At 37.6% G+C, this 121,896-nt stretch overlaps 2 protein-coding genes and 1 long non-coding RNA gene across 4 annotated transcripts; 1 reads left to right on the plus strand and 2 right to left on the minus strand.

The window, feature by feature from the left end:
- Positions 1-3,291: 3,291 nt before the first annotated feature.
- On the minus strand, positions 3,292-4,977 carry LOC128546739 (jerky protein homolog-like). Its single transcript, XM_053518021.1, has one exon. The coding sequence runs from the start codon at positions 4,975-4,977 to the stop codon at positions 3,292-3,294; it is 1,686 nt and encodes a 561-aa protein (XP_053373996.1).
- A 12,402-nt stretch (positions 4,978-17,379) lies between these two features.
- Positions 17,380-21,364, minus strand: LOC123560483 (uncharacterized). Its single transcript, XM_045352676.2, has 6 exons — positions 21,109-21,364; positions 19,661-19,891; positions 19,148-19,439; positions 18,691-18,926; positions 18,381-18,508; positions 17,380-18,171 (listed from the first exon to the last, which is right to left on the minus strand). Exons 2-6 carry the CDS (start codon positions 19,831-19,833, stop codon positions 17,732-17,734), a joined length of 1,269 nt encoding a protein of 422 aa, XP_045208611.2. The 5' UTR covers positions 19,834-19,891; positions 21,109-21,364; the 3' UTR covers positions 17,380-17,731.
- A 50,155-nt stretch (positions 21,365-71,519) lies between these two features.
- On the plus strand, positions 71,520-120,906 carry LOC128546505 (uncharacterized). 2 transcript variants are annotated; one of them, XR_008365988.1, is made up of 5 exons: positions 71,520-71,549; positions 79,480-79,588; positions 95,176-95,902; positions 119,207-119,373; positions 119,681-120,906. It is a non-coding gene; the product is annotated as an uncharacterized LOC128546505 (long non-coding RNA). The 2 variants fall into 2 exon arrangements; XR_008365989.1 differs by having other exon boundaries at positions 95,176-95,898.
- The last annotated feature ends 990 nt before the right edge of the window (positions 120,907-121,896 follow it).

Consider the following 121,896-nt stretch of genomic DNA (forward strand, 5'->3'; position numbering starts at 1 on the left):
CCCTTTATGAATGAGTGTTATGGACCGGACAGGAAATTGCGGATAGACAGATGACGTACGGAAAGACAGAATGACGGAAAAGCGCATTCCTATAGTTCCTGAAACTGGTTTTCAACCAGTAAGGGACTAATAATGATACTGTCTATTTCTAGATTATGCAGAGTACTGTTCAAGATCAAAGAAGAAAACTACAGAACATATGTTGAAAATGTTGAAAATAAAAAGAACAGTGGGAAAGAAGAGGCAGCAGCAGAAAGCACAGGTATTAATATCTTAAACTCTGTACAGATTATTAATCATCCACAAAGTTTGGGTATAGTAAACATTTTGGAAGGTCCGGCAAACTTGCAGACAGCTTGGTCTGTTGATCTGGTTGAATTAAAATTAACGTTAATAACTGATTTCTGTTTATCATTTAGGGTGTGGACAGGTAGGAACTTGGCCAAAGTACATCAGTTATGAAATCATATCCCGATTACTTCATTGCTTCAAAATGGACGGAAATGATAAATTGCAATCCACATTCCACTTTCACCTTTAAACTTACACTCTCCATAGGTTCCTTGGCATAGTTTAGATTTGCTCAACTTGTAAGAACTGAGAAACAATAACCATTTTTTTAGCTCACCTGAGCCAAAGGCTCATGGTGAGCTTTTGTGACTGCTCAATGTCCGTCCGTAGTCTGTCGTGTGTCGTGTGTCCGTCAACATTTTCTAAAAAAATCTTCTTGAAAACCACTCGGCAGAATTACACCAAACATCACCGGAATTAATTAAATTCCATGCAGAACTCTGGTTGCTATGGCAACCAAAAGGAAAAACTTTAAAAATCTTCTTGTCCAAAACCGCAAGGCGTAGAGCTTTGATATTTGGCATGTGACATTATCTAATGGTCCTCTATGAAGATTGTTTAAATTGTGCCCCTGGGGTGAAAAGAGGCCCTGTCCCGGGGGGTCCCAAGTTTACATAGACTTGTATAGGAAAAAACTTTGAAAATCTTCTTGTCTGAAACTGCAAGACCTTGGGCTTTGATATTTGGTATGAAGCATTGCCTTGTGGTCCTCTACCAAGATTGTTCAAATTATGCCCCTGGGGTGAATAGAGGCCCTGCCTCGGGGGGTCTTAAGTTTTATATAGACTTGTATAGGAAATTTTTTTAAAAATCTTCTTGCCTGAAACTGCAAGGCCTAGGCTTTTGATATTTAGTATGTTTCAATGCCTTGTGGTCCTGTACCAAAATTGTTCAAATTATGCTCCTGGGGTGAAGAGGCCCTGCCCTGGGGGTCCCAAATTTAACATAGACTTACATAGGGAAAACAATAAAATCTTCTTTTATGAAAGTTTAAGGCCTATGCCTTTATTTAGTATGTAGCTTTGCCAGGTGGATCTCTAACAAGATTGTTCAAATTATGCCCCTGGGGTGACCATCATGACCCCAGTCTGTAAAAAGTAGGAGGCAACTCTATCAAGCATTTTGACTGAATTCTGGCCCCTTTTCGACTTAGAATAAATGTTAAAGTTTGCGTACCACCCCAAATATTTTCAAAGTCCATTGAGATATTGCTTTCATATTTTGCATACTTTTTTACCATCATGACCCCAGTCTGTAAAAAGGAGGAGGCAACTCTATCAAGCATTTTGACTGAATTATGGCCCCTTTTCGACTTAGAATAAATGTTAAAAGTTTGTGTACCACCCCAAATATTTTCAAAGTCCATTGAGATATATGTACTCGAAAGTTCGCCGGTCTCGAAAATAAGCCACCGCATCCTTACAAAAAATTTTAATAAGCCCAGCTTATTTTCCGGATTTCAGGGTATTGCTTTCATATTTTGCATACTTGTTTACCATCATGACCCCAGTCTGTAAAATGGAGGAGGCAACTCTATCAAGCATTTTGACTGAATTATGGCCCCTTTTCGACTTAGAATATGCTGATTGTAATGTTAAAGTTTTACTCATTGCTTATATTATACTATCAAGCACTGAGAACAGTCGAGCACGCTGTCTGCTGACAGCTCTTGTTATCAAACTTGGGTCAATGATCATCTCATCAAGGCGATCTGCAGAACTCATGATTCAACCATGTTTGCTCAAGGTCAAGGTCACAACACATGGACACACGTTTGAGCCTTCCATTTTGTGTCCGCTCTGTATCTCCTAATCCCTTGGATGATTCATATGAAACCTTGGTCAAATGATCACCTATCCAAGACGATGTGCAGAACTCTTGAGTCAGCCATGCCGGCTCAAAGTCAAGGTCACAACTCAAGGTAAAAAATTTGAGCCTTCCATTTCGTGTCCACTCTATATCTCCTAAACCCCTTGCAGGATTTTCATGAAACTTTGGTCAAATGATCACCTCATCAAGACGATATGCAGAATTCATGACTTGGCCATGTCAGTTCAATGTCAAGGTCACAGTTCAAGGTCAAAAGTTTACCCTTTCACTATTCAAAACAATGATAACTTATATGTTTTTATAGTATATATATAGTACAATATTATTTAAATATCAATGACAGATATCAGTTCATTATGTTATACAGGAGTAGAGAAAGGTGCATTCCAGTAGGGGACTTTGTATTGCATGGCAATACTTCATTCACTTGTTATTTCATGTTTTAACTAAGTTTACCCATTTTATTGTTTCTTAGAAACATTACCAGAGAAAAATTTACTTGATATTTCTTTGAATATACCAGATATATCTTTTTCACTGTTAAAATACCAGATGCATATTTTTCACTCTGAAAATACCAGATACATATTTTTCACTGTGAAAATACCAGATATATTTCACTCAAATACACTGGGAACCCGTTATAACGCTGTCGTCGGGGTCCAAGGTCCGAGACCCGCGGATCTAGCGGGGTTAAATTTATAACGCGGGTTGGTCATATATACGGTATATGCAATACCCCACCCACCGGTAATGTATTAGACGCATTTTGAACGCTGTTTTATGTTACATAAGAAATTAAGAATGTATAAACGGGGCATTTATTTACCTTAAATGGTACTAAAAAATACATTAAAAGAATTATAACGCTGTGTCAGCTTCTCATTTCGTCGTGATTCTAAAAGAAAGTTGGAATTCTGTAACCCGGAAGTAAACATATAACGCTGTGTGAGGAGTGCCCGTTCGTGAAAATTACATATGCAATGCAGTTGCAATGGGGTTTTATATAACTAAAACAGGCGGACAGACTTTAAAAATTTAATTGTGAAAAAATAAACAAAATCGATTAATAAGATAGAAAATTGTTAATTCACCGTCGTTTGCAGCAGTCTAGTCGTCATTCCTGTGGTCTCTGGTGAAGAAATCTGTCAGTCTTCGCTGCACCGCCTTCTCTCTTGCATCGGCTCTGGCATCGTGCATGAGATTTCTGACTTGCATGACTTTGGATACTGTGCCACGCTCTGATGTTTCAATCCAGCGCATCACAGTATCCAAGGACCGCAACACTTCAGAAATCGCTGGAGGGGGTTCATACACGATGGACTCGTCCTCCTCATCTTCTTCCTCGGTGATGGCTGGTTCGTTCCTCGCACTCTCAATGATCTCCTCATCTGTCAGTCGCTGATACGTTGGTCCATCGTCGTCCACTGAGATCCAATTCTGCAAGGTTTCGTCGTCGAGGTCCTGTCCAAAAACCTGCCTGGCACTCTGCAGATCCTCCTCGCAAAACATAGCGTTGTCCATGGCCCTGCGCTCCGAAATCCTTAAATCCTCCTCACTGAACCCGTCGAAATCCTCGCTGTCCGAGCTGTCCTCTCCATCCTTCTCAAATGCTGGACCTAATCCCTTCCTCCAACACCCCATGATCGTCTTTTTAGTGACATCACTCCAGGATGTTCCCAAGAGATGAATTGCCTCCTTCAAATTCAACTGACGCAGGTAATCAGACACAGACATTTTGCTGTTAACCATAATGCCTGATAGATTACGCCGGTAGTTGCGCTTAAGGGTGGCAATTATCCCCTGGTCTAGAGGCTGTAGCTTGGATGTTGTATTCTTTGGTAAGAATACAGCCTTGATCTTCTTGTCCAGAGAAGTCAATGACTCGACTCCTGGGTGGGCAGGACAGTGGTCCATAAGAAGAATGGCCTTCGCTTCCTTTTTATTAAGGCGCAGGTGTTTCCTGACCGAAGGCACAAACTCCTCATGAAACCAGTCCTCGAAAATCACAGAAGTCATCCATGCATTTTTTGAGTGCGTGTATAGCGCAGGAAGACTTTTCATATTGACATGATGAAAGCATCTCGGCTTCCCAAACTTGCCAATAACTAGGGGAGCAAGTTTATGCGTCCCTGCCATGTTACAGCATAACAAGACAGTGATGCGATCTTTCACTTGCTTAAACCCTAAAGTCTTCTGCTGGTCTGACTTACAAGCCAGAGTTTTGTCAGGGAGCATCTTGAAATACAGAGCTGTCTCATCACAGTTGTATATCTGCTCCGCACTCAAATCATGCTCCTGGACTATCTTCCGTAATTCCGCCGGATACGCTCCTGCTGCAGCTTCGTCCGCTGAACGTTGTTCCCCTCTGATGGTGACCTGTGAGATAGCGTGACGGTTTTTAAACCGTGACAACCATCCGTTTGAGGCCTCAAAATCAACCTCGGAGCCACGCAGTTCCTGATGGATTTTTTTAGCCTGTGCCTGGATAACAGGACCAGAGATAGGCATACCCTCAGATCGAGCTTGATTAAACCATGTAAACATGGCGCTCTCAAGCTGCTGATCTTGAGCAGTCCTAGCTCTTTTCCTGACCTGACCGCTATCCTCCAAAGAGCTGCTGGCACCACGAAGTTTGGCCTCATCCTTGAGCCACCCCCGTATCGTCGAGTCCGACACTCCAATTTCCCTGCTTACTTTTGCCTGTGTTTCGCCGTTCCTGATCCTATCCACTACGTGTAGCTTCTCCGAAATTGTGTAAGCCTTCCTCTTCTTTGACGCAACGGGTGAAGCCATGGTGCACTTAGTACAAACGTATAAAAACTACGTAAAAATGATAATGTAAAAAAAAGAGTGAAAAAAAAAGCGATAAATAAAATGAATAAATGAGATAGAAAATGTTATATAACGCTGATACAATAAAGATAACACAAATGAGATGATAAAATAATCTAGATCTACGATAATATACGATATGAAAAATGTGAGAACAATCTCAATATGGCTTTCAGTGCGTCGAATCTTCGTTAGTTCCGATGAACTGAATGTGATCATTACCAAAAACGGCTGCATTTTATTACAAATCTGGGCCTGTTGTTTGATTTTTTATTCACTCAAATGTTCATGTCATCCGCTTAATTGGTGCAAACTTAAACAGTTTGATAGTTGACTGACCGATGTTACACGCTTGTTAATGCAAACAATTTAATTTTGACACGGTACTGATTGCCTAATTGTCACAGGTCTACATGTATTGAAACTTTAACAAAGGCGATACGCAAACAAGTAAGCTAGCAGACGATTATTGATTTTTGTGACAGTTGTCATGGAAAGGTGTTAAAGTACACAGGTACTTGTAGTTTTAACGCTGGTTATGATCAAATTAAGTAACATCCGCGGATTTTTTTTTTTTTTTTTTTTTTTTTTTTTTAACCCCCTAAAATTTGGGAGCCAAGGCCATACAGCGTTATACCGAGGACCGCGGTATATCGAGTAGCGTTATAACGGGTTTCGAGTGTATTTAGATAATTCACTGACAAATGTGTAACAAGCTGTTATTTTGGTTTGGAGTTTTAAGACTAAAAACTTCTGCATCTGACATGTTGTTTTATTGCACAGTTCGAAATTGACCAGTAGCAAGGTTCCATTCACAAAATTGTAATAACAGTATTACTTTACTGCTCAGTTTAACATCTGCAGACAGTGGGGAAGTCCAGACCAGACCAGACCAGAATGGACAGGGTCAACAACAAGTGATAAAGAAGATGATGATATAGAAATAGACGATTTGTCTGGTGATACTGATACAATCAAAGGAGCTGACAGAGAAGGTATACATCTTATCCACATCATTCCCAGATATTCACCTGACAGTGAGGGGTCTCTGTGACCAGGTGCTTTTAGTTACAGACTTCAGATGACCTCTCATTGCTGTAGGTCTCTGTGACCAGGTGCTTTTAGTTACAGACTTCAGATGACCTCTCATTGCTGTAGGTCTGAAACCTTGCTTAGGGTTTAGAATTCTTACATGTGAGGATGCTAACCAGCTAGCTTATGGAAGGTCAGTGGTTCTACCCATTGTCTGGTATCATCCAACATCAAAAGGTGGACAGTCACTTTATGACCAATAATTGTGTCACTGTGGTGATAAACCCAACAAAAAACAAGCAAAACAAATCATGTTACAATACAGCCACTTTGTTAGGAAATTCACAGGGGGTTATAGGAATGGCGTCTTTCCATCTGTAACATTTTGTGTCTGCTCTGTTTCTCCTAAACCCCTTGAAGGATTTTCTTGAAACTTGGGTCAAATGATTGCCTCCTCAAGACAATGTGTAGAAACAATGAGTCAGCAATGTTGGCTCAAGGCCAAAGTCACAATTCAAAATCATAGGTTTGGGCCTTCATTTCAGGTCTGCGGTATATCTCCTAAACCCATTTAAGGATAATCAAGAAACTTGGGTCAAATAATCAACTCATCAAGACAATGTGCAGAAATGAGTCAGCCATGCCGCCTCAAGGTCAAGGTCACAACTCTTGGTCAAATGTTTGAGCCTTCAATTTTGTTTTTGCTCTACATCTCCTTAACCCCTTGAAGGATTTTCATGAAACTTAGGTCAAATGATTACCTCATCAAGACAATGTGCAGAACTAGAGTCAGCCATGTTGGCTTAAGGCCAAGGCACAAGTCCAGGTCAAAGGTTTTAGCTTTTTATTTTGTGTCTGCTTTGTATCTCCTAAACCCCTTGAAGGATATTAATATGACTTGACTGTAATATTCCCATTATCAAGAGAATATACAGAATTCAAAATTCACCCCTACCAGCTTAAGGTCAAGGTCACAACGCGAATGTTTAATAGTTCCACCCAATGCCATCAACTATCCATAACAGTGGTAGGGGATAGCTGTACTTGCCCACAAGTTAACTTTAGTTCCTAAACATTTCTCTTATTTGATGGGTAGTAATTTTATCAGTGTGCTCTTCATTTAAAATATAAACCTCCTATTTTTCGTCTGGCTCCATCCTCTATTTTAAAACTTAGAGCCAAAAATGCACATTTTCACCTTGTGATGTGCATAGCTCAAAAATTGCTGAAACCTTGCAAGAATCTTTGTCATGATATAAACATGCACACCTCTTATCTTTCATCTGCCTCTGCCCCATATTTCCAAAGTAATGGCCTTTGAAAGTCAAAAATGCATATTTTCACCTAATGACTTGCCTAGCTCAAAAAGTATATGATGTAAATTCACGAAACCTTGCACGAGTCTTTATCATGATGTGAACATGCACATGACATTTTTCTTGAGATTTTAGCGCTAATTATGGGGTTATGGCCCTTGAAACAGCAAATATAGTGGATTTTTTGTTTGTGATGCTCAAAGCTCAAAAGGAATATGACCTAGAAAAATGAATCCTTTATATAACATGTTTGTTGAGGCTATACCCCCTTAACACTGCAAACATTTGAATTGTTGCCCCTTATTATTGACATATGTACCAGTGGGGGCACACCCTGTGTCCTACAGACACATTCTAGTTTAAGTATGTTTAATATGACTGGTGCCACAGGCATGTGAGTAAGAATTTTGATAACTTCTTTAAAGATCAGCTTGTTTTGCTAGGTATGTTGCCAAGGCAATGGGTATACAATCCAGGGCTGAATGTTTCATCACCAGATTGAAAATAAAGTTATGACAGTTTGGCAAAACATAGTATATCCAGGAACAAGTTTTACATGTGTTGCCACTGACATTTTTATGACCTTTTGAGATTAAACTTCTTTGCTCGAGAAGATAAAATCTAATTATGTTAGAAAAAGTTGCAAATATTATGGTTGGCATGGTGATGACCATTGATTTTGAAGATGCAACATTTTTTATCCATACATGTGTAATAGAGTAGATAGAACATTTCTACTTGAAGGATGGATCACTTATACACATAATGATTATATGACAGGTGATGTTCACCCTTGTGCCATTTGCAAGACATGGATAGAGTCATCGCTTGACCAGAATGGACTGAGTTGTACAGCATCATAAAGTCAAACTTGACAGCAGAAATGATGGAGTGCAGTAACTGTTAGCATACATCTGTATGGAGGAGATATACACAGTGAGTACGGTAAGCTGTTGTTTTATTTTAGTGACATGTTTTAGCTAGTTCAGGATGAGCTATAAGTATAGTTGGGTGGTCCATGGTCCCTTATCCATTGTCCATACTCCTCAGTTTACATAACAGTCTTTATCTCTGAAACTATTGGTTAGAATTACACCAAATTTTGTCTGTAGCATTCTGAGAACTGTTTTTCTCAACTTTTTTCAAATGGTTCAGTTTTACTGCTTTTAGAGGCTGCCAGAGCTAAAAACAGAAACTTTTTTCAACATCTCATGTACTGCTTGATGAATCTTTACCCAACTTGGTCTATAGCATCCTTATTTGGACATCTCTTAATTTTGTTGAAATGGTTCCACTTGGCTCCTTTAAGGGACCACTATAGCTAAAAATAGAAAAAAAACACTTTTAAACAACATTCTGATGGAGCTCTTTTATAGTCATGAAACAACCACCATCCGTGAAAACACCAAAAATGTGTAGTTTTTGGCAAGCCCTCTTGCGGAAGCGAGGACATAGTTGTCCAAATGGCTCTACGGTGAATGTGCATCCGTGCATGATGCATGTGTCCATCCGGATTTACTTGTCCGGATCATAACTTTTACATGCATGGAGCAATATTGTTTATATATGGCATGAATGTTAACCTCAATGAGACCGAGTGGCATGCGCAAACCCCAGGTTTCTATCAAAGGTCAAGGTCATAGTTGGAGGTCAAAGATCATGTCAGATCTTGTCCAGCCCGTAACTTTTACATGCATTGAGGAATCTTGTTTATATTTTGCATGACTGTTTAACTCAATGAGAAGGACTCTATATCAGTGGTCAAGGTCACAGTTAAGTTTCAAAGGGGGGGCTCAACATGTTGCCTGTGGGCATCTTGTCATTGGTAGTCATCTGCAAAGCTTTTTCCTGAAATATGCACATTTGTTTGGTTTTTGTGGAGCCCACTTGCGGAAGCGAAGACACATGTCCAAATAGCTGTTCGGTGTATGTGTGTGCGTGTGTCCGTCCGGATTTGTTTGTCCGGACCATAACTTTGACATGCATAGAGCAGTCTCGTTTATATTTGGCATGAATGTTAACCTCAGTGAGAAGGAGTGTCATGGGCAAATCGCAGGTTCCTATCTCAAAGGTCAAGGTTGCACTTGGAGGTCAAAGGTTAAATTCAGTAATGACTTTGTCCGGAGCATTTCTTCTTCATGCATGGAGGGGTTTCGATGTAACTTGTAGTGTATACAAAACGTGAATTCCGTGCGATTGGAAAAAAGATTAATGGCGACATATACAAGACTGTAAGAAATTGTCTGAAGGTCACAAAAAGACATGTCGCCAGTCCGAGTTCCGCGAATGGACCGATCTTTCACGTCATCAAAATGGCGGCCTAATTGGAAAATATAACTTTGCTTATATTAAAATTTACTTAAGTTACACAGCAAAATTTCATATTATTTTCTTTAATATTTTCTATCCTGGAATATATATTGTCAATATAATAACAGTATTGAAGTATATAAACAATTAGATGATGTGATATAATCAAAATATATCGTACCCCACCCACTTTATTTCAACAGATTAGTTTCTAGTTGAATATATTTGTTTCGTGTAGGTTTTACCATTAACATATATGGATATCATCATATTCTAACAGTGGTGACGTTTCTATATATACTTTAAATTACCTAAAAGTGATGTATACATGTCAATTTCGATATCTATGAAGTCTGTAATTGAACAAAGCTCTGCTACACATAAACATTATTCTGTACCAATTTGTCGGTTCAGCATTCGTATCGCGTTGAACTGTGCAATGATTTAAACATCCGCATTTAATTTAATGTAATGATTAGCATTCATGCAAATAAACCCCAACCTTTCTTATAATGTTTCGTTCCCAGTAGATATGTTTAATATTGATAGAAGCCTTTCAAATGTTAGATTGGTAGTTTCCTTAGGATCTCAAAACTTTATTTAACAATAATGGAGTCTTTGAACAATAGACTTTTCTTAGTCCACAGTTTCCATTGTTAATCATTATAGAATATTTTGGCCATTTTAGCACAGTCTGTGGCATGCAATTTGCGAGAAGGAAACTTTTCATGATGGGTATCACGACTGGGTGATAAAACATTTGCCATTGTCTTGCATTCTGATTTAACTCTAGAAAGTTCTAAGATAATTTTATCAATGGTCAAGGGCTTGCAAACAATATACTATAACATTTTTGGAGAATTTTCATAATAGTTCTAAGACATCACTCATGCTAGCACAAATGTCTTCTTAAAATCTTTTTTTTCAACGGCTAAGATTGTATGGCAACCATTTACAAAGATTTAAAAAAATATATTCACTGTAAGTAGAGAACGATTACTATATGTTATTATTGGCTGGTCATTATTTGATTTAGATGGGTTTTAAGTAGTCTTTTAGTTCAGTACTTCTTAATTTTGAAGCATAATACACCAACTGAAAATTGTAAATATTATTAGCTTTGACCACGAACAGCTGCAGGTTTGTTGATGCTTGCGTACATGTAAGGGTTGAGCACGTAAGATTCTGTGACGACCTGAGAACGCGACTGTCTACGACGTGTTCAAATTGTCACTTTTGCCCCAGAATCACCCAACGTGGAAAACGTGTAATAAAATAAGTATGGACTTTCAAAGAAGATCTTGATTATCAGCAGTAACTATAATGATGCTGAAAATATCAGGACTGAGTATCATTTTCCTCTAAATTATATAGCTGTAGAGGAAAGCTCATGTACAATACTTTTTCCGTCCAGTTGCAGTATATTTGTTTCATCAACAATAACTCTATTTCTGAAGTTTGTATGATTATTTTGTATTTGTCAAGTTATGTAGTTAGTAACAAGTTTTCCCCAATCGTTTTTACAATATTGATATTATTGACATCAGCATATTTTGTGATTATTGCCGAATTTAGACATGCTTTGATGTGTTAAGATTTCAGAAGTATTTTTTACCCACAAACATTGGTCTCTTTAAACAACTAATATTTGCAATTGCCTTTCCTGACAGAAAACAAACAGGATGATTCCCTGAAAAGATCAACATAACTTCTAGTTAGTACAAGTGGAATTTGTTTAATTTAAAACACATTTGACTTTACCGCTTTTGCAGTACCTGATTTTAGCACGATCAATTGTGTCCTTACTTGCCGCGCCTCTGTCACAATCTCTTTACCAAGATGCAAAGATCATCATATTAAATGTATTCTCGAATAGCACAAAAGACTGTTGTATAAGCACTAGCACACATTTTATCACCGTACGTTTAACATATGAAACATACTTTCCATATCCTGCAAAGATGTGCTCCTGGAGCTTAGTGTCGGTTTGATCAGACATTTTGATACATCTTTTTCAGGTACAAAACAATATAAGCTAAAAAGATATTTACAACAGAAGTTAAATTATTTTCAATGAAATGTTAAAATATGTTGTGTTTTTTTTTTCAGAGATTAGGACATTTCTGAAACGGTTGTAAATGCCCCATAGACATCATGTCTGTTTTCACTGGATGCTATTTCTATTTCACGAAACAGGATATTTCATGGTTTAAGGGTTTCATGACACATCGATTTAAATGGGTAAATAGCGCTGATATATGAATGTCACAATAACAGCAACGGAGATAGAAAGTATTACTAAATGTAAAAGTGAAATTAAATATAGTTATACTTACTATTCTGTTTTATTCTATAATAATGTACATTTGAATTAAGTAGGAAAACAAGAGTTCACTCGAAAGAAAAGATTTCACTCACAAAGAACAATTCGTGAAATATCCACATGTAGAACAGTACTGTACTATAACTTATATTAAAGGGAATTCCTATAGTTTTTATGCGCATCTTTATGCGCAGCCGATACTTTCTATGGAAAACTGAATTGAAGTCAACATTTGTTGAAACATGTGACAGACAATCTTAAATATGAGGAATCTTGAATGAAATAACATTTTTGTTAAGTTTTATCAGTAATCAAATGTTGATACTGGTTTATGTTGTATTGACAAGTATCATGCCTGACAGGTATCTTGCCATTTTTATGCCCCCAAACACAGTACCTGACAGTACTTATTGAGTATATCACCCCTACTGACTTTGGGGTCACCAGGTCAAAGGTCAAGGCCACAGGGGCCAACGTTAACTTTTTGCATGAAGGTCTTTTACTTATGAACCACTGCACCCAGGACCTTCAAACTTCACATGCTGATAGTACTTATTGAGTACACCACCACTACTGACTTTGGGGTCACCAGGTCAAAGGTCAAGGTCACAGAGGCCAACGTTAACTTTTTGCATGAAGGCACTTTACTCGCGAACCACTGCACCCAGGACCTTCAAATTTCACATGCTTATAGTACCTATTGAGTACACCACCCCTACTGACTTTGGGGTTACCAGGTCAAAGATCAAAGTCACAAGGGCCAACGTTAACTTTTTGCCTGAAGGCACTTTACTCGCAAACCACTGCACCCAGGACCTTCAAACTTCACAGGCTGATAGTGCTTATTGAGTACACCACCCCTACTGACTTTGGGGTCACCAGGTCAAAGGTCAAGGTCACAGGGGCCAACGTTAACTTTTTGCATGAAGGCACTTTACTCGCGAACCACTTCACCCAGGACCTTCAAACTTTACTTGCTGATAGTACTTTATGAGTACACCACCCCTACTGACTTTGGGGTCACCAGGTCAAAGGTCAAGGTCACAGGGGCTGACGTTAACTTTTTGCATGAAGGCACTTTACATGCGAACCTCTTCACCCAGGACCTTCAAACTTCACATGCTGATAGTACTTATTGAATACACCACCCCTACTGACTTTGGGGTCACCAGGTCAAAGGTCAAGGTGCTGCGGGGGCATTTGTCACCATTAGTGACAGCTCTTGTTGTGGTTGTGTTTCCACGTCGCATTTTAGTACAAAGACAGTGTTGTTCATATAATGTAAGACAATTGACTTATTACTGATAAGACAATATCACCTTTCCGCATGTTTTGGATGTCTTGCTTCAAGGTCAATGTCACACTTAGGAGTCAAAGGTCATATCAGTTTGTTTCGTGTCCTCTCTGTAACTTGAACCCCTTGAAGGATTTCAAAAAAACTTGACACAAATGTTCACCACACCAAGACAACTTGCAGAGCGCATTTTCCGGACGACTCGCTTCAAGGTCAATATCACACTTAGGGTCAAAAGTCATATCAGTTTGTTTGTGTCCGCTCTGTAACTCTTGAACTGCTTGAAGGATTTCAAAGAAACTTGGCAGAAATGTTCACCACACTGAGACGATGTGCAGAGCGCATGTTCCGGATGACTTGCTTCAAGGTCAAGGTCACACTTAAGGGTCAAAGGTCATATATGACTTTGCTTTGTGTATATTGCTCTGCATTGCAGTTCTCTTGTTTTTATTTGGCAGATCTCTTTTTTGTTCACTCACAATAATTTTTTTTGAATTACTTCCCATTTATGTTACTATAAATAGCTTATTTTGAAACTTTTTTATTATTGGCCGGAGGGAAAAACTGAGACAACTTTCCTGTGGTACAGTATGGATGGTACCTCTAATATTTAGGTGTATTTTTACATACCTGTACCTGATAAGGATTTTTTTGTGGACTTTGATTTGTTTTTTGAAGTTTTCCTTTTGTTGTTCAACTCCTTTTGGGCTACAACAGTCAAGTCCTTTAAAATTTGCTCCCATCCTATGATGTAATCCTTCGGGCATATATTGCCCCACTTGGCGGAGCTCTTGTTATAATATACATTTCTGTTGTGTATTTCTGACTGCAGTAACATATTAATGTGCGAAAACTAGGTCTCCTATGATGTCAGCTTTGTTTACAGCACAGACTGATCCTTAAGATGTTGTTTACAGGTAGCCTAAAAGAGTTGTAAATCTTTTTTGTAGCGATTTTGATGGTAACATCGATAAGATTTTATTTTTTAAACTGAAAAAAACCCCAAACAGTTTGAGATAGCAAGGGAAACAGATGTAGTTCGATTAGTCTTAAAAAAGTTACCTCCCTTTGTTTTATTTACGTCCTTTGCATGTCGGCAACACCACATTTTTTTTTGAGGAACAAAAAGAGGTTAATATCTCATTCCAACTATTCAGATCATCATGAAGTTTGGGGGGGTATATAGGAGTGAGCTTGGTCGGCCGGTCCATTGGTTTTGCATGGTTTCCGGATGATAACTCATGAAAGGCTTGACCAATTTAAATAATTTTTGGTACACAGTTGTAACATCAGAAAATACAGGTCAAGTTTGAATTTGGGGTCAGTGGGTCAAAGGTCAAGGTCACAGTGACCCTGAACAGTTAAACGGTTTCCAGATGATAACTCGAGAACGCTTGGGCCTAGGATCATAAATTTTGGTACACAGGTGTAACATCATGAAATGCAGGTCAGGTTCAACTTTGAGCTCTGTAGGTCAAAGGTCAAGGTCACAGGGACTCGGAACAGTTAAATGGTTTCCGGATGATAACTTGAGAACGCTTGGGCCTAGGATCATAAATTTTGGTACACAGGTGTAACATCATGAAATACATTGGTCAGGTTCTACATTGAGGTCAGTAGATCAAAGGTCAAGGTCACAGTGACTTGGAACAGTTAAACGGTTTCCGGATGATAACTTGAGAATGCTTGGGCCTAGGATTATGAAAATTGAAAGGGAGGTTGGTTATGACTAGCAGATAACCCCCTAATGATTTTGAGGTCAGTAAGTCACAGGTCAAGGTCACAGTGACCCGGAACATTTAAACAGTTTTCGGACAATAACTTGAGAATGCTTGGGACTAGGAAACTTAATCTGGAGGTTGGTCATGTCAAATAGATGACCCATATTGATTTTGAGTTACAAAGGTCAAAGGTCATTTAAACCTTTTACGGACAATAACTTGAGAACGCTTGGGCGGAGGATCATGAAACTTCATAGGGAGGTTGATCATGACTAGCAGATGACCTCTATTGGTTTTGTGGTCAGTAGGTCAAAGGTCAAGCAAGTTAGACTTTGGCATTGGCTTAGTTCTGTGACAAGGCCATATTGTGGGGGTATAATTCGCCACTCCTGTGACAACTCTAGTTTATTAATGAAAGTATAAATTTATCTATTTATGCAGGATGAAGGTGTAATTTCGCCCCAGTCAGTTCGTCCTCAGTTTTAATGGAATTGGTAAGAGATCTGTTACTGAATATACAATAAGTAACATGTACGTATAATGTACTGAATAGCAAGTGTATAAAGTAATTGCTGGTAAAAGTTGATTAGTTGTTATCACAATTTTTGTAAATGTTATATTTATTATGCCCCCGGCACCTACTGATGCGGGAGGCATATAGTGATCATCCTGTCCGTCCGTGCATCCGTCCGTTCGTCCATCCGTACAAGGTTAACCAAATGGGACCATTTCGTCTAGCATCAATACCCCTTACTAGAATGACTTGATACTAATACAGATGTATACTGTGACCATTCCTCATCTTCAGACATCACCTGACCTCAGTTTGACCTTGACCATGACCTCATTTCGGACTTAGGTTGCTTTATATGGGCCATCTCTTGGTTAACCAATTGCAACCACCACTTATCCACACCAGCCTGCGAATCTGCCCAGTCTGGTCAGGATTCATGCTGGTCGGAAAGCCACTGTGTTTGTTTTCTCATGGCGCGGCTGTCTTTATGAATAAACTTACTGATACCTGTTATTTACTAAAGATAGTGATACTTATGTGCAAACAAAATTTTGATTTGAAACAAGATTTTAGAAAAGCATTGGATCCAGTAAACATTAAGTGAACATGTGTAAATTCCAGATTAAGCAAAAATATAAAAGAAACAATTAGCTTCTGAACAACAAATGATTTTTTGTTGAGCTTGCTTGCGGTGAGCTAAACTAGCTGGACTTAGTCTTCATTTTGGCGAGTAGGTGTTTGTGTGTGCATCTGTCAGTCTGTGCATCCACCCGATTTTCTCCGGACCAGGAAGTGCCCGCTTGTGATGAAATAATGCACGGAGGGGCACCTGGGGTCTTCCTCCACCATTAAAGCTGGAAAGTCACTATAGGACCTAAAATTGTGTCAGTGCGACGTTAAACCCAACAAAATAAATAAATAAATTACATGCACGGACCAGTCTTGTTTATATTTAGCATGAATGTTTACCTAAGTGAGAAGATGTGACATGCGTTAACCCCATGTTCCTATCTCAAAGGTTAAGGTCACAGTTTTGGGTCAAATTTCAGATTGAAGTTCTTCTGCATGCATGGTTGGATTTTGATGTAACTTGGCATGAATGTTCACCTTTAAATTTGCAGGTGGCACTGCAGTTAAGTGCTTTTGCTTTCTGTTCCTGATTGCCAAAAACAGACAAAATGTCCAATTTGTATGTTCTTACAACAGTGGGTTTTTTTTACCAGTGTGACTGAAGTATTTCTAGTTTGACAAGAGAACTAAAGGTTTAGAAAATGCTGCACAACAGACTAAACAGTATTTATGAAGAAATGATATTCTCATCCTATTTCAAAATAATTACGTAGGTAATTTCTTAAACTTGCATTTGGTTGAAGAATTTAATTTTTGGATTAATTTCATGAGTCTCAGTTTCTTGAAATAAAATAGATGGAGGAAAATACATGTAGGCATAACCATACATTTTCACTTTGTCATTATAATGTGTATACATTTGTTTTGAATTCTTCTGATATTGTATTTTCAAGTTTTACAACATTTTGCTAAATCCTCTCCATATTTCAGTGTAAGAATGTTTCTTACACCATGTAGGAAAATTATAGTGTAACCCCCACCCCCAGTATATGAAAGTCAAAAGCTATGCATAGCTTTAATATGTTTGTATCGTTATATTCAACACTAATTTTGTTTACAGACAATAAATAACAGACATCCCAACTTTTCCTGAGTGCCAAGTGGGAGATTTTGCTTTCCAAAATGGGAGATTGGGGTGTTCAAGTGGGAGATTTTATTACGCGGTATTTACGTTAATGGAAGGGAAGCATTTAATAAATATATAAGTACTAAAAACACATATAAACTGTTAAACCTATCTTTATTTACTAGTCAACTTATAAAAACTTCATAAATTGCAAACAATGCTTCAATCAATGGTAGTATAAAGTTATTTTCACAAATAATCACTCTGGCTTTTCTCTTTGTCAGCACTCTTCAACTGTTCATTTCACCATTTAATAAATATATAAGTTCTAAAAACACATATCTTTATTTACTAGTACAACCAATAAAACTAATCAAAACTTCATAAATTGCAAACAAAGTATCAAGTTTTTTTTCACAAATAATCACTCTGAATTTTCACTTTAACAGTCAACACTCTTCATTTCACCTTAAATATATTTCAACTTTCAAGTCCTGAAATGTTATCAACTAAACACCACATTTCTTTTCTTCATTGTAAGAAACACAAGCCTTCTTAGCCATGGTTAACAGTTTTTCACTAGGTCTTACATTGAAACATTCTACTCTTGTATTCAATTTAATGCTTAATAATGCATTGACACTATTGTTGCTCAAGTTTCCCCTACTATCAGTTTGTATTTTCCTACAAGTGGAAAAACAACGTTCAGTCTCTGCATTACTATGCGGTAATGTTAAAACAACAAATGCAAGTTCTGGAAGAAGTTTAAATCTCCTACTGCCTGTTGGAAGTTTGTATTCTGCTAGACTGAACCAGAAATCTTCTAATGCTGTCTCGCCATATTTGAATGTGGGTAATTCTGTGGAAGGGGACAGCTGGTAATCCATGTATTCGTCCTGCAGGACATCTATTGACTGGTCTGTACAAAACAGGGTGGACAGCTGGACAACTGTAAAAGCAAAAAAATGTTGAAATGTTGAATTTCATACTTAGTTCTCCTTTACAACATAAATGAAATAATTGATGCACACTTAAGTTTTCCTTTTTAGTACAAAATAGGAAACACAACTCCCAATGACTTTTCAGATCAGATTTAAGCCTTGTCTCAGTTTCTATTAATTCAAAATAAGTCAAGTGTATTTACTGTAAAAAACTTACCAGATTCAGATTCAACCTTGTCTCGGAGGTCTGGATTCACAAAGCCAATTGCTTTCAGGGTTTTGTCTGTGAAGGGGAATTTCTTGATCATTTTCTCAGTTACTTCTATGTAGAACTCTCTGACTGTTCTGCAAACATAATAAAATATTTTTTCTACATTGTACAAATCAGTCACAACAATGTACATCCCAGTCCCAACAATGAAGTGTGCATTTTCAATGAAGCTAAAATGTTGATTTTAATAGGGCATTACAACATGTACATCTGATATTATTGGTCTGATATTTTAACAATAACATGTGTGGCTTACCTGAAGAACCCATTAACAGTCTCCTGTGGAAGATCTGGATTGTCATTCAGGAAACGTCTGGCATTCATACCAATGGCTAGATTGTCATCAGGATGCTGGATGTTAGGATTCTTGAAGTCTACCATGGTGATCTGGCTGGATGAATTGATGGCTGAAGTAGTTACAAATTTCCCAAGAAATTTTCGGAGAAGTCTGCTCATCTCTTGGTGAAGGTATCCAATCATAACAGCATCAGCCTGTAAATAATCATTATTTTGAAATATTTCATCATGTACAATGTATCAATCATAAAATTTTATTTCCATTTTCACGCAAACCCTTTGCAGATATTTGTTTTGTTATCAATTTTGCAAGCAAACCAATACTAACAATACTTCTCATTAAATAGAATGGAAAAGAAACATTTCATTTAAAGCAGGTAGAAAAGTAGGTATATTTATCAGTAAAAGTTCTGTACCTGAAAGGTTGTGTTGAACTCTAGCAGTGGAGCAAGAATGTACTCCAGACAGTGGAAGACCAGTAGAAGTTGTTCATTGTTGAGGTTGTTGGCACATCTGTAGACACATGATCCACACTTCTCAGCTTCTTCATGACTGTTGAAGTATGAATGTAGAGCAGGCCACTGCTGTAGGGTTCTTCTCACACATCGGTCAAGAGACAACCATCTTGTTGGACAGTGTTTCAGGATCTTAGCTGCATCAGTGACGGTGAACTGTTGAAATTCTTTGTATTCTTCTTTTCTCTTGGAACTGTGAATACATACATTTAGCTACATTTTAAAAAAAAGTATTGGATAATAATTGATAAATTTTACATTTAAGTTTCATCCTTCTTTACATTCACTTCTTTATAAATAATAAGAAATATTAGTTATATGGCTTATCAGACAGATAAATTACTATGCTACTGGCTATGATTATTTAAAATATTATTTCTGAAAATCCATGCAATATCTTAATATAACACAAACCTGTGTAAAAAATGATAGTACACATCTATCAACAACTCTTCTACTGCTGATGGAAGCTGTTTCAACCCATAGGAGAGACAGGTGTTGGCTACATGACACAAACAACCCAAATCGTATACTCCTGGCTGTTTTTCTCTTATTCTGGAGAGGACGGAATTATGTTTTCCAACCATAACACTTGCATTGTCACTGGCATAGCCAATTAGATTTTCCCATGGTAAATCTCGGTCTCTGTAAAAAAAAAAAAATTATTTATATTAAAGATATATAACTTCATATACATATCAATTAGTGACTTTAATTATTTCACATGACTTGATTGCAGTTCAGACAGCAGAATAAGCTTCTAAGATATTCAAACAAAAATAACCTTAGTTAATCAAATCTGAAAATGTGACGGTAGAAATTAAGAAACATCAAATGCTTGAACTTACATGAACACTTTCTCCATGCAACTGAACAGATTTGAAGCATTGCCAATATTGCATACTGGCATAGACAGGAAGCCTGGTACAATCTTCTTCAATTTACGGTCTAGCACTCTTATCAAAATTGCTACATATTTATCACTAGCCCTATCATTTGACTCGTCCATCATGATACTAAATTTTTCTCGTTTACACATTTCAGTAATTTCATCATCACAACAAGGAGCCAATGCTTTCGATACCAAATTTGCAGTTTTCTGGCTTTTACACTTGAACTTTTTAGCAATCTGAGAGTCCGGAAACATAACAGGTACAAGATCTGAGAAATGATCAGCAGTACTGAATGACAAATTGTGCTCGGCAATAAATCCAGCAAAAAGAATTTCAGCCTGTGACACTTAAACGGATCTTCCTTCACTGAAAACATTTGCCCAAGTTTGGGCATTGCAGACATGCTTTTAACGTTAGTGGTATGAGCTTGTGTTTTACAATGTCTTTCTACATCATTTCTACCTGCATTATACACTCCAAAATTCTAATTACATGCTACACAATATGCATAAGATTCTCCTTTAGCACTTTTAACAATATGATCAAATTCAGAACTCCACTGAGAATGAAACTTGCACTCATATTTCTTTTTCTTTTGTGGGGAAAAAGAATCCCCAGGTGATGGTTTACGTTTTGGCATGACAGACAATGTAACGTTTAGAACAGTCAAAATAAAAAGTACAGAGTTCAAAAAATTCTAAGTTTATATTCATTTTGTCAATACAAAATCACCAGTTTGTGAATTAAAACTGAGAACAATAGACAAACAAAAATAATCATCAAGCATTACCGACATCCATTAAATCCAATCAGCAGGTCCATTAATTTATGATTAAAGAACATCAGATAAATAATTTTCAAGTATCCGATAGATCACTTACACCCGACAAGACTTTGATAATAATCGCTTTAATGATGCATAATTAAATCATTAACATAATTATGATAAACAAACTGCTATCCACTTACCAGTCTTTGTCCCCAAACACATAATCAACACCTGAATTTGTTATGTCATGCGTAATAAACAACAATCAACAGAGATAGACACGTGTGAAAATATCCGAAAACTGTTGTGTAAACAGACTCTCGCTTAATCTCGTTATAAACGATATCGGGTAATGTAAACTGAGTGGATAGATTCTTCGTACTTTTTAACATTTTTTTTTCTTTTTTTTTTCTAAAACGGGAGATTTGAACTTTGGATCGGGGTGATCGGGTTTTACATTCAGAATCGGGAGAAACCCGATGGGATCGGGAGAGTTGGGATGTCTGAAATAAATATTGAATTTGATTTCACAAAAAGTTAAAATTACCTGTTGTGCAAGCTTTGAATTTTCAGTTCAGTTTTGCTAAAATCTACTTACTGGTTACCATTCAAAATGTTCCCCTGATATCTACACATAATGTGTACAGTCTGTGTTGTTCAGAGACAATTGATCCTCCAGTACTTTCAGTGCTTTGATAAAATACTTCTGTACTATACTAAAATGTGTATTTTCATGATAGAATTTCTAGGGTCATGAGTTATGTATGTAGTAATGTTGCAAATCATTTAGCAGGTATATCTCTTGACTGCCAGTGAAGAGAATGCAAGGAGGGAATGTTCCCCGAAGTATTACATAGAATTCATTGAAATATTTTTGACTCCACCTCTTATTCATGTTTGGAAGTTGTCTGTGACTCTCAGATGCTCAATGAATGCAGAACACTTGGCAGGTTATCTGACATAACTGAATAACTCTTGGGTCCATATTGATCAAAATTAGAATTAAAGATTAAAATGCTAAATTTCCATTTTGCTCTTGCATCGTCAAATACTCATAAATTGCAATGAAACTTTGCAGGAATGTGCAACTAATGATCGCCCATAAAATATGCTGTAGACATTGCATTGGCAAATGATATATTTGCCATTCTTATAATATAAAGTTTCAGACTTTAAACATTGATGGATATGGATGCTGAAGTATGGTGTTACACACATACCAAGCAACAAACATAAAGATATCAACCAGTACCATAAGTTTTTAGGTCTTACTACTTATTAGTCCCCTACTGGTTGAAAACTAGTTTCGGGGACTATAGGAATGCGCTTTTCCATCCGTCTGTCCGTCGGTCTGTCCGCAATTTCGTGTCCAGTCCATAACTCTGTCATCCATGAAGGGATTTTAATATTACTTGACACAAATGTTCCCCATAATGGGACGACATGTCATGCACAAAACTCGGACCCCTAGCTTAAAGGTCAAGGTCATAGTTGGAGGTCAAAGGTCAACAGGGCTTTTTCCCTCTCTGGTTCATAACTATGCCATCTATGAAGGGATTTTAATATTACTTGGCACAAATGTACCTTATAATAAGACGATATGTCATGCACAACTTTCAGACCCCTAGCTTAAAGGTCAAGGTCACACTTGGCAGTCAAATGTTTACATAGCATGAACAGGGTCTGTTTTGTGTCTGGTCCATAACTCTGCCATTCATTAAGGGATTTTAATATCACTTGGCACAAATGTTTCCCATGATGAGATGACATGTCATGCGCAAATCCCGGACCCCTGGCTCAAAGGTCAAGGTCACAATTGGAGGTCAAAGGACAAAAGGGCTTTTTTCCTGTCCGGTCCATAACTATGCCATCCGTGAAGGGATTTTAATATTACTTGGCATAAATGTTCCCCATGATGAGACAAAGTGTAATGTGCAAAATCTGGACCCCTAGCTCAAAGGTCAAGGTCACAATTGGAGATCAAAGGTTAATAGGGGTTTTTTCCTGTCTGGTCCAGAACTCTGCCATCCATGAAGGGATTTTAATATTACTTGGCATAAATGTTCCCCATGATGAGACGACATGTCATGTGCAACACCCAGAACCCTAGCTTAAAGAACAAGGTCTTTGAGATCAAAGGTCAGTGGGACTTTTTCCTGTCTGGTCTATAACTTTGTCATGCAAAACAGGATTTAAATATCAGTTTGCACAATTATTCCCCTGGATGAGACAATGTGTTGTGTGCAACACTCGAGTTCTTAGCTGCAAGGTCAAGGTCACACTTGGAAGTCAAAGGCCAAAATCTCAACAATCCTTTAAGGGATTTTAATATTACTTGGCACAAATGTTCATCACCTTAAGACGGAGTGTCATGCGCAAGAACCTGGTCCCTAGGTCTAAGATCAAGGTAACACATAGAGGCCAAAGGTCAAATACAAGAATGACTTTGTTTGGAGCATTTCTTCGTCATGCATGGAGGGATTTTGATGTAACTTGCCACAAATGTTCACCACCGTGAGGCACCCTTGTTTCTAGAATAACGTCCCTTTGTTTTACTATAAATAGATTATATTGTAACTTATTTATTACTGTTTGTATGAAAAATTGTTTTCTGTGGTATAACATGCATGTTATATCCATTTTTTAGGAGCATTTTGACCTATTTTTACCTGGTAAAGAGTTTCTTGTGGACTTATATTTTTTATGCCCCCAGCATCTACTGATGCGGGAGGCATATAGTGATTGTCCTGTCCGTTCGTCCGTTCGTCCGTACGAGGTTAACCAAATGGGACCGTTTCGTCTAGTGTCAATACCCCTTACTAGAATGACTTGATACTAGTGCAGATGTAACCTGTGAACATTCCTCATCTTCAGACATCACCTGACCTCAGTTTGACCTTGACCTCATTTTGGACTTGGGTTGCTTTATATAAGCCATCTCTTGGTTAACCAAATGGGACCGTTTCGTCTAGCCTCAATACTGCTTACAAGAATGAATTGATACTAATACAGATGTAACCTGTGACCATTCCTCATCTTCAAACATAACCTGACCTCAGTTTGACCTTGACCTTGACCTCGTTTTGGACTTAGGTTGCTTTATATGGGCCATCTCTTGGTTAACTAAATGGGACCATTTCAGCTAGCATTAATACCGCTTACAAGAATGAATTGATACTAATACAGCTGTAACCTGTGACCATTCCTCATCTTCAAACATCACCTGACCTCAGTTTGACCTTGACCTCGTTGCTTTGGACAAGGATGCCACCAGGGGCATCAAGCGTTTATTGAACGCAGCTCCTTGTTTTTCTTCCCTTTGTTGTTACTATAAATAACTTTTGACACCTTTTATGATAATCGGCCACAAAATTGCCATAATTCTGAAAACAACTGTAGATTTTTATATATATAAATTTTAATCCAAGTGTTTTGTTATAACATATTGTATATATAGTACAATATTTGGTTATACATCATTGACAGATATCAGTTCATTATGTTATACTGCAGTAGAGAAAATTAGGTGCCTTCCAGTAGGGGACTTTGTATTGCATGGCAATACTTCATTCACTTGTTTTTTTTGTGCCCCCCCATGAGTGGTGGGGGCATATAGATTTGGTCTTGTCCGTCCATCCGAAGTTCGTGACGCGCCTAGCTCGAAAAGTATTTGATACAAACTGATGAAACCTTGCATGAGTGTTTATCATGATATGAACTTGCGCACCTCCTATTTTTCGTCTGGCTCCGCCCCTTTTTTCAGAGTTATGGCCCCTGAAATGGTCAAAAATGCACATTTTCACCTTGTGACACGCCTAGCTCAAAAAGTATTTGATATAAATTGATGAAACCTTGCATGAGTCTTAATCATGATATGAACTTGCGCACCTCCTATTTTTCATCTGGCTCCGCCCCCTATTTTTAGCTCACCTGTCACATACTGACAAGGTGAGCTTTTGTGATCACCCTTCGTCCGTCGTGTGTCCGTCAGTGCGTCCGTGCGTCCGTCAACAATTTCTTGTCTGCACGATAGTGGTTTCATTTATGATTTTATTTTAACCAAACTTGCACACAACTTGTATCACCATAAGATCACGGTTCCTTTCTTGAACTGGCCAGATCCCATTATGGGTTCCAGAGTTATGGCCCCTGAAAGGGCCAAAATTAGCTATTTTGACCTTGTCTGCACAATAGCAGCTTTATTTATGATTTGATTTTTACCAAACTGGCACACAACTTGTATCACCATAAGATCTTGGTTCCTTTCTTGAACTGGCCAGATTCCATTATGGGTTCCAGAGTTATGGCCCCTGAAAGGGCCAAAATTAGCTATTTTGACCTTGTCTGCACAATAGCAGCTTCATTTATGATTTTATTTTAACCAAACCTGCACACAACTTGTATCACCATAAGATCTCGGTTCCTTTCTTGAACTGGCGAGATTCCATTATGGGTTCCAGAGTGATGGCCCCTGAAAGGGCCAGAATTAGCTATTTTGACCTTGTCTGCACAATAGCAGCTTCATTTATGATTTGATTTTAACCAAACTTGCACACAACTTGTATCACCACAAGATCTTGCTTCCTTTCTTCAACTGGCCAGATTCCATCATGGGTTCCAGAGTTATGGCCCCTTGAAGGTCCAAAATTGGCTATTTTGGCTTTTGCAGCCATATAGAGACTTCATTTATGGTTTTATTTGTTACAAACTTCCAAAATACCTTCAACAACAAGAATCTTGGATTCCATGACAAATCAGATCCAATCATAGGTTCCAGAGTTATTTTATATCTGATTACCTCCCTGATTGTAATCAAAATGGATTTATATCAGTAAGTACTTACAGGACTTATTTGAAATTTCATTATTGTTATTAGTTGGACTGAGACAATCAGGGTAGATAACTATGGACTGATTTTATGTCAGATTACCTCCCTTTATTTCAAATTAAAATTGTTATATCTCCATAACTAATGAAGATACTGATCTGAAATTTCATTTATGTCAACAGATTTATTTGGCAGATCCTTCTTTTGTCCACTTACAATATATTTTTAGCTCGACTATTCATAGAATAGTAGAGCTATTGGACTCGCCCATGCATCGGCGTCCGCATCCGCGTCCGCGTCCCGATTTGGTTAAGTTTTTGTATGTAAGCTGGTATCTCAGCAACCACATGTGGGAATGGATTGAAACTTCACACACTTATTCACTGTGATAAACTGACTTACATTGCACAGGTTCCATAACTCTATTTTGCTTTTTTACAAAATTATGCCCCTTTTTTGACTTAGAAATTTTTGGTTAAGGTTTTGTATGTAAGCTGGTATCTCAGCAACCACTTGTGGGAATGGATTGAAACTTCACACACTTATTCACTGTGATAAACTGACTTACATTGCACAGGTTCCATAACTCTATTTTGCTTTTTACAAAATTATGCCCCTTTTTAAACTTAGGAGTTTTGGGTTAAATTCTTCAAACATCACCTGACCTCAGTTTGACCTTGACCTCGTTGCTTTGGACAAGGATGCCACCAGGGGCATCAAGCGTTTATTGAACGCAGCTCCTTGTTTTTCTTCCCTTTGTTGTTACTATAAATAACTTTTGACACCTTTTATGATAATCGGCCACAAAATTGCCATAATTCTGAAAACAACTGTAGATTTTTATATATATAAATTTTAATCCAAGTGTTTTGTTATAACATATTGTATATATAGTACAATATTTGGTTATACATCATTGACAGATATCAGTTCATTATGTTATACTGCAGTAGAGAAAATTAGGTGCCTTCCAGTAGGGGACTTTGTATTGCATGGCAATACTTCATTCACTTGTTTTTTTTGTGCCCCCCCATGAGTGGTGGGGGCATATAGATTTGGTCTTGTCCGTCCATCCGAAGTTCGTGACGCGCCTAGCTCGAAAAGTATTTGATACAAACTGATGAAACCTTGCATGAGTGTTTATCATGATATGAACTTGCGCACCTCCTATTTTTCGTCTGGCTCCGCCCCTTTTTTCAGAGTTATGGCCCCTGAAATAGTCAAAAATGCACATTTTCACCTTGTGACACGCCTAGCTCAAAAAGTATTTGATATAAATTGATGAAACCTTGCATGAGTCTTAATCATGATATGAACTAGCGCACCTCCTATTTTTCATCTGGCTCCGCCCCCTATTTTTAGCTCACCTGTCACATACTGACAAGGTGAGCTTTTGTGATCACCCTTGTCCGTCGTGTGTCCGTCAGTGCGTCCGTGCGTCCGTCAACAATTTCTTGTCTGCACGATAGTGGTTTCATTTATGATTTTATTTTAACCAAACTTGCACACAACTTGTATCACCATAAGATCACGGTTCCTTTCTTGAACTGGCCAGATCCCATTATGGGTTCCAGAGTTATGGCCCCTGAAAGGGCCAACATTAGCTATTTTGACCTTGTCTGCACAATAGCAGCTTTATTTATGATTTGATTTTTACCAAACTGGCACACAACTTGTATCACCATAAGATCTTAGTTCCTTTCTTGAACTGGCCAGATTCCATTATGGGTTCCAGAGTTATGGCCCCTGAAAGGGCCAAAATTAGCTATTTTGACCTTGTCTGCACAATAGCAGCTTCATTTATGATTTTATTTTAACCAAACCTGCACACAACTTGTATCACCATAAGATCTCGGTTCCTTTCTTGAACTGGCGAGATTCCATTATGGGTTCCAGAGTGATGGCCCCTGAAAGGGCCAGAATTAGCTATTTTGACCTTGTCTGCACAATAGCAGCTTCATTTATGATTTGATTTTAACCAAACTTGCACACAACTTGTATCACCACAAGATCTTGCTTCCTTTCTTCAACTGGCCAGATTCCATCATGGGTTCCAGAGTTATGGCCCCTTGAAGGTCCAAAATTGGCTATTTTGGCTTTTGCAGCCATATAGAGACTTCATTTATGGTTTTATTTGTTACAAACTTCCAAAATACCTTCAACAACAAGAAATCTTGGATTCCATGACAAATCAGATCCAATCATAGGTTCCAGAGTTATTTTATATCTGATTACCTCCCCTGATTGTAATCAAAATGGATTTATATCAGTAAGTACTTACAGGACTTATTTGAAATTTCATTATTGTTATTAGTTGGACTGAGACAATCAGGGTAGATAACTATGGACTGATTTTATGTCAGATTACCTCCCTTTATTTCAAATTAAAATTGTTATATCTCCATAACTAATGAAGATACTGATCTGAAATTTCATTTATGTCAACAGATTTATTTGGCAGATCCTTCTTTTGTCCACTTACAATATATTTTTAGCTCGACTATTCATAGAATAGTAGAGCTATTGGACTCGCCCATGCGTCGGCGTCCGCATCCGCGTCCGCGTCCCGATTTGGTTAAGTTTTTGTATGTAAGCTGGTATCTCAGCAACCACATGTGGGAATGGATTGAAACTTCACACACTTATTCACTGTGATAAACTGACTTACATTGCACAGGTTCCATAACTCTATTTTGCTTTTTTACAAAATTATGCCCCTTTTTTGACTTAGAAATTTTTGGTTAAGGTTTTGTATGTAAGCTGGTATCTCAGCAACCACTTGTGGGAATGGATTGAAACTTCACACACTTATTCACTGTGATAAACTGACTTACATTGCACAGGTTCCATAACTCTATTTTGCTTTTTTACAAAGTTATGCCCCTTTTTCGACTTAGACATTTTTGGTTAAGGTTTTGTATGTAAGCTGGTATCTCAGTACTCACTAATTGGAATGGATTGAAACTTCACACACTTGTTCACTGTCATGATCTGACATACACAAAGCAAGTTCCATAACTCTGTTTTGCTTTTTTTACAAAATTATGCCCCTTTTTTTTACTTAGAATTTTTTGGTTAAGGTTTTGTATGTAAGCTGGTATCTCAGTATCCACTAATGGGAAAGGATTGAAACTTCACACACTTGTTCACTGTCATGATATGACATGCAGTGCAAAGGGTCAATAACTCAACTTTGCATTTTACAAAATTATGCCCCTTTTTAAACTTAAGAGTTTTGGGTTAAATTCTTATATGTAAGCTGGTATCTCAGTACCCACTAATGGGAATGGATTGAAACTTCACACACTTGTCCACTGTCATGAGCTGATAAGCACTATGCAGGTTCCATAACCCTATTTTGCTTTTTAGCTCACCTGAGCACGAAGTGCTCGAAGGTGAGCTTTAGTGATCACCCTGTGTCCGTCGTCCGTCGTCGTCCGTCCGTCCGTCGTCAACAATTTGACTGTTAACACTCTAGAGGTCACATTTTTGGCCCAATCTTAATGAAACTTAGTCAGAATGTTACCCTCGAAAAAATCTTGGATGAGTTCGATATTGGGTCATCTGGGGTCAAAAACTAGGTCACCAGGTCAAATCAAAGGAAAAGCTTGTTAACACTCTAGAGGTCACAGTTTTGGCCCAATCTTAATGAAACTTGGTCAGAATGTTACCCTCAATAAAATCTTGGACGAGTTTGATATTGGGTCATCTGGGGTCAAAATCTAGGTCACCAGGTCAGATCAAAGGAAAAGCTTGTTAACACTCTAGAGGTCACAATTTTGGCCTAATCTTAATGAAACTTAGTCAGAATGTTACCCTCGATAAAATCTTGGATGAGTTCGATATTGGGTCATCTGGGGTCAAAAACTAGGTCACCAGGTCAAATCAAAGGAAAAGCTTGTTAACACTCTAGAGGTCACAGTTTTGGCCCAATCTTAATGAAACTTGGTCAGAATGTTACCCTCAATAAAATCTTGGACGAGTTTGATATTGGGTCATCTGGGGTCAAAAACTAGGTCACCAGGTCAAATCAAAGGAAAAGCTTTTTAACATTGTAGAGGCCGCATTTATGACTATATCTTCATGAAACTTGGTCAGAATGTTAATATTGATGATCCTAAGGTCAAGTTCGAATCTGGGTCATGTAAGATCAAAAACTAGGTCACCCGGTCAAATCAAAGGAAAAGCTAATTAACACTGTAGAGGCCATATTTATGACCATATCTTAATGAAACTTGGTCAGAATGTTTATCTTGGTGATCTTTAGGCCAAGTTAAAATCTGGGTCAGCTGAGGTCAAAAACTAGGTCACTAGGTCAAATCAAAGGAAAAGCTTGTTAACTCTCTAGAGGCCACATTTATGACTGTATCTTCATGAAACTTAGTCAGAATGTTAAACTTAATGATCTTTAGGTCAAGTTCGAATCAGGGTCATGTTGGATCAAAAACTAGGTCACTAGGTCAAATCAAAGGAAAAGCTAATTAACACTGTAGAGGCCACATTTATGACCATATCTTAATGAAACTTGGTCAGAATGTTTATCTTGGTGATCTTTAGGTCAGGTTTAAATCTGGGTCAGCTGGGATCAGAAACTAGGTCACTAGGTCAAATCAAAGGAAAAGCTTGTTAACACTCTAGAGGCCACATTTATGACTGTATCTTCATGAAGCTTAGTCAGAATGTTAAACTTGATGATCTTTAGGTCAAGTTCAAATCTGGGTCATGTTGGGTCAAAAACTAAGTCACGGGGTCAAATCAAAGGAAAAGCTTGTTAACACTCTAGAGGCCACATTTATGACTGTATCTTCATGAAACTTAGTCAGAATGTTAAACTTGATGATCTTTAGGTCAATTTCGAATCTGGGTCATGTTGGGCCAAAAACTAGGTCACGGGGTCAAATCAAAGGAAAAGCTTGTTAACTCTCTAGAGGCCACATTTATGACTGTATCTTCATGAAACTTAGTCAGAATGTTAAACTTGATGATCTTTAGGTCAAGTTGGAATCTGGGTCATGTTGGGTCAAAAACTAGGTCACGGGGTCAAATCAAAGGAAAAGCTAGTTAACACTTATTTATGACCATATCTTAATGAAACTTTGTCAGAATGTTAATCATGATGATCTTTAGGTCAATAGGTCAGGTGAGCGATACAGGGCCTTCATGGCCCTCTTGTTTTAAATTATGCCCCTTTTTCGACTTTCGTATTCATTCAGTCGACAAGGCTGTTGAATAGTCGAGCGTTGCTGTCCTCCGACAGCTCTTGTTTTTTAAATACTTCCCTTTTACGTTTTATAAATAGCTTATTTTTAGTAACTTTTTTATTATTGACCGTGGGGATAACACGAGACCAGTTTTCTGTGGTACAACATGGATGGTACCTCCAATTTTTAGGTGTATTTTAACATATCTATACCTTGTAAGATTTTTTTTTCTTTTTTGGTTAAATTTCTTCCCTTTGTTGTTCCTGTCCTTTGGACTTAGATATTTTTTCTGAGGACCTTCTAGTCCTCAAGTGCAATGATAACAGGTGAGTGATATAGGGCCATCATGGCCCTCTTGTTAGAGTTATGGCCCCTGAAATATGCACATTTTCACCTTGTGACATGCCTAGCTCAAAAAGTATTTGATATAGATTCATGAAACCCTACATGAGTCCTGATTATGATATGAACTTGCGCACCTCCTATTTTTCATCTGGCTTTGCCCCCTATTTTCAGAGTTATGGCCCCTGAAATAGTAAAAAATGCACATTTTCACCTTGCGACACACCTAGCTCAAAAAGCGTTTGATATAGATTCGTGAAACCTTGCATGAGTCTTAATCATGATATGAACTTGCGCACCTATTTTTCATTTGGGTCGGCCCCCTATTTTCAGAGTTATGACCCCTGAAATAGTCAAAAATGCACATTTTCACCTTATGACATGCCTAGCTCAAAAAGTATTTGATATAGATTCATGATATGAACTTGCGCACCTCCTGTTTTTCATTTGGGTCCGCCCCCTATTTTTTTAGCTCACCTGAGCACGAAGTGCTCAAAGGTGAGCTTTAGTGATCACCATGTGTCCGGCGTCCGTCGTCGTCCGTCGTCCGTCCGTCCGTCGTCAACAATTTGACTGTTAACACTCTAGAGGTCACATTTTTGACCCAATCTTAATGAAACTTGGTCAGAATGTTACCCTCAATAAAATCTTGGACGAGTTCGATATTGGGTCATCTGGGATCAAAAACTAGGTCATCAGGTCAAATCAAAGGAAAAGCTTGTTAACACTCTAGAGGTCACATTTTTGGCCCAATCTTAATGAAACTTGGTCAGAATGTTACCCTCAATAAAATCTTGGATGAGTTCGATATTAAGTCATCTGGGGTCAAAAACTAGGTCATCAGGTCAAATCAAAGGAAAAGCTTGTTAACACTCTAGAGGTCACAATTTTGGCCCAATCTTAATGAAACTTGGTCAGGATGTTACGCTCAATAAAATCTTGGACGAGTTCGATATTGGGTCATCTGGGGTCAAAAACTAGGTCACCAGGTCAAATCAAAGAAAAAGCTTGTTAACACTCTAGAGGTCACATTTTTGGCCCAATCTTAATGAAACTTGGTCAGAATGTTACCCTTAATAAAATCTTGGACGAGTTCGATATTTGGTTATCTGGGATCATAAACTAGGTCACCAGGTCAAATCAAAGGAAAAGCTTGTTAACACTGTTGAAGCCGCATTTATGACTGTATCTTCATGAAACTTGGTCAGATTGTTAATATTGATGATCTTAAGGTCCAGTTTGAATCTGGGTCATGTAGGATAAAAAACTAGGTCACCAAGCCAAATCAAATGAAAAGCTAGTTTACACTAGAGGCCACATTTATGACCATACCTTAATGAAACTTGGTCAAATCTTGATGATCTATAGCTCAAGTTCAAATCTGGGTTAGGTGGGGTCAAAAACTAGGTCACTAGGTCATATCAAAGGAAAAGCTTGTTAACACTCTAGAGGCCACATTTATGACTATATCTTCATGAAACTTAGTCAGAATGTTAAACTTGATGATCGTTAGGGCAATTTTGAATCTGGATCATGTCAGGTCAAAAACTAGGTCACCGGGTCAAATCAAAGGAAAAGCTAATTAACACTGTAGAGGCCACGTTTATGACCATATCTTAATGAAACTTGGTCAGAATGTTAATCTTGATAATCTTTAGGTCAAGTTTAAATCTGGGTCAGATGGAGTCAAAAACTAGGTCACTAGGTCATATCAAAGGAAAAGCTTGTTAACACTCTAGAGGCCACATTTTTGACTATATCTTCATGAAACTTAGTCAGAATGTTAAACTTGATGGTCTTTAGGTCAAGTTCGAATCTGGGTCATGTCGGGTCAAAAACTAGGTCACGGGGGTCAAATAAAAAGAATAGTTAGTTATTACTTTAGAGGCCACATTTATGACCATATCTTAATGAAACTTGGTCAGAATGTTAATCTTGATGATCTATAGGTCAAGTTTAAATCTGGGTCAGGTGTGTTAAAAAACTAGGTCACTAGGTCAAATCAAAGGAAAAGCTTGTTAAGACTCTAGAGGCCAGATTTATGACTGTATCTTCATGAAACTTAATCAGAATGTTAATCTTGATGATCTTTAGGTCAAGTTCGAATCTGGGTCATGTGGGGGCAAAAACTAGGTCACCGGGTCAAATCAAAGGAAAAGCTAGTTAACACTTTAGAGGCTACATTTATGACCATATCTTAATGAAACTTGGTCAGAATGTTGATCTTGATGATCTTTAGGTCAATAGGTCAGGTGAGCGATACAGGGCCTTCATGGCCCTCTTGTTTAGAGTTATGGCCCCTGAAATAGTCAAAAATACACATTTTCACCTTGTGATGCACCTAGCTCAAAAGTATTTAATATAAATGGTTGAAAACTTGCATAAGTCTTTATCATGATGTAAGCTTGCACACCTCTAATTTTTTGGCTGGCTCCACCCCCTTTTTTTAAAGTTATGGCCCTTGAAGTAGTAAAAAAATGCACTTTTTCACCTAATTATGTGCCTAGCTCAAAAAGTATCAGATGTAAATTTAGGAAACCTTGTTGGAGTCTTTATCGTGATGTGAACTTGCACACTTGGCATTCCTCTTGAGAATCTTAGCTCTTATTACAAAGTTACGGCCCGTGAAATAACCAAAATAGTGGATTTTTTGTTTGTGATGCTCATAGCTCAAAAAGTAAAGGGCCTAGAATAATGAATCCTTTTCATAAAATGATTGTTGAGGCTATACCCCATTAAGACTGCAAACATTTGAATTATTGGCTCTCATTTATGACAAATGTACCAGTGGGGGGCATCCAACAGACACATTCTAGTTCAAGTCAAGAATTAATAGTTGTTTGAACTGACTTCTGTGTGTTGCAGGCTCAGCTTACTTTGACAATACATCAGCAGCACCAGTGTGACACCTGCTGTACGAGGGGAACTCTAGTACCTGGGCATAGTTCTAACACATATATGTATACACTCGTCTGACATGAGGACAAATGGTTGGCAGACCATCCTCAGTTGGTAAGTTTTTTCATGTTTTTAAAACACGGCTATACTAGTTTTCACATACACTCTCGAACATGAACAACAAATCAAATTAAATAAAAAAAAATTATTTTCAGTGTGAATAAGTTATATTTAGCTTTTTACCAACATGAAGGTGATTGGTTGTTTAACCATCCATGGGTGCTAAGTGAGTTTTCATCGCTGGTGTTGCTAGATGTGTTTTTCAAAGCACAATTAAAAAGAGAACTAAGAAATACTTTTGTATAGTTATCACTCTTATACTTGCCAGACATGATAATGAAATTTCTAAAATTTCTCAGCCGTTCAGTTGATATTGACTTTTGGTTTTGTTTTTCGATGTGCATGATTCTGCCTTTTGTGACCAGTGTAGATCGTGATCAGCCTGCACATCCATGCAGTCTGATCAAGATCTGCATCGTTTGCCATTCAGTCAGTATCTTTTTGGTGAGCATCCCTTTTAACAGTTAATGATACCATCCAAACTGAAAGACGGACGAGTCCATTATAGAAATTTAGCAGGGTAAGGGTTAAATACTGGTATGCTTGAGGACTGCTGATGTATCATTGACCAGTGCTTGGTGGAAAATTGTGAAAGCTGGGGGTCAAATCTCTTATCAAGGAAAGTGTGGAAAATAATGTTCTCTCCTTGATAATGAAACCAGTAGTCATTTTGATATTCCTGTAACTAAGTAAAAAAACAATATGGTCAGATGTTAGTTACAAGATGTGTCCTTATATGTTTGTAACATACTGAATACTCAATGTACTGTAAAATCATTTAATTTCGTCGGCATGAAATTTCGTTGTTTTGGTCAAAAAGTCAATTTCGTGGGGATATGAATTCGTGGATTTCAACTTTTGAACATAAAATGAATAGGAATTTTTCTTGTTCGTTGGGATTAAATTTCATGGATTAACTCAACCACGAAATCCACGAAAATTAGTCCCCCACGAATATTAATGATTCACAGTATGCCAAAATGTTCATATCAAAATTGCTTAAATGCTCAAAACAAATTGTATGCTAGGACCTTGTCTTGATGCCAGCAGCGATTTCAGTTGACAATCTGTTGTGGAAGATTTGTTATGCCCCCGAAGGGAGGCATATTAGTTTTCAACTGTCCGTCCGTTAGTTCGTCACAGCGTTAACTTTTTGCATGAAGGCACTTTACCCATGAACCACTGCACGCAGGACCTTCAAACTTCACATGCTGATAGTACTTACTGAGTACACGACCCCTATTGACTTTGGGGTCACCAGGTCAAAGGCGAAGGCGCTGCAGGGGCATTTCTCACCATTAGTGACAGCTCTTGTTATATTAAAATATTAAGTAACAAAGTATGTTAGAAGTGTTAAGAAACATACTTTGTCACTTGATATTTTATTATCAAAAAGTTTATATACAAAAAAATGGTTTATTATATACCTATATAAATTCTGTAAAAAAATCGACTTGCATTTCACATGTAAATATGAACAAGCAGGAAAAAATATGTATTATACCTTTTGTATGGTATGTTGCCAGACTATTTTCATTAATATGCATTTCTATAAATAGCACACATAAAAGCTTCACTAAGTTCCATTTTAACATAGATAAACATGTAAGATTTTGTTCAGAAACAATAAACAAAAAGATGGAGGTATATAATAAAAGATTCATTATAACAGTAAACATGTAAGATTTTGTTCAGTAACAATAAACAACAAGAGCTGTCTCCATAGGATGACACATGCCCCCGATGGCACTTTAAATGAATAGTTATGGCCGATGTTCGAGTTTAGGACCTTTGACCTACGGAGCTGGGTCTTGCGCGCGACACGTCGTCTTACTGTGTCACACATTTATGCTTAGTTATTTTAAAATGCATGCATGAATGACAAAGATATGGACCGGACACGCCCATCAATGCACTATCATGAAAAAAGACCTTTAACATCTAAGTGTGACCTTGACCTTTGAGCTACGGACCTAGGTCTTGCGCATGACACGTCGTCTTACTGTGGTACACATTCATGCCAAGTTATTTGAAAATCCATCCATCGATGACAAAGATATGGACCGGACACGCCCATCAATGCACTATCCCTTAATGTCTAAGTGTGACCTTGACCTTTGAGGTACGGACCTGGGTCTTGCGCGCGACACGTCGTCTTACTATGGTACACATTCATGCCAAGTTATTTGAAAATCCATCCATCGATGACAAAGATATGGACCGGACACGCCCATCAATGCAATAACCTTTAATGTCTAAGTGTGACCTTGACCTTTGAGCTACAGACCTGGGTCTTGCGCGCGACACGTTGTCTTACTGTGGTACACATTCATGCCAAGTTATTTGAAAATCCATCCATTGATGACAAAGATATGGACCGGACACGAAAAATGCGGACAGACCGACAGACCGACAGTTCAAAAACTATATGCCTCCCTTCGGGGGCATAAAAAGATGGAGGTATATAATAAAAGATTCATTATAACAGTAGCTAGATCTGGGATTTTGTATTCGGCTCTTGTGGATTTTGCAAAGTCTGATCTGGCAAAAATCTTGGTCAAATACAGCATCCCAGATCAAGCTACTGTTATAATAACCCTATTATATTGATTGGGAACTAATTCATAAATTATGGACTTCATGAATGTGTCAGTTTACAGAATTAAATCTTAACAAATAAGTAAAATATTAATTCATGAAATGTTGACAATTTGAAATCCACAAAGGCAGGTGGCTGCTTCAGACAAGTTGAAATTTAAACAACTGGTTTTGGAAGTAAGCTAACTGCCTGCTTAAGACAAGTGGCTGTTTAATACAGGTAGCCACTAAGGCAGAGTTTACTTATTTTATTTTCAGGCATAATGTGAATGAGATAGAGGTGCTGTTTCATATACTGAGATGTTTCACATCAAGACATGTTCCACAGTACCAGTTTGTGAAGGACTTCCTGGACAACACTGTTGCTGCAGTGAGTATTTCAAAACGTTTTGAAAACTTGTCTTTGAATAATCCTGTCAGCACATAGCATTGTAATATTTTACAAACTTTTCAAACTTGTACTAAGTAGTCAGCAAAGGGAGCAGCTAGTAGTCAGTCAAGGGAGCAGGTAGTAGTCAGCCAAGGGAGCAGGTAGTAGTCATCCAAGGGAGCAGCTAGTAGTCATCCAAGGGAGCAGCTAGTAGTCAGCCAAGACAGGGCACTCGTTTGGCCATTTTTGGGGCCGAATATGGGTACCATTCCCCTTCTAAAATAATATGTTTTTTTCCCCTTTCTCAGAAGAAAATTCCCCTGATGATAGGTTGTTTGACACAAATAGATATAAACTCTTTCTTTTAATATTATATAGTGCCTCTAAGGGAGATTACTGTTGCAATATAGTCACATCAGTTAGAATGATTGAAAACAGTATTAATAAGTGTGAAAAGTAGTTACATATACATGGCTTAAACTTCCCCTTTTCATCTTAAAATGTCGAAAAATTCCCCTTCCTGAGGGTATGGGTATCTGTCCCTAAAAGTTGTCTAGTGCCCTGCAAGGGAGCAGCTAGGAGTCAGCCAAGGGAGCAGCTAGTAGTCTGCCAAGGGAGCAGCTAGTAGTCTGCCAAGGGAACAGCTAGAAGTCAGCCAAGGGAGCAGCTAGTAGTCAGCCAAGGATAGCTAGTAGTCAGCAAAGGGAGCAGCTAGTAGTCAGCCAAGGGAGCAGCTAGTAGTCAGCCAAGGGAGCAGCTAGTAGTCATCCAAGGGAGTAGCAGTTTTGCTGCTGAGGTCAGGTGTTTTGCTTAAGATAGGTAGCAGTTAAATGGAAAAACGGTCATGGAAGTCAGCTGACAGGCGGCTAAAACCAATGGCTGTGACTGCTTAGGTGGATTCATATGTATTTTTATGAATTCTTTGAGAAAAATTCCATTTAAATAGCTGCAGATTTGCTAGAGGGCATATCAACATGATGTTGTTTGTTTTATCGTAGTAATACAAATTATTGAATAGAGGAACACACAGAAGTGACTTATTCATGATAGGTTATGAAGTTTGGGATGTAGAATTGCCTAGTGGATCTCTAACAAAATTGCCCAAATTATGCCCCTGGGGTGAAAAGAGGCCCTGTCCTGTGGGTCACTTGTTACATGAGTTATATAGGAAAAAATACTTCAAAAATTATCAGATCATATTTCCTAGACTGCTTGATTATAATAACCTGATGACTCCAAGTGATTAGGGGGTATCTTGACTGTGACCTAGACCTACTGACCTACTTTCTTGTTTTTTTAAGATACAGCCTTGAAATTTGAATGACATGTTCAGTTTTGCACAACGATCTTAAAACTGACTTTCAGTGGCCATGAATGTGACCTACTGACCTGCTTTCTAATATTTTAGCATCAGTTTGCCATTTGAAACATGTGGCTCATATTACTCAGGTGAGCGATTCAGGGTCATCATGACCCTCTTGTTTTTGCTTTTGCCATCTGTCTGTCCATCTGCATTAAGCTTGTCCGACTTTCACAGGTGAAATTGCTGGCCAGATTTCAACAAAACTTCACAGGAGTGATCAGTACCAAGCCTAGATATGCATATTGCCAGCAAGTTCCACTCTGATGCACAGAATGCCTGCAAGAGCTAAAGATAAAATAGTCTTGTCCGGCTTTCACAGGTCAAACTGATGGCTGGATTTCGACAAAAGTTCACAGGAGTGATTAGTACCAACCCTGGTTGTTCATTTTGCTGGCATGTTCTGCTTCACTGCACAAAACGGCCACCAGAGCTAAAAATAGAAAAATCTTGTCCGGCTTTCATAGGTCAAACTGCTGGACAGATTGCGAAGAAACTTCACAGGAGTGATCAATACCTAGCCTAGTTGTGCATATCATTGACACATTCAGCTTCACTGCACAAAATGGCCACCAGAGCTGAAGGTATACATAGTGGGGGGGGGGGGGGGGGGAGACATATGTTTTTGTGACAAAAACACCTTCTAGTTAGCTCACCTGAGCACAAAGTGCTCAAGGGTGAGTTTTGTGGTCGGTGATTGTCCGGCATCCGCCAACACCTCCCAACCTAAACCACCTGTCCAATTTTGATGAAACTTAACAGGAATGTTCCTTGCATGATCCTCGTTAAAAATAGTCAAAGAAATGAATTCCATACAGAACTGTGGTTGCCGTGGCAACCAAAAGGAAAAACTTTAAAAATCTTCTTGTCCAAAACCATAGTAGTTAGGGCTTAGATATTTTGTATCTGGCATCATCTAATGGTCCTCTACCAAGTTTCTTCAAATTATCCACCTAGGGTGAAATATGGCCCTGCCCTGGGGGCAGGGGTTACATGGTTCACATAGATTTATATAGAGAAAAAACTTTGAAAATCTTCTTGTCCAAAACCACAGGGCCTAGGGCTTTGATATTTAGTATGTAGCATCATCTAGTGGGCCTCTACAAAGATTGTTAATCCCCCGCCGTGGCGGAGGGATTATAGGAATGGTCTGTGTCCATCCGTCCGTCCTTCCGTCCGTAACAAATTTGTGTCCGGTCCATATCTCCTAAACCCCTTGAAGGATTTTCATGAAACTTGGGTCAAATGATCACCTCATCAAGACGATGTGCAGAACCCATGAGTCAGCCTTGTTGGTTCAAGGTCAAATTCACAACTCAAGGTCAAAGGTTTGAGCATGCCATTTTGTGTCCGCTCTATATCTCCTAAACCCCTTGAAGGAATTTTATAAAACTTGGGTCAAATGATCACCTCATCAAGACGATATGCAGAACCCATGAGTCAGCCATGCTGGCTCAAGGTCAAGGTCACAACTCAAGGTCAAAGGTTTGAGCCTTCCATTTTGTGTCCGCTCTATATATCTTAAACCCCTTGAAGGAATTATATAAAACTTTGGTCAAATGATCACCTCAGCAAGACGATGTGCAGAACCCATGAGTCAGTCATGCAGGCTCAAGGTCAAGGTCACAACTTAGGGTCAAAGGTTTGAATCTTCCATTTTGTGTCCGCTCTATATCTCCTAAACCCCTTGAAGGATTTTCATCAAACTTGGGTCAAACGATCACCTCATCAAGGCGATGTGCAGAACTTATGAGTCAGCCATGTCAGCTCAAGGTCAAGGTCACAACTGAAGGTCAAAGGTTTGAGCCTTCCATTTCGTGTCCACTCTATATCTCCTAAACCCCTTGAAGGAATTTTATAAAACCTGAGTCAAATGATTACCTCATCAAGACGATGTGCAGAAATTATGAGTTAACCATGCCAGCTCAAGGTCAAGGTCACAACTAAGGGTCGAAGGTTTGAGCCTTCCATTTGGTGTCCACTCTGTATCTCCTTAACCCCTTGAAGGATTTTCATCAAACTTTGGTCAAATGATCACCTCATCAAGAACTCATGAGTCAGCCATGTCAACTCAAGGTCAAGGTCACAACTGAAGGTCAAAGGTTTCAGCTCTGTATCTCCTAAACCCCTTGAAGGATTTTCATGAAACTTTGGTCAAATGATCACCTCATCAAGAACTCATGAGTCAGCCATGTCAACTCAAGGTCAAGGTCACAACTGAAGGTCAAAGGTTTCAGCTCTGTATCTCCTAAACCCCTTGAAGGATTTTCATGAAACTTTGGTCAAATGATCACCTCATCAAGACGTTGTGCAGAATTCATGAGTCAGCCGTGTCAGTTCAAGGTCAAGGTCACAGCTAAAATCAAAGGTTTTACCCTTTCACTATCCATAGCAGTGGCAGGGGATTTAGCTGTCTTTCAGACTGCCTTGTTCAAATTATCCCCCAAGGGTCAAATATCGTTTATATGGAATTATATAGGGAAAACTTTGAAAACATTCTTGTCCAAAACCATAAGGCCTAGGGCTTTGATATTTATTATGTAGCATCATATATTTGGCCTGTACCAAGATTGTTCAAATGATACCCTAAGGAAGAAATATGGCCCCCCGCCCCGGGGGTCAAAGTGTTATGCCCCCCTTCGAAGAAGAGGGGTATATTGTTTTGCAGATGTCGGTCGGTCGGTCGGTCGGTCGGAATGTAGACCATTCCGTTTCCGGATGATAACTCAAGAATGCTTGGGCCTAGGATCATGAAAGTTGATAGGGAGGTTGGTCATCACCAGCAGATGACCCCTATTGATTTTGAGATCTGTATGTCAAAGGTCAAGGTCACAGTGACCCTGAATAGTAAAACGGTTTCCGGATGATAACTCAAGAACGCTTGGGGCTAGGATCATGAAAGTTGATAGGGAGGTTGGTAATGACAGCAGATGACCCCTATTGATTTTGAGGTCAGTATGTTAAAGGTCAAGGTCACAGTGACCCTGAATAGTAAAACAATTTCCGGATGATAACTCAAGAACGCTTGGGCCTAGGGTCATGAAAGTTGATAGAGAGGTTGGTCATGACCAGCAGATGACCCCTATTGATTTTGAGGTCAGTATGTCAAAGGTCAAGGTCACAGTGACCAGGAACAGTAAAATGGTTTCCAGGCAATAACTCAAGAACGCTTGGGCCTAGTGTCAGGAAAATTGATAGTTAGGTTGGCCATGACCAGCAAATGACCCCTATTGATTTTGAGGTCATTATGTCAAAGGTCAAGGTCACATTGGCCAGGAACAGCTAAACAGTTTCTGATCTTCTTGTCCAAAACCATAGGGCCTAGGGCTTTGATATTTGGTATGTAGCAAAATCTAGTGGTCCTCTACCAAGATTGTTCAGGTTATTTCCTTTGGGTCAAATATGGCCCCACCCCGGGGGTCACATGGTTTATATAGACTTATATAGGAAAAAACTTTGAAAAACCTCTTGTCCAAAACCACAGGGCCTAGGGTTTTGATATTTTATATATGACATCATCTAGTGGTCCTCTACTAAGATTGTTCAAATTAGTCCCCTAGGGTCAAATATGGCTCGGCCCTGGGGGTCACATGGTTTACATAGACTTATATAGGGAAAAACTTTGAAAATCTTCTTGTCCAAACCACAAAGACTATGGCTTTGATATTTTGTAATGTAGCATCATTTAGCCAAGGTTTATTCAAATTATCTCTCTAGGGTCAAATATGGCCCCGCCCCAGGGGTCATATGGTTCATATAGACTTATATAGGGAAAAACTTAGAATCTTCATGTCCATAACTTACATCATTCAAATTTGGACCACATGTATAGTTTTGAGATGAACCTTGACATGAGTTGACCTTGATCTTGACCTAGTGACCTACTTTCACATTTCTGAAGGTACAAGCTTCAAATTTAGACCACTTGCATGGTTTTGTGTTCAGAAATAAAATTTGACCTTGATTTTGACCTAGTGACCTACTTTCACATTTCTCAAGCTACAGCCTTCAAATTTGAACCACATGCATAGTTTTGTGTACCGAAATGAACTTTGATCTTGAGATTGACATAGTGACCTACTTTCACATTTCTGTAGCTACAGGCTTCAAATTTGGACTGCATGCATAGTTTTGTGTTCCGAAATAAAATTTGACCTTGATGTTGACCTAGTGACCTACTTTCACATTTCTCAAGCTACAGCCTTCTAATTTGAACCACAAAAGCATAGTTTTGTGTACTGAAATCAACTTTGATCTTGAGATTGACCTAGTGACCTAATTTCACATTTCTGAAGGTACAGGCTTCAAATTTGGACCACTTGCATAGTTTTGTGTTCCGAAATAAAATTTGACCTTGATTTTGACCTAGTGACCTACTTTCACATTTCTCAAGCTACAGCCTTCAAATTTGAACCACATGCATAGTAATGTGTACCGGAATGAACTTTGATCTTGAGATTGACATAGTGACCTGCTTTCACATTTCTGAAGGTACAGGCTTCAAATTTGGACCACTTGCATAGTTTTGTGTTCCAAAGTAAAATTTGACCTTGATTTTGACCTAGTGACCTACTTTCACATTTCTCAAGCTACAGCCTTCAAATTTGAACCACATGCATAGTTTTGTGTTCCAAAATAAAATTTGACCTTGATTTTGACCTAGTGACCTACTTTCACATTTCTGAAGCTACAGCCTTCAAATTTGGACCGCATGCATATTTTTGTGTTCTGAATTGAAATTTGACATTGGTTTTTACCTAGTATCTACTTTCACATTTCTCAAGCTACAGCCTCCAGATTTGAAGCACATGCATAGTTCTGTCTATCGATATGAACTTTGACCTTGAAATTGATCTAGTGACCTGCTTTCACATTTCTCAAGCCACAGCTTTCAAATTTGGACCACATACACATTGTTTTGTACGGAAATGAAATTTGACCTTGATTTTGACCTTGAGCTAGTCTTGAAATTTGGAACATTCAAAAATGGCTCAGTGGATGGCGCCAAGGTCACTCTCTAATCTCTTGTTAGGTTAATAGGTTAAAAGTCAAGGTCAGATTAAACCAGAATGGTAGAACTTTTGTTTACAGTGAGCATGAAATTTCAGTTCCTTGTGCAATTACTGAATGCATCAAGGGGGGCATTTCGTGTTCAATGAGCTCTTGTTTAAATAGACTTGCATAGGAAAGAAACTTTAAAAATCTTCTTGTCTGAAACCACAAGACTTAGGCTTTTGATATTTGGTATGTAGCATTGCCCTTTGGTCCTCTACCAAGATTGTTCAAATTATTCACCTGGGGTGAAAAGAGGCCCTGCCACGGGGTTCCCTAGTTTTACATAGACATATATAGGAAAAAGACTTTAAAAATCTTCTTGGCTGATACTGCAAGGCATATGCTTTTGATATTTAGTATGTTGCATTGCCTAGTGGACTACTACCAAAATTGTTCAAATTTGGCCCCTAGGGAAAAGAGGCCCTGCCCTAAGGTGAAAGAGGCCCTGCCCTGGGGGTCCTTAATTTCACATTGACTTGTATAGGAAAAAAACTTTAAAAAGTCTTCTTGTCTGAAAGATCACGGCCTGTGCCTTTGACATTTTGTATGAATCATTACCTAGTTGATCTCTAACAAGTTTATTCGAATTATGCCCCTGGGGTGAAAAGAGGCCCCGCCCCAGGGGTCACTTGATATGTAAGTTATATAGGAAAAAATACTTCAAAAATTATCAGGTCATATTTCCTAAACTGTTTAATTATAATTACCTGATGACCCCAAGTAATAAGGGTCACCAGACTGTGACCTTGACCTACTAACCTACTTTCTTATTTTTTAAGATACACCGTTGAAATTTGGATGACATGTGTAGTTTTGCACACCGATCTGAAAACTGACTTTCAGTGACCATGAATATGACCTACTGACCTACTTTCTTGTTTTTGAAGCTTTAGCAAAGAAATTTGTTCAAGCAAGCAACTTGACTCAGGTGAGCGATATAGGACCATCATGGCCCTCTTGTTGAAGTTACAGTATAGAATTTTGGACCACTTGTATATTTTTTTTTATACAGATTTCAATACTCATCTTGAATCGTCTGAATCATGACCTTCTGACCTACTTTCTTGTTTTTGAATAGACAGCATGGAAATTTGGACCACATTTAGAACTTTTAATACCAATTTCAATACTCATCTTAGATATTACTAACCCTGACCAACTGACCTACTTTCTTGTTTTTGAAGCTACAGCAAAGAGATTTGGACCATCTGTATAATTTTTAGCTCACCTGAGCACAAAGTGCTCAAGGGTGAGATTTAGTGATCCCTGTGTCCGTTGTCCGTCGTCGTCCGTCTGTCGTCCGTTGTCAGCCGTCCGTCATCAACAATTTGACTGTTAACACTCTAGAGGTCACAATTTGGGCCCAAACTTAATGAAACTTGGTCAGAATGTTACCCTCAATAAAATCTTGGACCAGTTTGATATTGGGTCATCCAGGGTCAAAAACTAGGTCACCAGGTCAAATCAAAGGAAAAGTTTGTTAACACTGTAGAGGCCAGATTTATGACTGTATATTCATGAAACTTGGCCAGAATGTTAATCTTGATAATCTCAAGGCCCAGTTTGAATCTGGGTCATGTAGGGTCAAAAACTAGGTCACCAGGTCAAATCAAAGGAAAAGCTAGTTTACACTGTAGAGGCCACATTTATGACCATATTTTAATGAAACTTGGTCAGAATGTTAATCTTGATGATCTACAAGTCAAGTTCAAATCTGGGTTAGGTTGGGTGAAAAACTAGGTCACTAGGTCAAATCAAAGGAAAAGCTTGTTAACACTCTAGAGGCCACATTTATGACTGTATCCTCACGAAACTTAGTCAGAATGTTAATCTTGGTGATGTTTAGGTCAAGTTCAAATCTGGGTCATGTCTTGTCAAAAACTAGGTCACCGGGTCAAATCGAAGCAAAAGCTATTTAACACATTAGAGGCCACATTTATGACCATATCTTAATGAAACTTGGTCAGAATGTTAATCTTGATGATCTTTAGATCAGTAGGTCAGGTAAGCGATACAGGGCCTTCATGGCCCTCTTATTTAACAGATTGTCCTCTTGTCCGTAACACTTTGTATTCGCTCCATATCTCCTAAACCCCTTGAAGGATTTTCATGAAAGTGCAGAACTCATGATTCAGCCGCCCCCAGTGATTCTGGGACGATCTGTGTATGAAAAGAATTGGAACCACTGCCTTATCCTTGCATGATCGTAAGAGGCAACTAATAGGGTCTTAACACTTGGTTTTGCAGTAACTCTGTGATTCCAGCAGGTATGCCAATTTTGATTCCATACCTCATGTTATTAATTCGATGTAAATGAGATGTGGAACCAAAATTTGTAGTCCTGTTTGGCGCCATATAACCTATACTGTGGTGGTGCGCCCTAAAACCCAAATAAATAAATAAATAGACATTATTCAGCCTTGTTGGCTCAAGGTCGGGGTCACAACTCCAGGTCAAAGGTTTTAGCCTTCCATTTTGTGTCCGCTCTGTATCTTCTAAACCCTTGAAGGAATTTTATAAAACTTTGGTCAAATGATCACCTCATCAAGACAATGTGCAGAACCCATGAGTCAGCCATGCAGGCTCAAAATCTAGGTCAAAACTTAGGGTTAAAGGTTTGAACCTTTCATTTTGTGTTCGCTCTGTTTGTCCAAAACCCCTTGAAGGATTTTCATCAAACTTGGGTCAAATGATCACGTCATCGGGGGCAATGTGCAGAACTCATGAGTCAGCCATGTTGGCTCAAGGTCAAGATCACATCTCGGGGTCAAAGGTTTGAGTCTTCCATTTTATGTCCGCTCTGTATCTCCTAATCCCCTTGAAGGATTCATATGAAACTTGGGTCAAATGATCCCCTCATCAAGGCAATGTGCAGAATGCATGAGTCAGCCATGTTTGCTCAAGGCCAAGGTCATAAATCAAAGTCAAAGAATTTAGCCTTCCCTTTCGTGTCCACTCTGTATCTCCTAAATCCCCTGAAGGAATTTTATAGAACTTGGGTCAAATGATCACCTCATCAAGACCATGTGCAGAACTTATGAGTCAGCCATGCCGGCTCAAGGTCAAGGTCACAACTTGGTGTCAAAGGTTTGAGCCTTCCATTTTTTGTCCACTCTATCTCCTAAACCCCTGGAAGGATTTTCATCAAACTTGGGTCAAATGGTCACTTTATCAACAACTCATGAGTCAGCCATGTCAACTCAAGGTCAAGGTCACAACTCAAGGTCAAAGGTTTGAGCAATGTATCTCCTAAACCCCTTGAAGGATTTTCATGAAACTTGGGTCAAATGATCACCTCATCAAGAGGATGTGCAGAACTTATGAGACAGCCATGTTGGGTCAAGGTCAAGGTCACAACTCAGGGTCAAAGGTATGAGTCTTCCATTTTGTGTCTGCTCTTTATCTCCTAATCCCCTTGAAGGATTCATATGAAACCTGGGTCAAGTGATCACCTCATGAAGACGATGTGCAGAACTCATGAGTCAGCCTTGCAGGCTTAAGGTCAAGGTCACACCTTAGGGTCTAAGGTTTGAGCCTTCAATTTTGTGTCCACTCTGTATCTCCTAAAACCTTTCAAGGATTTTCATCTAACTTAGGTCTCATGATCACCTCATCAAGAACTCATGAGTTGTCCATGTCAACTCAAGGTCAAGGTCACAACTCAAGGTCAAAGGTTTGAGCTCTGTATCTTCTCAACCTTTTGAAGGATTTTCATGAAACTTGGGTCAAATAATCATGTGGTCAAGACTAAGTGCATATTTCATGAGTCAGCCATGTCAGTTCAAGGTCAAGGTCATAGCTCAGGGTCAAGGTTTACCCTTTCACCATCCATAACAGTGGCGGGGGATTTAGCTGTCTTTCAGACTGCCTTGTGAAAATTTAGATCCTACTTGGTGGAAAGCTCCAAGATATTTATAAGGAAAAATCAATAAAAGTTGTATCAGACAGAAGCTATGATTCTCTGAGTAAGTCAGATATTTAACCTAAAACATTTCAAGTGACTGAGTGTAAGTAGAATTTTAGAGCCGACAAATGTTGTATAAGGATAATCAAGTATAATATTGTAATGAAATTTCTTAATCAGGTCTTACTAAAATTTTCAGGTAATGGTGACCCACTGGACTAAGAAGATTATAGTAGAAGATGACCATTCTGTTATCCAGTTGGTAAATATACTACAGCTGGTAGTCAGACATTTCAAGGTGTATTACCCCATCAGGCATTATCTTATACAGCACATGGTGAACTCCTTGCATAGACTTGGCTTTACACAGAGCGTAAGTGTATTCTTTCTTTCATACATTGTCTTAACTGGCTTAAGATCAAGAAGGCGTAATTCAGCACAATCTAGCGTAACATCAAACATTATGCTTAACGACACCGCATCTTTGCGTTCTAAGCTTTGACGATAAACAGCTTGTATGCTGAAGATTTCATTTCGCATCCAGCTTTTCATCATATTTCAACAACTTAATATTTACTAATAAATCAGAAAAGGAGTGGATACAACTAGTGCTTACTTTGAATATATTTTAAGCTCACCTGTCTGATAGTGACAGGGTGAGCTTTTGTGATCGCTCGTTGTCCGTCCGTCCACAGTTTCCTTGTGAACACAATAGAGACCACATTTTGTATTTGATTTTAATCGAACTTGCACACAACTTGTATGGACATAATATCTCGGTTCCTTTTGAAAACTGGCTAGATCCCTTCATGGATTGCAGAGATATGGCCCCTTAAAGGGCCAAAATTTGCTATTTTTGGCTTGTGAACACGATAGAGACAACATTTTGCAATCAACTTTAATTTAACTTGCACACAACTTGTATTGGCATTATGTCTCGGTTCCTTTCGAAAACAAGCCAGATCCCATCATGGGTTGCAGAGTTATGGCCCCTTAAAGGTCCAAAATTTGCTATTTTGGCTTTTGCAGCCATATAGAGACTTCATTTATGGTTTGATATGACACAAACTTGCAAAATATCTTCAACAACAATAAATCTAGGATTCAACGATGAATCTGTCAGATCCAATTTGTCAGATCCAGTCAAAAGTTCGGAGTTATGTCCCCTGATTGACCCTTAAAGAGCCAAAGTTTGGTAATTTTAACCTTGTGAACACGATGAAGTGACTATTTATATTTGAATTTAACCACCCTTACACACAATTTAAGTCACAGTAAGATCTTAGATTCCGCCATCTGTTCTAGAGTTACTGTCCCCTTTCAGCCATATAGAGGTTTCATTTATGCTTTGATTTGATACAAACTTGCACAGAATGATTATCTTGATGATCTCTAGACCTGGATTGAAACTGGGTCATGTCAGGTCAAAAACTAGGTCATCAGGTCTAATCAAAGGAAAAGCTTGTTAACAATCTGGAGGCCACATTTATGACCCAGTCTTCATAAAAAAATGGTCAGAATGTTTATCTTGATGATTTCTAGGCCAAGTTAGAAACTGGGTCATTAGGGATCAGAAACTAGGTCATCAGGTCAAATCAAAGGAAGAGCTTGTTAACACTCTTCATGTCACATTTATGAACCTATTTTCATGAAACTTGGTCAGAATGTTTATCTTGATGATCATAGGCCAACTTTGAAACTAGGTCATATGGGGTCAAAAGCTAGGTCAGCCAGTCAAATCGAAGGAAAAGCTTGTTGACACTTCTGTTCATTCGATGTGCATGAAACTTGATTAGAATGTTTGTCTGCATGAAATATCATATGAATTTTTATCTGGGTCATGTGGGGTCAAAAACTAGGTCACCAGGTCAGATCAGAGAATAAGCTTGTTTACACCATAGGGGGCAAATTTTTATTCTATCTTCATAAATTTTGGTCAGAATGTTTATCATGAAGTTTTGGATGATTTTAAATCTTGGCCATGTGGGGTCATAAGCTAGGTCACTAGCTCAAATCATAGGAAAAGCTTGTATACATTTTTTTACTCCAATCTTCTAGAAACTTTGTCAGGATGTTTTTAGCTCACCTGTCACGAAGTGACAAGGTGAGCTATTGTGACCGCTTGATGTCCGTCGTGCGTTGTCCGTCATGCGTCGGGCGTCAACAATTTGTAAAAAAATCTTCTTCTTGAAAACCACTGGGCAGAATTACACCAAACTTCACAGGAATGATCCTTGAGTGGCCCCCTTTCAAAAGTATTCAAAGAATTGAATTCCATGCAAACTCTGGTTGCCATGGCAACCGAAAGGAAAAACTTTAAAAATCTTCTTCTCAAAAACCAGAAGCCCTAGAGCTTAGATATTTGGTGTGAAGCATTGCCTAGTGGACCTCTACCAAATTTGTTCAAATTATGACCCCGGGGTCAAAATTGACCCTGCCCCAGCGGTCACTTGATTTTACACAGGAAAATCTTAAAAAATCTTCTTCTCAAAAAGCAGAAGCCCTAGAGCTTAGATATTTGACATGTAGCATTGCCTAGTGGACCTCTACTAAAGTTGTTCAAATCATGACCTCCGGGTCCAAATTGACCCCGCCCCAGGGGTCACTTGATTTTACATATGAAAATCTTCAAAAAATTCCTAAAAATAAACCAGAAGGCCTAGAGCTTAGATATTTCACATGTAGCATGGCCTAGTGGACCTCTACAAAATTTGTTTAAATCATGACCCCGCCCCGGGGGTCACTTGATTTTACATAGGAAAAACTTTAAAAATCTTCTTCTCAAAAACCAGAAGCCCTAGAGCTTAGATATATGGTGTGAAGCATTGCCTAGTGAACATCTACCAAGTTTGTTCAAATCATGACCCCGGGGTCAAAATTGACCCTGCCCCAGGGGTTACTTGATTGTACATAGGAAAATCTTAAAAAATCTTCCTCTCAAAAAGCATAAGCCCTGGAGCTTAGATATCTGACATGTAGCATTGCCTAGTGGTCCTCTACTAATGTTGTTCAAGTCATGACCCCGGGGGTCACTTGATTTTACCTATGAAAATCTTCAAAATTTTTCTAAAAATAAACCAGAAGGCCTAGAGCTTAGATATTTCACATGTAGCATGGCCTAGTGGACCTCTACAACATTTGTTCAAATCATTTTGACCCCGCCCCAGGGGTCACTTGATTTTACATATGAAAATCTTCAAAAATTTTCTAAAAATAAACCAGAAGGCCTAGATCTTAGATATTTGACATGTAGTGTTGCCTAGAAGACTAATACAAAATTTGTTCAAATCACGACCCCCGGGGTCAAATTGTCTCCGCCCCATAGTCTTATTGATTGTACATAGAAAAATCTTCAAAATTTTCTAAAAATAAACCAGAAGGCCTAGAGTTTAGATATTTCACATGTTGCATGGCCTGGTGAACCTCTACAACATTTGTTGAAATCATGACCCCCGGGGTCAAAATTGACCCCGCCCCAGGGGTCACTTGATTTTACATATGAAAATCTTCAAAAATTTTCTAAAAATAAACCAGAAGGCCTAGATCTTAGATATGTGACATGTAGCATTGCCTAGTAGACTTCTAAAAAATTTGTTCAAATCATGACCCCCCGGGTCAAATTGGCTCTGCCCCAAGGGGTTATTGATTGTACATAGAAAAATCTTCAAAATTTTCTCAAAATAAACCGGAGGGCCTAGAGCTTATATATTTGACATGTAGCATTGCCTAATGGATCTCTACAAAATTTGTTCAAATCTTGACCCCCCAGGGTCAGATTGACCCAGCCCCAGGGTTACTTGATTGTGCATAGGGAAATCTTCATAAATTTTCTAAAAATAAACCAGAAGGCCTAGATCTTAAAGCTTTAGCTAAGAAATTTGTTCAAGCAAGCAACTCTACTCAGGTGAGTGATATAGGGCCATCATGGTCCTCTTGTTCATGAAATTTTTGATTATTTTGAATATGGGTCATGTAGGGTAAAAATCTCGGTCACTAGGTCAATAAAAGAAAATGGTTGTTTACACTCAAGATACCACGTTTGTTGGTCCAATCTTAATGAAAATTGGTCAGAATCTTTGTCTCCATGAAATCCCTAGGTAAACATGTTTACACTGTTATGGTGTGTTACACAGGTGAGCATCCTAGGACCATCTTGGCCCTATTGTCTGATATACTCTTTTCCATCAAAGCTAGAATGAACACATTAAAGCCAAAAATATATATATTTATTTATGTTCAGACTTAAAATATGGGTAAGATTTTGTCAGCATTTGACTGTATTCATATCTAACACTCCGGATAAAATCTTCCACGGTTTTTATCAGTAAGTGCTTTCTTTTTCAAATTTGAGTGACATGAGTATTTTAGCCAGATAGAGCCACTAAATCCCTGTCATTATGTCTCCCACCACACAGTCGTTTGGGAGACATATTGATTTACCCCAGTCTGTGTGTCTGTCTGTCTGTCTGTCACAGAGCTTGTCCGCACTCTAAGTTGCATTTTTCATCCGATTTTCACCAAACTTAAACAAAATGTGTTTGACCATAAGACCTCACCCAAGTTCGATAACTAGCCAAATTGGTCCAGGCGTATTGGAGTTATGGCCCTTGAATTACCAAAATTGGCCTTTTTAGCTCACCTGTCACGAAGTGACAAGGTGAGTTATTGTGACCGCTTGATGTCCATCGTCAGTGGTGTGTAGTGCGTCAACAATTTCTAAAAAAATCTTCTTCTTGAAAACCACTGGGCAGAATTACACCAAACTTCACAGGAATGATCCTTGGGTGGCTCCCTTTCAAAATTGTTCAAAGAAATGAATTTCATGCAGAACTCTGGTTGCCATGGCAACCGAAAGGAAAAACTTTAAAAAGTCTTCTTGTCCAAAACCACAGGGCCTAGGGCTTTGATATCTGGTGTGTAACATCATCTAGTGGTCCTCTACCAAAATTGTTCAAATTTTCCTCCTATGGTCAAATATGGCCCCGCCCCGGGGGTCACATGGTTTATATAGACTTGTATAGGGAAAACTTTGAAAATCTTCTTGTACAAAACCACATGGCCTAGGGCTTTGATATTTATTATGTAGTATCATCTAGTGGTCCTCTACCAAGATTATTCAAATTATCCCCCTAGGGTCAAATGTGACCCCGCCCCAGGGGTCCCAAGTTTTACATAGACTTATATAGGAAAAAAAGTTTAAAAATCTTCTTGTCTAAAACCACAACACTTAGACCTTTGATATTTATGTCTCCCCACCGCTTTGGGAGACATATTGTTTTTGCCCTGTCTGTCCGTCCGTACGTCACACTATTTCTGATCAATAACTGGCGAACCATTTGATCTAGAACCTTCAAACTTCACAGGGTTGTAGGGCTGCTGGAGTAGACAACCCCTATTGTTTTTGATGTCACTCCATCAAAGGTCAAGGTCACAAGGGCCTGAACATTGAAAACCATTTCCAATCAATAACTTGAGTGCCACTTGACCCAGGATGTTGAAACTCCATAGGATGATTGTACATGCAAAGTAGATGACCCCTATTGATTTTGGGGTCACTCTGTTAAAAGTCACAGGGGCCTGAACATTGAAAACCATTCCAGTCAGTAACTTGAGAACCACTTGACCCAGAATGTTGAGACTTAATAGGATGATTGGTCATGCAGAGTAGATGACCCCTATCAATTTTGGGGTTACTCTGTTAAAGGTCAAGGTCACAGGGGCCTGAACATGGAAAACCGTTTCCGATCAATAACTTGAGAACCTCTTGACCCAGAATGTTGAAACTTCATAGGATAATTGGACATGCAGAGTAAATGACCCGAATTAATTTTGGGGTCACTCTATTAAAGGTCAAGGTCACAGGGGCCTGAACATGGAAAACCGTGTCCGGTCAGTAACTTGAGAACCACTCGACCTAGAATGTTGAAACTTCATATGATGATTGGTCATGCAGAGTAGATGACCCCTATTGTTTTTGGGGTCACTCTGTTAAAGGTCAGGGTCACAGGGACCTGAACATTGATAACAATTTCCGATCAATAACTTGAGATCCACTTGACCCAGAATGTTGAAACTTCATAGGATGATTGAACATGCAGAGTAGATCACCCCTATTGATTTTTGGGTCAGTCGATTAAAGGTCAAGGTCCCAGGGGCCTGGTCATGTAAAATCATTTCCGGAAAAAAACTTGAGAACCACTTATCCTAGAAGGTTGAAACTTAATAGGATGATTGGACGTGCAGAGTAGATGACCCCTATTTATTTTGGGATCACTTGATCAAAGGTCAAGGTCACAGGAGCCTGAACAGTGACTTGAGAACCACTAGGCCAAGAGTGTTGAAACTTAATGGGATGACTGGACATGCCAAGTAGATGATACCTATTGCAGTCAACCATCAGTGTCTCTTTGACTTTCGCTCCTGACCCCTATTGACTTCTTGCCTATACGACTTTGCATTGGGGGAGACATGCACTTTTTAGCTCACCTGTCACAAAGTGACAAGGTGAGCTTTTGTGATCGCGCAGCGTCCGTCTGTGCGTGCAACCGTGCGTAAACTTTTCCTTGTGACATCTCTAGAGGTCACAGTTTTCATGGGATCTTTATGAAAATGGGTCAGAATGTTCATCTTGGTAAATTCTAGGTCAAGTTCGAAACTGGGTCACGTGCGGCCAAAAAGTAGGTCAGTAGGTCTAAAAATAGAAAAACCTTGTGACCACTCTAGAGGCCATAATTTTCAATGGATCTTCATGAAAATTGGTCAGAATGTTCACCTTGATGATTTCTAGGTCAAGTATGAAACTGGGTCATGTGCAGCCAATAACTAGGTCAGTAGGTCTAAAAATAGAAAAACCTTGTGACCACTCTAGAGGCCATAATTTTCTATGGATCTTCATGAAAGTTGGTCAGAATGTTCACCTTGATGATATCTAGGTTAAGTTCGAATCTGGGTCACGTGCGGCCAATAACTAGGTCAGTAGGTCTAAAAATAGAAAAACCTTGTGACCTCTCTAGAGGCCATATATTTCCCAAGATCTTCATGAAAATTGGTCAGAATATTCCCCTTGATGATATCTAGGTGAAGTTCGAAACAGGGTCATGTGCGGTCAAAAACTAGGTCAGGAGGTCTAAAAATAGAAAAACCTTGTGACCTCTCTAGAGGCCATATATTTCACAAGAACTTCATGAAAATTGGTAAGAACGTTCACCTTGATGATATCTAGGTCAAGTTCGAAACTGGGACACGTGCCATCAAAAACTAGGTCAGTAGGTCAAATGATAGAAAAGCCTTGTGACCGCGCTAAGTATGAAAGTTGGTCTGAATGTTTATCTTGATGATATCTAGGTCAAGTTCGAAACTGGGTCATGTGCGGTCAAAAACTAGGTCAGTAGGTCTAAAAATAGAAAAACCTTGTGCCCTCTCTAGAGGCCATATATTTCATGAGGTCTTCAGAATGTTCACCTTGATGATACCTAGGTCAGGTTCGAAAGTGGATCACTTGCCGTCAAAAACTAGGTCAGTTGGTCAGATAATAGAAAAAATGTGACCTCTCTAGAGGCCATATTTTTCAGTGGATCTGTATGAAAGTTGGTCTGAATGTTCATCTTGATGATATCTAGGTCAAGTTTGAAAGTGGGTCACGTGCCGTCAAAAACTAGGTCAGTAGGTCAAATAATAGAAAAACCTTGTGACCTCTCTAAAGGCGGTATTTTTCATGGGATCTGTATGAAAGTTGGTCTGAATGTTCATCTTGATGACATCTAGGTCAAGTTTGAAACAGGGTCATGTGCGGTCAAAACTAGGTCAGTAGGTCTAAAAGTAGAAAAACCTTGTGACCTCTCTAGAGGCCATACTTTTGAATGGATCTCCATAAAAATTGGTCAGAATGTTCATCTTGATGATATCTAGGTCAAGTTTGAAAGTGGGTCACATGCCATCAAAAAGTAGGTCAGTAGGTCAAATAATGAAAAAATGTTGTGACCTCTCTAGAGGCCATATTTTTCATGGGATCTGTATGAAAGTTGATCTGAATGTTTATCTTGATGATATATAGGTCAAGTTTGAAACTGGGTCAACTGCGATCAAAAACTAGGTAAGTAGGTCTTGAAATAGAAAAACCTTGTGACCTCTCTAGAGGCCATACCCTTGAATGGATCTTCATGAAAATTGGTCAGAATGTTCACCTTGGTTATATCTAGGTCAGGTTTGAAACTGGGTCACGTGCTATAAAAAACTAGGTCAGTAGGTGAAATAATAAAAAAAAACTTGTGACCTCTCTAGAGGCCATACTTTTCATGGGATCTGTATGAAAGTTGGCCTGAATGTTCATCTTGATGATATCTATGTCAAGTTTGAAACTGGGTCAACTGCGGTCAAAAACTATGTCAGTAGGTCTAAAATTATTAAAATCTTTTGACCTCTCTAGAGGCCATATTTTTCAATGGACCTTCATGAAAATTGATCTGAATGTTCACCTTGATGGTATCTAGGTCAGTTTCGAAACTGGGTTACGTGCGGTCAGAAACTAGGCCAGTAGGTATAGATAGAAAAACCTTGTGACCTCTCTAGAGGCCATACTTTTCATGAGATCTTCATGAAAATTAGTGAGAATGTTCACCTTGATGATATCTAGGTAAAGTTCAAAACAGGGTCAGGTACCTTCGAAAACTAGGTCAATAGGTCAAATAATAGAAAAACCTTGTGAACTCTCTAGAGACCATATTTTTCAATGGATCTTCATGAAAGTTGGTCAGAATTTTTATCTTGATAATATCTAGGTCAAGTTCAAAACTGGGTCACATGAGCTCCAAAACTAGGTCACTATGTCAAATAATAGAAAAAACGACGTCATACTCAAAACTGGGTCATGTGGGAAGAGGTGAGTGATTCAGGACCATCATGGTCCTCTTGTTTACAATAGCATCTTCTAGTTGGTTTGTAGCTTTGTCTTATGGTCCTCAACCAAAATTGTTCAAATTGTACCCCTTGGGTGAAAAGAGGCCCGCCCTGGGGGTCCCAAGTTTTATATTGTCTTATATAGGAAAAAACTTTAAAATCTTCTTGTCTTAAACCATACGACCTAGACTTTTGATATTTGGTATGATGCATTGTCTAGTAGTCCTCTACCAAAATTTTTCAAATTATGCCCCTGGGGTTAAAAGAGACCCCGCCCTGGGGTCACTTAGTTATTATGTGAGTTATATAGGAAAAATACTTAAAAAATCATCTAATCCTATTTCCAAGACTGTTTAATTATAATTACCTGATGAGCTCAAGTAATATGATGTCACTTGACTGTGACCTTGACCTACTGACCTACTTTTCTTGTTTTTTAAGATACAGCCTTGAAATTTTGATGACATACACAGTTTTGCACTCAAAGCATAAAACTGAATTTCATTGACCATGAATATGACCTACTGACTTTCTTAATATTTTATCATCATGTCCCTCTTGTTACTCTTGTCCGCACTCTAAGTCAAACATTTCTCATCCGATCTTCACCAAACTTGAACAAAATGTGTTTGACCTTGAGACTTCGGCCAAGTCCGATAACTAGCCAAATCGGTCCAGGCATTTTGGAGTTGCGGCCCTAGAACTACCGAAAAATCTGCCTTTTTACTCTAAGTCGAATATTTCTCATCCGATCGTCACTAAACTTGAACAAAATGTGTTTGGCCATAAGACCTTAGCCAAGTTCGATAATAGCCAAATCCGCCCTGGCACTTCTGATTTATGGCCCTTGATTTACTGATTGGATCCACTCGTCCAGACCATATAATTGGATCCACTCGTCTAAACCATCTAGAGAAACTAGACATTTTTCATATGGGCAGTTGTGGGAGACATATGCTTTTCTCAAAAGCATCTCTATTTTCAACTTAGTTTGAAACAAAACCGTATGATATGAATGGACTGAAGTATAAAATATGAAAGATAGGTGTTGTTTCCAAACTTTAACGCAAAAATTTAGAACCCGGGTCCCTCGAAATATGATTGCTCAGTGTCTTGTTTTAAAACAGCACTTTAAAAAAAATAATAAAAAAATAAATGAGAAATAGACAACTTTACCTCTCCATGGAATGCTGTAGCTAGTCTGCCTCCAACTAACATCTGTAAAATTGTATTTCACTATTTATAAAACAGATGATACGAATTGAAACCAGTTAATAATGCAACCAGCTGTTCAATAAAGCTGCAAATAAATCCTGCATACAATGTGAACTTGGTTGAAAACATGGGAAAAAATCCCAATTTTTATAGCATCATAGCTTGAAAATGAACTAGGTAGTCAAGGAGTTTTATAATCTTATTTTATTCAAAAACATTTCAGGAACATTTTCAGAAAATTAAAAAAAAAATATATGGAGGAGGGAACAAGCTGTAAAATGTTTAATGAGAAGTACCGGTATCATTTTTAGCTCACCTGAGCACGAAGTGCTCAAGGTGAGCTTTTGTGATCGCCCTGTGTCTGTGTCTGTCGTCGTCCATCCATTGTCAGTCGTTCGTCCGTCCGTCGTCAACAATTTACATTTATGACTGTATCTTTATGAAACTTGGTCAGAATGTTAATCTTGATGATTTATAGGTCACTTTTAAATCTGGGTCAGTTGGAGTCAAAAAGTTGGTCACTAGGTCAAATCAAAGGAAAAGCTTGTAAACACTCTAGAGGCCACATTTATGACTGTATATTCATGAAACTTAGTCAGAATGTTAATCATGATGATCTTTAGGTCAAGTTCGAATCTGGGTCATGTGGGGTCAAGAACTAGGTTACTGGGTCAAATCAAAGGAAAAGCTAGTTAACACTTTAGAGGCCACATTTATGATGATATCTTAATGAAACTTGGTCAGAATGTTAATCTTGATGATTTTTAAGTCAATAGGTCAGGTGAGCAATACAGGGCCTTCATGGCCTTCTTGTTTCATTATACTTTCTTGTGTGTAACATGCATTCATGTATACAAGTGTTACAATAAAAATCGGAAAGAAATCAGAAAATGGCTTACAAAATAAGAATGCACTTAAAATGAAATTTATGTTGTTGTAAACTTTTTGTAGCTCACCTGAGCACAAAGTGCTCAAAGGTGAGCTTTTGTGATCACCCTGTGTCCGTTGTCTTCCGTTCGTCCATCGTCTGTCATCAACAATTTGACTGTTAATACTCTAGAGGTCGCAATTTTGGCCCAATCTTAATGAAACTTGGTCAGAATGTTACCCTCAATAAAATCATGGATGAATTCGATATTGGGTCATCTGGGGTCAAAAACTTGGTCACCGGGTCAAATCAAAGGAAAAGCTTGTTAACACTCTAGAGGTCACAATTTTGCCCCAATCTTAATGAAACTTGGTCAAAATCTTCCCCTCAATAAAATCTTGGACGAGTTTGATATTGGGTCATCTGGGGTCAAAAACTAGGTCATCAGGTCAAATCAAAGGAAAAACTTGTTAACACTCTAGAGGTCACAATTTTGGCCCAATCTTAATGAAACTTGGTCAGAATGTTCCACTCAATAAAATCTTGGACAAGTTTGATATTTGGTCATCTGGGGGTCAAAAACTAGGTCACCAGGTCAAATCAAAGGAAAAGCTAGTTAACACTGTAGAGGCCACATTTATGACCATATCTTAATGAAACTTGGTCAGAATGTTGATCTTGATGATCTATAGTTCAAGTTCAAATCTGGGTCAGGTGGGAACAAAAAGTAGGTCACTAGGTCAGATCAAAGGAAAAGCTTTTTAACACTCTAGAGGTAAAAATTTTGGCCCAATCTTTATGAAACTTGGTCAGAATCTTCCCCTCAATAAAATTTTGGATGAGTTTGATATTGGGTCATCTGGGATCAAAAACTAGGTCACCAGGTCAAATCAAAGGAAAAACTTTTTAACACTCTAGAGGTCACAATTTTGAAGCAATTTTAATGAAACTTGGTCAGAATATTCCACTCAATAAAATCTTGGAGGAGTTTGATATTAGGTCGTCAGGGGTTAAAAACTAGGTCACCAGGTCAAATGAAAGGAAAAGCTAGTTTACACTGTAGAGGCCACATTTATGACCATATCTTAATGAAACTTGGTCAGAATGTTGATCTTGATGATCTATAGATCAAGATCAAATCAGGTGGGGTCAAAAACTAGGTCACTAGGTCAGATCAAAGGAAAAGCTTATTAACACTCTAGAGGTCACATTTATGACTATATCTTCATGAAACTTAGTCAGAATGTTAATCTTGATGATCTTTAGGTCAAATTGGAATCTGGGTCATGTGGGATCAAAAACTAGGTCACATCAAAGGAAAAGCTAGTTTACACTTTAGAGACCATATTTATGACCATATCTTAATGAAACTTGGTCAGAATGTTATTCTTGATGATCTTTAGATCAATAGGTCAGGTGAGCAATACAGGGCCTTCATGGCCCTATTGTATTAGCTCACCTGAGCATAAAGTGATCAAGGTGAGCTTTTGTGATCGCCCTGTGTCCATCACTGTCCGTCCATCCTTCCTCAACAATTTGACTGTTAACACTCTAGAGGTCACAATTTTGGCCCAATCTTAATGAAACTTGGTCAGAACGTTACCCCTAATAAAATCTTGGACGAGTTTTATATTGGTTCATATGGGATTAAAAACTAGGTCACCAGGTCAAATCAAAGGAAAAGCTTGTTAACACTCTTGAGGTCACAATTTTGTCCCAGTCTTAATGAAACTTGGTCTGAATGTTACTCTCAAAAAAATCTTGAACGGGGTGAATATTGGATCACCAGGGGTCAAAAACTAGGTCACCAGGTCAAATCAAAGGAAAAGCTTGTTAACACTAGAGCTCACAATTTTGGTCCAGTCTTAATTACAATTGGTCAGAATGTTACTCTCAATAAAATCTTATATGAGTTTGATATTCGGTCATCTAGGGTCAAAAACTAGGTCACCAGGTCAAACCTATGGAAAAGCTTAACACTTTAGAGGCTATATTTATGATTGCATCTTCATGAAACTTTGCCAGAATGTTAATCTTGATGATCTTTAGGTCAAGTTCAAATTTGGGTCATGTGGGGTCAAAAACTAGGTCACCAGGTTAAATCAAAAGAAAAGCTTGTAAACCCCATAGAGGCCACAATTCTGACTGCATCTTCATGAAACTTAAGTCAGAATGTTAGTGGTGATGATCTTTAGGTCATGTTCGAATCTGAGTCATGTGGGGTCAGATACTAGGTCACTATATCAAATCAAAGGAAAAAGTTGTTAACACTCTAGAGGCCACATTTATGTCCATATCTTAATGAAACTTGGTCAGAATGTTAATCTTGAGGAAGGTAAGGTCAAGTTAAAATCTTTTTCAGATGGGGTCAAAAACAAGGTCACCAGGTCAAATCAAAGGATAAGCTTGTGAACACTCTAGAGGCCGCATTTATGACCACTTCATAATGGAACTTAGTCAGAATGTTAAGCTTGATGATCTTTAGGTCAAGCTCGAATCTGGGTCAGGTGGTGTCATAAACTTGTTTATATCCTAAATGTTTGAAACTCATGGGAATTGATCAGAATGTTTGTCTAGATGACCTCTAGGTCAGACTTAATTTGAAGTTTGAAACTCATTGGAATTGATCAGAATGTTTGTCTAGATGACCTCTAGGTTAGGTTCAAATCTAGGTCATGTTTTGTCAAAAACTAGGTCAGCAAATCAAATCAAAAGTTAAGCTTGTTAACAATCTAGATGTCAAATTTATGATTGTATCTTCATTGAACTTGGTCAGAATGTTAATCTTGATGATCCTTGTTGGAATCTGGGTCATATTGGGTCAAAAACTAGGTCACCAGGTCAATTTAAAGGAAAAGCTAGTGAACACTCTAAAGTCCACATTTATGACCATATCTTTATGAAACTTGATCAGTATTGATCAGTATGTGAATCTTAATAATCATAAGGGTAAGTTTTAATCTGGGTCAGATGGGGTCAAAAACTTGGTCAATAGGTCAGATTAAAAGTAAAATTTGTTAACAATCTAGAAGCCACATTTATGACTGTATCTTCGTGAAACTTGGTCAGAATGTTAATCTTGATGATCTTGATGATCTTGAGGTCATGTGGGGTGAAAAACTACATGTAGGTCACTAGGTCAGATTAAAGGAAAAACAAGTTGATACTCTACTGGCCACATTTATGACCATATCTTAATGAGACTTGGTCAGAATGTTAATCTTGATGATCTTTAGGTCAGTATGTCAGGTGAGCGATACAGGGCCTTCATGGCCCTCTTGTTGTGATTAACTTATTTTCCCCTAAAGTACAAACAGTTCCTTCTTAAATTTTGATGCACAAAATCTGTGGGTGAAAATGGGGGTAGGGGAAAATTTGACAATACAGCGAAAACGAAGCCGGAGACCCCTTTTTTAGCTCACCTTGTCACTATGTGTGATCACCCTTCGTCCGTCGTCAGACCGTGCGTCAACAATTTCTTGTCTGCACGATAGTGGTTTCATTTATGATTTTATTTTAACCAAACTTGCACACAACTTGTATCACCATAAGATCACGGTTCCTTTGTTGAACTGGCCAGATCCCATTATGGGTTCCAGAGTTATGGCCCCTGATAGGGCCAAAATTAGCTATTTTGACCTTGTCTGCACAATAGCAGCTTCATTTATGATTTTATTTTTACCAAACTTGCACACAACTTGTATCACGATAAGACCTCGGTTCCTTTCTTGAATTGGCCAGATCCCATTATGGGTTCGAGAGTTATGGCCCCTGAAAGGGCCAAAATTAGCTATTTTGACCTTGTCTGCACAATAGCAGCTTCATTTATGATTTGAATTTAATCAAACTTGCACAAAATTTGTGTCACCAAAAGATCTCGGTTCCTTTCTTGAACTGGCAAGATCCCATAATGGGTTCCAGAGTTATGGCCCCTGAAAGGGCCAAAATTAGCTATTTTGACCTTGTCTGCACAATAGCAGCTTCATTTATGATTTGATTTTAACCAAACTTGTACACAACTTGTATCACCACAAGATCTTGCTTCCTTTTTTCAACTCGCCAGATTCCATCATGGGTTCCAGAGTTATGGCCCCTTAAAGGTCCAAAATTGGCTATTTTGGCTTTTGCAGCCATATGGAGACTTCATTTATGGTTTCATTTATGGTTTCATTTGATACAAACTTCCAAAATATCTTCAACAACAATAAATCTTGGATTCCATGACAAATCAGATCCAATCATAGGTTCCAGTTATTTTATATCTGATTACCTCCCCTGATTGTAATCAAAATGGATTTATATCAGTAAGTACTTACAGGACTTATTTGAAATTTCATTATTGTTATTAGTTGGACTGAGACAATCAGGGTAGATAACTATGGACTGATTTTATGTCAAATTACCTCCCTTTATTTCAAATTAAAATTGTTATATCTCCATAAGGCCTCACCAAATTAAAAAGTTGTTCATCGGATTTGCCGCTCATATATTTTCAGAAACACAAAAAAATATATATTTTTTTTTTTGGCTTGCCCTCGCCCCATTGAAAAAAATCAATCCAAAATTTCTTGGTGCGCTACTTTTTACGGACGTAAAAGTGTATAAATGCTTATAATTCCAGTCCTAGATTGTTTTCAAATGGGTTTTAATCAAAATAAATACATACTACGCACACGTTGTCTATAATAAATCATAACACTTATATTTAGTTGCATTAAAGTTGTTTCCCCTTTATGCAGTTACGCCATTTTCTTCAAATGTTTACCAAATTACATGCTAAAAAATCGATTTATTTCATTGAAAACTGGATGAAGAAAAGCTTACTAATTTATATGATAACATCAATCTACATTATTTTGGTAAGGGTAAATACTTATTGATGCATGTCACTTATCTGTTTTCTGTTTTTCCTGTCATTTGCATACGAAAGTTGGTGGGTTATGAGTTGTTTTCAGAACCGTTTCGATTTTCAAATTTTCCAATCATTTCGTTGACTAATGCACGTTAATCTCCATTTCCGACTTTAATTGAGACTTTGTTTCAACAAATTTAATATGTTATGAAAGTTTAAAGTTAGAAAAAGAGCTGTACAATAAGACATCATGCTCGACTTTTCTGAATTAGAGCTTTGCCAGTAAAAGGGGCATGTTAGTCAGAAGCTTTGAAAGTACAGAGCTATTGGTCATTATATAAAACTTAATATTTGATGTATCAAAAACTTTGTAATGTCAGCTAAGAATGCTACATTTTCATAGCAGTAAATATTCAAGTCACATAGGTATGTGATAAGTATGGTGTAAGGTTATGCATTGTTGTTTATTACATATTTTCTAACAGCATTTTCAAAAGCATGCATTATTTGATTACAGTGTACTGTATGACACTGTTAATACATTTTTTTCATGAGTTCGCTTTGTTGTACGTCTGCAGGTCAGATTTTCTCCATCCCTGGGGACTTACTTTTTAATTTAAAAGGGCTATGCATTCTATTTTAAGGTTTTTATTAGGCAGCCGAGAGCCAAATTCAAGATAAATATATTTCTTCGCTCTTCGCTCGCTCCTGATTTTCTCAAAAACCTAAACAAATATTTAAATTATTTTTTCGCTCGCCGCCTCAATATTTTCAGAAAAAATCCGATGAACAACTTATCAATTTGGTGTGGCCTAACTAATGAAGATACTGATCTGAAATTTCATTTATGTCAACAAATTTATTTGGTAGATCCTTCTTTGTCCACTTACAAATTTTTTTTTTATTATAACTTCCCTTTTACGTTACTATAAATAACTTATTTTTAGTAACTTTTTTATTATTGGCCGTAGGGAAAACATGAGACCAGTTGTCTGTGGTACAACATGGATGGTACCTCCAATTTTTAGGTTATTTTAACATATCTATACCTTATAAGATTTTTTTTTTTTTGGTTAAATTTCTTCCCTTTGCTGTTCCTGTCCTTTGGACTTAGATATTTTTTCTGAGGACCTTCTTGTCCTCAAGTGCAATGATAACAGGTGAATGATATTGGGCCATCATGGCCCTCTTGTTTCAGAGGTGGCGAAAGCCGTCGGACCGTCGGACATTTCCGGTAAATTTTGATCCGGTCTGGCATGATATATCAAGTTCACAAGACCGAGTGTCCGATAAAAATTGCAGGTCAATATGATAAAATAAGAAGAAAGTCCTCCACGATTTCGCGAAAGTTAGACTTTCATCATTAAATTGTAAAATGGAATCCCGAGAAATTGATGTCAAACTATATTTTAGTAAGCGCTTGTTTCATTGGTACTTAAAATAGAAACAGTGGAAACCCCTCACGACGTCACGACAATTCTAAGAACGCGCATTATCATTGGATGCATACTAATCGTGGATGGTACTCGATTTATGTACGCGGGAACCAGACGGGGTCATCTTTCTCTTTATGTCAACATCAACGTGACTCAGTGCAAACAATAGACTTGTGGGGTAAAACACAGCGATGATATAGCAAATGAATATGAATAAAATCTGTAAAATTACTAAAAGATCCTTTGGAAGCAAAGAATGCAACCAAGAAGATTAACAACAGACTCGTTTTGACTGAGTCTATTCGCGAGGGGTAATGAAATGTGCAACATCTCTCACGCCCCCTGGCAGCGGCTTAAGCGGACTCTAGATATATTACACATATGTTGAATGGACTCCATGGTCCCAAAGGACCAGAAAATATAACAACACTGAATCCAAGTACAGGGAGACTTTTTACAGCCTGAAAACTTAATGTCTGAAATCTGTTTCAATTAATATGTGGAAATAAACTTAGAGGATGTAATTTGTGTAATGCTGTCTATATAGACTATGTATAAATACCAGTTTTAAAGATCAGATATCAAATTTATTAAAAAGAATTCGGTCTGGTAAAATATTATCCGGTCCTGTAAAAAAATCATGTTTACCAGACCGACTGTCCTGTAAATTTTCAGGGTCTTTCGTGAACACTGTTGTTTTGTTGCTTATTTTACAGTAAAATAAATTTATATGAAAATTTTTAACTTTAATTTCTTTTTTTATTGAATGGATGTCCCGAAACTAAATAAATCATAAAAACGGCAATTATCACAACTTTTTAAGGCTGGGCTAAAACAGGATTTTTGATGCCATTTGCGTAAAATTTGTGCGTTTGACCTTTTTGATAATTTTACATCGAGTGTGGATCAGCTTTTGCTATTATTTAAACATGTTATCAAGGATGCAACTTGTTTTTGAAATTCTCGCTCATTACGCCTATTTTACTTTAAGGAAGTATAACTGGGGTCCTGTGACTGAGTGGCTAAGATATCTGGCTTTGAATCACTTAACTAGGTTGATGTAAATTCGAGATCTGGCTTCGGGTGTAGAATATTTATATGTGAAGAAGCCATCTAGCTGGCTTACGAAAGGTTGATGGTTCTACCCAAGTGCCTATCCATGCTTGACACAATATCTAGAGGGGCACTGGGGTCACTCTCCAGCATCAAAAGCTGGAAAGTCACCATATGAACCCAACAGAAATGTAATAAAGATAAATAAATAAAGCCAAGAAAATTTCAAGTGCAATAGGGAAAGCTTCAGACATGCAATAAAGGTGTAATGAGATTGGATTCTTCCTAAGTGCCCCTTGGTGGTACCTAGGGAGTAATTCTGTGGCCTTCCCCTACAATTATAGTGAACAAGTTACCAGATAAACTAAAATTGTACGTGTGTAACTCAAAATCCATTAGAATGAACAAGCAGTCTTGATTCTGTGGGAGGGTTTGAACTGAAATCATTTGTTCATAGCTTGCCAGGGTCATGTATTTCATATGAGGAAACCAACTGACTTGATTGTGGATGCTGGTTGAATTTTGCCAAGAAGTCTTCTTTGAATTCTTTCATAAATCCCAGAACCCTGGCTTAAAGGTCAAGGTCACACATTGAGATCAAAAGTCAATAGGACTTTTTTGCTGTTTGGCCTATTTCCTTCATTAAGCTGTATGAAGATATAGGGGTAAAAACTCTTCCATCTATTAAGGGATTTTGAAATAACTTGGCATAAATGTTCACCATAATGAGACGACATGTCATGCGCAAGACCCAGACCCCTAGCTCCAAGGTCAAGGTCACACTTACAAGTCAAAGGTTAACAGGGTATGTTTCGTGTCCGATCCATAACTCTGCCATTCATTAAGGGATTTTGAAATTACTTGGCATAAATGTTCCTCATAATGAGTCGACGTGTCATGAGCAAGGCTCAGACCCCAAGCTCCAAGGTAAAGGTCACACTTAGGGGTCAGAGGTTAACATGGTCTGTTTCTTGTCCGGTCCATAACTCTGCCATTGATGAAGGGATTTTGAAATTACTTGGCATAAATGTTCCCTTTCATGAGATGAGATGCCATGTGCAAGACCCAGACCCCTAGCTCCAAGGTCAAGGTCACACTTAGAAGTCAAAGGTGTTTCTTGTCTGGTCCATAACTCTGCCATTTATCAAGTGATTTGAAAATAATTTGACACAAATGTTAACCATATTGAGAAGATGTGTCACACTTACGACCGAGGCCTCTTAGGTCAAGGTCACAAAATGATATGTGATATTTTGTGCATACAACTTTGGCATTCTTGGGCCTACTTTGGGGGCATTTGTCACCAATAGTGACAGCTCTTGTTTTAATCACATATTGGAGAATATGCTAGAACGGCTAAAACAACTTTTAAATGTGTTGCTTTTTGATAATAGTGTCTTTAGAGGGGTGAAAGTTGTTAATGTTCATTGGTAAAATGCTTCTCCAGTGATGACCTTGTGAATTGTTACTTTTATCTATGATCGAATCTAGACTACTGTTTGACGGTTTTCTCAACTTACGGATTCCGTAACTTATGGAAATCGTATAGATCTATATTCTGTATATTCTGAATTCCGGAAAAGGACTGCCTAAAGGGGCCCAACTTCCGTACAGTCAAACACCTTTAAAAACTCACCATTTTTAAAGAACTGTTACACATGTTCGTTTTGATGCATTTACAATAGCGTGCGAGTGGTGAAATTTCGCATAACAAGTTGGAACACAGTTTTCCTGATTTTTGCAAGAATTATGGCCGCTTTTGAACTTAGAAAATATCAGATTTCTTGGTTAAGTTTTATGTTTAGGTCAGCTTTTCTCCTAAACTATTCAAGCTATTGCTTTGAAACTTGCAACATTTGTTCACCATCATAAGCTGACCCTGTACATCAAGAAACCTAACTCAATCCTGCTTTTTTTAAAGAATTAATGCCCCTTTTGGACTTAGAAAATCAGATTTCTTGGTTAAGTTTTATGTTTAGGTCAGCTTTTCTCATAAACTATCAAAGCTATTGCTTTAAAACTTGCAACACTTGTTCACCATGATAAGCTGACCATGTACAGCAAGAAACATAACTCTGTCTTGCTTTTTGCAAGAATTATGGCCTCTTTTGGACTTAGAAAATATCAGATTTATTGGTTAAGTTTTCATAAACTATCAAAGTTATTGCTTTGAAACTTGCAACAGTTGTTCACCATCATAAGCTGACTCTGTACATCAAGAAACATAACTCCATCCTGCTTTTTGCAAAAATCGTGGCCCTTTTTGGACTTAGAAAATCATGGGTAGGATAATTTTTCTATTATACAAAAAAAATCAGATGAGCGTCAGCACCAGCAAGGCAGTGCTCTTGTTCAATAAATCATTACATGATCTTTTAATACAGAACATTTCATCAAAATCTATTATTGGGGAAAACAATTATGAAACTGTAGCGAGCATCTTTAAATAGAAAAAATTCAGATCTGCCATGTAGTGTACCCCCAAATTTTGATGTATACCCCTATTTTGAAAAGGCAGGGGGTGCATGTACCCTTAACTTTAAAAATGAGTGGGCATGCTGTTGTTATATCCATTATATAGGAAAAATACTTCAAAATGATCAGATCAAACTTCCTAGACTGTTTAATTATAACTACCTGATGACCCCAAGTGATTACGAGTCACCTGATTCTGACCTTGACCTACTGACCTACTGTATTGTTTTTAGCTCACCTGTCACATAGTGACAAGGTGAGCTTTTGTGATCACCCTTCGTCCGGCGTCCGGCGTCCATCGTCAGTCCGTGCGTCCGTGCGTCAACAATTTCTTGTCTGCACGATAGTGGTTTCATTTATGATTTTATTTTAACCAAACGTGCACACAACTTGTATCACCATAAGATCACGGTTCCTTTCTTGAACTGGCCAGATCCCATTATGGGTTCTAGAGTTATGGCCCCTGAAAGGGCCAAAATTAGCTATTTTGACCTTGTCTGCACAATAGCAGCTTTATTTATGATTTGATTTTTACCAAACTGGCACACAACTTGTATCACCATAAGATCTTGGTTCCTTTCTTGAACTGGCCAGATTCCGTTTTGGGTTCCAGAGTTATGGCCCCTGAAAGGGCCAAAATTAGCTATTTTGACCTTGTCTGCACAATAGCAGCTTCATTTATGATTTGAATTTAATCAAACTTGCACAAAACTTGTGTCACCATAAGATCTCGGTTCCTTTCTTGAACCGGCCAGATCCCTTAATGGGTTCCAGAGTTATGGCCCCTGAAAGGGCCAAAATTAGCTATTTTGACCTTGTCTGCACAATAGCAGCTTCATTTATGATTTGATTTTAACCAAACTTGCACACAACTTGTATCACCACAAGCTCTTGCTTCCTTTCTTGAACTGGCCAGATTCCATCATGGGTTCCAGAGTTATGGCTCCTTAAAGGTCCAAAATTGGCTATTTTGGCTTTTGCAGCCATATAGATACTTCATTTATGGTTTTATTTGATACAAACTTCCAAAATATCTTCAACAACAATAAATCTTGGATTCCATGACAAATCAGATCCAATCGTAGGTTCCGGAGTTATTTTATATCTGATTACCTCCCCTGATTGTAATCAAAATGGATTTATATCAGTAAGACTTATAGGACTTATTTGAAATTTCATTATTGTTATGAGTTGGACTGAGACAATCAGGGTAGATAACTATGGACTGATTTTATGTCAAATTACCTCCCTTTATTTCAAATTAAAATGGGTTTATCTCCGTAACTAATGAAGATACTGATCTGAAATTTCATTTATGTCAGAGATTTATTTGGCAGATCCTTCTTTTGTTCACTTACAGTATATTTTTTTTATTACTTCCCTTTTACATTACTATAAATAGCTGATTTTTAGTAACTTTTTTATTATTGGCCGTAGGGAAAAACAGAGACCACTTTTCTGTGGTACAACATGGATGATACCTCCATTTTTTAGGTGTATTTTGACATATCTATACCTTGTAAGAATTTTTTTTTCTTTTTGGTTAAATTTCTTCCCTTTGTTGTTCCGTCCTTTGGACTGAGATATGTTTTCTGAGGACCTTCTTGTCCTCAAGTGCAATGATAACAGGTGAGCGATATAGGGCCATCATGGCCCTCTTGTTTAAGATTTGGATGACATGTACAATTTAACACACCGATTTTAAAACTGACTTTCAGTGACCATGAATGTGACACACTTCCTTAATATTTTAGCATCAGTTTGATATTTGAAACATGTAGCTCATATTACTCAGGTGAGCGATCCAGGGTAATCATGACCCACTTGTTTAATATGTAAAACTATATCTGTAAACTTTTAGTGTTTTTATCCCCCGACGAAAGTCGGAGGGATATAGTTTTTGCGTTGTCCGTCCGTCTTTCCGTCCGTCTGTATGTCCGTCCGGAGCCATATCTAGGAAATGCTTGGGAATATTTATATAAAACTTTATATACTTGTTCACCAATATGAGTTATTGTGGCCCGCCAAGTTTCAGTCAGATTGCCCTAGTAACACCAGAGTTATGACCCTTAGAAGTTTCTAGTGTTAACTGTATAGGATACTATAAATATGGCAATTTCTGCATCATAACTTTTGATATATTTGACCTAGAACTATGAAACTTAAACAGGATTTAGAGCACTATAATGTGGTTGTGTACACACAATTTTGTACAGATTTCTTTTGTAACTTCAGAGTTATTGCCCTTTAATTGTCAAAAAAAATCCACATATTTGTACATAATAAACTTACCATTTGGTAGAATTTCATTAAATTTCTTTCATTCTTTTCCATGAACATTTATTGTAAACATGTGAAGTTGTGTACCCACACCTGGTCACCCCCTTACCTTGGTCACACCCCCTCCCCCTCCCATCCACATATTTGTACAAACTTATCATTTGGCAGAATTTCATTAAATGTCTTTCATTTCTTTTCCCTGAACATTTATTATTAACATGTGAAGTTGTTCACCCACACCTGGTCACCCACTTGCCTTGGTCACACCTCCTCCCCCCTCCCCCCCCCAAAAAAAAATATTTTTTTTTTTCATGCCTTATTTTAGATTTTTTTCAAACCTTCCATGAATATTTATCAACATGCAAGTTGTACCATTCCCCCACCTTGCATTTCAATTAACTGCATTTAATTTTAAAAGCTAAGCTTATTTCATTAAGCATATCCCGTTCAAAATAAATTCTTTAGTCAGGATCAAAGTATCATACATTTATTTTGTACCCTTTAATTAAACATTTGTTTTCTGTTAAATTGATTTTGACTAATGAAATTATTTGCTTCTTATTAACATCCTTAACTTTTTGCCGGATATATTTTTTTGCCATTCCTCACCACAAACCCTTTCGGCGGGGGATACCAATTCATCGAATTTGCTTGTTTACAGCAGGTATTAAATTTTGCTTGAATGTGTTACAGGGATTAGGTGATGCCACTCCAGGGTCTATGAAGAGGGCTGGCTCAGTTGACCCACCAAGCGAGGTGAAAAAGGCTAGATACTCTTCTGGTGCCGTAGGAATCCCAGGTCAAGCCGTAAAGTGAACAGAGAGTGGTTAACCTGTAGAGAAACAGTAATGTGATGGGGTTGTGAATTTCCTGCTGTATTTAGCCTGCCAGGTAACATGGTTAATGATATATTACCTGTATAAATTATAGTGTTCTTGATATATAATTTGTTGGAAAACTGAAAATGTTTTGCTTGCAAAAATAGCAGGTAAAGAATATTTTATATTGTGATACGGATTTCGGAACTGACAAATTAAAATACTTGAAAAAGCAGTTGTCAGAAAAATAAAGCATCTTGCTCAAGATTACTCATAGTGGTGGGGGTCTTGTCTGTCCGTGCCTCCGTCTGAAGTTAGTGACACGCCTATCTCAAAAAGTATGCGATATAAATTGATGAAACCTTACATGAGTCTTTATCATGATATAAACTTGTGCACCTATTTTTCATCTGGCTCCACCCCATATTTCCTGAGTTATGGCCCCTGAAATAGTAAAAATGCACATTTTCACCTACTGATATGCCTAGCTAACCTATATTTTGACTGTCTCCACCTATTTCCAGACTTATTGCCCTTGAAAGATTCAAAAAATGCACATTTTGATGCCCCTAGCTCAGAAAGTATATGATATAAATGAATGATCTTAAATGGATCTTATTTTTTGGTTGGCTCCACCCCCTATTTTTAAGTTATGGCCCCTGAAATAGTCAAAAAATATGCATTTTTACCTAATAATGTGACTAGTTCAAAAAGTGTTTGATGTAAATTGATGAAACCTTGCTTGAATCTTTATCATGATGTTGCCTTGCAAACTTGGCATTCTTCTTGGGAATCTTAGCACTTATTTCAGAGTTATAGCTCTTGAAATAGCCAAAATATTGGCAGACATCCCAACTCTCCCGATCCGATCGGGTTTCTCCCGATTCTGGTTGTAAAACCCGATCACCCCGATCAGAAGTCTCAATCTCCCGATTAAAAAAAACAACAACAAAACAACAGCAAAAAAAAAACACAAAAATTATGAAATAATCCACTTCTTTGCCCTATCTGATACTGTATCACTACTGACGAGTCTGTAAACAACAGCTTTCAGATATTTTCGCACCTTATTCTACCCGTGCTGATTATTGTTTATTACACGATTTAACAACGCCAGGTGTTGATTAATGTGTCACAGTTGAAATTAAAATCCAGACATTACATATCTAATTAAATTCAATCAAATTTAGATTAGAAATTATACTGGCTTTACCTTTTTCTGTAACTTTTTGAAATCAAAAGTAGATGGTCGCCGAGTCAACCTGCTAGGTTTTAAAAAACATTTCTCTTAAATTATTTTGATAAGAGGAAATGTCATGGTAAATTTTAATATCACTTACTATCAAATGCTGTTAAACTGTCTTTGCATCATAACAATTTGTCAAACACATCCTTTTAACTGGAGATTAAGGCAAATCTACGACAGTGTAACAATACCCGGACATTCAATTTTGGATAACAGAATTTGATCAATAAAAGTATTTGAGCCAGGGGTTTTAAATACTGGTTGACAGGGATGAGAATCAAACAGTAAATTTTCTATTGCTTGAACTTTTATTCTTTTAGCTATATACATTTTGTTTTTACAGTTCTAACAGCTGTACTGTTTGTCATGTAAAATTCACCTGGGGAGTCTTCTTTCCAACAAAAGAAATAAAAGTGCAGGTTTAATTCTCAGTGGTGTTTTGAATTTAGACATAGTGCTTAAAGTGCCATAACTATTTAATTTTGCACAGAAGGCTTCATGTATTATTGTTCCAAAACATTAAAAATGCATGAATAATAAGGTATAGACAAGTGAATTTTTTTTTAAGACTAGTGATTTTATAAGGGCAAATAAGTTTATATTATCATCAGATTTGTTAAAAGCTTCGTTATCATGAACATAATTACCGCGGTATAAAATCTCCCACTTGAACACCTCAATCTCCCACTTTGGAAAGCAAAAACTCCCACTTGGCATTCAGAAAAAGTTGGGATGTCTGTATTGGATTTTTTTTGTGATGCTCATAGCTCAAAAAGTATATGGCCTAGAATAATGAATCCTTTTCATAAAATGTTTGTTGAGGCTATACCCCCTTAAGGTTGCAAACTTTTGAATTATTGCCCCTTATTTGTGACAGATGTACCAGTGGGGGCACACCCTGTGTCCAACAGACACATTCTAGTTCTTATTCAAAATGTATCACGAAAAATAATTTAGAACTTCATTTGTGCTGCACAAGATTACAAGGAGATTAGTAAATATTGTTTGGGGCCTCCTTGGCCGAGTGGTTAAGGAGGCTGACTTTGAATTATTTGCCTCTTCTAGTTCAATACATTGCTTGGGGTGAAGAATTTTTTAGCTCCACTATTCGGAGGTGGGGGGCGGGCGGGGCTATTCTACATGCCCCGCTGTTGGCGTCGACGTGAGCTTTGAACTTCTTGGTTAAAGTTTTTCAGCAACCTTTGGTTTTTATGCCCCAGAAGGGAGGCATATTAGTTTTCAACTGTCCGTCCGTTAGTTGTTCATTCGCCACAATGTTAACTTTTTGCATGAAGGCACTTTACTCGCGAACCACTGCACCCAGGACCTTCAAACTTCACATGCTGATAGTACTTATTGAGTACATGACCCCTATTGACTTTGGGGGCATATGGGGGCATTTGTCACCATTAGGGACAGCTCTTGTTCTGTCATATCTTTGTTACTATTGCTTATATCTTACTGTAACTTAACATTGTCCAGCATACAAACAGAGTATGTGAAGGGGAAAGGTCAAGATCACCAAGATGTTATACTTGGAATTATTTCATGTTAATATTTCGAAAGCTTCGTTTATAGACATACCTTTGGTACTTTAAAAGATAATTACTTGAAATTAAAAATATATCTTTGTTATCATCTACAAGTGTGGTTACAATCCCTTTAACTCTAATTGTATTTTTGACAGAATTATGCCCCTTTCATACTTAAAGTTTTTTGGCAATCTGCTTTCTGGATATAACTTTAGTACAATATAAGATAATTATTTGAAACTTAAAGTGTACCATTATTATTATCATCATCTGCATGTGTGGTAACAATTCCCATAAAATTTATGTGATTTGTACTTTTAACCAAATTATGCCCCTTTCATACTTAACCGTTTTGAAAACTTTGTTTTCTGGAAATGACTTTGGTACTATATTCTGAATTGAAACTCAAAATATATCTTTACCACCATCATCATTACCTCTTCTATACTTTACCTTTAACCCCTCTGAGTAGTAGTGTCTTTTTATATCTTAGTGTATCTTCCTTTAAAAGCAGAGGTCTCTTATTGAGACATATATTTCTTTTGCTGTCTAACCGCCGAATAGTGGAGCGTGCTGTCTTACGGACATCTCTTGTTCATTTGTGGAGCTTACATTAAAGTCAGTGGTTCTACCCAGGTGCTTACCTGTGCCTGTAATAATAAATGGAGGGGTACCTTATGTTTTCCTCCACCATCAGATGCTGGAATACCACCTTAATGTTGATATGACATAAAACCCAACAAAGTAATTCAACGATAAAATACTGCTTAATATATGAAACTGCTCTCAAGTATATTATACATTATATTGAGCTTTTATGATCGCCCTGTGTCCTGTGTCCATTGTCCATCCGTCCGTCATTTGTCGTCAACAATTTGACTGTTAACACTTTAGAGGTCACAATTTTGGCCCAATCTTAATGAAACTTGGTCAGAATGTTACCCTCAATAAAATCTTGGACGAGTTTGATATTGGGTCATCTGGGGTCAAAAACTAGGTCACCAGGTCAAATCAAAGGAAAAGCTTGTTAACACTCAAGAGGTCACAATTTTGGTCCAATCTTAATGAAACTTTGTCAGAATGTTACTCTCAATAAAATTTTGGACGAGTTTGATATTAAGTCATCTGGGGTCAAAAACTAGGTCACCAGGTCAAATCAAAGGAAAAGCTTTTTAACACTGTAGAGGCCACATTTATGACTATATCTTCATGGATCTTGGTCAGAATGTTAATCTTGATAGTCTCATAGTCCAGTTTTAATCTGGGTCATGTAGGATCAAAAACTAGGTCACCAGGTCAAATCATAGGAAAAGCTTGTTAACACACTAGAGGTCACAATTTTGGCCCAATCTTAATGAAACTTGGTCAGAATGTTACCCTCAATAAAATCTTGGACGAGTTCGACATTGGTTTATCTGGGGTCAAAAACTAGGTCACCAGGTCAAATCAAAGGAAAATCTTGTTAGCACTCTAGAGGTCACAATTTTGGCCCAATCTTAATGAAACTTGGTCAGAATGTTACCATCAATAAAATCTTGGACGAGTTCGACATTGGTTTATCTGGGGTCAAATACTAGGTCACCAGGTCAAATCAAAGGAAAAGCTTGTTAACACTCTAGAGGTCACAATTTTGGCTCAATCTTAATGAAACTTTGTCAAAATGTTACTCTCAATAAAATCTTGGATGAGTTCGATATTGGGTTATCTGGGGTCAAAAACTAGGACATCAGGTCAAATCAAAGGAAAAGCTTGTTAACACTCTAGAGGTCACAATTTTGGCCCAATCTTAATGAAACTTGGTCAGAATGTTATCCTCAATAAAATCTTGGAGGAGTTCAATATTGGGTTATCTGGGGTCAAAAACTAGGTCACCAGGTCAGATCAGAGTTATGCCCCCAGGCATCTACTGATGCAGGAGGCATATAGTGATGTCCTGTCCATCCGTTCGTCCGTTCGTTCTTTCGGTCGTCCGTCCGTCCGTACAAGGTTAACCAAATGGGACCGTTTTGTCTAGCATCAATACCCCTTACTAGAATGACTTGATACAAATGCAGGTGTAACCTGTGACCATTCCTCATCTTCAGACATCACCTGACCTCAGTTTGACCTTGACCTCATTTTGGATTAGGTTGCTTTATATGGGCCATCTCTTGATCCAAATGGGACCGTTTCGTCTAGCATCAGTACCGCTTACAAGAATGAATTGATACTAACGCATCAGTACCGCTTACAAGAATGAATTGATACTTATACAGATGTAACCTGTGACCATTCCTCATCTTCAAACATCACCTGACCTCAGTTTGACCTTGACCTTGACCTCATTTTGGATTAGGTTGCTTTATATGGGCCATCTCTTGATCCAAATGGGACCGTTTCGTCTAGCATCAGTACCGCTTACAAGAAAGAATTGATACTAACGCAGATGTAACCTGTGACCATTCCTCATCTTTGAACATTACCTGACATCAGTTTGACCTTGACCTCGTTTTGGACTTAGGTTGCTTTGTATCGACAAGGATGCCACTGGGGGGCATCAAGCGTTTATTGAATGCAGCTCCTTGTTAACACTATAGAGGCCACATTTATGACTGTATATTCATGAATCTTGGTTAGAATGTTAATCTTTATAGTCTCAAGGTCCAGTTTGAATCTGGGTCATGTAGGTTTAAAAACTAGATCACAAGGTCAAATCAAAGGAAAAGCTAGTTAACACTGTAGAGGCCCCATTTATGACCATATCTTAATGAGACTTGGTCAGAATGTTGATTTTGATGATCTATAGGTCAAGTTCAAATCTGGGTCAGGTGGGGTCTAGTAGGCTTATGATAGTTGGTTTGTTGCATTGCCTAGTGGTCCTCTACCAAAATTGTTTAAATTATGTCCCTAGGTTGAAAAAAGCTCCTGCCCTGGGGGTCCCAAGTTTAACATAGACTTATATAGGAAAGTTCTTTAAAAATCTTCTTTTCTGAGAGATCAAGGCATAGACCTTCCATATTTGGTATGTAGCTTTGCCTAGTGATTCTCTTAACAAGATTGTTAAAATTATGCCTTTGTGGTGAAAAGAGCCCTGCCCTTGGGGGCACTTGCATATGAAAGAAATGGAACAAATATTTAATCAAAGGCCTGAATGGCCTGAGTCGGCTAATGATTGATGTACTGACAGTATAGTCTACCAGTTTCAGTTTGTTTTTAGTTTTTCTCTTAAAATTTCATAACACAGCTCGATATTTACCCAAAATATTATATCCGGATACGATTACACTTTTCTCCAGTTTGAACAATATATTTTACAAATTGTGATGATACGAAGACATTTAGCAGCAATTGGCAGTATCTGACATTGAAGTTTATGGTTAAATTACCACTTATTTAAATCTTTTCATAAAAAAGTTGTTTCGTTTCGCCAAACATAGACGATCTGCTTTCGATTTCAAAAACTACAAGAAAATACAATTTAATGTTTCGCCGATTTGTTTATTTCTCGAAAAATAAGAATTAAAATCATTTTTAATATCAATAGTAACTAAACAAACCAGTAAGGGCTTCTTCTTCCGATAATTTATCTGTTTACTGACGGCAAAATTCAACCCACGCAAAGTTTATAGAAATCATACGATGCGTGTTTACGTTCAATGTGGGAGAATTAAGGCTGATCGGCTATGTTACCTAACGCATCCAGACGATTCAGATTTTGTTTTTAAAAAAGCATTGTGTGCGTTTCTGTAATTTTATATACGTTTTTATACGCTTAGAAATTATTAGACATGCGTATTTGCATTATTTCTATACGTAATTTACGCTAATACGCATCTTATCTGGAGCCCTGCTGGAACTATTTTTTGTCTTTCGCTGGATGTTACCCAAGCTTTGTAAGCCTGCGCAATTCTTAAAATGCACATTTATGCTTAACGAGTTACATTCGAGAATTGCACAATTACAAGTCATAAATATGACAGATTACATCCTATATTGGTCATAGCAAAGGGAATTGACACAACTTAACTTCATTCATGCAGTGAACTGTTTGAAATTTGAGAAATCTAATGGAACTACATCCCTTCACATGTTATTCGGTCCATTTAGAGAATCGTTGGATAGCAAGGACTCGTCAAAAGGCTTTCAGCCTTTAGCCGACTCAAAAATTATCAGAAAATATAACCTGGACTGTTTAATTATAATTACCTAATGACCCCAATTAATTAGGGGTCACTTGACTGTGACCTTGACCTACTTTCTTGTTTTTTAAGATACAGCTTTGAAATTTGGATGACATATGCAGTTTTGCACACCAATCTTAACACTGACTGTCAGTTACCATGAATGTGACCTACTTTCTTAATATTTTAGCATCAGTTTGACATTTGAAACATGTAGCTCATATTACACAGGTGAGCGATCCAGGGACATCATGACCCTCTTGTTTCTATATAGAGGATGGCACAGTATGTTGGGGCATCCAAGTCCTATGGATACAGTTCTAGTTAACAATTTAAGATCTCATAGTTATTTTATGGACCCAACATAATTACTAATGTTAGTCTTTTAGTTAATTCAATTCACTGAAACAGTGTTTTACAAGAAAAGTTCTCTTAAATCCATTTAAAATTTTATAAAAAAAGAAACATTTTTAGCTTGGCTATTCAAACAATAGCCTAGCTATCTACTCACCCTGGTGTCTGTGTCGGCGTTAGCGTCACAGCTTGGTTAAAGTTTTGCATGCAAGTCCATGGACTTCATTTAAATGCATAAAGCTTTGAAACTTATTTTTTCTTTTTCTAGGTCAATTACAAATTTCACTGGTTCAAGTCCCAAAACTCTGACATGTATTTTTTGGCAAATTATGCCCCTTTTGTACTTAGAAAATTCTGGTTAAAGTTTTGCTTGCAAGTTACTATCTGCAAAACAAATGCAAATATTAAATTGAAACTTCACGTGTCTTCGGGGTTATAAAACTAGTTGATTGCATCAAGTCCCATAACTCTGACATGTATTTTGGCAAATTATGCCCCCTTTTGGACTTAGAAAATAATCAGGTAAAAGTTTTGCATGCAAGTGACATCTCCAAAACTAATGCAGATACTGAATTTAAACTCTGTAGATATTTAAACTTTAGGGTGATACTCCTGCTACTGGGACAACAGTTCAAATAGTCGAGCACTAACTGTCTTACAGTTTGAGAGTAAAACAGGTAAATTGAATGGATTTAAACTTGATACTTTCAGATGAAAGGTGATGGAGTCAGGGGGTTGGGTATCAGCATTACAAGACATGTGTATGCAAGTAGTGGTTCAGAGCTACTTCGTCCAATTGCAGTTTTACTCCTCACAAGAAGTAAGTTATTTGATATTGTTTAAGAATCTGGTGATATTAATGTTATATTTAGAGAGATCTGGAGTAATTTTGGTATTGAAAATAAGCTGCTCATTCTAAGAATAAAATTCCCATGAAATATGAAGTTTGTGGGTTAGGGAATATTTCGATGGCTTGGCGCATAAAGGTCCAGCTGCATTTTTAGCTCACCTGAGCACAAAGTGCTCAAAGGTGAGCTTTTACGATCACCCTGTATCCATCTTCCGTTAGTCGTCAGTTTTTTTTTTTTACTGTTAACACTCTAAAGGTCAGATCAAAGTAAAAGCTTGTTAACTCTATAGAGCTCACAATTTTGGCCCAATCTTAATTAAACTTGGTCAGAATGTTACCCTCAATAAAATCTTGGACCAGTTTGATATTTGGTCATCTGGGGTAAAAAAAATAGGTCACCAGGTCAAATCAGAATAAAAGCTTGTTCACACTCTAGAGTTTACAATTTTGGCCCAATCTTAATGAAACTTGGTCAGAATGTTAGCCTCAATAAAACCTTGGACAAATTCTATATTGGGTCATGTGGGGTCAAAAACTAGATCACCAGGTCAAATCAAAGAAAAAGCTTGTTAACTCTATAGAGGTCACAGTTTTGGCCCAATCTTACTGAAACTTGGTCAGAATGTTACCCTCAATAAAATCTTGGACGAGTTTGATATTGGGTCATCTGGGGTCAAAAACTAGGTCACCAGGTCAAATCAAAGGAAAAGTTTAACTCTGTAGGCCACATTTTTGACTGTATCTTCATTAAACTTGGTCAAATTGTTAATTCAGATGATCTCAAGGTCCAATTTGAATCTGAGTCATGTAGAATTAAAAACTATGTCATCTGTTCGAATCAAAGGAAAAGCTAGTTAACACTGTAGAGGCCATATTTATGACCTTATCTTAATGAAACTTAATCAGAATGTTAATCTTGATGATCTATAGGTCAAGTTCAAATCTGGGTCATCTGGGGTCAAAAACCAGATCACTAGGTAAAATCAAAGGAGAAGCTTGTTTACACTAGTGGTCACAATTTTGGCCCAATCTTAATGAAACTTTGTCAGAATGTTACCCTCAATAAAATCTTGGACCAGTTTGATATTGGGTCATGTTTGGTCAAAAACTAGGTCACCAGGTCAAATCAAAGGAAAACAAGTTAACACTTTTAGAGGCCACTTTTATGACCATATCTTAATGAAACTTGGTCAGAATGTTAATCTTGATGATCTTTAGGTCAGCTGAGCAATACAGGGCCTTCATGGCCCTCTTGTTTCAATTTTCCGAATTCTTATTTAGTCCTCTACTAGACTGTGTAAACTCAAATAAAGCAGAAGCCATTTCTGGTACCAGTGTCATACATTGTTAGGTTCTATGTACACAGTTTATGGCTGTAGTATAGAACAGACTCATTACTGTGTGGTGTTAGGTGTATCTGCTGCAAGTCAAAACAAGAAACTGATAGTTCCTCATCAGTTTTGCATTTCTCTTTGTCTTCAGCTTTCATCTACCTAGCCCATGCCTTACATTTCACATGTATGTTGTCTTGCATTTCACATGACATGACATACATTGTATGTTGTACATATCATTCATATAACTTTTCTCCTCCTCACTAACGTTTTTGCAGCGATCTTTCACTGGTTTGTGAAAAGCCAGATTGAAATGTCTGACAAATATGTAACAGAACGGTATGTGTAGATAGAAACAGGGCTTCATTATTGCCTTTCACACTTGTTCAAATACAGATTGTACATTCTAGGAACACTAAGCCCTTGTTCTAGATAATATTTTTCTGAAACTAGAAAATAATAAAAGTGAGGAACAACACGTCAAACACCGAGTCAAGTTTAACTAATTTTAATCTACAGGTTTCGGTTATTTACCATAACCTTCATCAGGATATTTTTCTAAGTCTTTACAGAAATAATGGGATTCAATTTCTGGGGAGGAGTCAGTATGTTCGTTTACTTGCAGAAGCTGTTCTAAATGGATATTGTTTACTCTGTTTATGTGCTTGCTGCGTTTGTCAGGAGAACAAAGTCCGTTCACAATGTTTTCTTTACTAGGTCCTTTGAGCAATGCAGTACAGACTGCTGTATGACTAAGGCCTAAAGAATCCAGGAAAAATGTATTGCATACAAGTACGAGTTAAGAAGATAGTATTTTGTGCTAATGCTCAGTAAGAGTTGACTGACAGAAAAAAACACTAAATGTGCTTAATGAAAGGCAAACTGACACTGTTACTTTTACTTAAGTGATATTTGATTACATTATCAGGTTCTCAGTCAGATTATGATAACAGATTACTAATACGTAAATAGAGGATATTACACGAGTGTCTTTACATATTGAATTTATTAAACAAGTTGAATAAAATAATAAAATGCGAGGCTCTTCCGAGCATTTTATCAATTTTATTCAACAAGTTTAATAAATTCAATGTGGAAAGTCACAAATGTGATATTCTTTTTATCACATGATAGCCTTTCCTGTCGAAACATAAAAAATTCTACTTTCTTTTACCATATGAATAAGACAATTTGACCAACGTCTCCGATACTATAAATGACGTCAACGTCAAGCTTTATTACACTAGTGTATTATCATTTTTAGCTCAACTATTCGAAGAATAGGGGAGCTATCCTACTCGGCCCGGCATCGGCGTGAGCGTGAGCCTGAGCGTCACACAAATGTTAAAGTTTGTGTACCACCCCAAATATTTTCAAAGTCCATTGAGATATTGCTTTCATATTTTGCGTACTTAATTACCATCATGACCCCAGTCTGTAAAAAGGAGGAGGCAACTCTATCAAGCATTTTGACTGAATTATGGCCCTTTTTTGACTTAGAATAAGTGTTAAAGTTTGCGTACCACCCCAAATATTTTCAAAGTCCATTGAGATATTGCTTTCATATTTTGCATACTTGTTTGCCAACATGACCCCAGTCTGTAAAAAGGAGGAGGCAACTCTATCAAGCATTTTGACTGAATTATGGCCTCTTTTCGACTTAGAATAAATGTTAAAGTTTGTGTACCACCCCAAATATTTTCAAAGTCCATTGAGATATTTCTTTCATATTTTGCATACTTGTTTACCATCATGACCCAAGTCTGTAAAAAGGAGGAGGCAACTCTATCAAGCATTTTGGCGGAATTATGGCCCCTTTTCGACTTAGAATATGCTTATTGTAATGTTAAAGTTTTACTCATTGCTTATATTATACTATCAAGCACTGAGAATAGTTGAGCGCACTGTCCACTGACAGCTCTTGTTATTTAATGGCTTTATTACACTCCCGCGACATCAAACATGTGATAAGCTTATTTTTTAGCTCACCTGAGCAGACAGTGCTCAAGGTGAGCTTTTGTGTTCGCCCTCTGTCCATCATCTGTTTGTCCGTCGTTGTCGACAATTTGACTGTTAATACTGTAGAGGTCACAATTTTGGCCCAATCTTAATGAAACTTGGTCAGAATGTTACCCTCAATAAAATCTTGGACAAATTCGATATTGGGTCATCCGGGGTCAAAAACTAGGTCACCAGGTCAAATCAGAGGAAAAGCTTGTTAACACTCTAGAGGTCACAATTTTGGCCCAATCTTAATGAAACTTAGTCAGAATGTTACCCTTAATAAAATCTTGGATGAGTTTGAAATTGGGTCATCTTGGGTCAAAAACTAGGTCACCAGGTCAAATCAAAGGAAAAGCTTGTTAACACAGTAGAGGCCACATTTATGACTGTATCTTCATGAAACTTAGTCAGAATGTTGATCTTGATGATCTCAAGGTCCAGTTTGAATGTAGGTCATGTAGGATTGAAAACTAGGTCACCAGGTCAAATCAAAGGAAAAGCTAGTTAACACTGTAGAGGCCACATTTATGACCATATGTTAATGAAACTTGGTCAGAATGTTAATCTTGATGATCTATAGGTCACATTCAAATCTTGGTCAGGTGGGGTCAAAAACTAGTTCACTAGGTCAAATCAAATGAAAAGCTTGTTAACACTCTAGAGGCCACATTTATGACTGTATCTTCATGAAACTTAGTCAGAATGTTAATCTTGATGATCTTTATGTCAAGTTCAAAATCTGGGTCATATGGGGTCAAAAACTAGGTCACCAGGTCAGATCAAAGGGAAAGCTAGTTAACAGTTTAGAGGCCACATTTATGACCATATCTTAATGAAAATTGGTCAGAATGTTAATCTTGATGATCTTTAGGTCAATAGGTCAGGTGAGCGATACAGGGCCTTCATGGCCCTCTTGTTTGTCTTAAGTCTATGTATATTAAATAAGTATGTTTCTGTAAGCTGAAACTTAAATTCTAGTTGTTTTAAATAGCTAACTAGTTAATTTACCTTTAGCATTATCATTTGCTATGAAAACATCATTGTAAAATAAGTCCAAGTGCGGACAGACTTGTAGAGATAAGTATAATGCAAAACAAGACCAAGTTAATAGTGACCTATTTTGCATTACAAATTTGAGAAGATTCAGATAGACCTATTTGCTAATTAGGAATTTTGTGATTAATTAATAAGATTTTTTTCACAAATTTTTTGGAGAATGTGTGTCGCATCATGCTTGATCCAAATATGCAAAAAAGTGATTTTGTGAAAAATTATTGTCATATGGACCTGTTTTCACCAAGCCATCGATTTAAAACCTTTGCATTGCCAAGTTCTCCTATTATGGATGTAAAATATTTACAGAATGAAATGTATATAGATCAGAGTAAGTTTTTCTACTGTAGCTAATTATGTCCATATTTTGCAAGGTTTGTACTGGTACAGAATTCAGGAACACTGGTTAGGTTTACTGCCTGCCTTTACATAACTGAAATACTATTGGAAAATGGCCTTAACATGCTCAATCAAACCGAGCCTGCAACATTTTTGTTTTTGTCGTGTTGAGCGACCTGTGAAGTTTCCACTTTTTATGCCCCCGGAGGGAGGCATATAGTTTTTGAACCGTCTGTCTTTCGGTCTGTCCGCAATTTTCGTGTCCAGTCCATATCTTTGTCATCAATGGATGGATTTTCAAATAACTTGGCTTGAATGTGTACCACAGTAAGACGACGTGTCGCGCGCAAGAACCAGGTCCGTAGCTCAAAGGTCAAGGTCACACTTAGACATTAAAGGATAGTGCATTGATGGGCGTGTCCGGTCCATATCTTTGTCATCAATGGATGGATTTTCAAATAACTTGGCATAAATATGTACCACAGTAAGACGACGTGTCGTGCGCAAGACCCAGGTTCGTAGCTCAAAGGTCAAGGTCACACTTAGACGTTAAAGGATAGTGCATTGATGGGCGTGTCCGGCCCATATCTTTGTCATCGATGCATGGATTTTCAAATAACTTGGCCTGAATGTGTACCACAGTAAGACGACGTGTCGCGCGCAAGACCCAGGTCCGTAGCTCAAAGGTCAAGGTCACACTTAGACGTTAAAAGATAGTGCATTGATGGGTGTGTCCGGCCCATATCTTTGTCATCGATGGATGGATTTTCAAATAACTTGGCATGAATGTGTACCACAGTAAGACGACGTGTCGTGCGCAAGACCCAGGTTCGTAGCTCAAAGGTCAAGGTCACACTTAGACGTAATGGATAGTGCATTGATGGGCGTGTCCGGCTCATATCTTTGTCATCGATGGATGGATTTTCAAATAACTTGGCCTGAATGTGTACCACAGTAAGACAACGTGTCATGCGCAAGACCCAGGTTCGTAGCTCAAAGATCAAGGTCACACTTAGACGTTAAAGGATAGTGCATTGATGGGCGTGTCCAGTCCATATCTTTGTCATCAATGGATGGATTTTCAAATAACTTGGCATGAATGTGTACCACAGTAAGACAACATGTCACATGCAAGACCAGGTTCGTAGCTCAAAGGTCAAGGTCACACTTAGACGTTAAAGGTCATTTTTCATGATAGTGCATTGATGGGCATGTCTGGTCCATATCTTTGTCATTCATGCATGGATTTTAAAATAACTATGCATGAATGTGTGACACAGTAAGACGACGTGTCACGCGCAAGACCCAGCTCCGTAGGTCAAAGGTCCTAAACTCTAACATCGGCCATAATTATTCATTCAAAGTGCCATCGGGGGCATGTGTCATCCTATGGAGACAGCTCTTGTTCTATATTAAACCAAACCAAAACAAACAAATATTCACCATCATGATATGGAGTGTCGCTCGCTAGAACCAGGTCGCTAGGTCAAGGTCACACACAAAGGGGTCAAAGGTCAAATTCAAGAATGACTGTCCGGAGCATTTCTTTTTCATGCTTGGAGGGATTTTGATGTAACTTTGCACATTTGTTCACCATCTGCTCAAGAACCATCTCAGACAACCAACAAGACAACCACTTTTCACAATCGCTGTCAAAAAGTCAGTAGACTGTTCAGTTTTTCTAATATACTTGAGAATGTAAAAAGGTTTTATGTAAGGTTTTGCAGTATTTTTACTGATAATTAAACAAAATATTATTTAAAACATACATGTTGTATATTGGGTTTTCAGACAAGGTAGCCTAAATTGGTATCAATAGTATACTTGGTATAACAACTGTGTGCTCAATGTATCTAGAGAAGGTAACTATGGATATTTTAGGTATATTGGCAGGCCATCTTGACTTTACATACAGGCCACTATGGATAGTCTTAGGATGCAGACAGGCTGTATTTAAGTGATACGTAGGACATTTTTTAGCTCACCTGTCACATAGTGACAAGGTGAGCTTTTGTGATCACCCTTCGTCCGTCGTCAGTCCGTGCGTCTTGTGCGTCCGTGTGTGCGTCAACAATTTCTTGTCTGCACGATAGTGGTTTCTTTAATGATTTTATTTTAACCAAACTTGCACACAACTTGTATCACCATAAGATCTCGGTTCCTTTCTTGAACTGGCCAGATCCCATTATGGGTTCCAGAGTTATGGTCCCTGAAAGGGCCAAAATTAGCTATTTTGACCTTGTCTGCACAATAGCAGCTTTATTTATGATTTGATTTTTACCAAACTGGCACACAACTTGTATCACCATAAGATCTTGGTTCCTTTCTTGAACTGGCCAGATTCCATTATGGGTTCCAGAGTTATGGCCCCTGAAAAGGCCAAAATTAGCTATTTTGACTTTGTCTGCACAATAGCAGCTTCATTTATGATTTTATTAGTCCCCTACTGGTTGAAAACCAGTTTCGGGGACTATAGGAATGCGCTTTTCCGTCATTCCGTCTTTACGTCATTCCGTCATTCTGTCATTCCGTCATTCCGTCCGTCCGCAATTTCGTGTCCGGTCCATAACTCTTTTATCCGTGAAGGGATTTTATTATTACTTGGCACAAATGTTCCCCATGATGAGACGACGTGTCATGTGCAAAACCCGGACCCCTAGCTTAAAGGTCAAGGTCACAATTGGAGGTCAAAGGTCAAGAGGGCTTTTTTCCTGTCCGGTCCTTAACTCTCCCATCCTTGAAGGGATTTTAATATCGCTTGGCAGAATTGTACCTCATAATAAGAGGATGTGTCTTGCACAACTTTCAGACCCCTAGCTCAAAGGTCAAGGTCACACTTAGTAGTCAAATGTTAACATGGCATGAACAGGGTCTGTTTCGTGTCCGGTCTATAATTCTTTCATCCATGAAGGGATTTTAATATAACTTGACACAAATGTTCCCCATGATGTGACGACATGTCATGCGCAAAACCCGCACCCCTTACTCAAAGGTCAAGGTCACAATTGGAGGTCAAAGGTCAACAGGGTTTTTTTCCTGTCCGGTCCATAACTCTCTCATCCATGAAGGGATTTTAATATCAATTGGCAAAATTATACGTCATAATAAGATGATGTGTCTTGCCAACTTTCAGACCCCTAGCTCAAAGGTCAAGGTCAGACTTAGTAGTCAAATGTTAACATGGCATGAACAGGGTCTGTTTCGTGTCCGGTCCATAACTCTGTCATTCATTAAGGGATTTCAGTATTACTTGGCACAGATGTTCTCCATGATGAGACAACGTGTCATGCGCAAATCCCGGAGCCCTTGCTCAAAGGTCAAGGTCATACTTAGAGGTCAAAGGTCTAATTCAATAATGACTTTGTCTGGAGCATTTCTTCTTTATGCGTGGAGGGATTTTAATGTAACTTGGCACAAATGTTCACCACCATGAGACGAATTGTCTTACCCCAGAACCAGGTCGCTAGGTCTAAGGTCAAGGTCATACATAGAGGTCAAAGGTCAAATTCAAGAATGACTTTGTCCGGAGCATTTCTTCTTCATGCATTGAGAGATTTTGATGTAACTTGGCACAGATGTTCACCACCATGAGGCACACTTTTTTATAATTACGACCCTTTGTTGTTACTATAAATAGATTACATTGTAACTTTTTTATTACTGGCCATAGGGAAAAATCGAGACCACTTTTCTGTGGTACAACATGCATGTTACATCCAATATTTAGGTGTATTTTGATCTATCTCTACCATTTAGTAAAGATTTTCTTGTGGACTTACATTTTATAGATTTTTTTTTTTTTTTTTTTTTTTGGATTAATTTCACTTTGTTGTTACTATAAATAACTTTTATGATAACTTTTTGTATAATCGGCCAAAAAAAGTCTAAATGAAAACAACTGTACGTTTTTATATCTGCAAATTTTAATCCAAGTGCTTTGTTATATTATATTGTATATATAGTACAATATTGTTTATACATCATAGACAGATATCAGTTCATTATGTTATACTGCAGTAGAGAAAATTAGGTGCCTTCCAGTAGGGGACTTTGTATTGCATGGCAATACTTCATTCACTTGTTTTAACCAAACTTGCACCCAACTTTTATCACCACAAGATCTTGGATCCTTTCTTGAACTGGCCAGATTCCATCATGGGTTCCAGAGTTATGGCTCCTTAAAGGTCCAAAATTGGCTATTTTGGATTTTGCAGCCATATAGAGACTTCATTTATGGTTTTATTTGATACAAACTTCCAAAATATCTTCAACAACAATAAATCTTGGATTCCATGACAAATCAGATCCAATCGTAGGTTATTTTATATCTGATTACCTCCCCTGATTGTAATCAAACTGGATTTATATCAGTAAGTACTTATAGGACTTATTTGAAATTTCATTATTGTCATTACTGAGCCAATCAGGGTAGATAACTATGGACTGATTTTGTGTCAAATTACCTCCCTTTATTTCAAATTAAAATTGGTATATCTTCGTAATTAATGAAGATACTGATCAGAAATTTCATTTATGTCAACAGATTCCTTCTTTTGTTCTCTTACAATAATTTTCTTTTTAATTACTTCCCTTTTACGTTACTATAAATAGCTTATTTTTAGTAATATTTTTATTATTGGTTAAAACTGAGACCACTTTCCTGTGGTACAACATGGATGGTACTTCCAATTTTTAGTTGTATTTTGACATATCTGTACCGTTTAAGAATTTTTTTTTCTTTTTGGTTAAATTTCTTCCCTTTGTTCTTCCTATCCTTTTGGACTTAGATATTTTTTCTGAGGACAAGAAGTGCAATGATAACAGGTGAGCGATATAGGGCCATCATGACCCTCTTGTTTGTATTATTTGTATACAGACAAAGCCATCCGGGCTAAATATTCATGCCACTGTCGGTATCTAGGCTATACAGACATACCACTCTAGGCATCCTGTGTATACAGACTGGCCCTTCTTGCTATACATACAGACATCTAGAGAAAACCTGGCAATACATATAGGCAACAATAGGTAGCCTGGATATAGAGACAGATAAAATGGTTATCCTAATTAATCCCCCGCCGTGGCGGAGGGATTATAGGAATGGTCTGCGTTTGTCCGTCCTTCCGTCTTTCCGTCCTTCCGTCTGTCCGCCCTTCCGTCCATAACAAAATCGTGTCTGGTCCATATCTCCTAAACCCCTTGAAGGATTTTCATGAAACTTGGGTCAAATGATCACCTCATCAAGACGATGTGCAGAACCCATGAGTCAGCCTTGTTGGTTCAAGGTCAAGGTCACAACTCAAGGTCAAAGGTTTGAGCCTGCCATTTTGTGTCCGCTCTATATCTCATAAACCCCTTGAAGGAATTTTATAAAACTTGGGTCAAATGATCACCTCATCAAGACCATGTGCAGAACCCATGAGTCAGCCATGCCGGCTCAAGGTCAAGGTCACAACTTAGGGTCAAAGGTTTTGAGCCTTCCATTTTGTGTCCGCTCTATATCTTCTAAACTCCTTGAAGGATTTTCATGAAACTTGGGTCAAATGATCACCTCATCAAGACGATGTGCAGAACTCATGAGTCAGTCATGCCGGCTCAAGGTCAAGGTCACAACTGAAGGTCAAAGGTTTGAGCCTTCCATTTCATGTCCGCTCTATATCTCCTAAACCCCTTGAAGGAATTTTATAAAACTTGGGTAAAATGATTACCTCATCAAAACAATATGCAGAAATTATGAGTCAACCATGCCAGCTCAAGGTCAAGGTCACAACTAAGGGTCAAAAGTTTGAGCCTTCCATTTTGTGTCCACTCTGTATCTCCTAAACCCCTTGAAGGATTTTCATCAAACTTGGGTCAAATGATCACCTCATCAAGAACTCATGAGTCAGCCATGTCAACTCAAGGTCAAGGTCACAACTGAAGGTCAAAGGTTTCAGCTCTGTATCTCCTAAACCCCTTGAAGGATTTTCATGAAACTTGGGTCAAATGATCACCTAATCAAGACGTTGTGCAGAATTCATGAGTCAGCCATGTCAGTTCAAGGTCAAGGTCACAGCTAAAATCAAAGGTTTACCCTTTCACTATCCATAGCAGTGGCGGGGGATTTAGCTGTCTTTCAGACTGCCTTGTTATACAGGAAAATTATCCTGGTTATACATACCTGTGCATTCCATGGCTGTGGAATAGGTCTGACTCATTTTTACGTTTTGAATAAAGAAGATCTAACCAAATGTGGACCACGTCAAACACCGCTAACTATTAAACATGTTTTAATCAACTGTGAGGACTTTTGGGGCCTCCGTGGCCGAGTGGTTAGAGTCGTTGACTTCAAACCATTTGCCCCTCATCGATGTGGGTTCGAAACCTCATTGGGGCGTAGAATTCTTCACGTGAGGAAGCCATCCAGCTGGCTTACAGAAGGTCGGTGGTTCTACCCAGGTGCCCGCTCGTGATGAAATATGCACGGTGGGGCACCTGGGGTCTTCCTCCACCATTAAAGCTGGAAAGTCGCCATATGACCTAAAATTATGTCGGTGCGACAATAAACCCAACAAAATAAATAAATAAATGTGAGGACTTTGCTCCACAACACAGTACATGTTATTGCGTTCAATCTTTGAAAGAGAGATATGTGAAGAAGTTTCAGTAGGAAATATTTTATCGTTTTTAAAATAGATAGGAACTTATCAAAATATCTGACATTTCATATTTTTAGCTCACCTGAGCACAAAGTGCTCAAAGGTGAGCTTTTGTGATCGCCCTCTGTCCATCAGTCGTCCTTTGTCAACAATTTGACTGTTAACACTCTAGAGGTCACAATTTTGGCCCAATCTTAATGAAACTTGGTCAGAATGTTACCCTCAATAAAATCTTGGACGAGTTCGATATTGGGTCATCTGGGGTCAAAAACTAGGTCACCAGGTCAAATCAAAGGAAAAGCTTGTTAACACTCTAGAAGTCACAATTTTGGCCCAATCTTAATGAAACTTAGTCAGAATGTTGCTCTCAATTAAATCTTGGACGAGTTCGATATTAGGTCATCTGGGGTCAAAAACTAGGTCACCAGGTCAAATCAAAGGAAAAGCTTGTTAACATTCTAGAGGTCACAATTTATGACCATATCTTAATGAAACTTGGTCAGAATGTTACTCTCAATTAAATCTTGAACGAGTTCGATATTGGGTCATCTGGGATCAAAAACTAGGTCACCAGGTCAAATCAAAGGAAAAGCTTTTTAACACTCTAGAGGTCACAATTTTGGCCCAATCTTATTGAAACTTGGTCAGAATGTTACCCTCAATAAAATCTTAGATGAGTTTGATATTGGGTCATCTGGGGTCAAAAACAAGGTCACCAGGTCAGATCAAAGGAAAAGCTTGTTAACACTGTAGAGGTCACATTTATGACTGTATCTTAATGAATCTTGGTCAGAATGTTAATCTTGATGGTCTCAAGGGCTAGTTTGAATCTGGGTCATGTAGGATCAAAAACTAGGTCACCAGGTCAAATCAAAGGAAAAGCTAGTTAAAACTGTAGAGGCCACATTTATGACCATATCTTAATGAAACTTGGTCAGAATGTTAATCTTGGTGATCTATAGGTCAAGTTTTTATCTGGGTCAGGTGAGGTCAAAAACTAGGTTACAAGGTCAAATCAAAGGAAAAGCTTGTTAACACTCTAGAGGCCACATTTATAACTTTATCTTCATGAAACTTTGTCAGAATGTTATTCTTGATGATCTTTAGGTCAAGTTCGAATCTGGGTCATGTGGGGTCAAAAACTAGGTCACCAGGTCAAATCAGAGGAAAAGCTAGTTAACATTTTAGAGACCACATTTATGACCATATCTTAATGAAACTTGGTCAGAATGTTAATCTTGATGATCTTTAGGTCAATAGGTCAGGTGAGTGATACAGGGCCTCCAAGGCCCTCTTGTTATTAACCTCTTTTGCAATATTATTATGTTTGCAGCTGATATTTTAACACATAGTATTACATAATATATACATTTCCACATAACTGGTTTTAGATATGCTTTACAGTTTTAGCTCAGCTGTCACATATTGAGAAGGTGAGCTTTTTTGACCGCTTTATGTCCATAGTCTGTCATGCGTCAACAGTTTGTAAAAAAATCTTCTTCAGAACCACTGGGCAGATTTACACCAAACTTAATTCCATGCAGAACTCTGGAATCTTCTTGTCAGAAACTGTTATCCAGATTTTGAAAAAAATGTTTTGTAGAAATGATCTCTAGGTGACCCTCTGCCAAAAATGCCAATTGCCATTCTGTTTCTTTAAAAAAACATGGCCACCAGGGGGCAGGGCTTATTTTCCCTATAATTATGGCTATATTGTAAATTTCAAAACCATTGGGCAGATTTACACTAACCTTCAGAAATGATGTTTGTGTACCCCCCCCCCCCCCCCCCTATATAAATTGCCAAAAGAATTGAATTCTGTGAAGAACTCGAGTAGCCATGGCAACCGAAAGGAAAACTTTAAAAATCTTCTTGTACAAAACCACGGTAGCATAGGCTTTGATATTTGGTATGTGGCATCATCTAATGGTCCATTAACAGGTCAGTTCAAATTATCCCCCTAGGGTCAAATATGGACCCGCCCTGGGAATCATATGGTTTACATAGACTTAAATAGGAAAAAATTTGAAAATCTTCTTGTCCAAAACCGCAGGGCCTAGTGCTTTGATATCCTTTATGAAGCATCATCTATTGGTCCTATACCAAGTTTGTTCAATTTATCTCCCTAGGGTCAAATATTATATTTATATAGGAAAAACTTTAAAAAAAATCTTAAATGACACTGAAGGGTGTAGGCTTTTGATATTTTGTATGATGCATTGCCTAGTGGTCCTCTATACCAAGGTTATTCAAATTATGCCCCTTATTTGAAAAGAGGCCCCACCCAGGGTGTCCCAAGTTTTACATAGGCTTATATAGGGGAAAAAAAAGAAAAATCTAGGCTGTAGACCTTTGATATTTGCTATGAATCATTGCCTAGTTGATTTCTAACAAGATTGTTTGAATTATGCCCCTGGGGTGAAAAGAGGCCCTGCCCTGACCTACTTTCGTGTTTTTTTTAGCTCACCTGAGCACGAAGTGCTCAAAGGTGAGCTTTAGTGATCGCCCTGTGTCCGTAGTCCGTTCGTCGTCAACAATTTGACTGTTAACACTCAAGAGGTCACATTTTTGTCCCAATCTTAATGAAACTTGGTCAGAATGTTAACCTCAATAAAATCTTGGACGAGTTCGATATTGGGTTATCTGGGATCAAAAACTAGGTCATCAGGTCAAAATCAAACACTCTAGAGGTCACAATTTTTTGCCCAATCTTAATGAAACTTGATCAGAGTGTTATCCTGAATAAAGTCTTGGACGAGTTTGATATTGGGTCATCTGGGGTCAAAAACTAGGTCACCAGGTCAAATAAAAAAACGCTTGTTAACACTGTAGAGGCCGCATTTATGACTGTATCTTCATGAAACTTGGTCAGAATGTTAATCTTGGTGATCTATAGGTCAAGTTTGAATCTGGGTCATGTAGGATCAAAAACTAGGTCACCCGGTCAAATCAAAGGAAAAGCTAGTTGACACTGTAGAGGCCATGTTTATGACCATATCTTAATGGAACTTGGTCAGAATGTTAATCTTGATAATCTATAGCTCATGTTCAAATCTGGGTTAGGTGGGGTCAAAAACTAGTTCACCAGGTCAAATCAAAGGAAAAGCTTGTTAACTCTCTAAGGCCATATTTATGCCTGTATCTTCATGAAACTTAGTCAGAATGTTAAACTTGATGGTCTTTAGGACAAGTTCGAATCTGGGTCATGTCTTGTCAAAAACTAGGTCACCGGGTCAAATCAAAGGAAAAGCTAGTTAACACTTTAGAGGCCACATTTATGACCATGTCTTAATGAAACTTGGTCAGAATGTTAATCTTGATGATCTGTAGGTCAAGTTTAAACTTGGGTCAGGTGGGGTCAAAAACTAGGTCACTAGTTCATATCAAAGGAAAAGCTTGTTAACACTCCAGAGGCCACATTTATGACTTATCTTCATGAAACTTAGTCAGAATGTTAAACTTGATGATCTTTAGGTCAAGTTCGAATCTGGGTTATGTTGGGTCAAAAACCTGATCACGGAGTCAAATCAAAGGAATAGCTAGTTAACACTTTAGAGGCCACATTTATGACCATATCTTAATGGAACTTGGTCAGAATGTTAATCTTGATGATCTTTAGGTCAATAGGTCAGGTGAGCGATACAGGGCCTTCATGGCCCTCTTGTTTAGTTACGGCCTTGAAATTTGGTGACATGTACATCATCACCTGGTGGATCTGTAACAAGTTTGTTCAAATTATGGCCCTGGGGTGAAAAGAGGCCAAACCCTGGGGGTCACTTGTTATAATTATGAGTTATACAGGAAATAAAACTTAAAAAATTATCAGATCATATTTCCTAGACTGTTTAAATTATATTTACCTGATGATCTCAAGTGATAAGGGTCACCCGACTGCGACCTTGACCTACTGACATACTTTCTTGTTTTTTTAAGATACAGCCTCAAAATTTGGATGACAACTAGAATTTTGCACACTGATCTTAAAACTGACTTTCAGTGACTATGAATATGACCTACTGACCTACTTTCTTAATATTTTTAGCATCAGTTTGACATTTGATATATGACTAGCTCATATTACTCTAGTGAGCAATCCAGGGTCATAATGACCCTCTGTTACATAATGTGCTGTACATTTGTACATGGATGATTTTAGATATGCTTTACATTTTGACATAAATTGTTTCAGAAAAAAAACCAGAGGACTTAGTGAAGTATGGCAGACAGATAGGCCTAAACATCAAGATAGGAAAAACAAAACTGATGAAGATCAACACAAAGATACAGCGAGACCTTATCATAAATAACACCAAAATAGAAGAAGTAGAGGAATTTGTCTATCACAGCAGCAAGATCACAGCCGATGGAGATGCTGCTGCTGAGGTGGAGAGCAGAATTGCAAAAGCCTGAGCAGCCTCCGCAGAATTAAAAAACGTCTGGAGATCAACCAAAATCAGCACAAAAAACAAAATCAGGATCTTCAAGAGCAACATTATTGGAGTCCTCCTATATGGTTCTGAGTCCTGGAAGGTGACCAAGAACATCACACAGAAACTGGATGTTTTCCAGTCAAGATGCTTATGGAGAACCCTCAAGATATTTTTGGCCCAACACTATCAACAACAAGGATCTATACCAAAGAACAGCAACATTACCAATCTCCAAAATGATTAAAGAAAGAATATGGATCTGGGTTGGCCATGTCAACAGAATGGAAACATCAGCCATGCGATGGACACCAGAAGGCAAGAGAAATAGAGGGCGACCAAAGGAGACCTGGAGACGATCAGTCGAAAAGGAGATGAAAGACCTTAGATGGACTTGGGGCCAAATAAAACAAATGTCACATGACAGACAGAGATGGCGTCTCTGGGTGAGGGCCTTATGTGCTTCTCAGCATGAAGAGAACTAAGTAAGTAAGTATGCTTAACAATTGGTGTTTACAATTTACTTCTTCTCGGCGATATATGGCCATTTTGTGTTGATTAGCCATAAAACCCAACTCACTCACTTATTCCTTGCTTTAAAAACAGATAACTGGATATTCTGGGTATATACAGGCATGTCATCCTTGCTATAAAGTATTATATATGGACTACGTATGGTATCTGATTTACATGCACACCTTTATAGATATAGACATGCCATCATGGCTATACATTCTGGTCACTTTGGATGGCATTAAATGACCAAGATGTAAGGTAATCCATGTGACACACATGAAAATATGCACTGAATAACCTTTAACCTCATTTATTTAACTATAAATGGCCTCTCAACTATCTATCAGGCAAGTTTTTCTTGTGGCACCTAGTAGATAATGTTTAATATGGTAGTTGTCCATCTTCAGAGAATGCCTATGCAAGTAAACTCCAGGCATAATAATGAATATTTACCTACATGTGAAATTGAAAACCCCAACCCCCAAGGCACCACCCAAGTTTCAGTCTTGATTGTGCTTCTGTGACTAAGTTCAAATGTAATGAAATTATTTGCTTCTTAGTAATTTAAATTCTTTTGTGTCATGAAAAGACTCTTTTATTTATGAATCTTTAGGTCCCTTTAAAATCTTTGGTTTCATATTTTCTTTGAATATTCTACTAAAATGTTCAATTAAAATATCAGGTTTCATGAAAAATCTTTATTCCAATTTTAAAGCTTTTGCTAACTTAATTCTTTGGTGTCATTTAAAGACTTTTCTTTGATTTGAACCACTCAGACAACTCCATTCAACAAGCATTTGGCTGAACAATTAAAATAGCATTGAATGTCACAGAGTGAGAAAATGTGCAGAAAGTCTGGGGCTCGAACCTAGGACCACTCACTTACTGGGCTAATGCTCTACTGACTGAGCTAATCTGCTGCCTGACACATCTCCCCTTACCTGACTAAGTCCATACTGTGACATATGTTGCCGGCTCAAAACTCAAGGTCACTGAATAATGAACATAAAAAACCCAGGCTGAATATAATTTTTTCTAACATTTACTTTCACTTTCAAAATGTTGAAAGCAAGGCACTGATTGGCTAGCGGAACAGTCATCAGAATGAGTCTATCAATAGCATGTCTTCAGATCCAAAGCGTATAGCTTTTATTGGAGATGTATTTTAGTTGACTGTGAGGATTTGATAAAAGACATTGTGTCTGAAATCATTTGTCTGGCCTCCTGCAGATTCATGTAGAGATGTTGGCAGTTACTTGTGGAAAGCAAGTTTGTACTGATACAGAATACAGGAACCCATGTTAACTGCCCTCTGTTAAATGACTGAAATACTGTTGACAAACGGCATTAAACCCAAAACAAACAAAGATATTTTCAGCAAAAAAAAAAAAAAGATTTAGTAACGCTGACCATCAACTTCGAACAACAATACCTCTCCAGAGCAACCACAATATCAGTCTCTATGTGATGTTGCTGTTAGTGGTAATACTGTTTATAGATTTCTACTTCATAAATGATGTTGATATTTCTAAGCTTGTGTTCTGATAAATGAAAATGCACAATCAAGGGCATGCGCCTTTTTAGCTTGTCTAATAACTGTAAGAGCTACAGCTTTGAAACTTTTCACACTTATTTCTCATCATTAGATGAATGTGTAGGCCAAGAACCATAACTCTGATTTACATTTTGTCAGAATAAAGCCCTTTTTGTACTTAGAAATTCTGAATTATTACTCTTTTCTTACATACTGTCCAGCATTTGCAGAAAAGCGATGGCACCTGTTAGTAGTGCTGCTGTTGTTACATTATAACTACAATTTGATTGTTAATTATGTTACTTGTCAACAAAAAAGTGATAATAAAATGTTTATTTTGTAATTTGTCAACAAAATAGGAATAATAAAATGTTAAGTTTGTAATTTGTCAACAGATTACCAGTTGGCCAGGTAGCTGAAATGGAAGAGCAGCCTAGACTTTGCCTGAGCATAGTTATAGGAAGGTCTCGGGTTCAAGTCCTGATCTGGCTACATGTTGTCTTTTTATTTAATTGCTCTGTGTTAATGACTAATATGGTTCATTATTCTCTACATGTATATATTGGAAATTTGAAAATCATCTTGTATGAAGCTGCAAGTCTGATTTTAAAATAATCTTACATATTTTGTTCAAATGTTTGATTCGTCAAAAACATGGCATAAATAAAGTCTCCAAAACCACCAAGTTGATTTTGATTAAACTTGAAACAAATGATCTTTGTGTAGCGCTCTTTCAAAGTTGTTCAGATGGTTCTGGTTCAATTAACATATGGGTCTTTTTGGTTGAAAATAGGTTCTCAGCTATAAGACTTAAAAAATATTCTCTAGAGCTTTAATATTTGGCATGTGATATAAGGGTTTCAGTCTCTAACATAATTGTCCAAATTATTGCCCTAAGGTCAAAAATGGTCACGCTCCTTTAGGCTTATATATATGAGACTTTGAATATCTTCTTTTTCTACTCACCCTGGCGTCCGCGTAGGCATCACACCTTGGTTAAAGTTTTGCATGCAAGTACATACAGCTATCATTTAAAGGCATATAGCTTTGAGACTTATTTTTCATTTTCTGGGTCAATAACCAACCTCACTGGGTCAAGTCCCATAACTCTGACATGTATTTTGAGCAAATTATGCCCCCTTTTTGACTTAAAAAATCCTGGTTAAAGTTTTACATGCAAGTTACTATCTCCAAAACTGATGCAGATATTGAACTGAAACTTCACATGTGTCTTCCAGGTTATAAAGTAGTTGATAGCATTAAGTCCCATAACTCTTACCTGCATTTTGGCCAAATAATGCCCCCTTTTGGACTTAAAAAATCCTTGTTAAAGTTTTTTTGCAAGGACATACAGCTATTACTAAAAGGCATATAGCTTTGAAACTTATTTTTTCTTTTTCAAGGTAAAATACCAACCTCACTGGGTCAAGTCCGATAACTCTGACATGTATTTTGAGCAAATTATGGCCCCTTTTGGATGAAGAATACCCTGATTAAAGTTTTACATGCAAGTAACTATCTCCAGAACTAATGCAGATATTGAATTGAAACTTCACATATGTCTTCTGGGTTATAAAAGTAGTTGATAGCACTAAGTCCCATAACTCTGACCTGCATTTTGGTCAAATTATGCCCCTTTTGGACTTACAAAATCCTGGTAAAAGTTTTGTGTGCAAGTACATACAGCTACTAAAAGGCATATAGCTTTGAAACTTATTTTTTCTTTTTCTAGGTCAAACACCAATCTCACTGGCTCAAGTCCCATAACTCTGACATGTATTTTGAGCAAATTATGCCCCCTTTTGGACTTGGAAAATCCTGGTTAAAGTTTTACATGCAAGTTACTATCTCCAAAGCGAATGCAGATACTGAATTGAAACTTCACGTGTGTCTTTGTGGTTATAAAAGTAGTTGATAGCACCAAGTCCAATAACTCTGACCTTCATTTAGGCCATATTATGCCCCCTTTTGGACTTAGAAAATCCTGGTTAAAGTTTTGCGTACAAGCACATACAGCTATAACTTAAAAGCATATAGATTTAGAACATATTTTTTTCTTTTTCTAGATCAATTACCACCATCACTTGATCAAGTCCCATAACTCTGACATGTATTTTGGGAAAATTATGCCCCTTTTTGGACTTAGAAAATTCTGGTTAAAGTTTGCGTGCAATTTACTATCTGCAAAACAAATGCAGATACTAAGTTTAAACTTCACATGTGCCTTCTGATTATTATCCCCCGATGAAAGTCGGAGGAATATAGTTTTGGCGTTGTCCGTCCTTCCATCCGTCTTTCCGTCCGTCCGTCCTTCCGTCCGTCCGGAGCCATATCTAGGAAATGGTTGGGAATATTTATTTAAAACTTCATATACATGTTCACCACTATGAGTTCTTGCGACCCGTCAAGTTTCAGTCAGATTGCCCAAGTAACACCAGAGTTATGGCCCTTAGAAGTTTCTAGTGTTAACTATGTAGGGTACTATAAATATGGCAATTTCTGCATCATAACTTTTGATATAATTATTTGACCTTGAACTATGAAACTTTAACAGAATTTAGAGCACTATAATGTGGTTGTGCACACACAATTTTGTATGGATTTCTTTTGTAACTGCAGAGTTACTGCCCTTTAATTGTCTAAAAATCCACATATTTGTACATAACAAACTTGCCATTTGGCAGAATTTCATTAAATTTCTTTCATTCTTTTCTGTGAACATTTATTATAAACATGTGAAGTTGCGCACCCACACCTGGTCGCCCACTTGCCTTGGTCACCCGGGGTGACCCCGGGGTCAAAATTGATCCCGCCCCAGGGGTCACTTGATTTCACATAGTAAAATCTTTAAAAATCTTCTTCTCAAAAACCAGAAGCCCTACAGCTTAGATATTTGACTTGTAGCATTGCCTAGTGGACCTCTACTAAAGTTGTTCAAATCATGACCCCGGGGTCAAAATTGACCCCGCCCCATGGGTCGCTTGATTTTACATAGGAAAATCTTCAAAAAATATCTAAAAATAAACCAGAAGGCCTAGAGCTTAGATATTTCACATGTAGCATTGCCTAGTAGACCTCTACAATATTTGTTCAAGTCATGACCCCAGGGTCAAAATTGACCCTGCCCCAGGGGTCACTTGATTTTACATAGAAAAATCTTCAAAAATTGTCTAAAAATAAACCTGTGGGCCTAGAGCTTAGATATTTCACATGTAGCATTGCCTAGTGGACCTCTACAAAATTTGTTCAAATCATGACCCCCGGGGTCAAAATTTACACCGCTTCAGGGGTCACTTGATTTTACATAGGAAAATCTTCAAAAATTTCCTAAAAATAAACCAGAAGGCATAGATCTTAGGTATTTGACACATAGCATTGCCTAATAGACTTCTACAAAATTTGTTCAAATCATGACCCCCAGGGTCAAAATGACCCCGCCCCATGGGGTTACTTCATTGTACATAGAAAAATCTTCAGAATTTTCTAAAAATAAACCAGAAGACCTAGAGCTTAGATATTTCACATGTAGCATTGCCCAGTGGACCTCTACGAAATTTGTTCAAATCATGACCCCTGGGGTCACTTGATTTTGCTTAGGAAAATCATTAAAAATTTTCTTAAAATAAACCAGAAGGCCTAGAGCTTAGATATTTCACATGTAGCATTGCCTAGTGGACCTCTACAAAATTTGTTCAAATCGTGACCCCTGGGTCAAAATTGACCCCGCTCCAGGGGTCACTTGATTTTACATAGGTAAATCTTTAAAAAATTTCTAAAAATAAACTAGAAGGCCTAGATCTTAGATATTTGACATGTAGCATTGCCTAGTAGACTTCTACAAAATTTGTTCAAATCATGACCTCCGGGGTCAAATTGACCCTGCCCCATGGGGTTACTTGATTGTACATAGAAAAATCTTCAAAATTTTCTAAAAATAAACCAGAAGGCCTAGAGCTTAGATATTTGACATGTAGCATTGCCTAATGGACCTCTACAAAATTGGTTCAAATCTTGACCCCCCATGGTCAAATTGACCCAGCCCCAGGGGTTACTTGATTGTACATAGGGAAATCTTCATAAATTTGCTAAAAATAAACCAGAAGGCCTAGATCTTAGATATTTGATATGTAACATTTCCTAGTATACTTCTACAAACTTTGTTCAAATCATGACCCCCGGGGTAAAATTGGCCCCGCCCCAGGGGTTACTTGATTGTACATCGGAAAATCTTCCAAAAAATTTCTAAAAATCATCAGTTTGACATTAGAAACATGTAGCTCATATTACTCTGGTTAGCAATCCAGGGTCATCATGACCCTCTTGTTTTTCATTTTTAATTTTCCATCAATCATGATCAACATGTGAAATTTTGTTTCCTCTCCCATTCCACCGCACCCCCACACCCTTAAAAAATAAATATATATACATATATATATTTCCATTCCTTTTTTTTTTTTTTTTTTTTTAATGTTCAAACCTTCAACATGTTAAGTTGTGACTGCACAAGCCTTGCGCTCAGTCATGTTCAAGATATCTTACCAGTGTTCTCATAAGGACATCTGTTTTTTTAAGTTCAAATGTACATGTTAAACAACAACACCTGGTGCCAAACCACTCGAAGACAATATTTCGTTCCAGTTAAACTTCAAGCTCATATTTCAATTAACTGCATTTAATTTTAAAAGCTAAGCTTATTACAGTAAGCATATCCCATTCAAAATAAATTCTTTAGTCAGGATCAAAGTATCATACATTTATTATGTACTCTTTAATTAAACATTTGTTTTCTGTTAAATTGATTTTGACTAATGAAATTATTTGCTTCTTATTAACATCCTTAACTTTTTGCCGGATATATTTTTTTGCCATTCCTCACCACAAACCCTTTCGGCGGGGGATACCAATTCATCGAATTTGCTTGTTAAACTAGTTGATTGCATGAAGTCCCATAACTGTGACATGCATTTTGGTCAAATTATGTCCCCTTTTGAACTTAAAACTTCTGGTTAAAGTTTAGCAATGCAGGTACTGGATTGAAACTTTTTAGATATTTTTATATTTTGGGTAATGTTTCCTGCTTCTGGGACAATATTTCGAATAGTCCAGCATTGGCTGTCTTATGGACAGCTCTTGTTCTGAATCAATAATAGCTAGAGCCTTGATATTTTTCAAGCTATAAGTTAGTTGAATATATATGTTGGACTTGATATTGATTTGTTTTTTCAACAGTTTTGTGTTCTTAATTCAGTTTTTTCCTTTTCAGATCATTGCCTGCTTTCTAGTGAAACAAGGATTGTAAATGTTATGAGAAACGCCATCTCTGTGCCTGAATGCTATCCTCATATAAACTGAAATTGAAACATGCAATCTTGCATTCAATCTTTCAGATTTTTTCTTCATTAGCATAAGCTTGTATCAACAACTGTTTGATCAGTTCATATTTTGAAATACTACAGATATTGCAATAGTTTTCAGTTTGGAAGATGTTTATATTCTAGGTCTGTGGTTTATACACAATCCATGTAAATCCAAATTTGCTTATTAAGTATCTAAAATCAAATTTTTAGTAACAATCAAAGGCTTCATTCCTAAATGTGCTGGTTAATGTATTGAATGCAGCTGTGCCATAGGTGATGTTATAACTGTACAGAGTATTGTTTAAAAATCACTGTGAGATGTCTTGGTATAAACTGCAACATAACAACATTATACTTCTTTCATAAATGATGTTGACAGTTTGTTAATCACCTGTGTTTTATAAAGGGCCTCTTCCTAATAGTACCTCCTTTGTTGATCATGGTTCATGTTCACATTTTCATTATTTTAAGATGGTTATAAAAAAAATGTATTTATAGCTAATTGAAATTACTGTCATTTATATTTTTTATGCCCCCGGCATCTACTGATGCGGGAGGCATATAGTGATTGTCTCGTCCGTCTACGAGGTTAACTAAATGGGACCGTTTCATCTAGCATCAATACCCCTAACTAGAATGACTTGATACTAATGCAGATGTAACCTGTGACCATTCCTCATCTTCAGACATCACCTGACCGCAGTTTGACCTTGACCTTGAACTTGACCTCGTTTTGGACTTAAATTGCTTTGTATCGACAAGGATGCCACCGGGGGCATCAAGCGTTTATTGAACGCAGCTCCTTGTCTATAATTACTATGCACATGAATAAAATAAATTTTATCAGGTTTAAATTGTAATACATGTGAAAATTATTTGATAATGTTTAATTTAGATTTGATAAATACCAAGTTTTGTGAAAGAGTGTTGCAACAGTGAGTAAGTTAACTCGGTTTAATGTCACTTTCAACTTAAAGGGTCATATCAGGACCAGCTCAACTGGGGATCAAACTTGTGACCTCCTGTTTAGTAGTCAGATGTGTTTACCACCTTGCCACTCTAATAGATGGGCAGTGTAAAAACAAATTGACTAATATAAATGATGTTTCAATTAACTGCTGTCCTTAAATAACAAAGAGTATTTCCTTTTCTAGGTTTAACCATTTACAATTAAGATATTACAATACAGCATCTATACTGGATTGTTGTGAAACTCGCTATTATAAGTTACATAGATAGTGACTGTTCCATGCTTACAGACATATTGACTATAGTTTAACAGAGTGGTTTTTATACGCCCGAAGGGACGTATTATGTTATGACGCTGGTGTCCGTCCGTCCGTCCGTCTGTCCGTTAGCAATTTTGTGTCCGCTCTGTAACTCTTGAACCCCATGAAGGATTTCAAGGAAACTTTACACAAATGTTCACCACACCGAGACGATGTGCAGAGCGCATGTTTTGGATGTCTCGCTTCAAGGTCAAGGTCACACTTAGGAGTCAAAGGTCATATCAGTTTGTTTCGTGTCCCCTCTGTAACTCTTGAACCCCTTGAAGGATTTCAAAGAAACTTGACACAAATGTTCACCACACCAAGACGACTTGCAGAGCGCATGTTCCGGATGACTTGCTCCAAGGTCAAGGTCACACTTAGGGGTCAAAAGTCATATCAGTTTGTTTGGTGTCCGCTCTGTAACTCTTGAACTGCTGGAAGGATTTCAAAGAAACTTGGCAGAAATGTTCACCACATTTTAACGATGTGCAGAGCGCATGTTCCGGATGACTCGCTTCAAGGTCAAGGTCACACTTAAGGGTCAAAGGTCATATATGACTTTGCTTTGTGTATATAGCTCTGCATTGCAGTGCTCTTGTTTTTATTTGGCAGATCTCTTTTTTGTACTTACAATAATTTTTTTTTTGAATTACTTCCCTTTTATGTTACTATAAATAGCTTATTTTGAAACTTTTTTATTATTGGCCGTAGAGAAAAACCGAGACCACTTTTCTGTGGTACAACATGGATGGTACCTCCAATTTTAAGGTGTATTTTTACATACCTTTTTGTAAAGTTCTTAAAATTTTGCTCCCATCCTATGATGTAAGCCTTCGGGCGTATATTGCCCCACTTGGCGGCGCTCTTGTTCCATTAGTTGAACAGATAGAGACTGTTCCTGTGGAGATATTCAGTGCTTTTGAGTGTTGTTGGAATATTGGAAGAGAAGGAAGACTCATTATTACTAAAAGTATTCATAAACTTGGATATTCAGCAAGACCTGTTATTGCAAGTCAATAATAATCATGCTGCAAATATGACCAGATAATTAGCTTAAAACTGGTAGTAGATGGTCTATGAATGTGCACATCAACTTCTGCATACCAAAATGTTAGTCAGAGTCTGTAGTTTTCAGAACTGCCTGATGCCAGTATCTAGTCACTAGGCAAAGTCCTCAAATTCAAGATGGCTTTCAAGATGGCCACTGATACATGAAAATGACATCCTGTGAATATATGAAATTGAAAAATAAAAGAATTTAACGATTATAAATTTATTTGGAATTATTATAACATTTTGAAAGTTATAAATTTGCAAAAACATATGCATAAATAGATATCAAATAAAACATTTTGACACATATTATACCGATTATATACTGGACTAAAATTTGATGAATACTATTTTTTTTTAACATACGTTCAATATACTTTGTTTGTGTGCTTCCATCTACTATTGTTCCTTACACTATGCTATCCCACATGAATTATCTGAGATGGTTGAAGGATGATTTTAGACACAATGTCTTCTATCAAATTGTCACCAAGAACATACGCCCCGCCCGGGGATCAACTCACAACCCTGTGATCTGTAGACCAACGCTCTCCCTACTGAGCTAAGCGAGCGGGGTAAAATATATATTGAGACAAAAATGTAATACTATCTAGTTTGTATAGAAATATGGCAACCAAGATGTTTTTAGCTCTCACAAATATTATATACTGGCAACATTTCCATTGAAGAATATGATTCAGCTTGTTGATTTCCTTGCCTTATACAGTCGGGGAACTTTCCTGTTCGGGAAAGTTGGGGATTCCCCTTTTCACTTTCCCGATCGGGAAATATTGATTGAAAAATTTCCCAATCAGGGAAAGAAAACACAAAGTTTTTATATACCTTGGTGTATGGGCTCCTGGCATCACAGGAAACGTTGGAGCTGCATATTAATTGCTTGAATCCATTCTTAAAACAATTAACTAAAATTCTACCAAGGGCAAATATTTAAAACATTATCGTTTTTGAGATATTCAAGCTCCAAGTTGAAGGATATTTAAGAAAACTTTCCATTTTCAGCACTTTCTGTTTTGAACATAATAATTATGTTTATTAAAAGTATATTATATACTTTCCCAAACAGGAAAGTAATGACAATTTCTATTATATGCTGACATTTCACAACTTTGAAAGCATTCAGTAAAATATGTCCTCCTCCTTTTTGTAAATGACAGGATGCCCACGTGCAACATATCAAGCCTGCCCTTTGACCCCAAAGTGTGACCTTTACCTTTGAGATAGAAACCTGGAGTTTGCAAAAGACACTCCGTATCACTGAGTTGAACATTCATGCAAAATATTAAGTTTTCTCAACGCTTGTCAAAGTTATGGGCCAAACAAGATCTGAGATGACCTTTGATCTTGACCTTTGAAATAGGAACCTAGGGTTTGCACATGACACAGATTGCTCCATGCACATCAAAGTTATGGTCCAGAGAAACCATTCCGGCCGCAATGCACACAAAAGCACATACATACACCAAACAGCCATTTTGACAATAATTTACTGTCTTGGCTTCCCGTACGAAGTGTGAACCTGGTCACCACATGGAAAACAGGCGTAAACTTTACAAGAACCAGGCGTAACTGCAGTATCAAAGGAATCATATGAACCAAGCGTAAACCAGGCTTAAATTAAGGCGCAATATGCAAATGAGTATGCCATGGTACGGGCGTAAACCAGACCAGGCGTAAAAAATTATGGGCGTAAAACAGACCAGGCGTAATCCTGATTTCTGGCAAAGGGAAGTTACTAATGTTTGCTGGATATTTCTGGTTGGCATCTGTTTGCTGCTTATGGCTGTAAAGAAATAAGGACAACATTTTCTACCAATTATAACACGATCCGTAGCAGTTGCCATTAAACATATAGCTAAATCATCTAAACATCAATCTACGATAAAATATAGCTGTTCTATGCCAGTAGTAGTATTTTTTTATGCCCCCCTTTGAAAAAGGAGGGGTATATTGTTTTGCAGATGTCGGTCGGTCGGTCGGTCGGAATGTAGACCAATCCGTTTCCGGATGATAACTCAAGAACGCTTGGGCCTAGGATCATGAAAATTGATAGGGAGGTTGGTCATCACCAGCAGGTGACCCCTATTGATTTTGAGGTCTGTATGTCAAAGGTCACGGTCACCGTGACCCTTAATAGTAAAACGGTTTCCGGATGATAACTCAAGAACACCTGGGCCTAGGATCATGAAAGTTGATAGGGAGGTTGGTAATGACCAGCAGATGACCCCTATTGATTTTGAGGTCAGTATGTTAAAGGTCAAGGTCACAGTGACCCTGAACAGTAAAACGGTTTCCAGATGATAACTCAAGAACACTTGGGCCTAGGATCATGAAAATTGATAAGGAGGTTGGTAATGACCAGCAGATGACCCCTATTGATTTTGAGGTCGGTATGTTGAAGGTCAAGGTCACAGTGACCATGAACAGTAAAACGGTTTCCGGATGATAACTCAAGAACGCTTAGGCCTAGGGTCACGAAAATTGATAGGGAGGTTGGTCATGACCAGCACGTGACCCCTATTGATTTTGAGGTCAGTATGTCAAAGGTCAAGGTCACAGTGACCAGGAACAGTAAAATGGTTTCCAGGCAATAACTCAAGAACACTTGGGCCTAGTGTCAGGAAAATTGATATTAGGTTGGCCATGACCAGCAGATGACCCCTATTGATTTTGAGGTCATTATGTCAAAGGTCAAGGTCACATTGGCCAGGAACAGTTAAATGGTTTATGATCTTCTTGTCCAAAACCATAGGGCCTAGGGCTTTGATATTTGGTATGTAGCAAAATCTAGTGGTCCTCTACCAAGATTGTTCAGATTATTTCCCTGGGGTCAAATATGGCCCCACCCCTAGGGTCACATGGTTTATATAGACTTATATAGAAAAAAACTTGGAAAAACCTCTTGTCCAAAACCACAGGGCCTAGGGCTTTGATATTTTGTATATGACATCATCTAGTGGTCCTCTACTAAGATTATTCAAATTATTCCCCTAGGGTCAAATATGGCTCCGCCCTGGGGGTCACATGGTTAACATAGACTTATATAGGGAAAATCTTTGAAAATCTTCTTGTCCAAACCACAAAGACTGTGGCTTTGGTAATTTGTAATGTAACATCATTTAGTGGTTCTCTACCAAGTTTGTTCAAGTTATCCCTCTCGGGTCAAATATGGCCCCGCCCCAGAGGTCATATGGTTCATATAGACTTATACAGGGAAAAACTTAGAATCTTCATGTCCATAACTTACATCAAATTCAAATTTGGACCACATGTATAGTTTTGAGTGGCAAGATGAACCTTGACATGAGTTGACCTTGATCTTGACCTAGTGACCTACTTTCACATTTCTGTACCTACAGCCATCAAATATGGACCACATGCATAGGTTTGTGTACTGAAAAAAACTTTGACCTTGTTATTGACCTAGTGACCTACTTTCACATTTTTGAAGGTACAGGCTTCAAATTTGGACCACTTGCATAGTTTTGTGTTCTGAAATGGAATTTGACCTTGATTTTGACCTAGTGACCTACTTTCACATTTCTCATGCTACAGCCTTCAAATTTGAACCACATGCATAGTTTTGTGTACCGAAATGAACTTTGATCTTGAGATTGACCTAGTGACCTACTTTCACATTTTTGAAGGTACAGGCTTCAAATTTGGACCACATGCATAGTTTTTTGTTCCGAAATGAAATTTGACCTTGAGTTTGACCTAGTGACCTACTTTCACATTTCTCAAGCTACAGCCTTCAAATTAGGACCACATGCATAGTTTTGTGTACCGAAATGAACTTTACCTTGAAATTGATCTAGTGACCTGCTTTCACATTTCTCAAGCCACCGCTTTCAAATTTGGACCACATACACATTGTTTTATACCTAAATGAAATGACCTTGAGCTAGTCTTGAAATTTGGAACATTCAAAAATGGCTCAGTAGATGGCGCCAAGATCAATCTGTCATCTCTTATTAGGTTAATAGGTTAAAGGTCAAGGTCAGATTAAACCAGAATGGTAGAACTTTTGTTTACAGTGAGCATATAATTTCTGTTCCTTGTATGATCTGAATGCATCAAGGGGGGCATTTCGTGTTCGACGAGCTCTTGTTATATTCTATGTCTCTACATAAAAAATGATTAAGTTGGGTTTTACAGCAACCAACACAAAAAGGTCATATATCACCGAAAACAAATTTTAATTGATCAAAGCTAACTGTAAAGCATATCTAAAAATATCTAAAACCATAAAAGTAAAAAGGTATATACATTATTGTATTGTTAAATACCAGTTGCATTGGTAACATTGCGAAGCTTTCCATAAAAAAAGTTCCAATTTAATAAATCCATAAAGAAAGTTTCAATTTCATATGCCTCATCACTTCGTATGGGTTAGCTAAAATTTCTCCACAGAATTATTTCCGCAATTAATGCAGAATAAAATCAGAGTATTGAACCAGAAATCTGAAGCAAAAACCAGGATGCAGAAAAAAAGCGGAAATGGGGAGCAAAATCAGGTCGTTTATCTTTGTGTATTTTGATCTTTGGGATCTCACTTAATACTTCTGCATGGGATGAATGCATGCACTGTGCCTACAATAGTATAATCTAGGCTACCTGGTACAATATATGAGTGTGCAAAACATCCAACAGGGGTGCAACGCGGAGTATTGAGCCATGGAAACCCACAGCAATTAACCATAATGCGGAGAAGCTGCGGAAATAAGAGAATTAATATTTTCATTTCAAAATACTGTGAAATCATTAATATTCGTGGGGGACTAATTTTCGTGGTTGAGTCAATCCACGAAATTTAATCCCAACGAACGAGTATAATTCCCATTCATTTTATATTCAAAAGTTGAAATCCACGAATTCATATCCCCATGAAAATACCGTTTTGACAAAAACCACGAAATTTCATGCCAACGAAATTATTTTTTTTTGGGGTGGGGGGATTTAATGTAGCACCAACACATAATAGGTCATATGGCGACTTTCCAGCTTTAATGGTGGAGGAAGACCCCAGGTGCCCATCCGTGCACTATTTCATCACGAGAGGGCACCTGAGTACAACCACCAACCTTCCTTAAGTCAGCTGGATGACTTCCTCACAGTTATTTTGTGGTGCGTGACAGCGTCTTTAATAAATTGACCAGTCGCCGCCTATCAATCAAACTTATATCTTTGATCCAATCTGTTTATTATCAGGGATCGATATTTAAAACACAAGTTCTGCTTTAATAATATCGCCGCAATTTTCCGTCGACAATCTGAGTGTCGAGATTAGCAGACAAAAATAAGCATCTGTCTTTAAACTAAAGTATTGTGTATTGTGCAAATTATTTCTTTCCTTCTAACAAAATGAAGCCTCGATCGAGATACATGCAAACTTTTACCTTTGTACAATAATAATCAATTACGTCGGCTGAAGATCCTTTAAACTTTCATAAAACCTAAAAGTTATCAAAAATGTAGCACAATATTAAATTGAAAGTCAACTTTGCACTCTAAGTAACCACTACTTGGTGAGGACAAAAATAAATTGAAAAGAATGGAACGAGCCGATAACTTTCATCAGAAAGTTAATATTGTTCATTTATAGAAAAATCTTAAAATACTGCTCTACATATAAAAGAAACAAGAGCTGTCACTATTGGTGACAAATGCACCCAAAGCATGCCCAAGAATGATACAGCTGTATGCGTAAAAAATCACATTTTGTGACCTTGACCTTGACCTAAGTGACAGACATTCTCAGTATGGTTAACATTTATTTAAAATTATTTTCAAATCCCCTGATATATGGCAGAGTTATGAACCAGACAAGAAAAACATTTGACTTCTCAGTTTAACCTTGACCTTGGAGCTAGGGGTCTAGGTCTTGTGCATGACACCTCATCTCATTATAGGGAACATTTATGCCAAGTAATTTCAAAATCCCTTCTTCGAAGGCAGAGTTGTGGACCGTACAAGCAACAGCCCCTGTTAACCTTTAACCTCCCTTTTTTGCCCCCTGTTATGTCCTCTTTTTATGCCTCTCCTCCCTTTTTATGCCTCCCATCCCTTTTTATACCACCCCTCTATTTTTATGCATGCCAACCTTTTTTTATACCCACCCCCTTTATGTCTTCCTCCCTTTTTGTGCCTACGCCTCCCATCCCTTTTTATGTTTCCACTTCCTTTTTTATGTCCTTTTATGCTTACCCACCTTTATGATCCCCCTTTTATGACTCTCACTTTTAACTTACCATTTTTACATTACCCCCTTTTTACCCCATTTCCATGTTTTATACCTGTCATATCTTGTTGATGGATATCTGCTGTATATTTCCACTACAGTTTCTCTTATGTGATGTGTGACCGGCTGTATTTGCTGTGCTCAAGTGCTTCCAGGGAGTCGACCCCTACCTTTTTCATTTAAAGACATTTCTGTGACAAGGTGTTCATTGGAGCTGTTTACGAATTTAGTTAAATTTTGTGTCATGGCATTGTTTGCAGTTGTACTTCAAAAAACTTTTTACTAAAAGATGTATGATGCATACCGATTGTTCGGTATTCATCCATTTTACAGGAACAGGTGGAAGACATATTGACAAGCAAATCTTAAAGCCCATTGATACTGTGATGCTTTGATACTTGTCATTTGGCTAGTTTAGCCTCTCGTTTCTGTGCTTTCTGCAAAGGCACTGAGTACATGCGTTTGGGTACGTTTTCTTTTATATATTTTACACGAGCATTTAAAACACATTGTGCATTCAGTTACATAATTATGTAAGGGACTCACCTGGCGGGTATAACTTTTATTTACACTGTCCTATAACTTTGAAACCTAACCGCAATGAGTTCAGCTCTCCGGTGGTATTTTTGTTCATTGGCCGATCCGTGGCGGTGCCCCCACTGTGTTCCTCTGTTTGTCCTTGTGGTCAATTTGTTTTAATTGTCTACTCTTTTATGTGTATATGTTTATCGTTTACACATGCATATATACATACACTAGCTGTTGTGGGATTTTGTTTAAGGAGGCTGCCTTTTTTTGGAACAGCCTGATAAGTTTTTTTTACTGATCGCTGTGCTTAAAGGGATCGTAAGCTAATAACGGTTGAGCTATATCTTTATGGGATAATCAGAGCTAGACATATGTCCCGACGGTTGAAAGAAAAAATGGATGAAAGTAAAGGGGAAAAAACACTCTCTAGTTTTAGAGCACTGAGTTTGAAAGGTGGTCAGTCATATTTAAGCAACATTTTATGATATGTTTCACTTTTCTTATATTCTGTCACAGATTTACTTAAGGAAAAAAACTGAGGCTCATTGCATATAGTTAGATTCCTATTAGAAATGTTTGATTTAATGATCTTATAAAATTGTATACTGAACAGTCTTGTATTTCTTCTGATTTCAATAAATTTTCTAGTTAGATAGATATCATGATACTTCATAGGTTAAGAAAAAATTAATACAATATGATATTGATCAACTTTACCGCTTCACCAACGCTGAGATTTTTTCACAGATTTTTTGAAACCAATTATGCATGCTTTAATTGATTATATTCGTTACTGGTTTTGTTCTAGATCATTTCTTACAAAATGTATGGGTTTGGTCATCTAAGATCTTTTTGCGAAAACATTAGTTTTTTTTAGCTCACCTGAGCAATGCTCAGGTGAGTTTTTCTGATCGCTCGATGTCCGGCGTCCGTCGTCCGTCGTCTGTCGTCCGTCGTCTGTCAACATTTAGCTTGTGTATGCGATAGAGGCTGTATTTTTCAATTAATCTTCATGAATATTGGTCAGAATGATAACCTTGATGAAATCTAGGCCGAGTTCGAAAATGGGTCATCTCGGGTCAAAAACTAGGTCACTAGGTCAAATCAAAGAAAAACCTTGTGTATGCAATAGAGGCTGTATTTTTAATTTAATCTTCATGAATATTGGTCAGAATGATAACTTTGAAGAAATCTAGGCCGAGTTCGAAAATGGGTCATCTCGGGTCAAAAACTAGGTCACTAGGTCAAATCAAAGAAAAACCTTGTGTATGCGATAGAGGCTGTATTTTTCAATTCTTCTTCATGAATATTGGTCAGAATGATAACCTTGATGAAGTCTAGGCCGAGTTCGAAAATGGGTCATCTCGGGTCAAAAACTAGGTCACTAGGTCAAATCAAAGAAAAACCTTGTGTATGCGATAGAGGCTGTATTTTTCAATTGATCTTCATGAATTTTGGTCAGAATGATTGCCTTGATGAAATCTAGGCCGAGTTCGAAAATGGGTCATCTCGGGTCAAAAACTAGGTCACTAGGTCAAATCAAAGAAAAACCTTGTGTATGCGATAGAGGCGGTATTTTTCAATTGATCTTCATGAATTTTGGTCAGAATGATTACCTTGATGAAATCTAGGCCGAGTTCGAAAATGGGTCATCTCGGGTCAAAAACTAGGTCACTAGGTCAAATCAAAGAAAAACCTTGTGTATGCGATAGAGGCGGTATTTTTCAATTGATCTTCATGAATTTTGGTCAGAATGATTACCTTGATGAAATCTAGGCCGAGTTCGAAAATGGGTCATCTGGGGTCAAAAACTAGGTCACTAGGTCATATCACGTAAAAACCTTGTGTATGCGATAGAGGCTGTATTTTTCAATTGATCTTCATGAAATTTAGCCAGAATGATTACCTGATTTCGAAAATGGGTCATCTGGGGTCAAGAACTAGGTCACTAGGTCAAATCGAAGAAAAACATTGTGTATGCAATAGAGGCTGTATTTTTCATTTAATCTTCATGAATATTGGTCAGAATGATAACTTTGATGAAATCTAGGCCGAGTTCGAAAATGGGTCATCTCGGGTCAAGAACTAGGTCACTAGGTCAAATCAAAGAAAAACCTTGTGTATGCGATAGAGGTGGTATTTTTCAATTGATCTTCATGAAATTTGGTCAGAGTGATTGCCTTGATGAAAACTAGGTCGGTATTGAATATGGGTTATCTGAGGTCAAAAACTAGGTCACTAGGTCAAATTAAAGAAAAATCTTGTGTATGCGATAGAGACTGTTTTTTTCAGTTGATATTTATGAAATTTGGTCAGGTTGATTGCCTTAATGAAATCTAGGTCGAATTTGAATATGGATCATATGAGGTCAAAAACTAGGTCACTTGGTCAAATCAAAGAAAAAACTTCAGTATGTGATAGAGGCTGTATTTTTCAGTTGATCTTCATGAATTTTGGTCAGAATGATTGCCTTGATAAAATCTAGGTCGAGTTTGAATATTGGTCATCTAGGGTCAAAAACTAGGTCATATCTAAGAAAATGCTTGTTTTATCGCAAGAGAACAATTTTTTGGTCCAATCTTAATGAAAATTGGTCAGAATATTTGTTTCCATGAAATCACTAGGTCAAACATGTTTTACACTGTTATGGAGTGTTTCTTAGGTGAGCGACCTAGGGCCATCTTGGCCCTCTTGTTTTTCTTTAAGCAACAAATTGCTTCCCTTGAATCAATCAAAGAGCTATAAAAATAAATGTATTTTATACTTTGAATCAATGCAGGGAGATAATACACTCATTTTTATTCCTCGTTTGGTTTTAGTTTTAAAACTGTTTTTTCCCTTGTATCTAAATGTTTCCAGTACTAATTTTGTTATTGTAAAATTGTGATGGAGAAAAATGGGTCACCCCTCTGCTCCATCAGGAATCGAACCCACCCACTACAAATATAACCAACTGCTGTGACATACATGAAGTAACAGCGAAAAAGAAACCATGTAACTGAGCTAGAAAACTTAAAAAAATGATAGATGAGTGACGAATTAGCCACGGTGGATCTACCGACGGAGCAACCGAAGTATTACCGCTGGCAGAGATCATACTGCTTTTGTCTCAGATGATAGATATACCCACCATGCTATGGCTCACCCAGAATTGCACAACACATTTTGTATATATAAAGCTATAAAGTGTGTTATTTATAGATATTACTCAACGCAGGACGGAGAGTACGGAAATACCCGATGTTTCACGCTTGTAACTCTAAATATCTGAAAATAGTTATTATGACCGCGAGATAGCTTAGTAGCTACCGCACTTGATAAAGCGAAGTTTCTTTAAAAGATTATCAGAATAGTCGAAAGTTTTCTGGAAATATTATTGCGATAATTTACAATATTATCTCGATAAGTATTGCGTATGTGTCCATTAGCTGGATAGCTATCTCGGTACCTTCAGACATTGTATTGGTATTTCGAACTTTTCTGCAAAAAAATTATCTCAATAGCCTAAAATTTCATGGAAATGAAAAAAAAAAAACATTAAGGAAAAAATACTTTCAGGAAATAAATAAAATATCTAGAAAATATTACTTACTGCTGATAAAAAATGGAAGTTAACTAGATTTATACCGTGATGGCTATCTAACTACCTCCAATTTGCTCTACTTTTACAAACAATGATCCTAACTATCTATCTATCTATCTATCTATACGGCTGGACTCCCCTCACGGGTAAAATAGCCGGGTTGCGCGTCACAACCTGATAAAAAGTTGTTTTAAAGCAGTGAAAGGAATGCTTCAGAAATGAAGATAGTGAGAAAGAAGATAAAAGTATGAAAATGTTAAGTAAGACGAAATATATACAAGTTAAAAGGGGTTAAAAACATCCGCTTTGTGAGTTCAGGGGCGGTAAGAGAGGACCGAGGGATCAAGACATCGTTTGAACCCCTCAAGGTCAGGCTGAATTACAGTTTGAGAAGGCAGGTGGTTCCACAACACGACAGTATAAGGAAAGATATCCTTGCGGTTTTAAGGTTTAAAAAGGTTTAGTAGTAATGACTGTTACAGGAGCAATTTGCATTGTAAAAACTTAATATACAAATGTATAGTTATGATTAAAATTATGTTGTCAGTTTTGAAGAAAAACTGTTGTGCATTCATCAGAAACATACTTCGTGACGAGTAAGGAAATTCCAATTTAAAAAAAAGTGACAGAAAAAAGCATTGAAATAAAGGATCTCAAACAGATTTATATAAATATGCTCAAAATTTACCCCAAAATACATTTTATACGTACAGCCAAATTTATCATAATTTATGGCCAGTAAATGATTAAGATGCTATTTTTGAGGTCCACAGTCATATATATGTATAGGATATATAAATGTTTTATAGCGAGCATAGCTCGCGAGCAATTGCGCAAAGCGCAATTGCGAGCGTGTAGCTCGCCTTACAGCAATGTGTAGGCGAATATAACAAAGGTGTGCCGAATGGGGCAAAAGTGATGTAGCTGAAAAATTTTCCTCTTGTGGCATACAGACACTAAATAGCCTGAGCACCTTTGAAAAAATGGTAGTCGCATAATGGCGGATTCAAATAGTTCTCAGTTTTTTTTGCTGTAAGAAGGATTTTTCCTTGAAATCATTGCTATATATTGGTTGAAATCATATTGCATGCCTATACTTGATATACTGGTAGCATTTGCATGTTGAAAAAAGACTCCAAACTGATTTAACATGTGAAATTTATTCATACACCCCTACCCTAAATTGTGATTGTCATTTCAGTGTAAAAATTACGGTGTGTCCGTTTGACCAGAAATATTTTTCTTGCATCAAACATGACCCCTACTTTTCTTTGGATATTTTTACAGTATAAATGTTATTCTACAAGAAAATGTAAGTTAAAGAAATTTAAAATGGGTCTAGGTGTGTATTGCAGCATTGTGAAAACTTGTCATTTTATATAGAATATATAGTGGTGGCTATTTAGTGTGTTATAACCTATAAGAATTGTCACCCGGTAGAATTACTAAAATTTTCTGTCGTCTGCAAATAAAAAAAAAATTGTAAACATGGCACATCAACCCAGACAATTGATTTTGAAAGATTTAAGCAAAAAATAAATGATAATTCTATACCGGTGGGGGGAAAAAGGGTGTCGGAAATGGCTTGGTTGTACGACAGTGAATAAAAAAACCTAGCTATGGAAAAATAACCACAAAACTGCCCGGAGAAACTGTCAGAAAAACAATATTATGTGCACAGACTTATGTGTCAGGCCACTAGAAATATTTTAAAAATTTCCGAAGGCCTACACGTGTCGCATATATGCCACTTTTCTCTGTGTGTGAACCCGGAACATTTGAGCATTGAACCCCAGTTCATCAATAATGAAAGGCAGAAATGTGGGGACCAATGCTCAGGCCATAAGTTTAGGGAGTTTTCTTTCAAGGACTGTATTCTATGGTATACAGTAGTTTACTATTTTTGTATAATATTTTTTATAAATATAGCACTATTATATACACAACTTTTACAAGGCTTATTTACATTTGTGCAGTTAATATAACTTGTTATATGTGTGCAGTGCCGGCTCAGCTGGCCACAAGGCAGCACAATAATTTTACTTATAACCATCTTTATTTCATCCTAATATCACACTCTATGCATAAGCATGATCTTTTAGGTGTGGGGTGCTAGAAAAGTCAGGCTTGGGGTCAGTGAGACCCTTTGAATAGTGTAAATCTGTATGTAATTTGTACCTATACTGGCGTGATGCAAAACGACTGCGTCTTGCTCGCGATATGTACCTAGTAGTTTTACGCAACTTGTCGTAGTACTCTGTTCTTAAAAGGTGTCTGATAACAGAAGAGCCATGTGACAGTTTTACACCATTTACCCTAGCTTTAAGGATAACAGTGTCAGCAAGCCCATGATTTAGTCTTAGAATCTGGCCATGGATACGGCCATGGCAGTTGCGGAGAAATGTAACATTTTTGGGCAAGCATGCATTATAGGATCTGTTCACTGCTTCACATTTCTGTGTAGATGTTAAAAATTTAGTTTTTTCTATGCTTTCTGGACCAAGGAGAATTTCAATACATTTTCCTGAGTAAAGTCTCATCATCATCAGTCATTTTAAGCCTGACATTGTCTGGCATATAGTTTTTTTGCTTTTCTGTAGTTGCCAGAACAAACCAAGCTGTATTTAGAACATGAGGTACCACAGTAACCTTTGAAACATAGTACTATTGCTGAAATTATATTAGGCATTTTGTGTTTTATTACTTTCAAATTGCTTTTGTACTTCTTATGTGCACTTGATAGCTCTGAAACACACCTAGATTTAAAAGATAGAGCAAATCTGTTTTTTAGATTAGACTTCTGTTTACCACGGAACATTTTGTCACTAAATGGTGCCCGGTTAATTTGCCTTTTTAGAGAATTTGCTAGGTGCCTCACATCTTTCAGTGCACAGTTTTAGTTCCTTGACCTTTGTCTACACCAGAATGACCTTTAGAATCTCCATCACCTGTGTGGTGTGAAATCTGAAGATCTTTAGTAATATCCTTAGATACCATTTCATTCCATTTGGCTTCATCACCAATGGATTGGGCCTCATCTAAATTTGCTGTACAGTGGCCTGGATGATTGGGGCACTTTACATTTTTATACCTTGATTTCTTAATTTAGAAGCAGCTGTACATGCTTTAACACCAACAAATGCACCAATAATTGACTTTCTATGTGTATTATTTTCACAAATAGTTGTTGCGACAATGGTGCCAGCTTGAAAGGGCGTACTTTCGGAGTTAAACAAGGGGTTATTGTAGCAGGAGTCCCCTTCGGTTAAGACTTCTGAGCTATTTGAATTACCACATTTTGCATTTTCCTGTTTAAGTGACTGTCTTACTTCATGCATATTCTGTTTGTTAAGGGTTTCAGTGTTTTCACCAACTTTATTTGACAATCTTTGCATACCAGTAACACAGGGTGGAATTATCTCAGCATGGGCCAGTAATCTAGCTGCACCTGTATTGCCTATTGGGGTTGTCATTACACCTAACTGGAAGCCAACATTGATTTTAGCAGCTTTTCTACCCCTTCCTTGTTTTTCAACCTCATCATAAAGCTTATAATATTTACTAATATAGCTACATTTTGAGCATTTAAGCCGCTCTTCCCAAGCTAATCCCCATTTACGAGAAAATTCAGCATCAAAATTCAGATTGCCATCACATATGTTTTCACCAGTGCAATGCCTTTTTTATTTCAGAGTTAAACATTTCCTGTAGCAGCTTAGGACAGTACAGTTTGTGAGTTAACAGATCAGGGTGAGCCTCAGTGTTTCCTGGTGTACTGTACTCATCCGCCAACTTAGGACAGCTGTTTAGTGATCGCAGAGGTGCAACACCCGTTTCAGAGCCATTTACATCATTTAGTGTAAGTAAACCTTCGTTATCATTAACCCTTGACTCAAAAGTCTCTTTTGTAAGTCTAACATACTTTTTTGCAGTAACACTTGTCTGACTAAGTAAAGAAATGTTAGTTTTACCTTCATGATTTACCCCCTTTTTAAATCCGACAAGTCTGTTATGACTTTTTCAGGAAAATTTCCGTGGCATCTCACTTGAAGAGTGGCTTATTTCTTAAAAAAATGATTATTTACACTAAACCTTTTTTTTCTATTTTATTTTCTAAATTATATGTGTTAGTAACAAGGCATGCAGAAACTTAACTAACATTTCAGGAGGATTCCTGTGTCTGATAGTACTGAACCTGAGGAATTTCACACATTTTTGAGCAGAGACCAGGTGTGCAGTATCAACACCTTTTTAGTTACATTTTGACATGAATTGTTGGAGAGAACTTGAATACCATGGCCATGAGATATGACTTTAGCTATAGAATGCAAAAATATGCAGTATTGTTGCATTTGTGATGAAAATAAAGACAATTTTCCCATTTTTTACTGAAAAATAAGCTTTTTTTAAACCAAAAAAAATTCACTAAACACTAATTTTGTTCTATATTTTATCACAGTTGCATAATTGTAAGTTTTTTTCAGTGTAGTTGTCTATTCCGCACTTGCTGGTGGTATATTTGATGTAATATCTTACGGGTTTTTTGAAAAAACAGCGTTTAATGACTATGTGATTCAGCCAAATTTAACGGCTTAAACCGCAGTCTTTGGACAAAATGATGGCTGTACAAAAATAGTGATTTTGAGAAAACTACTGGTTTGTTTGGGCTGAAACTTGTTTTATAAGCTGAATATAGATGAAACTTCACATAGAGAGCAAAAAAGCTGAAAAAAAATATTCATATTTCCTTATAGGCATACAGACACTAAATAGCCTGAGCACCTTTGAAAAAATGGTAGTCGCATAATGACGGATTCAAATAGTTCTCAGTTTTTTTTGCTGTAAGAAGGATTTTTCCTTGAAATCATTGCTATATATTGGTTGAAATCATATTGCATGCCTATACTTGATATACTGGTAGCATTTGCATGTTGAAAAAAGACTCCAAACTGATTTAACATGTGAAATTTATTCATACACTCCTACCCTAAATTGTGATTGTCATTTCAGTGTAAAAATTACGGTGTGTCCGTTTGACCAGAAATATTTTTCTTGCATCAAACATGACCCCTACTTTTCTTTGGATATTTTTACAGTATAAATGTTATTCTACAAGAAAATGTAAGTTAAAGAAATTTAAAATGGGTCTAGGTGTGTATTGCAGCATTGTGAAAACTTGTCATTTTATATAGAATATATAGTGGTGGCTATTTAGTGTGTTATAACCTCATCTGGGCGCCGCCATTTTGGGTGCCGCCATTTTTGTTCTACTTCTGTCAAAGTCGGGAAAATTGTTGTTTTTTTTTTTTAAATTTTATATTTGAGTTACTATCTCTATGTTCATTAGGTGTCTTTATTTTTAAAAAAGTTATGTTATGGAAATAATTTCAATTTTGCTTTTATTTTACAAAGTGCGTGCCCTAGAGGACAGGTGCTCACAGGAAATGTTTTGTTGGCAGTGAATACAGAACTTCATTGATTGCTGAATATTATCCATCACTCAAAAATAATGCAAGAAAGTTTTTCCAGTTGGTAGAAAAAATTATGATTTCTTTTTAAAAGATCAAGCATTGGCCAAAAAGGGGATAAAATATCATAAATAAGCAAAAGCCATAAGAACGCCACAAACAGGTAATGACGTCACCGTGACACCGGCTTTCCGTAAATTTTGCAACGTATGATATTCGCTGTTACAGGTATAATGACACTAATTTTTTGTTTCTTTTCAAGTGAATAGGTTCTCGGAATTGTTTTAAGCAGTGAATAGTTTCTTTGCCGTTTAAGCCACGCTCGCTCAGAGGCTTTGCCTTTTTCATATTATAATTATTCAGTTTATTGAACCAACAAACCTTTCATTATTGTCACCTACCTTTCGTTGCCCGCTCTTTGTTTTACATGTGTAACGGGCACCGCCTTCCAAAGCCGGGTTTAGGGACAAGTACAAAATAACAATGTATAAATCCTACATGTTAGCAATGGGGAACTCGACGTTGTGCAGCAAGAGAAAAAACCCCCTCTGAATAGTCATCGTTTACACATTTTATGCCACTTTTACAGCGTAAAAAGATCTAACAATTGTTTCATTGGTCGCGCATAGTATCTAAGCAACTCATTACAAAACAAAACTTCGTAACTTTCCGTAAGTGCAATTGACTTCAGCTGTTTCTATCGCTCGCTAAACATTGCCTCCTCGTGTATACTAATACAAAAATGGTTGGAAGGTCAGCGTACGCCGTTGAAAAGAATCGTTGTATTCTTGGCATAGGGGTAAAGACATTTTTGATGAAATATGTTCTGTTTTGGGGCATAATGAAATGTCTTTTTCAAACAGTTATTCGTTGGTTAAGAAATGCAAATGTGCTTTAAAGTTTCAACAACAGAT

This window comes from Mercenaria mercenaria, chromosome 11, assembly GCF_021730395.1.
Source record: "Mercenaria mercenaria strain notata chromosome 11, MADL_Memer_1, whole genome shotgun sequence".
Classification (NCBI taxonomy): Eukaryota; Metazoa; Mollusca; class Bivalvia; order Venerida; family Veneridae; genus Mercenaria; species Mercenaria mercenaria.

Bases quoted from the DNA above. Each gene is read 5' to 3' on its own strand.
- LOC123560483 (XM_045352676.2), bottom strand. From the start codon at position 19,833: ATGGTTGGAAAACATAATTCCGTCCTCTCCAGAATAAGAGAAAAACAG. The intron at 18,927-19,147 runs GTACAGAACTTT...GATTATTTACAG, and splicing joins AGTTCAACACAACCTTTCAG to GCTGATGCTGTTATGATTGG. The intron at 18,509-18,690 runs GTAAGCCACACA...TTATGTTTGCAG, and splicing joins ACTGTTAATGGGTTCTTCAG to AACAGTCAGAGAGTTCTACA.
- LOC128546739 (XM_053518021.1), bottom strand. From the start codon at position 4,977: ATGGCTTCACCCGTTGCGTCAAAGAAGAGGAAGGCTTACACAATTTCG.